Source organism: Eubalaena glacialis, chromosome 19, assembly GCF_028564815.1.
Source record: "Eubalaena glacialis isolate mEubGla1 chromosome 19, mEubGla1.1.hap2.+ XY, whole genome shotgun sequence".
Taxonomy (NCBI): Eukaryota; Metazoa; Chordata; class Mammalia; order Artiodactyla; family Balaenidae; genus Eubalaena; species Eubalaena glacialis.
The window spans coordinates 44,629,497-44,768,572 of record NC_083734.1 but is presented as its reverse complement, the minus strand read 5'-3'; the positions used below and the strand labels follow the sequence as shown (position 1 = coordinate 44,768,572).

Here is a 139,076-nt window from a genome sequence, read left to right as displayed (position 1 = left end):
GTTGCCTCTGTCGGTTGAGCGGCTCAGCAACATCCAGGCCAGTGTCTCAGTGATGCTCTTCACCTTTCCTTTCGGCTTTGCTGCCTCAACGTCACAAAAGACTGTAGTTGACCCTTCATGTTCAAAGCCTGAAGAAAGCTGTACGGAGAAGGGGAGGGCCCAAACCATCCTCTTTTATGAGCAAATCAAAGACTGTCCTAGAAACCCCTTTAGCAGACTTCTGTTTAGACGTCATTGATCACAGTGGACCACGCCCAGCTGCCAAGGTGGCTGGGAAAGTGGACGAGATTTCTGACAAACTGAGAGGACCAATCAGCTCTGTCATGAGGGACGGAGCACATTGCTACTCCCAGAACAGTGTGTGTTATCAAGGAAGAGCTTAGGAATGGATACTGAAGGGTGGCAGAATACACCACCCCAGGGGCTTCCCTTCCCTGGCGGCGCAGTGGTTAAGAAGCCGCCTGCCAATGCAGGGGACACGGGTTCGAGCCCTGGTCGGGGAAGATCCCACACCCTGCGGAGCAACTAAACCCGTGCGCCACAACTACTGAAGCCCACGCACCTAGAGCCCGTGCTCCGCAACAAGAGAAGCCACTGCAGTGAGAAGCCCGCGCGCAGCAACAAAGAGTAGCCCCTGCTCTCCGTAACCAGAGAAAAGCCCACGCGCAGCAACGAAGACCCAACGCAGCCAAAAATAAAATAAATTTATAAAAAAAAAAAATACACCACCTCAAAATATGCCACTTGGGCTTAAGGATTATTTTGAGCAGATGCAAGAAAAGCATTCTAATCTCCCCTTTTCTTCCAGAAAACAGGAGACCAAACCCCCATGTGAAAGATGCCCTCCCTGTATGGGGAGAAAAGAAACATTCTTCAATGGAGAATCAAAGCCAAGAGAATTCTGTACAAACAGGCCTTGTTAAAATAGTTTTTCCCTTCCTTTAAGCTCCCTGTATATTTTAGTCACTTCACTACAATCACTGCTCTTTATTCAACCTAGTATAAAAGTATTAATGTTTTACCGCTTCCCTAGGTCTTCATTTCCTTATGAGGGCTCCCGTGTCATTAATATAAATTTAAAAAAAATTTTTTTTTAATTGAAGTATAGTTGATTTTTTTTTTTTTTGGCCGCGCCACACACCTTGCAGGAGCTTAGTTCCCCGACCAGGGATGGAACCCGGGCCCCCTGCAGTGGAAACGCGGAGTCCTAACCACTGGACCGCCAGGGAAGTCCCATTGAAGTCAAGTTGATTTACAATGTTTCAGGTGCACAACAAAGTGAATCAGTTACACACACACGTATTCTTTACAGTAGGACCTTGTTGTTTATCTTTTTTGTATATAGTAGTGTGTATCCGTTAATCCCAAATTCCCAATTTATCCCTCCCCCTCCAAGACATATAAATGTGTACGCTTTTCTACTGTTAATCTGTTTTATGGTTCTTTAATTCCCAGGCCCACCTGAAAAGCCCTAATTGAGTAGAGGTAAAAATGTCACCCCCCCCACCCCCACCCCGACAACACCAACAGATTCTGCCACAGTGACTTAACCTCTCTCTGGGCTTCACACATTGGTTCTGGCAGACATCACATTAAAGGCACTGTGCAGACGTGTGTCCACACATCCATGTCTCCCTCTAGACTGGCAGTTCTTTTTTTTTTTTTTCTTTCGAAATGGCACCATACTGTTTTATTTCAGCCCTCAAACAACATAAAGAGGTAACAACTTCTGATGCCATGCAACTAACAATAAAGGAACGAAAAAAATATTTTATTTTATTTTTTTATTGGAGTATAGTTGCTTTACAATGTTGTGTTAGTTTCTGCTGTAGAACAAAGTGAATCAGCTATATGTATATATATATATATATCCCCTCTCTCTTGGACCTCCCTCCTCCCATCCCACCCATCTAGGTCATCACAGAACACCGAGCTGAGCTCCCTGTGCTATACAGCAGCTTCCCACTAGCTATCTATTTTACACATGGTAGTGTATATATGTCAATGCTACTCCCTCAGTTCGTCCCACCCTCACCATCACCCCCTATGTCCACAAGTCCGTTCTCTACATCTGCATCTCTTTTCCTCCCCCGCAAATAGGTTCATCGGTACCATTTTTCTAGGTTCCACATATATGCGTTAATATATGATATTTGTTTTTCTCTTTCTGACTTACCGCACTCTGTGTGACAGACTCTAGATTCATCCACATCACTACAAATGACCCAACTTCATTCCTTTTTATGGCTGAGTAATAAGGGAACGAAAAAAATGTTAACAACAAAAACACAGTCTTTGAAAGGTTGCTCACAGCAGTAGGTTGGCAACACTGGCAAGTATTTCTGGCCAATGGCTCCCAACAAGAGGGGTCTGAACGAACCCCCTCAACTCAGCAAAAGAGCTCCCACATTTTCCCTTGATAGTTTACACACTCTGCGTCACGCATGCCACACCACTACACTCACCAGACTTTTGTAATTCACATCTTAAAACATGTAACTACATGTTGTGCGTAATCGCAACAAAAACTGAAAACAAAACAGTGTGGCAGAAAAGTAAACGAACCCCAATGTTTCCAGTAAGGCATCAGGGAATCACTGCTGGCTGCGCCCTTCATTTCACCAGTTTAAAGAAAAGTTTGATTTACATCTCTCAGCAAACCCAACATTCAGAAGCTTAACCAGCAGCCTCAAGTTAAAAGTTTAAAAGACAATCCTCCTTTCTTTTGGTAAATTGTTCATATACAACATGAAATCAAGTTCTACTTTATAAAAAAAACTGAGTATTATTTTTTTTATAGTAAGGAATTATTTTTATTTATTTTTATTTATGGCTGTGTTGGGTCTTCGTTTCTGTGCGAGGGCTTTCTCTAGTTGTGGCAAGTGGGGGTCACTCTTCATCACGGTGCACGGGCCTCTCACTATCGCGGTCTCTCTTGCTGCGGAGCCCAAGCTCCAGACGCGCAGGCTCAGTAATTGTGGCTCACTGACCTAGTTGCTCCACGGCATGTGGGATCTTCCCAGACCAGGGCTCGAACCCGTGTCCCCTGCATTGGCAGGCAGATTCTCAACCACTGTGCCACCAGGGAAGCCCCCAAAACTGAGTATTTTTAACAGCAAAAATATATGTTTGTATTTCTCTTTTTAAAGACATTTAATAACAATAATTCAGAAGACAGGATTTAACCCTCAACCCCCCACCCTGCCAAGCTGTCTACATGGCACAGATACATTAAGGCAAAGGCTCCTGGAGAGGCATGTCCGCCTCGGCGGTGGGCTGGGGACGTGAGGGGAACACATTCCGCTCCTGCAGGGCCAGTTTAGAAAGGCTTCTCCCTCATGTTCACCGAGCCGTCCTGCATCCCGAAGTAGACTGTCTCCGCCATGCTGATGAACAGGCCTGTGTCCACCACACCTGGGATCATTTTGATAGCTGTGTTCACATCACTCCATTTGTGGACCCCGTCAAAATTCCAGTCCAGGATAAAATTCCCATTACAGTAAGTCCCCTACGTACGAACCTTCAAGTTGCGAACTTTCAAAGATGCGAACTTGTGTTCACATGTCCAATCACGCAAGTTAGTTCATGTGTCCGGTGTACATTGTCACATGCATGCATCCTCTGCAAGTTGTTGTGCTTTTGTGTACTTTACTGTACAGTACTGTTGCTGTGCAACATGAGGAGCTTACTATTGAAGACCTGGTGGAATTGGAGGCCCAGAGAAAGGACAAAGAGAGAGAAGAGGAAGAAGTAACTAAAGAACCGAAGAGATTCAGGATGCAAGAAACGGCAAGGGGATTTTCTTTATTTGAGGAGGCACTGTTAGTTTTTGAAGCACAGGACCCGAACGTAGAAAGGTTCACGAAGGTTGCAGCTGCCGTTCAGGATGCAATCCAGTGCTACCATGTCATCTATGATGAGAAAAAAAGAGCTACTACCCAGACGTCACTGGATCATTTTTTCAAGAAGGTAGATAGAATTGAATCCAGCAAGGAACCAGAACCTGTGCCATCGACATCAGGCATGAGTGAAATTGCAGCTTGCCCTCCGTCTCCTACTGCTGACGATCCTTCAGCTCTACCATCTCCCACCTCCTCTCCCTCCTCCAGTCAGTAACTCTTCTTGCCTGTTCACTCGATGCAGCCCCTGTATGCCAGCTGTTGTACTGTACTACTGTACTTTTCAAGGTACTGTGCTGTAAGATTAAAAATGTCTTCTTTATTTTTTGCGTTTGTTTTTTATGTATTATTTGTATGAAAGTATTATAAACCTATTACAGTACAGTACTATATGGCCGATTGTGTTAATTGGTACCTAGGCTAACTTTGTTGGACTTATGAACAAATTGGACATATGAATGCGTTCTCAGAACGGAACTCATTTGTATGTAGGGGACTCACTGTTATCCATCACCAAGGGATCTGCCTTGTTGATGGCCATTCGAAGTTCAATCACGCCCCCAAACTTCTGGGTCACAGCTCGGCTCACTGGGACATAGGCCATCGGGATGACCTTGATGGGGGTTCCCCTTTTGCCACTGATTCCCCTGGTCCCCTGAGGTTCTTTGAATATTTCCTGAAATCGGTGATCACGATGAAGCAACTGGCATTGCCAGCCACAATTTTCTCCTGGGTCAGCCAGCCTCTACTGCCCTCGATGAGATTGAGATCAACATCCACCTCATCAGCACCATCGATGGTGAGGTCAGTCTCTGGGTGTCGGTCCAGGTCACCAAGAGTTCAGCCATACTGCAGGATGAGCTGACGGGCCTGGAAGGAAGTGGGAATACAGACGGGGTTCAGATTCTCTTGTTTCACTCTTTCAGCTATTCGCTGCAGAGCATGAACAACTGTAGAACCACTCCTAATTCCCAGCACTTGGTTATTCCTCACGTGGTTCTCCACCGCTGCGCGGCCTGCCAGCTTCTTGGCCTCCTCAGCCTTGGACATAATGGAGGGGACCAGGCAGATGCTGTTAGCATCCCCGCCGCCAGTACTTGTCTAGACCAGCAGTTCTTAACTCAGGCTGCACATTAGAAATACCTGGGGAGCTTTTAAAAATACACCAGCGCCTAGACCCCATCCACAGAGATTTTAACTAAATTGGTCCAGGTAAACCCAAGCATAACTAATTCTAGAAGCTCCCCCAAGTGATTCTAATGTGCAGGCTGGGTGAACCACTGGGTTAACCACAGCCATCTGAGACCCTCAGAACAGGGGCTGAATCTTGAGCACAGTACTACTTATAACATGGGGCTCACAGGAAACCCTCACTGAACGAATGAATGAATGAATGAATGGCAGGGAAGAACTTCTGCTCCAACCTTGTCAACCCCCAGTCTGCACTGTGCACCGTCCTGAGTGTGGTTCCTCCCTCCTCTCTGTTCTCCCTTCTCTACTGAGCACTGCACTTAACCACCCTCAGTGGACCACGTCCATGAGCCAGCTGGACCCTCCTAGGTGAGCAGACTTCCCACTTCTCCAGCAGCTGCTGTGCTGGACACCCCAGTCCCACTCTTTCCTGGTAGCTGGCCTAGTCGGAGAAGGAGATAACTCACCTCTTGTGCCTTAGTTAAAGCCCCTGCCCAGTGTGACGGGAGAGCGGTGGGAGGGGTAGGCTTCCATGTGCTTCCTCTTCCGCATTCAGGCCCGATCCCGAAATGGACTCCCAAGTATTCAGTGGCAGAGTGCCTGGCCTAACTAACAAGCAACCACAGACAAAATGTTCACTTCTGCCCAGGTGTAAAAACTGTGTCTTATCTGATTCCTTGGACAAATGGGAGTCTGAGAAATGACCCTGTTGATGTCACCAGAATGAGTCAGTGGTAAATACATGCCCAGAGATAACATCATCCAGTATCTTACCCTCTGATTCTGGCTTCCATCACGCATCTGAAATTGCTCGTTCAAAGGTCACCTACAGGGCCAGCTTCAGGGGCCTGCAACCTGTGCAGTCCCACAGGGCCTCACGCCCTGCATTCAGAAGGGCCCTGAACCTGGTCTTACGATGTGCTGTTGTTGCCGTCTTGAAATTCTTAACAGTTTTGAACAAAGGATTCCCACATTTTCATTTTGCACTGGGCCCTCACTTCTGTTGTCCGATCCTGGTCACCCATAGTCTCTTACAAAATCCAGCAAGGTTTTCCTTCTCAGAAAGGTCTCCACAGCGTATGACCTCAGTCTCCTTTGTGCAAATCTCTGTGACACCCAGTCTTCTCTTCCCTTCCCTTACATTAAGAAAGGGTGGTGTGATGGGTTGGCATGGCTGCAAATGATGGTAGGGATCACGAAGCCCTGGGGAATAAGTCGTACAAGCCCTCCTTGGCTCCCAGGCATGAAGGAGAGTTAACAGTACCAACTTGGGAGCTCAAGGCCCCAGCAAACTAAGAGAATCTGAGTCAGCTCCAATCCAGAACAGAAAATCAGCGTGAAAACTTGTAGATGACTGTATTGGACTTCAGAAACATTGAAGAACCCCTTCCAACTCCTTGAGGGGCCATCTACCAACAGTGCAGAGAACTAACACAGTGCCCCCTGCCAGGCAAGGAGGTCGGGCACCCTGCGAGGAGCCAGGAGATGAGGTCCTCTGGAGAGAGAGAGACAAGTTTTCCAAGGAAAAGGCTGAGGAAAGTTTGTTCACCATGGAAGACAGTGCACGGTAGGAGGGCAGAAGGGAGGTATGGAGCTGAAGGGAGATGAGTTCAGGAGACAGTGGATGTGAGAGGGGGCCCACCCCAGTTCTGCCCCCCAGGCCTGCCAAGCAGGGATGCCTCTGCTCAGCCAGGCTCTGGGCAGAGGGCAGAGGTTCTAAGAGGCAGAGTCTCAGCCCCAGCTGGGAGAGGAAGGATGGAGGATAGCATGTCAAGGCCTTGGAAGGGGAGCCTGAGGCAGGGAATGGAATTGGGGCCCAGTCTTCCCAAGGCAGAGTTCATCAGGGTCCGGGATCTGCCCTCTCTTGGCATCGCCTGGCCAGGCCATGGCTCAGGTATCTGACACCTGGGGCCTGGAGTCACATGCCAGGAAACCCAACACTCTTGGGCCCCAGCCCCCAACTTCCAGCAGCTACAAGCGAGCGAGCAAGGCTTCTGGAGGAGGAAGCGGGTCTCCAGAGCCGAGCAGCAGGCAGGCTACTTCCGGGGAGAGGGCAGCACAGGAGAGGGCTCTCCCACCAACAGGGGTGAGAGGCTGGGAGGAGGAGGGAGAGGACAGGGAGGAAGAGCGGGGCGGAGAGGACAAAGCAGGGATGGGCAGAGGGGCGGACGTTCCAGGAGAAAGGGTGAACGGGTACAGAAGCTGGGGCCTGAATCACCTAGCCTAGCTGGATGCTGCAAAGCCCTGTTGCTAATCGGGCCCTCTGGTGCCTACCTGGCCCACCTGGCAGCCATCCAGGTAGGCTGGCTGGAAAAGCCTGTATTCCAATGAAGGAAATCAATACATGAGCAGAAACAGACACTGAGAAGCCCCCAGACCCAGAATGACCAGTAGGGCTTTGGACCAAGAGACTTCATAGATCAGCCTTCCAGAATCAAAGAGACCCTAGAAGAGTCTCAGGCCCAGGGGACCCTCTACCCAAAGGGCCCAATAAGGAGTCTTGGACCCCAAAGAAGCAAAAAAGCCACCCAGGCCTGAGAGACCCCCAAAGGAGAGGCCCCCGCCCAAAAGGAATCCACAGGGGGACTTCAGGAAGAGAATGCTGGCCGTGGGAATGGAATTCTCTTAACTCATTCTTCATTTATGGGGCTTTTTCTTCCCCAGATCCTGCTCCACTCCAGGACTATGCCAATCTGTGGCCATGCTCCCACCAGCTGGTCACCTCCTGTCCCTGCTGCTGGTGATAGGCACAGGGGGTACAGTGCCCAGCCCCCGGCTGGCTCCCCAGGGCTGCTACGTGGCAGAAGAAGCTGGGGAGCGGACGTTCCGCTGCAGCCGGGCAGGCCTGAGGGCTGTGCCCACCGGCATCCCTAACGACACCCGCAAGCTCTACCTGGATGCCAACCGGCTGGCGTCCGTGCCGGCTGGGGCCTTCCAGCACCTGCCTGTCCTGGAGGAGCTGGATCTATCCCATAATGTCCTTGCCCACCTCTCAGGGGCCGCTTTCCAGGGCCTGGCGGGCACGTTGCGCCACCTCGACCTCTCTGCCAACCGGCTGGCCTCGGTGCCCGTGGAGGCCTTTGTGGGGCTGCAGATCCAAGTGAACCTGTCTGCCAACCCGTGGCGCTGCGACTGTGCCCTCCAGGAGGTGCTCCGGCGGGTGAGGCTGGCACCGGGCACTGGGACGGGCATCGTCTGCGGCCCAGGAGCCCGATCAGACCTCGTGGGGCAGGAGTTCCTGCCGCTGGTCGGGGAGGAAGAGCTGTGTGGCACGGGGCGGGGCGGGGCCCGGCACAGCACCGACGTGGCCCTGCTGGTCACCATGGGGGGCTGGCTGGTGCTGGTGGTGGCTTATCTGGCCCAGTACGTGTGGCAGAACCGGGATGAGACCCGACGTCCCCTCAAGCGGGCCCCCGCGTTGCCTGAGCGCTCTGAGGACTCCTCTACCCTCAGCACGGTGGTCTGATGACCAGGGCTCCTCTTCCGGCCCTGCACCCCACGCCCCTGCTCCTATGCCCTCTCCTCTCCTCTGACCCCCTCTGCCTCCTCTGCAGCCCCTTCCCATCCCCCAATTCCACCTCCTTCCTCCTCTGTCTCCCCGAAACACCTGATCTCTCTCACTCCACCAACACCATCTTTGGTGCCTGGGAGTTTTGATGCCTACTCTGGGCCTGGATTGTGCTAGACTCAGAGACCCAGAGCTTCTGAGTCCACAGTGATGGGGGGACCACAGAACAGAGAATGATGGTAGATGGTCACGTATGCCAACTTGGAGGTAGGAGCAGGCAGCTTGAGAGCGTGGCGGAGGTGATCTCAAAGGCTGCGCTGTATGGATGTTTGAACTGACTCTGCAAGAATGAGGGGGGCTTTGGGCAGAAGAGGGAGGCCCCCGGCTGAAAGATGGTGGACCAAGACGAAGAAGATGTAAAACAACTTGGAATGTCCGGGCAGCGGCAAGACATATCTGGGGGTTGGAGAAGAGGGCGCATAGAGGGGCGAGGGGATGGTGGGACCAAGCTGGCAGTGAGGTCAGAAAGGACCCCGTGGGCTCCTCCTCTCTTCTCCCGCCGCCTCTGCCAAAAAGCTCCCCTCCCCGCCGCCTGCCCCATGCTTCTTGCCTCTCTCACGGCCCCAGGCTCCTCTCCCTGTACCTTCTATTGTGAGCCCCTGGCTTAGGGTTCCCTGCTTCCTTCTCCGGAGATTCCCTATCTCTTTGCTCTCTCCTTTTTACCCCGAAGGGCTTCCTGAACCCTTTCCCTTGGGGGAGAAGAAGTTTCTGCTCTGCCTGAGCTGGGGATGGGTCACTAGAGAGCTGGAAGGGAGGTGGGGTGGTTTCCCATCCCCAGAACATCACTGGACAATTCAATAAAGCCCCTTTATTAATGCCCCGATCTCTTTCTTATCATTCAGTTTGCTGAACACGTGTGGCCCCGCAGTGAGGAGTGGGAGGGTGTATAGATATTCTCCGCCACCTTCACCACCCCTTTGGTGCGGGTGCTCCCGCTGGGCTGGGTGCCAGCTCCTCTCTCCCATCCTACCTCCCAGCTCCTGACACCAGAGTCTGTCTGCCAGGCCTGCCAGGGCCTATGCATTAATGATGATGGAACAGAAGGATGGAGAATGGGAGGGGACACAGAGGGAGGACAACAAGGGAGGAGGGAAGGAGGCCAAAGCCCAGGCATCAGTCTCCAGCCTGCTCGGGGTGCGCAGGAAGTAAAGGAAGAGGGAGCCGGTACTCTCTTAGCAGTCTGTCCCTTCTCTCAGCGGGAGTCTGGGCAGGGGGTAGGGAGAAACTAGATGTGCCCAAAGTTAGTAAAAGAATTCCTGGGCAGAGGGGGAGGGCAGAGACCAGGTTGGCTGAAGGAGGGGGCCCTATGAGACATCCCTATCACCAAATAGGCTTTTCAAGGGACCCAAAGGGGCCAACACTCCCTGTCCCTTGCCCCTGTGAGGGTGATTCATCATGTGGCTTCCATGGAGGAAACAGCCACTTTGGGAAAGCCCTCGGGAACCCTAGTAGAAACTGAAGATAAGAACCACTGAACCAGGGTTCCACCCAACTTATGGCAGAGCCTGGGGCAGACTAGGAGGCCACTCAAGGAGTGGCAAAGAGGAATCCGTCACCTCCCCTCGTCCCTCTGACCCATCCTGACTTCCCTGTCTCCTTTCCTCCTCTCTCGATCCCTGAGGCTCTTCCCACCACTCCAATGCTGAGCTTCCTCACCTCATCCAGGAAACCTCAACTTGACTCACCTCAGAAGAACATGGGACAGCCCCCCATCTTCTCTTCTCAGGAGACATGCGCCTCCCTCTTCATTTCCAGAGGTGCTCAGGGATGGAGGAAAGAACTTGGATGTGGGAAGTTTCAGGCTGTACCTTTGACCGTCCACCCAGCCACATCTTGGCCTGGGCCTTAGAATCCTGGCTCCATCCCTATCAAACCCTCCATCAGTCCCTCCCCTGCCACTTTCAGAATCTGTCCCACTCTGCTCACCCACCCTCTTCTGGAATCAGGCTGGGACTCATCTCCCTAGGTTCTGGGAAATAGATTGTGGAGACCCATGGGGGTGGGAGGGTGGGGGCTGGGTGGCGCCCCATGTCCCTATCGTTGATGCCCATTCCTGGAGTCTCATTCAACTCCCTGTCATCCTGAGCAGCGGAGACAGCATCTTTAAGGTCTTCAGAGAGTGGGTTCCCCTACCGTCACCCCTAACCCCAATGCTCAGAGGTAAGTTCAGGATGGGAAAGGATCCAGGGAGGGAAGCTTTGCTTGGAGCCCAGATCAGGAGGCGTCCTGGAGCCCTGGATAATAAATGCCCCACCAGTTATCATTATGGCTCCCCTCTGGCTCCAATTTCTTTCCCTCTCTGGAGCTAGGACAGGAGGGAAAGGAGAGGGAGGCCAAGTGGGGCAGAAGATGGGGGGGCAGGGTGGGGAGGTGGCAGGCAGGTGCTTCACTGGCTCTCTTCCCCAGGGAGAGACCCCTTCACCCGAGCCAGTTGGGGTCTCTGAGTCAGAACTTGGTGTGAGGGGGGTGTCCAACGCAGTAACTTCAGCTCAGCCCATCACAGGAGACTGGACAAAGTGGGGCGGCCACAGACTCAGAGAAGCTCCTGCTAGGACAACAGTTACTGAACCCCTAAGCCCTACCATCAGCACCCTGGCCTCTGGGTTGTGCTTGTCCTCTGGGCAGGCAGGAAGGGGTGGCATAAGTGGTTTCAGCCCCATCCTTATCTCTGCCGGAGACCAGTGATCATAGGACCAGTGTTCCGAGATGCCACGTGGGCCCTGGCAAGGCAGCTGGATGGCCTCGTTTTTGTTGCCTGCTTCTGGCCCTTCTGCCTGGTACAGAGGAAAGGGAGACATGCTATGTCAAGACCAACCTCTCCCACCGGGATGGGCTGGAGCCAGGAACAAAGCTGCTTCCCTGGTGGAGCAGTGGGTAAGAATCCGTCTGCCAATGCAGGAGACACAGGTTCGAGCCCTGGTCCGGGAAGATCCCACGTGCCGCGGAGCAACTAAGCCCGTGCGCCACAACTACTGAGCCTGTGCTCTAGAGCCTGTGAGCCACAACTACTGAGCCCGCGAGCCTACAGCCCGTGCTCCGTCACAAGAGAAGCCACTGCAATGAGAAGCCTGCACACCGCAACGAAGAGTAGCCCCCGCTCGCCGCAACTAGAGAAAGCCCACGCGCAGCAACGAAGACCCAACACAGCCAAAAAAAAAAAAAAAAAAAAGGCTGCCAGCTACCAAGATAGCCCAGCCACGTGCCTGGTCCAGCTCTGATGCAACAACCCAGGAAGGCAGATCCCGGCTTGTCATCCATGGGCAGCACCCTGGAGCCGGTGGTCTGTGGGTGGGGGTGGGAGGAGAGGAGAGTCCCTCACTCAGCCCTTCCACCACCAGCTTCTGGAACAGCTGAGAAAGCAGATGCTGCCCTCGGGGAGCCCCAGTCAGAGGAGGAGAGCTATGACCCTATCTCTCAGGGAACCCCCAGACTAATGGAAGAAATAGGGTCCTTTCTCTTTGGGGAGATCTTATGCTGGTGAGACCAAGACATCCCCCAGACACAGAGACTGAAGCACCTAAAAGCCTAGTTATCTACTAAAGAAAGTGGAGAGAGAACAAACCGAGTACAAGGGAGCTGAGGGAGGCCATTAAGTAGTGCCCCACCCTTCCTGTCCTGGGCTCCTGTGCAGACTTTCCAAGTGCAACCCTGAATGAGGGGTGTCAGTATCAAAACCAGAACCCAGGCAGCTTCTTCCAAGTACCTCCCCCATTAGACTATGGGGAGTTCCAACCAGAAACAGTTTCCCTTCGTTTCTCTGGGGCCCTGTTATCAGCAACCTCGGTTGCCTGTAAGGCATGATTTCCCAAACCAGGAAGGCAGAAAAGCAAGCAGACAGAGCAAGGCGTCTGAGGTGCCAAAGCAGATGCCACCACAAGTCCACTGGCTCGTTCAACAAACATTTATTGAGTTACTACTACATACCAGGCGCTGCAGATTCAAAGATGAGGAAATTGTGGTGCCCATCCTTGGAAGACCTGACAGTTAGTGATGACAGCCCGGGCGACAGAGGTGTGCGCAGGGGCCACGTGAGCCCAGAAGGGGCATCTAAAGCAAAGGTTCAGGTACTTTGTTCACAGGAGCACTCACTCAGAACCCATTTATTTTGCCTATTTTTTAAAATCTTATTTTACATAGAGTTCTAATAATTTTGGAACTATGGTTTCCTTGATACAACAGGTTAGAAGCAGCATATTTGAAGTAGGAAAAAAGTTCACTACAGATAGAATAACAGCAGGGAGTATCAACAGCCTGACAGCAGGGAGAGACATTACTAAAAGTATTTTTAAGAACTCAAAAAGCAACGCAGTAGGACCCTGTAATGTCTTCTTTTTTTTAATTTATTTTATTGAAGTATAGTTGACTTACAATGTTTTGATAGTTTCTGGTGTACAGCAAAGTAATTCAGTTATACATGTATATACATTCTTTTTCGTTTTTTAATATTTATTTATTTATTTAATTTATTTATTTGGCTGTGCCAGGTCTTAGTTGCGGCACACAGGATCTTTTTAGTTGCAGCATGCAGGATCTTTAGTTGTGGCATGCAAACTCTTAGCTGTGGCATGTAGGATCTAGTTCGCTGACCAGGGATCAAAGCCGGGCCCCCTGCCTTGGGAGCACGGAGTCTTAGCCACTGGACCACCAAGGAAGTACCTACATTGTTTTCCATATTCTTTGCCATTATGGTTTATCACAGGATATTGAATATAGTTTCCTGTGCTATACAGTAGGACCTTGTTGTTTATCTATTTTATATATAATAGTTTGCATCTGCTAATCCCAAACTCCCGATCCATCTCTCCCCCACCCCTCCTCCTCCTTGGCAACCACAAGTCTGTTCTCTATGTCTGTGAGTCTGTTTTTGTTTTGGAGATAAGTTCATTTGTGTCATATTTTAGATTCCACATATAAGTGATATCATATGATATTTGTCTTTCTCTTTCTGACTTAGTATGATAATCTCTAGGTCCATCCATGTTGCTGCAAATGGCATTATTTCATTTCATTCTTTTATGGCTGAGTAGTATTCCACTGTATATATGTACCACATCTTCTTTATCCATTCATCTATTGATGGACATTGAGGTTGTTTCCATGTCTTGGCTATTGTAAATAGTGCTGCAATAAACATTGGGGTTCATGTATCTCTTCAAATTACAGTTTTCTTCAGGTATATGCCCAGGAGTGGGATTGCTGGATCATATGGCAACTCTATTTTTAGTTTTTTGAGGAACTCCATATGTTTTCCATAGTGGCTGCACCAATTTACATGTGGTGTCTTCTAAATAACCCTGTGTGGACAAATTATTCTCCCTGCCTCTAAGGGGCCTATGGATGTTGGCAAAACGCATAATATTAATCTCACTGACTTTGAGTTACCTGCAAAAACGGTCAAATCTTGGAGTGTCCACTTTCAGGGACAGGGAGCCGGTGATGCATTTGAGAAAGTTTCCCTCCTATCAGGGCAGAAGTAAATAATGCAGAACGACTATTGGAAAAATGCTTGTTCTACCAGGGCTGCCTCCTTGTTCTTTCCTCCTCGGGACCAAGATCTGCCCTGAGGCTGTGCAGAGTAGCCCAGTCTCTCCTGGAAACGACAGCCCTTTGGATGGGTGGAGGTGGCTCTCCAGCACCTGATTCAGCACATCATGGTCCTTCTCTGTTCTTGTCTCTCTGTCCCTGATTAATGTCCCACAATCACCACCACACCCACACACCTGCCTCAGGTCCCTGGAAAATCCAGTTTATCTCCTCCCAGTCACAATACTCATTTCTGCACTTATGGCGATTACTCTCTTCCTCTTTTAGAATGTTTAAAAACAAAACAAAACTCAAGTCCCCACACTAAAACTAATGTCTGAAGTCAGCACTCAATTTTCATTCATTTTAGGGGTCGGGGCAATTTATCATGCAGAGTCAAGCCATCAGGGAAGGTTCTCTCAAAGGATGTATGGGAACAAGCACAAGGGCATGGTGTCTGTCCTGGAGAACCAAGAAAAGACTATAAGATCACCAAGACTGCAGTCGTAGGGCTCCTGGTGAATATCTCTGTCACAGTCAGCAGCAAATGTCAAAATTCCACGGACATCCAAAACCTCAGCATTGTGAATGATCTGGAAAACCTAAGAAGGGGTGAGCTGCCAAGTGAGGTGGGGAGGCAGGTTGAGGATTCAACCTCACCTTCATGCACCAAGGGGCATGCCCCCACCCAGAGTGGTTCAGGCTATCAGAGCTGGCAGGGATCTTCACTTTACAAAAGGGCCCAGAGAGGGATGGTGAGTTATCCAAGGTCACACAGGGAGTCAGGGAAGAAGAAAGACTAGAACCCACAGGTCCCCTGTCCCTCTGAGACACACACACACACACACACACACACACACATGCTTCCTTCCCAGGGAATGGGCTGAGGGAAGGGTAGACCTAGGGGTGCCACTGAGGGAGCTGGACATGGATCGGAAGAAAGCCCCACCCACTCCGAGCCAGCTCCACCCCCACAGCACAAGAAGCTAAGAAGCTTCAGGAGCATGGGGAAAACCTGTCTGTACATGGTGACCGAGGCTGTGAGATGCTGAGGGAAGCCACCCTGGAGGAGGGGAGCAGGACAGGAGGGGCCATTCCATCCCCCTCCTCACTGCTGCTGGCTTCAGAGTTGGGAACCTCCAAGATGCTTTCCATGCCCCACCCCATCCATACACACGCTTGCCCCCACTCCTTCCCTCCCACAGCCCTTGAATCTCCCCTGCATCCTTGCCCATCATTAGGGCATCCTAATGTACCTCTCTCCCGTCCATACCTGCCTCTCATCCAGTTCCCCTAATAATGGCGTCTTCATGTTTTATAATACCGCTCTTCTCTTTTCTAAGGACTTTTCCATCTATTATTTCACATGAGATAGGTAGGCTACTTGCTATTGCAATCCCCGTCTCACATGTTTAGGAAACTACCTCGAAAAAGTCCAGTGGCTCACCAGCTACTCAGTGGGGAATCTGTGAGCAAAACCCAGGCTTTGAGACTCCAGCCGGTGCTTTCCCCTCACAGCTCCAGCCCCTGCCGGACTTCTCACCTCCCTCTGCCAAGTTCCCCTCTCTTCATTTCTCTTCCATCTTCCCCCACCACCACCTGCCCCTTGATGACCTGTCTTTCCCCAGGGCTCTCTCAGTCCCAACACCACCATCAGCCTACCCCAAGCAGTAGTCACTGGGTAGAGCAGTGGGGTGCCCTGGGTGGAAGCCGGGTAAATGTGAAGGAGAGGAGGGGAGGCAGACAGCCCAGGGTTGGTCCCCCAGTCTCAGGGCTGAAATCTGGGAGGTAGGAGTCTTCCATTCCTCTTTAGGCTCTGCCACCCCAAACCAACTGGTGACCCCAGCCCCCGCCTCAGGCCCTTCCCACCCTTTCTGTGCAGCTCCCTAAAGCATACACCTCTCACCACTCCTGCCCTCTCGGAGACCACACTATGTGGGTATGTGTGGTGAGGCGAGCCGGCCAGAAAAGGCAAGGAGGAGTAGGGAGTCAGTGACAGCCAGTGCCCCATTTCTGAGCCCTCACAGACATCCTCCCATTCAAGGACCAGAACCTGAAGCTGTTCCCCTCTGCAGGTGAGAGAAGCTGAAGGACTCTTCTTCCCTCCACATCCCATAATGTGATGGGGGCTGGGGAAGGGTGGACAAACTCTCAGAAGGCGAGAGGGACACAAAGATCCCCCTGGCAAAGGAAAGAAACCGGTCAAGCGAGGAATTCAAGCCCAGAACCCTTTCTCAAAACCCTGGGGTGGTGGTGGGTGGGATGCAGAGGGGTCTCTCAGGATGCAGTGATGATGGGCATCCCAGCCACGGGTTTCCTGGACCGTTAAGTGCATCCTCCCCCTGCCCCAGGCTCCACCAGGCTCTTCTAGGCAGGATGAAGCTGAACCCACCCAGGGCTGCACCATCGGTCAGGAGGACGCTTCTTCCTTTAGGGCTCTCAGTCCTCCTTCTTCGGTCACAGTCACCCGTGGTGTCCCTTTCCCCTCTGCAGGATCCTCAACGTCCATCAAAAAATACTGTAAGGAGCTGAGCTCCCCCGTCACCCCACACCAGACCCTGCCCTGATCCTCTTTCCCTGGGGAGGGGTACTTGAGGGAGACACAGGACACCAAGCCTCAGAAGGGGGCCTCTGTGCCCGGGGGTGGGGCGACCCTCTGGGTGAAGTTATGTGAAGGCAGACGGGGCGAGGTAGGGTACTAGTCACCACTGTCCTGTACTCATAGCTCTGAGCCCACGAGGTTTCGGGAGCTACAGGCTTAGGTGGAGGAGGAGCTGCTGGCGCTGAAGGGCCTGACCCGGAACAGCAGACCGCCGGGCTGAGGGAAGGACTGGCGCTGCTGGGCCAGGGGCGGAGGCTGCAGGAGCTGTGGGACACGGCGGGGGCGGGGCTGGGGCGCCTGGGGGCGGGGCCGGGACGGAGAGGGCGGGATTGCGGGAGGCTGGGGGCGGGGTGATGAGGGAGTTCCGGAGCACGCTGGAGTGGTTACTGCAGGACTGAGGGGGCGAGAGGCGGGGCTTAAACGGCTGGCGGGGGTCTCTGGGGGGGGATGGGGGCGGGGCTAAACTGGTGATGGCTAGACTGTCTGCTGCGGGGGCGCGGCCGGATGGTGAAGGCGGGACTACGGGAGCGAGGGGAGGGGCTTAATATGGCTGGGGGCGGGAGTGGGCAGCCTGGGGCGGGGCTACGGGTTGCAGGGGCCAGATGCAGGTTGGATGGGGCGTGACTGGCCTACTCCAGGGAGATCTCAGCCAGCACGTCCACTCGAGGGAGGATTCTTTTTTTTTTTTTTAATTTATTTATTTTATTTTTTTTTATGGCTGTGTTGGGTCTTCGTTTCTGTGCGAGGGCTTTCTCTAGTTGCGGCAAGTGGGGGCCACTCTTCATCGCGGTGCGCGGGCCTCTCATTATCGCAGCCTCTGTTGTTGCGGAGCACAGGCTCCAGATGCGCAGGCTCAGTAATTGTGGCTCACGGGCCTAGTTGCTCCGCGGCATGTGGGATCTTCCCAGACCAGGGCTCGAACCCGTGTGCCCTGCATTGGCAGACGGATTCTTAACCACTGCGCCACCAGGGAAGTTCTTAAAGAACTTTTTAATGTATTTACTTCTTTTTTTTTTTTTTTTTGGCTGTGTTTTGGGTCTTCGTTTCTGTGCGAGGGCTTTCTCCCGTTGCGGCGAGCGGGGGGCCCCTCTTCATCGCGGTGCGCGGGCCTCTCACTGTCGCGGCCTCTCGTTGCGGAGCACGGGCTCCAGACGCGCAGGCTCAGTAGTAGTTGTGGCTCACGGGCCCAGTTGCTCCGCGGCATGTGGGATCTTCCCAGACCAGGGCTCGAACCCGTGTCCCCTGCGTTGGCAGGCAGATTCTCAACCACTGCGCCACCAGGGAAGCCCCGAGGGAGGATTCTTTATGCTAAGGGAGAGACTGGGCTCCTGCCCTGAGGGAATCCTCATTCTGAGTGGGGAGACCTGCTCCCCCTCCCTCGGCGAGCTCTCTGTCTCACTAACTGCAGGAATATCTAGCTGATCGCTTCCCATCTCTCTGCCAGGTGGATGGGGCCCTGGATCTTAACAAGCCAGAAGTTCTGGCAGTCCGAGGGGCGGGCCCAGTTACTCAGTCCTCGAATGACTACAGGAGACTTATAGCAAACTCAGTTCCATACTGGCTGGATACATCCTCTACGTGCTGGAAGTTCTGAGGTGAGGGTCGGGAGTGGGGATGGGGTCAGTCTCTGATGTGACTGATGGGCCTACTGGGCTGGACCCAATTGTACCAAGAAGGACCTGCAACATAATTTACAAGTCCCGCTGCAAAATGAAAAATACAGGGCTCCTTGTTAAAAATTTATTAAGAAATATTCAAGATGACAACAGCAGAGCGTTAAACCAAGCATGGGACCCAGTGCAGCTGCACAGGTTGCATGTCCATCAAGCCAGCTGTGGTACCAAGCTACAAAGCAGAGTGGCTCAGGGTCCAAACCCAGGTGTCACCTCCGAGGAAAAGGCAAGAAGTGCAAGCCCTCCTACCCCACCCACCCACCCATTTTTCCTAAAAGAAAGGGGAATGTATCCTCTTAGGAATCTTCTCTTATCCTCTCCTGGAGGGGATTGAATCTGCTGCCCCCCAAGACACACACACACACACACACACACACACACACACACACACACCCCAACTACCAGAGCTGCCTTACAATCCGCTGCCCACCAGAGGGAGAGAGTGTGCCCCTGTCCCTCACGTGGTCTCCACTCCTTTACCCTCTGCAGAGCTGAGCAAGGAGAAACAGCAACTACTAGCCATGTCCATGGAGAAAGGGTTCCTTCCCCAACAGACAGAGCTGATGAGGATCTGAGGGTCGCAAGATGGGGGTCAGGGATGACAACTAGGGTAAAACTGAACACAAGAAACGATGTGGGAGCGCATCTAGCTCCACCCCCTCTCTCACTGATGAGCACTCTGGACCAGAGAGCAGAAGGTACTTCTCCAGGGCCACACAGCAGGCTCTTGGCAGAGCTCTCTACAGAACTCAGGTTTCCAAATTCTTAACCCATGCCTATTTTTCCTCTGCTCTAGCACTAATGGGCAGAAGGGGTCAAGGATGGGGGCAGGGGCTGAAATTTAAAATTTTACTGCAGGGACTTCCCTGGTGGTCCAGTGGGTAAGACTCCATGCTCCCAATGCAGGGCGCCTGTGTTCCATCCCTGGTTGGGGAACTAGATCCCACATGCACGCCACAACTAAGAAGCCCGCATGCAGCAACAAAGATCCCACGTGCCGCAACTAAGACCTGGCACGGCCTAAATAAATAAATAAATAAATAATTTAAAAATAAAATAAAACTTCACTGCAGACCACCTCTGAAGTTGGTAGCTCCCCAAATACAAAGCATCTTGTGATGTTTATTCTCTACTGTGCAGGTGGTGACCATCCTGGACCAAATTTTTCCAGGGGGATGCAGTGCTCTTCTGTCTTCACTTCAAGCTGCTCAGGGGCTTTTAGGGTGAGGAGCTGAAGGTCACCCAGCCCTGGTCGGACTCTGCAGCCTTGACATACAAGGGGATGGACACCATTATACCCGGGACCCCAATGCCTTGTCACCATTCTGCACCCTCCATGCCATCCTCGCCATATTTCAGGTGTGGCCAACAACACCTGGCTTTCCCCAACCAGAACTGGGGAAAACAGCGTAGGGCTTGGTGCAGGGCTGGGGGAGCTGGTGAAATGGAGAGGAGCTTCGACTCCAAGTTCTCCTGGAAGCAGAGCTTCAAAGCCTCCATCTGGGACCCAGTCTCTTCAACAAGGATCTGGGACCTCTGTCCCATCACGAGGGCCTAGCAGTCGCAGCTGAGGAGGAAAGCTTCTCTTTCATCAGCTGTGAGTGGACAGGAGCTGCAGCACCTGGCGTAGCTGCATCTTCAGCCTGACTACGGGTAGGGGGCCTGGCAGCAGAGGGCTGGGGGCAGCGAGGGCTGGCACCTTGTAGTTTGACCTTGAGTTTGATGTACTTCTTCAGTGATTCAGTACAACTTTGAGTAAGTGTCACAAGCCACTGACCAGTGTCTGCTCAGCCAGGATTTTGGAGATGTCTTAGGCTCCAAAGCGGATTTGAGAATTTGGGAAGAACATTTTTTTAGGGGATAAGAAAAGAGTCTGCGGGTTTTACTCCGTTCAGAAAAGAAGTATAGTTTATTTATGGAAGTATAGCTATAGTACAATCTATAGTACAAAGCTATAGTACAAGTATAGCTATAGTACAAAGTATAGTATAGTACAATCGGCAATCTGCACCCCAAAACTTCCAACCTCCCATGAGAGATATAATTTTTTTTTTTTTTTTTGGCCTCGCATGGGAGATCTTAGTTCCCCGACCAGGGATCGAACCCGCTCCCCCTGCTGTGGAAGCGCAGAATCTTAACCACTGGACCGCCGGGGAAGTCCACCATGAGAAATATAAAACGCAACGCCCTCATGGCACATTCTTCCTGCTTCTCCACCATTCCAGCCTGTCTTCATCCCTAGCTAGTCCACCTCCTTTTACTCAGCAAAGGTCTGGGAGTATGTCTGTGCAGGGGGTCCCTTCCCCCAAGTACTCCAGGCTTCCCACACCCTACAAATTGGCTCTGTCTGCTACAGGCACGTTCCTTAAGCTCCTTCCTGCCCTCATAACTCCCAGGGTGTCAGCTTCTTCCCATTCTTGCCAGGATCAGTGCCTTCCACCCTCCTGAACTTCAGTAGCCTACCCCTCTCTCCTTCCTCTTTGGCCCCTTCCTGAGGAGAAAATTAAGAATAATAAAGAAGGACTTCCCTGGCGGTCCAGGTTAAGAGTCCACACTTCAAATGCAGGGGGCACAGGTTCGATCCCTGGTCGGGGAACTAGGATAACACATGCCACGCAGCGTGGCCAAAAAATAAAATAAAATAAAATCTACAACAGAAGGAAACCCCACCCCACCCCCCAAAAGAAGAAAAAAGAAAAAAAAAAAAAAAGAAGAATAAAGAAGAAAATGGGTAAGTAAATAATGCCCTGTCCCAATGTCTGTGTCTGTCTTCAGAGTCTGCAGTGTACTCTGTGGGTCAGGGTCTTAGAGAACAGGTGGCTGGGGCTTCCTCCCCTAAGTCGATTCCCTTGCCTGATCCCCATCTCCTAGCAACCACACACAAATCACAAGATTGGAGCAAACCTCAGGGATGATTATCGCCCATTACCTCCCTTAACTGACCACCAGAGGGAGATACAGAGCAAAGCCTGTTGCCTGCATCAGCACCATGCCCTACCCAGGCTCCTGTTACAATAAATCACTATTAATTGACCTAAAGAGTACTTACACATTAACCCAACTTAAATTTCCTCCAGCACAATTTGAATTGTGTCCCAGATTCCCCTGAACATAAACAAGGACTCTGGGCTTCCCTGGTGGCGCAGCGGTTGAGGGTCTGCCTGCCAATGCAGGGCACACGGGTTCGAGCCCTGGTCTGGGAAGATCCCACATGCCGCGGAGCAACTGGGCCCATGAGCCACAACTACTACTGAGCCTGCGCGTCTGGAGCCCGTGCTCCGCAACGAGAGGCCGCGACAGTGAGAGGCCCGCGCACCGCGATGAAGAGGGGCCCCCCGCTCGCCGCAACGGGAGAAAGCCCTCGCACAGAAACGAAGACCCAAAACACAGCCAAAAAAAAAAAAAAAAAAAAAAGAAGTAAATACATTAAAAAGTTCTTTAAGAACTTCCCTGGTGGCGCAGTGGTTAAGAATCCGCCTGCCAATGCTGGGGACACGGGTTCGAGCCCTGGTCCGGGAAGATCCCACATGCCGCGGAGCAACTAAGCCCGTGCACCACAGCTACTGAGCCTGTGCTCTAGAGCCCGCGAGCCACAACTACTGAGTCCGCGTGCCACAACTACTGAAGCCCGCGCACCTAGAGCCCGTGCTCCGCAACAAGAGAAGCCACTGCAATGAGAAGCCAGTGCACCATGATGAAGAGTAGCCCCCGCTCACAGCAACTAGAGAAAGCCCGCGCGCGCAGGAACAAAGACCCAACGCAACCAAAAAAAAAAAAAAAAAAAAAAGTTCTTTAAAAAAAACAAGGACTCTGAGAAAAAGTAGTCTCTGGACCCTAAAGTGATTCTGTGGCCTATCCCTAAGGACTTTACTGGAGGTTGTCTTGAGGAGCTGGTGCTGAATGGGGTAGAGGGTGACAAAAAGACAGGATATGCTGGGTGGGAGGAACAGCACTGGGACAAGCCTGGCATGGATGTTTTTATTGCAAAAGCACAAGACCTTCCAGCCTGACTGACCTCACAAGCCCTTATTTCTTCTCTGTGCCTTGAACCCTCAAAGGCTCCTGCTTGGAACACCATCAGGCAGTTGGGGGGACGGTGCGATGGGGTGAAGGTGGGGTGGGAGCAGGACAAAGAGAATAAGGACAGGCCTGATAGAGTTCAGAGGGAATGAAGGAGGGCAAGAGAAATAAAGGAGCAAGATTTCTAGGTCAGAGGAGAGAAAGCTGGCTTGATGGACTTTCTGGGTCCTCAGGAAGAGCAGAAGCAGGTGTGACTTATTTTTTTTTAATATTTATTTATTTATGCTTGGCTGTGTTGGGTCTTTTTTTTAAATAAATAATTTTTTTTTTTTTTTTTTTTGGGCTGCATTGGGTCTTTGTTGCTGCACGCGGGCTTTCTCTAATTTCAGCGAGCGGGGGCTACTCTTCGTTGCGGTGTGCAGGCTTCTCATGTTGTGGAGCACGGGCTCTGGGCACGTGGGCTCTAGAGCTCAGGCTCAGTAGTTGTGGCACACGGGCTTAGTTGCTCCGCGGCATGTGGGATCTTCCCGGACCAGGGCTCGAACCCATGTCCGGGCAGACTCTTAACCACTGCGCCATCAGGGAAGCCCCTGTGTCGGGTCTTAGTTGCGGAACGCAGGATCTTTTTGTTGCGGCACTCGGGCTCTCTCGTTGAGGCGTGTGAACTCAGTAGTTGTGGCGCTCAGGCTTAGCTGCCCTGCGGCATGTGGGATCTTATGTCCCTGATCAGGGATGAAGCCCTCATACCCTGTGTTGGAAGGTGGATTCTTAACCAGTGGACCACCAGGGAAGTCCCAGGTGTGACTTCTTGAAATCACTATTCTCCAAATCTTTGGAGGATGAGCTGAACTGGAAACCTTGGCTTGCAGTCAGTGGGAGGAAGATAGACACTAGGAAGAAACTCCCAAAAGTCTGGCTGAGGCAATGGTGGGCTGGGAAGAGGGTGGGGAGTGGAGCCGCCTTCTCTGGAGCTGATTAAAGGATGGGAGACTGCACAGCCCAGGACCACATGCTGGATTGCTGTCGTATCACATCAATGTGCTGAATAAGAGATACAGAGAGGAAGAGATGGAAATCCAGGAAGAACCAGGAAAAGAGAGGTGGAAAGGATATTACACAGACACACATTTCTGCACACATGTGCACTTGTGACAGGAACCGCATGACTAATGGCAGCCTTCCCACACGCCCAAGCTCCCATCCCACCGCCTAAGGAGAAGGGATGTTTGTTTAAGGTAATGGTTAGAGCTGTCGAAGGAGGAGGTATTAGATAGCTGCACAAGACGAGCCCAGGGTGGATGGGAAGGGAAGTGAACCAAAAGATGGGGGCAGGGACCAGAGGCCCAGCAGGGGCAAAGTCTTGTTTTGTTTCAAGACAGGGGAGAGAGATTTGGAAGCAGCTGTAATATTGAATGAGACTTTGGGGACAGAGGAAGAACAGTCAAGTTTTTAGGACTTTTGCTGAGTGTTATGTGGTCTAATCTCCCCCATTCACCACCAGCCCCTCAAGAAAACCTCCAGTAAAGACCTTGGGACTTCCCTGGCGGTCCAGTGGTTGAGTCCGCGCTTCCAATGCAGGGGGCGCAGTTTTGATCCCTGGTCGGGGAACTAAGATCCCACATGCTGCGCAGTGCAGCCAAAAAAAAAAAAAAAAGACCTAACTTACTGTTCATAGCCTTCAAGGTCACATTTCATTTTTGATGGGTGATACTGAGGAGACCCTAAAGGTGAGTGTATGAAGGCTCAGTGGTATTCAGCTTATACATGCGGATGTGCAGACACATATCCCAACACCACAGGAGCCTTGCTTGTAAATGTCTTGGTTTGTCATCTAGAGATCTGCCATGTGTGTAAAGTCCCCTTTAAAATTCCTTCCAGGCAGGGATTTAAGACCTTGGTGGGGAGGGATAAATTAGGAGTTTGGGATTAGCAGATACAAACTACTATATATAAAATACATAAACAACAAGGTCTTACTGTATAGCATGGGGAACTATATTCAATATCCTGTAATAAGCCATAATGGAAAAGAATATGAAAAAGAATATGTACATATATGTATAACTGAATCACTTTGCTGTACACCTGAAACCAACACAACATTGTATTGGGTTGGCCAAAAAGATCATTTGGTTTTTTCTGTAAGATGGCTCTAGTAGTGCTTAGTTGTCTTTAACTTCATTCAAAACAACTTTGTTAGATTGTATTGTGACAGCTGTCATATCAGCGTGCATTTTAAAAAAACATCAAAGTTGGTGAATTTTTTTATTATTTATTTATTTATGGCTGCGTTGGGTCTTCATTACTGCGCGCGGGCTTTCTCTAGTTGTGGCGAGTGGGGGCTTCTCTTGTTGTGGAGCACGGGCTCTAGGCACTCGGGCTTCAGTAGTTGTGGCACTTGGGCTCAGTAGTTGTGGCTCGCGGGCTCTAGAGCGCAGGTTCAGTAGTTGTGGCGCACGGGCTTAGTTGCTCCGCTGCATGTGGGATCTTCCCGGCAGGGCTCGAACTTGTGTCCCCTGCATTGGCAGGCGGATTCTTAATCACTGCACCATCAGGGAAGTCCAAAATTGGTGAATTTTTGTGTAGCCATTTTAATATTGAAGATGGAAGAAAAAAAGCAACATTTTCTGCATATTATGCTTTATTATTTCAAGAAAGGTAAAAATGCAACTGAAATGCAGAAAAAGATTTGTGCAGTGTATGGAGAAGGTGTTGTGACTGATCGAACGTGTCAAAAGTGGTTTGCGAAGTTTCGAGCTGGAAATTCCTTCCGGACAATGCTCCAAGGTCAGGCAGACCAGTTGAAGTTGATAGCTATCAAATCGAAACATTAACTGAGAACAGTCAACGTTATACCACGTGGGAGGTGGCCGACATACTCAAAATACGCAAATCAAGTGTTGAAAGTCATTTGCACCAGCTTGGTTATGTTAATCGCTTTGATGTTTGGGTTCCACGTAAGTTAAGCGAAAAAAACCTTCATGACCATATTTCCTCATGTGATTCTCTACTTAAACGTAACGAAAACATTCCGTTTTTAAAACAAATTGTGACGGGAGATGAAAAGTGAATACTGTACAATACTGTGGAACGGAAGAGATTGTGGGGCAAGCAAAAGGAACCACCACCAACCACAAAGACCGGTCTTCATCCAAAGAAGGTGAATGTTGTGTATATATATGGTGGGATTGGAAGGGAGTCCTCTATTATGAGCTCCTTCCAGAAAACCAAGCGATTAATTCTAACAAGTACTGCTCCCAATTAGACCAAATGAAAGCAGCACTCGACGAAAAGTGTCCGGAATTAGTCAACAGAAAATGCATAATCTTGCATCAGGATAACGCAAGACCTCATGTTTCTTTGATGACCAGGCAAAAACTGTTACAGCTTGCCTGGAAGTTCTGATTCATCCATGGTATTCACCAGACATTGCACCTTTGTATTTCCATTTCTTTCAGTCTTTACAAAATTCTCTTAAAGGGAAAAAATTTCAATTCCCTGGAAGACTGTAAAAGGCACCTGGAACAGTTCTTTGCTCAAAAAGATAAAAAGTTTTGAGAAGATGGAATTATGAAGTTGCCTGGAAAATGGCAGAAGGTAGTGGAACAAACAAGTGAGTACATTGTTCAATAAAGTTCTTGGTGAAAATGAAAAATGTGTCTCTTATTTTTACTTTAAAAACGAAGGAACTTTTTAGCCAACCCAATAAATCAACTCTACTTCAATAAAATTTTTAAAAAACTATACTTCAATTAAAAAAAAAAAAGAGAGCCCTGAACCAAGATGGTGGAGTAGAAGGACGTGCTCTCACTCCCTCTTGCCAGAACACCAGAATCACAACTAGCTGCTGGACAATCATCGACAGGAAGACACTGGAACTCACCAAAAAAGATACCCCACATCCAAAGACAAAGGAGAAGCCACAATGAGACGGTAGGAGGGGAGCAATCACAGTAAAATCAAATCCCATAACTGCTGGGTGGGTGACTCACAGACTGGAGAACACTTATACCACAGAAGTCCACCCACTGGAGTGAAGGTTCTGAGCCCCACGTCAGGCTTCCCAACCTGGGGGTCCAGCAATGGGAGGAGGAATTCCTAGAGAATCAGACTTTGAAGGCTAGTGGGATTTGATTGCAGGACTTCGACAGGACTGGGGGAAACAGAGACTCCACTCTTGGAGGGCACACACAAAGTAGTGTGCGCATCAGGGCCCAGGGGAAGGAGCAGTGACCCCAAAGAGACTGAACCAGGCCTACCTGCTAGTGTTGGAGGGTCTCCGGCAGAGGTGGGGGGTGGCTGTGGCTCACCGTGGGGATAAGGACACTGGCAGCAGAAGTTCCGGGAAGTACTCCTTGGCATGAGCCCTCCCAGAGTCCACCATTAGCCCCACCAAAGAGCCCAGGTAGGCTCCAGTGTTGGGTTGCCTTGGGCCAAACAACCAACAGGGAGGGAACCCAGCCCCACCCATGAGCAGTCAAGCAGATTAAAGTTTTACTGAGCTCTGCCCACCAGAGCAAAAGCCAGCTCTACCCACCACCAGTCCCTTCCATCAGGAAACTTGCACAAGCCTCTTAGATAGCCACATCCACCAGAGGGCAGACAACAGAAGCAAGAAGAACTACAATCCTGCAGCCTGAGGAACAAAAACCACATTCACAGAAAGATAGACAAGATGAAAAGGCAGAGGGCTATGTACCAGATGAAGGAACAAGATAAAACCCCAGAAAAACAACTAAATGAAATGGAGATAGGCAACCTTCCAGAAAAAGAATTCAGAATAATGATAGTGAAGATGATCCAGGACCTCGGAAAAACAATGGAGGCAAAGATCGAGAAGATGCAAGAAATGTTTAACGAAGACCTAGAAGAATTAAAGAACAAACAAACAGAGATGAACAATACAATAACTGAAATGAAAACTACACTAGAAGGAATCAATAGCAGAATAACTGAGGCAGAAGAACGGATAAGTGACCTGGAAGACAGAATGGTGGAATTCACTGCAGAACAGAATATTGGAAAAGAAGAAGTAAAACTGTCACTGTTTGCAGATGACATGATACTATACATAGAGAATCCTAAAGATACCACCAGAAAACTACTAGAGCTAATCAATGAATTTGGTAAAGTTGCAGGATACAAAATTAATGCACAGAAATCTCTTGCATTCCTATACACTAATGATGAAAAATCTGAAAGAGAAATTAAGGAAACACTCCCATTTACCATTGCAACAAAAAGAATAAAATACCTAGGAATAAACCTACCTAGGGAGACAAAAGACCTGTATGCAGAAAACTATAAGACACTGATGAAAGAAATTAAAGATGATACCAACAGATGGAGGGATATACCATGTTCTTGGATTGGAAGAATCAATATTGTGAAAATGACTATACTACCCAAAGCAATCTACAGATTCAATGCAATCCCTATCAAATTGCCAATGGCATTTTTTACAGAACTAGAACAAAAAATCTTAAACTTTGTATGGAGACACAAAAGACCCCGAATAGCCAAAGCAGTCTTGAGGGAAAAAAACGGAGCTGGAGGAATCAGACTCTCTGACTTCAGACTATACTGCAAAGCTACAGTAATCAAGACAATATGGTACTGGCACAAAAACAGAAACATAGATCAATGGAACAAAATAGAAAGCCCAGAGGTAAACCCACGCACCTATGGTCAACTAATCTATGACAAAGGAGGCAAGGATATACAATGGAGAAACAACAGCCTCTTCAATAAGTGGTGCTGGGAAAACTGGACAGCTACATGTAAAAGAATGAAATTAGAACACTCCCTAACACCATACACAAAAATAAACTCAAAATGGATTAGAACCCTAAATGTAAGACCGGACACTATAAAACTCTTAGAGGAAAACATAGGAAGAACACTCTTTGACATAAATCACAGCAAGATCTTTTTTGATCCACCTCCTAGAGTAATGGAAATAAAAACAAAAATGAACAAATGGGACCTAATGAAACTTAAACGCTTTTGCACAGCAAAGGAAACCATAAACAAGACCAAAAGACAACCCTCAGAAAGGGAGAAAATATATGCAAACGAATCAACGGACAAAGGATTAATCTCCAAAATATATAAGCAGCTCATGCAGCTCAATATTAAAGAAACAAACAACCCAATCCAAAAATGGGCAGAAGACCTAAATAGACACTTCTCCAAAGAAGACATACAGATGGCCAAGAAGCACATGAAAAGCTGCTCAACATCACTAATTATTAGAGAAACGCAAATCAAAACTACAATGAGGTATCACCTCACACCAGTTAGAATGGGCATCATCGGAAAATCTACAAACAACAAATGCTGGAGAGGGTGTGGAGAAAAGGGAACCCTCTTGCACTGTTGGTGGGAATGTAAATTGATACAGCCACTATGGAGAACAGTATGGAGGTTCCTTAAAAAACTAAAAATAGGGGCTTCCGTGGTGGCACAGTGGTTGGGAATCTGCCTGCCAATGCAGGGGACACGGGTTCGAGCCCTGGTCTGGGAAGATCCCACATGCCGCGGAGCAACTGGGCCCGTGAGCCACAATTGCTGAGCCTGCGCGTCTGGAGCCTGTGCTCCGCAACAAGGGAGGCTGCGATAGTGAGAGGCCCGCGCACCGCGATGAAGAGAAGAGTGGCCCCCGCTTGCCACAACTAGAGAAAGCCCTCGCACAGAAACGATGACCCAACACAGCCATAAATAAATAAAAAAAATAAATTAATTTAAAAAAAGTCCTCATAAAGATTAAAAAATAGGGACTTCCCTGGTGGCACAGTGGTTAAGAATCCACCTGCCAATGCAGGGCACACGGGTTCAAGCCCTGGTCCAGGAAGATCCCACATGCCGCGGAGCAAGTAAGCCCGTGTGCCACAACTACTGAGCCTGTGCTCTAGAGCCTGCAGCCACCACCACTGAAGCCCACGCGCTTAGAGTCCGTGCTCCGCAACAGGAGAAGCCACCGCCATGAGAAGCCCGTGCACCGCAACGAAGAGTAGACCCCGCTTGCCACAACTAGAGAAAGCCCACGCGCAGCAACGAAGACCCAACACAGCCAAAAATAAATAAATTAAATAAAATAAATAAATTTATTTTAAAAAAAAAGATTTAAAAATAAATAAAAAATGAAAAAACTAAAAATAGAATTACCATATGATCCAGCAATCCCACTACTGGGCATATACCCAGAGAAAACCATAATTCAAAAAGACACATGCACCCCAATGTTCATTGCAGCACTATTTACAATAGCCACGTCATGGAAGCAACCTAAATGCCCATCGACAGACGAATGGATAAAGAAGATGTGGCACATATATACAATGGAATATTATTCAGCCATAGAAAGGAATGAAATTGGGTCATTTGTTGAGACGTGGATGGATCTAGAGACTGTCATACAGAGTGAAGTAAGTCCGAAAGAGAAAAACAAATACCGTATATTAACGCATGTATGTGGAACCTAGAAAAATGGTACAGACGAACCAGTTTGCAGGGCAGAAGTTGAGTCACAGATGTAGAGAACAAACGTATGGACAGCAAGGGGAGAAAGCCGCAGGGGGGTGGGGTTGGTGGTCTGATGAATTGGGCGATTGGGATTGACATGTATACACTGATGTGTATAAAATTGATGAGTAATAAGAACCTGCTGTATAAAAAAGAAAAGAAAAAAAAAAGCACCAAGTCCTAACCACTGGACCACCGGGGAATTCCCAATCATTTTTCCGTATATACATATATCAAATCATTACATTGTAGCTTTGGCGGTCCAGTGGTTAAGACTTTGTGTTTCCAATGCAGGGGGTACAGGTTCAATACGCCGCCAAAAAAAAAAAAAAAAGAAAGAAAAATCATTATGCTGTATACCTAAAAGTAGTACAATATTATATGTCAATTATATCTCAATTTTTAACAATGTTAAAAGTAGTTGGAAATGAGGACCTGGAGCTCAGGAGAGGAGTCAAGGTGAAGATATGTATGTGGTGGTCAGCAATTTAAAGATTAAAACTATAGGAATGGGGCAGGGGGAGCTGTTGGAGGGAGTTCAGAGAGCTGAGAAGAGAATCTTAGAGACCATAAAATTATAGGGAACCAAAGAAAATGAGAAACCTAGAAAATGAGGCACAGACAGAATGGATAGGATTTGGAGCCAGAAAGACAGGAGTGGAACCCCAGATGGCAAAGTGTGATCAGGAGAAGGCAGCATCACACAGAGGGCTTGGACATCAGGGTCCAGTGTCAAGTCAGAGAAGGTCATTGAGTTTGGTGGGCAGGCAGTCATTGTGATTTCAGTTGAGGAGTGGAAATAGAAGCCAACTTGTAAAGAATTTTGGAGTGGTCAGTGAGGAAGTAGAGACAGTGGGTATGGGCCTATCTTGTGAGATATTTGCCACTGAAGTGAAGGAAAGAAACAGAATGATAATTTGAGGAAGTAGCAAGGTCAAAGAACGTGTTTATATATGTAAGCAAGTGGAAAGAAGGAACTGGTGTAAGTAACAAGAGAGAGGATAAGAGATGGAGAGAGGGAGTTCCCTGGCGGTCCTGTGATTAGGACCCAGCGCTTTCACTGCCGAGGGCACAGGTTCCATCACTGGTTGGGGAACTAAGATCCTGCAAGCCACGCAGCACAGGCAGGTGGGGAGGTGGGGGGGGAAATGGAGAGCAAGGACCCCAGGAGATATACACAGGGCTAAGAACAGGGAGGAAAAGGAGGGGAATCCAAGGGGAAAAGAAGCAGCCACGAGGCCCCATTCTGGGCCAGATGCTGTGCCTGAGGGTTACCCAGTCTCTCTCTCAACAACCCTGGAAGTAGGTGTCATTATCCTCATTTTATAGATGAGGCAACCCAGACTCAGAGAAGCTGCCCTGCCAGGAAGTGAAGAGCTGGGTTTCAACCTACCCACTGCAGAGTCCTCACGCTTCCCCTGATACCACCAGGCCTCACTCCTGGGAATGACAGAAGAAAAGAAGGACTTCCCTGGTGGTGCAGTGGTTAAGAATCTGCCTGCCAATGCAAGGGACACGGGTTCGATCCCTGGTCCAGGAAGATCCCACATGCCGTAGAGCAACTAAGCCTGTGCGCCACAACTACTGAGCCTGCGCTCTAGAGCCCGCAAGCCACAACTGCTGAAGCCTGCGTGCCACAACTACTGAAGCCCGCACGCCTAGAGCCTGCGTTCCGCAACAAGAGAAGCCACCGCAATGAGGAGCCCACTCGCCGCAACTAGAGAAAGCCTGCACGCAGCAATGAAGATCCAACGCAGCCAAAAATATAAATAAATAAATAAATAAATTTATTAAAAAAGAAGAAGAAGAGGAGGACCCAGATGAGTAAAAGCTCCGGGTGGTTCCCTGATGTTTCTCCTGCCACAGGAAGCTGGCAGCAGAGCACCCGTTCCTGGAGGAGATGCGAGGGCGAGGAGAGAACCTGTACGTGGTGATGGAGGTGGTAGAGACCACGCAGGAGGTGACTGGCAAGAGTTGGCAAGGCTGACGGCTGCTTCTCCCTCCCATTCTTCGCCCCGCTGGGGCTACAGGTTAGGTACACACACACACACACACACACACACACACACACATATACTCAGTCTACCCTCAGAGGCTGCATTACTTAACCCGATCAGTGCCCCCTCAGGATACTGAAAAGGACCCACTTCCTCCCCCTGCTCTTCAACATCCAGACCCCAGTTGGCCAGAAACAAATCATCCCCATGGTCAATGGTGCCCAGCTGGGTAGAGTCCTGTGCCAGATGCCACAGGGAGCTACCAGGGAAGGGGACACTCTGAGTTGCGGATTTTCCCTCACGATGCTCCCAGTCTACAGGAAAGGCATCCTTGCTGTCAGAAAGTTCTCCGTCTCATGCAGGAGACACAGAGGTTAAAGGCCAGAAAATTCAATGTAAACAAGTAGTGCTCTACATACCTATAGCTATACTGTATAAATATTCAAGGGATGAGTGGGAACCGGGAGTAGGGAGTAGTCATGGAAGGCTTCCCAAAGGAGGTGAGCATGGGACAGATGGCGAAGAGGAAGAAGGAACCAGGGCCTGGATGGAAGCTCTAAAGTGGGACAGGGATGCACAGGCAGGTGATGGAGCCCAGTTCCTTCATGTGTCTGAACCAGGAAGAGAGAAAGAGATCATTAAAGGGATGATCAGCGGAAATGAGCAAAAGAGCTCTGAAGCTCACTCCACCAGGTGGAAAGGCGATCAGGGACACCGCTGAAGGGTTCCCAACTTCTGATCTCCCCAAACGCTCTCGGGCCTGGCCCTCCACTTGTCCCCCACCCCTCACTATCAATGTCTCATACTCAGGATCTCTGCAGATTCGCAAATCCTCATTGTCTACGCCTAGGGATCCATAAACCACAAGGAGGCTGTCACCATCCCCAAGGGCTGCGTCCTGGCATTTCGAGTGAGACAGCTGATGGTCAAAGGCAAAGATGAGTGGGGTGAGCATGTTCTCCCCTCAAGACAAGAATTACCCGCACCACTCCTAAGGCATCCTGGTCCCCTCCTGTGGCAACGCCAGGGGAGGAGTAAAGGAGTGTATTGTATTGTGGTCCAACCGACAGAGACAGAACTGCAGAGGCTGCTACGGAGAGGGAGTGAGGAACACCTGGGTTCTGAGCATCTCCTGAGTGCTAGGCAGTGTCAGATGGGGGAAGGGAGTACAGAGATGAATGAGCACAGCCTCTGCTCTCAAGAAGTCTGGGGCCGCTGGAGGAAACAGACACACAGACACCAGCACTAGAATGCAAGGTAGAAAAGAGTGGTATCATAGGAAAGGATTTACAGAGGAAGAAATGATTACTTCCAGCCATAGAGGTGGAGCAGGGGATTAGGTGAGGCATTCGAGGGCAGGGTCCTAGCCCTTAGCAGAGCCCATGGGCTTGAGACCAGAGAAGAAAATTTGGGACGGCTGTTAAGAGTCCTTTTGTCCTCCCCTCTCTTGCTCCTTACAGATATTCCACACATCTGCAATGATAACATGCAAACCTTCCCCCCCGGCGGTGAGTGAAATTGCTTCCTAGCTCCCCACATCTTCCTCCCTACCCCTGACATTATGTGCTGAAATCCTGCACCCTCTAATAGGGTATACCATAATCCCCCAAGGAGCCCCCTGGTTTTGTTTCCCAAGGCCCGAAAGATATCTATCCTCAACTTTAGGAAAGGCAGATAGAGGCACAGAAATTTGCCCAAGAGAGACAGAGAAGCAGAAAGAGACCGGAAGACACCATCAGAAGCAGAAATACTGGAGACAGTCTGTGTTCCCAAATTGCGGGGGCGGGTGAGCTCTGTGTTTGTATAATGATCACTGATAAAGCTGCCTTGACAACTGCTCTAGATAAAAAGGCACATAGAGGTTTTATGCTGACATATGTGCATTGTTTCTGTCTTCAGAAGAGCCAGAAGAGGAGAAGCTCACCTGTAAGCGTTTCCTGTCATTTCACTGCAACTTTCTTGACAGAATTTTAAAACTCCAATCTTTTTCTTCCCTTCTCTCTGGGACTGACAAGGGACATGGCAGAGCAGATCTCAGCAAACTATTGTCTCTGAAATGTGGCAGGAATTCCAACAGCTTAGGAAAAAGCAGTGGAAGGGGAAAGTTTTTGGACAAGATGCCCAGGTGGTCTGATGCCTCCGACTTCTGTCCTCAAGGCCTTAGTAACTATAACCTGTCATATGCCACCCAGCACCCGGGGTGGGAGCTGCTGAGTCACAGTGATGCCAACTCAATCCAGGTGCCCCTTTTCACAATGCATTAGCTTCTGTGCTGCCCCAGTCCTGCCTTCCACGAATGGATCTAGAGCATCCTTAAGGTGGCTGGGATGTCCCAGGAGACAGGATATACTTCCTCATTCATGTCTCATCCCCTGGGTACGGCTACTGGTTTGGAGGATTGCATTCTAAATGGTTTTGTTTTGTTTTGGTTTTTCCCCTCAGTTATCCAGGCATCTGATGGTAAGGAATTTTGTGTTTCTCCCTAGACTTTGGCAGGAAGGCAGTGGAAGTAACCTTGGGGTGAAGGGAGGGGAAGACAAGTGCTGAGTCCCAGTTGCTGGGGGTTGCAGCCACTTCCAAGAAGCCACCCTTTCCAAAGCAGGCTGGACATATTCCTAGGATGCCAGGCTGCTAGAGGGGCAGGCCAAGGTTCAAGCTATCTTTAATCCACCCACATCCCCGGATTTAGACCCACTGCTCTTTGGAGCAGTCCCCTCCTGGTCTTTACTCAGTCACCAAAATTATTCTTCTTTGTCAACTAACTCTTGAGAAGGGAAAATAGACCTTCCTTGTCAACTCTTAGCTGGGGTCTTAGAGAAAGGGAGGTCAATTTTCTATTGATCCGGGATGGGGCCTGGGATCTCAGGGAGAATGAACGCCTGTCTTGGATGATAATGTGGGTCCTGGCTCACCCCCTCCCGCCACCCCACCCCCAACACCTCAAGTCAAGGCTGGGGGATGACTTCATAACTGTGTTCCTTGGCCAAGCAAAAAGAGAGGAGAGCAAAGCCTGGGGGGCATCAGAGCCTGGGGCCTGAGCAGGGCTGAGTGAAGGAAGCCTGCAGGGAGAGCACTGATTGAACTGATGGGGAGTGTACCACATCTACTGTCCCCACAGGGGAGGTACACAAGGACTTCAGGACCCTAAAAGAAGAGTTTCAAAGGGAGACCCGGAAAGTGGAGAAGCTGAGCCCAGAAAGGAAGAGCTCCCTGTTCAGCTCCCTCAGCAAACTCTTAGGGAAGAAAAAGGAGCTAGAAGACCTGGAGCTCACGGTGAGGACCCAAGGGAAGGGTAGGAGATGCAGAAGAAGGAAGGCTTTTGGTGGAGGTGTGTGTGGGCAGTGCAGCTGGTGGGGGATCTGACGGATCTGGCAGAAGGTGGGCAGTGGCTAGAGGAATAGACAGTGGATGCCTTCCCCAAGGCTGGTCAAGTGTTCCCCAGGCTGCCAGGGTCGCCACTGCTCCCTGTGTCCCTCTGGAGAAGGGCAAACAGTGCAGATTCCCCCAAAGCACATGCTCCCTCCTCATGGACAGAGGGTAGGCCCCCCCTCCATTGGAAGGGGGCTGGACCTTTCCTTTCCAGAGTCCAGGGCTCAGACACCAAGGAACCCAGGAGTCCAATACTTTTCAGGACTTGATACCTTGAAAAAGAAACGAGGAAATGGAGATAGTTAACACATCTCAAGGGAATGTTATGTGCCAGGCACTATGCCCTTTAACTGTGTTATCTTAAATAGTCACCCAACTTTCCCCACAGCTTGAAGGAGCTCTAGACAAAGGACATGAAGTAACCCTGGAGGCACTCCCAAAAGATGTCCTACTCTCAAAGGAGGCTATGGGTGCCGTCCTCTATTTCCTTGGAGCTCTAACAGGTAAGTGGGGAGTGAGGTCTTCATTTATATACCTATTCAGTGGTAGGAATGAGTCACTAAATGAATGCCCAGATGAAAAATGAATGAATGAGTAAATAAGTAAATGTCAGGCAAATTATACTACAGTTAAGTAGTTTATATCTACATTTTTAAAAATTGGTTTCATTCCTAAGGATTCACTTGGTCATCATAGCCTAGTCTTGCTAACAGAGGTTGGGAAATAACCCTAGTTTTATCAGCCATATACTTTAAACTTCTACATATAGCTAAGCTCATCACTCTTATATCGATATCTGTTAGCTTTAATTTGAGGATAACATCTTCTGATCTTGACCCTGAATTCTCTTCTTCCCTCTGCAAGAAACATTCCCCCACCTTGAAAAACTCTCTGGACCTTCACGTGTAAGCTGAGGTGTTTGTTCCTTCAAGAAGCCTGCCCTCAAACACCAAGACCAAAGTAGACCCTCAGCTATGGCTCCTGTAACAGCCTGATTATAATTGCATGTTACTTTGTCTTCTCCACTAGACTGCACGTTCCTTGAGTGAAGAGAGGATGATTTTTACCTAACACATCCAGCAAAGATGGCTGGCCTAGAGCAGGCATTCAACCATGGATGAATGTATGAATCAATGGATGCCGACATTCTGGAAATACACCCACTGGGAGCCTGTAGTCCCCTTTGCACCCACACATCTCTTTCTCTGTTTTTCTTCTCCAGAGCTAAGTGAAGCCCAACAGAAGCTGCTGGTACAATCCATGGAGAAAAAGATCTTACCTTTGCAGCTAAAGCTGGTGAGAAAAAATGGCAGATGTCGGGGAGAGTTTGGGAGGGAGTCAGCTAGAACCAGTGGAAAGATACCATTTCGCCTAATGACAGAACCATCCTCCAGGGCCTCTGTCTTATCCCAGGAGCTCATGCCCACTTCTCATTTCTCTCCATGTTTCTTCCTGTTTGCTATTTCACAACTAGAGGGAGAAGAGCACACTTCTGGGCAACTATCTGGGTTTTTCAAACTGATCCTAGGAGAAGAGACAGAAAACTCTGACTTGGTTTATTCCTAGCCAAGGGATATGAGCAAATCTTAATGTCTCTGAGTCTGCCTCAATTCACTCCTCTGTCAAATGGGGCTAAAAACAAATGTGCCGCTCATCATTCAGGGTTATTAAAAGGCCCAGACAGAGTTGTCATGTAATGTAACAAAAGGGGTTATAGTAAAAGAACGGTAGCCCTCTTCATGGTTTTTTTGAGTTAGGAAAAAGGAAGAGAGTTTTCTAGTTCTTTCTTTTCATACTACTTTGGTTCCTTCCAGGTGGAGAGCACAATGGAACAGAATTTCCTCCAGGATAAAGAGGATGTATTCCCCCTGCAACCTGAGCTGCTTTCCTCCCTTGGGGAAGAGGAACTGACCCTCACAGAGGCCCTAGTGGGACTGAGTGGCCTGGAAGTGCAGAGATCGGGCCTCCAGTACACATGGGACGCAGTCACCCTTCCCCGCCTCTGTGCCCTTTACGCTGGCCTCTCCCTCCTGCAGCTACTGACCAAGGCCTCCGAACTTGCCTTTTCCATTGGCTTCCTGCTTTCCTAAGGCCTTCCCTACTTGATTGTGCCCTGTCCTGACACGCAAGGGCATTTCGGAGCCAGCAGGCTGAGGATGATGGAAACCTTAGCTGATTACCCAAGATAATCAACTTCCACTTGTCCAGCTCTGTATATCCCCCTGCCCCATGGCTCCACAACCCACCTGCTGATGCTTAAAGTGGAAACACTCAAACTTTTAAAACTATGAACCATTTCAGCAAAACCAAAATTAAATAGTTTCCTAGCCCAACCCCTACCCCTTTAGAACCCCCTATCTAATCAAATACCTGAAGTCCTCTTTTTCTTTATACATTTTAGGTGTTCATCCATTTGTTTCACTGTTCCACTGTGCTAAATATTTAGCGATGATTATAATCTATGGAGTGTGGCTCTGGACGTTTTCCCCCCATATGATCCAAATCATAAGACTGAAAATGTTCTCTCAGCTCAGGAAATGGTTTATCCAGTTGTAGATCTTCCAGTGCATCATCTGGGTAAAACCCCTACCGCTTATGATTCCAAAAATCAAGCTTTACTGGAATTGATGAAAAAAATATTATTTCACCTTGGGTGAAATGTCTTTTGGTGTTTTTCTTTGAAGAACCTATCCTAAGGAAATTCTTAATTTGTGCCAGAAAAAAAAAAATAAACATTATCATACTATGTATAGATTATATGTACATGAATACTATCATGTGGTCCTCAGATCACCTGGAAAATGCTCAGAGAAGAACTGTGAGGGTGTGGAATATGGAGTCTAGATTCTAAGGTCAGAAGATGGGACTTCCCTGGTGGTCCAGTGGGTAAGACTCCACGCTCCCAATGCAGGGGGCCCAGGTTCAATCTGAGATCCCGCAGGCTGTGCGGCACAGCCAAAAAAATAATAATAAAATTTCTTTAAAAATGCAGATAAGTAAAAATAAACGGTACCCAAGAATTAGACTGATGCAAAACTTTAAAAAAGGAAGTGTGATATTATCATCTCATTTCACCTTTCCTTCTTCTGCCCTCAATTAGGGTGGTTGTCATGTGGGTAGGCTTGGCATGTGGAAGGGCTAATATAGACATTCAGTCTTGTAAAACTGCTGGGTTCATACCAGCCTCCTCTGCTTAAAGCTGGGTTTTAACATCTTTCACCAATCTCTTTTAAAATAGTTTTATGGGTGGAATAATTTCTGCAAGGTTTTTGGCCCCTGGAGTCAGACTCTCCCCCTTCTTAGCCACCCCCTACCCAGGCTGCTCCCCTCACTCACCAAGAATTCATGACCCACTGACAAAAGCTTTGCGTTAAGCCATCCTTCCCCATTCTGGGGCATCTTCCAAGGCCTCGCTATATTGCTCAAGGACATCCTGGGTAGTTATCTGCTGACTTGATTGTTTTCCCCTTGTGATGTAAACTTAACAATGAAGTGAGCTAACACCCTATCCAGAAGGGTAACCTCATAAAGATGAACAACAAAACCTGTCTGTTTTCTTCCTTTACCGTTCTCACACCCACCTTCAGTTACAGATATGGTGTTACAAAGAAGAGGTTTTCATGAGTTTATTCCAGTGATGATTCAAAAGTCCTGTTATCCTTCTCCCAGTCCTAGGGGGCAGGGGGACAGTTAGGGAGGAATTGGTCAAGGCTTTTTTCCCTAAAACTGGAGCACACACTTTTCCATTTAGCAAGTGGCTGTTTAGTGCAAGGAGCTATTCGCTGCAATAGTGTAAAAGGAGGAATACAAAGAATAACCTCTCTCTGTATAAATATAAAGGAGAATATAGTCGAAACAAATTCTCTGCCCTCTAGGACCTTACAACAGGGCTAGGTTGTCTTGCAGGGTCTGACCTGGTCTAAAACTCAAAACTTCCATTTATGGAAGAGATAAAAGTTCCAAGATAGGAAGGGAGTTTTTGTTTTGTGTCTTAAGAAATTGGAACCTGTATCCTCCTCCTGCAGAATCGCTGGAGGATTCCTTTGAAAAATAAGTGGACAGGGTTTCAGGTCCAATTTCTTTCCCTTGGAGGATTCTTAGGTGCTCCTTAGGTGTACTACTATTCTGTCCCCCCATTTCACTACAGTGTCTGTCTGGATGCAAGAGGCGCCCCAACGTACCCCCTGAAGCCTCTCTCTTTCCTCCGGCCTCACAATACACAGCAGCCCAGAGCAAAGCTTCCAGCAGACTACATCCTGGAGCTATTTTTTACCACCCCTCCCCCTGAATGTGCTAGCCCTGGGCCTCACAGAGTGGACCCCTAAATTTTATTAAACTTAAGTAATCGCACACAAATGCACTCTGCCCCCATCCGCACTCCCAGGCTGCAGAGATTTTATGCCTTATTTTCAGCACGAGCTAAACTCGGACAAGGAAGTCTGAATCCCATAGGGTTCTTCCTTGTCTCCAGTTTGGTTTTATTCTAAGCGCAAAAACCTAGCTCCACATCCCTGCGGGCGGCGGTTGAGGACCAGCCTCGTGGATATCAAAAGTGACCCCTTGCCGGGCACAAATTGAGCGAGTTTAGGCACGAAACCCACCCAGCAACTCGTGGCGTCATCACGCCCTGCGTTCCGATAGGCCCTAACCACTCCACGCGGGGTGGGGTGCTCTTAGAGTCCGCGGTAACCCAGTTGGAGCCTGAGGTGACCTCTTGTGGACATATACGGAAATGCACTCGAGAGGAGCAAGAAAAAAAATCAACACACTGGAGCAGTCGAAAGCAAACCCCGCAAACTCATGAAGGCTCCTCCCCGCTCCTTCTGCGAAAATCCGCCTCCATCCTGCATCTCGGCGGTTGACTTTTTTCCCCTTTGATGACTCGGCCATCGGCCAGCCCGGCCTGGCGTTTCCCAGAAGGCCCAGCGCCGGAAAGGGGTTTGCAGCTGCTCCGTCATCGTGCGGCCCGACGCGAGTCCACGCTCGTGTGCAGGCCGGGCTCGGTTCCTGGTCTCCGGTGCGAGGGTTCACGCGAGGCCCCGGCCTCGGTCCCCGGACTAGGCCGCGACCCCGGGCGCCATGAAGCAGGAGGGCTCGGCGCGGCGCCGCGGCGCGGACAAGGCGAAGCCGCCGCCCGGCGGAGGGGAACAAGAACCACCGCCGCCCCCGGCGCCCCAGGATGTGGAGATGAAAGAGGAGGCGGCGGCGGGTGGCGGATCAACCGGCGAGACCGATGGCAAGGCGGCGGCTGCGGCGGCTGAGCACTCCCAGCGAGAGCTGGACACCGTCACCTTGGAGGGTATGAGAGCTCGGGCCGGGGACGTGCCATGATCACGGGTGACAGCGCCGCGGTGATCCACCCTCTCCTTGGGATCCCAGCGCAGCCTCCACCACCTTGACTTGGGGGTTCCTTGGGATCACCCCCAAATGCCTGCCCCCACTACCCTGACACTCCCGACCCCAGCCGGATAACTGAACACTCTCTCTAGGCTCAGGACTCCTCCCTTCGCACACACCACCCCCCACCGGGGATTGCATCTAGAAGTAGGTCTCACTGGGCCCATAAACTCTCTCTTCTAAGTTTTCTCCTCTGACCTTATTACTCCATTTACATCTCACCGGACTGATTCTGGTGACCCCAGTGCACGATTGATCTCTCTAAAAACCAGTGTCTGTATTTATGTTTGAAGGGGGTCAGAATGACGCAGAATACTGGCCCCTGCATTTTAGGAATGGTTTCTGTTGTCTTAACTACCTTTAGCAAACTCCCCTAAAAGAGCCCTTTCTACCTAGTATCTTGCTTCCTTGGTGCTGTAATTGAGGTGCCCGAACTATCCCATTGCTCTTTTTCTTTCCCTGCAAGCCCTTACTCCTACTATGTTTCTAAAGAGTTTAAACACGTTACACACTTCAACTTTTTAGGTGTCGGATGTTGGTTTGAGTTCCTAATGTTCAGCTTCCACGTAAACTATATACCAATCCCCCCATTTCTTTTCTCCTAGGTGCCTGTTCCCTGTTTCCTATCATCCTCTTGTTCCTCCAAGTTCATGTTTCACTTTTCCTACTTAGAGCGTCCTGTCCACGTTTGGAGTGGGTAGAGTGAGAGCTTCCCACTGTGACCCTGGTGCTCTTTTCTGGTTCTGGATCAAGTAGGACCAGGCTGTTTATTGGGTTTTCTCTCTACTGAACTGCACGAGAAACTAGCTCGAAAACATTGAAATAAGCAAAGTTAGGCTCCTGGGTGGTGTTTTGAGGATGTGATCGTGTTGACTGCATCAGCTTCTACTCTGAAGTTGGGTAGCAGGCTCAGTATCTAATAAAGATCCTTTTACATAAAAAAACGATAGTCAACCAATGGCAAAGGTGCCATTCAGCATTACCTACTGGGTATATACATATGTTTATTATAAACATTTTAATATGAGACGTCTAAAGTAGCAGGGGGGGAAAAAAACAACCGTGGTTAACATTATTTCCTATGAATTTTTGAGCTGCTCTCCCATAATTGAGATCAAGTTTATATATACAGTTTGGGACAAGGCATAACTAAATACAGATGATTTTGTGTGCTTTCATGTGACATATCCATAAACAAAGCATTCAATGTATTCCAGAAACATTTATTGAATAACTGATATGATGGCTAAGAATATACGCTCTGGAATTGGTTTCCTCATCTCTGTAAATGAAAGTAATAGTACCTACTTAATTGGGTTGTTGTGAAAATTAAAATGTTTACAGCTGTTCCTAATACGTGACGAAAACGTAGTAAAACCCTCCATAAATATTAGCTGTTATTACTATTATATCATTAATGTGACCCCGGCACCCTATGCTAAAAATACAAAGGTAACTAAAACTACCAATTGATTGCATTCCCTTATTTCTGGATATTTAAGTTGTTTATATTTTTCTCTGTTACAAATAGCTTGGCAACCATCATCTCTGTGCCCAAGTTTTTGATCTACCTCTATAATTATTTCTTCAGTAGAGATCCCTGAATTGAAAGGGCTTGTTTTTAAGGTTTTTGGTAGATATTGTCCAGAAAAACTGTACTGATATACATTATACGAGCAGAAATGTCTTGCTCACCCCTGTACTCTATATGTTATCATTTTTTAAATACTACTAGAATGGTAATTGAAAAATGTTTTCGCTTGCGATTATTTGAATACTAGTGAAATATACTTCTCATGTCTGTTATTTGTCGTTCCTCTTCTTGTATTGTCCATTCATGTCCATTTTTATTTATTTTAATCCTTAATACAAGCTCCTTGTAGAAAAAGAATATGAATCTCTGGTCACATGTGTTGCAGGTATTTTTCTTTTGTTTACAGTTCTCAGAAGAATTTTAGAAGTCTTTTCCTATTTGAAGATATGCTAAATCTCCATGTGTTTTTGTTTTTCATTGTTTTTTTCTTTTTTCTGTCACCCTCTACTCCTTCCCCCACCCCAGCTTTATGTTTCTTTGTCTCTTGGTTATGTTTTAAAATCAATGTATGGCATCCATAACTATTGCTCTTAGGGCAAAAGCGGTGATTGGCCACATCCTGCCATTTGTAAGAGGCTCCCTAGGACTGCTTGGCTGGAGTGGCGGGGGGTGGGGGGAGTAGGAGTTGGAATTAACATTTTTCTCCCCTTGTCCTCCACAGACATCAAGGAGCACGTGAAACAGCTGGAGAAGGCAGTCTCGGGCAAGGAGCCTCGGTTCGTGCTGCGGGCCCTGCGGATGCTGCCTTCCACATCACGCCGCCTCAACCACTACGTTCTGTACAAGGCTGTGCATGGCTTTTTCACCTCCAACAATGCCACTCGAGACTTCTTGCTACCCTTCCTGGAAGAGGTAAGTGAGTCAGGCCAGCGTGAAGGGTGCAGGCTTGGCTTGACACACACATTCCACCCTGTGTAACTGTTTCCTATCCTGGAGACCTGTCTTGTTACCTGCCATAGCAGAGTCATCTGACATTAAGACAGCCCCTCTTAATACTCATTTGCTCTCTAACAAGGCGACCGTCCTTCTGCCCTGTAGAGTCATTCTTCTGAGTCAGGAAGAGGAGCCGGGAATCAGGACCCTTCCAGCCACACTCATTTCCCACCACCCCCAACAGGGGGCCTAGGAGAAGGTTCCACCGCCTTTTTGCCTCCGAAGCTTCACCATGAAGGATGTATAGAACAGTGGTTAAGGGACTTCCCTGGCGGTCCAGTGGTTAAGGTTCCTCGCTTCCATCCCTGGTTGGGGAACTAAGATCCCACAGATCCCACGTGCCGCGTGGTGCGGCCAAAAAAAAAAAAAGCAACAAAAGAACAGTGGTTAAGAACACAGGTTTTGGAGGCGGTGTTGAATTTGAATCCAAACTCTACCATTTGGTATCTGTGGGACTTGGGCAAATGACCTAACCTCCTTGTGCCTCATTTTCTTCATTTGGTAAATGTGATGAACAGATTTGGGGGGGCGAGGAGAAGGGGGAAAGCTCTTAGCACAGTGTGTGGCACAGAGTGCATGTTGATGAAGTTAGTTTGCTGGTGGTAGTGGTCTCCATGCCAGGAGAAACCTCTCCTTTTCCTTTTTGGCTGTAAAACTCCCCTTATCATCCGTGATACAGTTCGGGTCCTGCCCCTTCTCAAACCTCACTGGCCCTTCAGCCACCTTCATCTCCCTAAAATCCTGTATGCTTACAGTCTGTTTCATAGATGTAAAAACTCAGAAAATCCTTGAGGTGGACAGTGAAGGCTTTACTGTCTGGGAAGAAGGAAAAGCACCCTCTCCCAACGCCACCTGGAATGTTTTTTACCTTCACATCTCTAAAGTAACCCACCATGATCGTCTTTTGATCTGTTACACATTATTCCAGTTTTGGTGACTAGATCTGAAGATAAGTACTATGTATATGTCAATTTCCCCCAAAATTCCTTTGTTCCCACCCAAAAAAAAAAATTTTTTTTTGTTTCATTATTCTTTTTTTTTTTTTAAATTTTGGCCACGCCGCACGACTTGCAGGACTCAGTTCCCCAACCAGGGACTGAACCCAGGCCACGGCATTGAAAGCCCAGAATCCCAATCACTAGACCACCAGGGAACTCCCTGTCTCATTATTCTTGATCTCATCTCTAGAATTATATCCCTTTATTAACCCTGCTTGATAGAATTCGCAGTGGTTCCAGGTATGGTGGTTTAATCTCTACTTAGATTGTAGGCTCTCTGAGGGGTCCTTACATCATCCTTTCTGTCCACATTATATTCTGTGAGGATGTTATACTCCTGTAACCCATTTCTGTATTTATTGTATTGCCAGCCTCCTTGACTCCCTTCAGAAAGAGACTGTGTCATCTTTATTTCTGTATCCCCAGCACCTAGAAAAATCTTGGCATGTAGTAGGCACTTATTAAATATTTGTTGAAATACATAGTGAGTGCTTAATAAATTCTTGGGTGATTGATCTGACTGAGCTCTTCCACGGTAACTCATGTCCTTTCCAGCCCATGGACACAGAAGCCGATTTGCAGTTCCGTCCCCGAACAGGAAAAGCTGCGTCGGCTCCCCTCCTGCCCGAAGTGGAAGCCTACCTCCAACTCCTCGTGGTCATCTTCCTGATGAACAGCAAGCGCTACAAAGAGGTAGCCAGGGCCGGTGCAAGTGACTGACGCGCCCCAGGCGGGGTGCGGGCTTAGCGGGGGAGAGTGCCTCTAGTGAAGAAATAGACAATCACTGGGTTATTAACTGTCCCCCAGACTCTTTCCCCCGTGTGGGAATGCGCCCAGCCCCACATCCGGGGAAGACCCCTCAACTCCTGCTCAGGCTCTGGGAAAGGGCTGGCAGTGGTCACTCTGTACCCGTCTGTGGCACGATCCCAGTATAGTGGATGCTTTTGAGAAGAGTAGATTTGGAGACAGAAGTACCTGGGTTCAAATCCCGTTTGTACCTTAGGCAAATTAATTTCTCCCAGCTGTGTGTAAAATGAGACAAACTGCCCACCTTACAAGATTATTGTTAGTATTAAATAAAATAATATATTTTAAAAATACTTAGCACAATGATTTGCACGTAGTAAGCATTCACAACATTTTAATAAATGGTAGCTATTATTATGAAATTGAAAGACTCCATTTTGGATACCACTCTTCCACCACGCCTTCCAACCGGGGCCAGCTCCTTTGTCAGGCTTAGCTACTGTCCCAAGAGCACGCCCAAGAAATGACACGTCTCCTCAGTCCTCTGTTTTGTTTTTTCCTTGCTCTGCCACTGGTTGGCTTTTGTTTGGTTGGTTTTTAGAAATATTTCACTCCCTTGAAAGTGTACAACGCAGTGGTTTTTGGTATATTCACAAGGTTGTGCAGCCGCCCTCACTATCTAGTTCCAGACCAGTTTAGTCACTGCCCCCACCAAAAAACCGCCATACCTATCTGTAGTCACTCCTTGTTCTCCCCTCACCCCAGCCCAGTAATCTATTAATATTTTGTGTCCCATGGATTTTCCTATTCTGGGCATTTTATCTAAATGGAATTATATAATATGTGCCTTTTGTGTCTGGCTTTTTTCTGTAGCATGAAGTTTTCTAAGTTTATCCATGTTGTGGCATATATCTGTACTCTGTTCCTTTTTATGGATGAGTAAAATTCCGTCATATAGATATACCATATTTTGTTTATCCATTCATTGGGTGATAGGCACTTGGGTTGCTTCCACGTTTTGGTTATTGGGAATAATGCTGATATGAATGTTCGTGTGCAAGTTTTTATGTGAACGTATGTTTCCAGTTCTCTTGGACGTATGCCTAGGAGGGGAATTGCTGGCTCCGTGTTTAACTTTTTGAAGCACTGACGCTTGATTCTCTTTTGGCTGCCTCCCCAGGCACAGAAGATCTCTGATGACCTGATGCAGAAGATCAGCACTCAGAACCGCCGGGCCCTGGACCTTGTGGCTGCAAAGTGTTACTATTACCATGCTCGGGTCTATGAGTTCCTGGACAAGCTGGATGTGGTGCGCAGGTACTGTGCCCAGGGGTCTGGCTCGTGGCCCGTGGGGTCAGAGACATGGTCAGGCACTACCACAGAGCTGTGGACTGGCAGGGGGCCATGGGCTGGGAGATGTAACGTGCCCAGCAGGAAGTGGGGGTAATGGTTAACACGCCCTGAGCTGTGCGAGGGCTTGAGAGCGAGGCTGAGACTAGATGACGAAACGGAGACAACCACTGGCCTGGTAAGTCCTGTCTCCCAGGCTCTTCCCTTCACCACACGTCAGGGGAGGACTCATTAGTGGGTCAGAGGTACAAGCAAGTTCAGGCTGGAAAACCTTTCACTCCTCTACTTGAAACCTGCAGTGGCTCCCCCTTTCCCTCAGGGAAAAGCCAAAGCCCTCATGATGTAAAAGCTTATAAGGCCCCACGGGGTCTGGCCCCCATTACTGCCTCCTTGACTTTATTTCCACTGCTGCCCCGACGCTGGCCGCCTCGCTCTATCGCGGGCATGCCAGCGCACTCTTCCCTCGGCCGAGAATGCTCTCCTCCCTGCCTCCTTCAAGCCTCTGCGTAACTGTTACCTTCTCAGTGAGCCCTGCGCTGACTGGGCTGTTTAAAGCCGCAGCCCCATCCTCCTCTCCTTCTGCGGTTCCTGTCGCACTTACGCTGATTTCGACGTCACCCCACCACCTTTTGTGGAGCTGCGTGGTACGCTTATTCATCGTGATGGCTGTCTGTCTCCCCCCACTAGAATGCAGGTTCCCTGAGCAGAGTTCTGGCCTTCTGTGCACCTGGACTGATGCCTCATTTGTTGAGTATTCGCTGAATAACCAGAAAAGCAGCGTGAATCACTTTTTTAGGAATTGAGAGAGAATGGAGAGGTCAGAGGCAGCTTGAAGAGTTGTTATGTGAAGGCTTTGACCTCCCGTTTCTTTCCTTCTTGAAGCTTCTTACACGCTCGGCTCCGGACCGCCACCCTGCGGCACGACGCGGACGGGCAGGCCACACTGCTGAACCTCCTGCTGCGGAACTACCTACACTACAGCTTGTACGACCAGGCCGAGAAGCTGGTGTCCAAGTCTGTGTTCCCCGAGCAGGCCAACAACAATGAGTGGGCACGGTACCTCTACTATACAGGTGAGCAGGCCCCCCAGCCGGAAGGTGTCTCGGGCTCCCTCGGTGCAAATTTGCTAAGAAAGTGGTGCCCTTGGTGCATAAGAGTGCCCATTTGGCACTCTGGTTTGCGGGGGGCCGGGGTTTGGATCACACCATCCTCTTGATCAGCTCTCTTCTTCTCCACACCCAGGGCGCATCAAAGCCATCCAGCTGGAGTACTCAGAGGCCCGGAGGACAATGACCAATGCCCTTCGCAAGGCCCCTCAGCACACAGCTGTCGGCTTCAAACAGACGGTGAGCAGCAGTTCTCACCCCTTTGACCCCCTTACTCGTCTGATACCATGTTAGTGCCGTTTCCCTATCTGAGGAGCCCAGAAGGTCCTTAATCTTCTTACCCTAAAGGTGGCATCACATGTCTATTTGCACGTGACATTGTTCAGGGTACATTAGGCAGGCACCGCCTGCACCTCTGGCAGTTTATGTTCCCAGTATTCTCCCTGGTACGTAGGTTTAGAATATTCCTGATTCCCCAGAACCCCCTATAGTCATTCCAGGTGAGGGCCTGGATTGTGTTGATAAACCCCAGGCTCTTACCTGGTCCCCCACATGCCCCTTTGGGAGCAGTGTTGTCTGTGGCCAGGGAACCCAGAGCTCTCCCTAAGGCTGGCTGACTCAGGTGGAGGTAAACCTTGGCCATGGCAAAGCTGTCAGTCACCAGGTAGTTTTTTAAGTGCTGACCTTGACATTGGGCACTGTGAGGGATAGAAAAGAAGGATAAGAAATGGTATTTGCCCTCGAAGAGATAGATAAAGAACATTGACTCAGAAAGGCTTGAGGGCCTGTGTAAAGGCACAGAGCCTGGTAGCCAGAATTAGGACCCAGCTTTCCCAGGTACAAACCTCTGCTCTCACATTAACACATCCACCTTCTAGTGCCCTTGAAAGAGAGCAGGATGAGCACGTACAGTGATTAGCTCAGTGTGGTAGGAGGTTTGCTTTGTTTCAGTTCAGAAGTTCAGAGAACGGCAGATTCAGTTGTGGTCAAACAATTTAAGTAGTCTTAAATAGTTAAATTTGATCTGGGTTTTGAAAGATGGGTAGAGTTTTCATAGAAAGGAATGGCTTTTCAGAGACCTGGGGTGCATTGCACAATGTGAGACTGCTTTTACAACGTAGGACACACACTAAGGCTTCTTCGAAAATTCAGTAAAAATACAGGTACTTAACATATAGGCTGTGTTGTGTACCAGGGAGAGGTCTCGTGGGGTAAAGCAGTGTTTTCAAACCAGATTTTGCTATGGATGGATAAGGTTTCACAGTTTTCTGTGGTGGAGCCAGGTCGCCGGAAGAAGGAGCAGGGGGTGCTGGAGTGAGGTCTTTGGCCTGTGGACTGTTGGCCAGGGAGCCAGGAAAGAGGTGGGAGGGTTGCCTGAGAGGGGAAGGGGCAGAGTTGGGGGAACTTTCCACCCAGAGAGACTTAAGCAAATAGGCGATGGGCCAAGGCCTTGAACAAGGTACGAGGAATGGGATAGAGAGCCCACATGGAGAAGCCAGCTTTAAGTAAAAACAGGGAGAGTGAGAATGGGTACAGAGAGACATCGAATTTAACATGGAGTCCAAAACAGAGCACGTTGAAAGTGTATCCATCCGTAGAAAATCCACATTCTCGCCTTGGGTGATCTCATTTGCCTTCATGGCTCAGCTGTGACCTCCATGATGCTTCACCAAAGTCCATTATGAACTGTCTTAATCTGCTCGGGTTGCTATTACAAGACTGGGTGGCTTAAACGATAGAAATTTATTTCATCACAGTTTTGGAGGCAAGAAGTCCAAGATCAGGATGTCAGCGTGGCCGGGTTCTTTCGAGGGCTTCTCTTTTGCTTGTAGTTGGCCATCTTCTGACGTCTTCAAATGGTCTCCCCTCTGTGCACGTCTGTATCCTAATCCTTCTTATAAGAACCCCAGTCATAGTGAATTAGGGCCCACTCATATGACCTCATTTTACCTTAATTACCTCTTTAACGGCTCTATTTCCAAATCGAGTCACATTCTGAGGTACTAGGGGGTTAGGGCTTCAGCATATGAATTTGGGGGTTCACAGTTCAGCCCATAAAACAAGTTCTGACCCCTTTCATGAAGCCAGACGTACAAATCCGACTTCCCACCACACATCTCTGTATAGATACTGCCTGGCTCCTCACACTCAGCTTGTCCAGACAGACCCTTCTGGGCACCCTTACCAGTCCCTCCTCCTGCTCTCCTGATCCAGATAGGAGCCTCGGGGTCATCTTGGACTCCTCCTCCCCCTCTTCACCATCGCTGAGTCGTCTGTTGATTTGCCTCCATGGCTTTGGTATTCGTCTCCTTTCTGATGTTACCAGTGCCCTTGTTCAAGCCACTGACCCTGCTGGTCGCCATCCTCCCCTCCACCAGCCCAGCTTCCGCACAGCCGCCTAACTAAGCGGACCTCCAGGCCCGTCTGCCTGGCCCGGAAGCTCGCATTTCTCCCCATTGACTGCCTGGTAGAGTATTGTAAGTCTTGTGAAGTAGGCAAGCCAGGTATTGTTGTTGTTATGCCCATTTTAGGGAGGTGGAAACCAAAGACTCAGTTGCTCGGCATGTCCTAGCTAGCACGTACAGGCTAGCTAGTTCTGTCTCCAAACTCAGAACTCAGCCTGGCATTCAAAACCGCACGTCCCCAGACGGGCCCCGGTCACCTCTCCAGGTGGCCCCCCCACACACCCCCTCCAGTATGCCGGCCTCTTCTCCAGCCTGTTCCCTTGGCTGAAACGTCCTCCCTCCTTTTCTGCTTCATCAGAATCCTTAAGGCATATGTTAACTTCTGCCATCCGCATGGCTTTCCCCTCACTCGTGGGGTATGCCGAGGGCCAAGGGACAGGGCAGCCTCGTGGGTGTGTGTGGAGGAGCGAAGGGTCCTTGCCCAGGGGTGGGCACCGTCAGCCACCACCCATTTTAACCCCTTACCTCCCTCGTGACACTTGCTGTCACGTGGTTTAGCTGTCTGTGCTCCTGTCCCTCCTGCTTGGTGGGAGGCTATTTAACTGCTGGGCATCGTCCCCTCCACCGTAGTCGTCCTTGCACGGTGCTGAATCCATGGGGGGCGCCGTTCAGAAATAGCACACGGTGGTATTTGGAGGAGGTGTTGTGGAGGAGGAGGGGCCCGATTTTCCAGCCAGCCGGCTCACTCACCGAGGTTCTGCAGGCCCTTTCCTGAGCTTCTGCCTCTACCCAGATAACTAATTTTACACATAGTTCACCTCCCTACCAGCATCTTTGGCTGACTCGCATTCCATTGCCTAGGCCTCTTGGCCCTGCTTCCTCACCATTTCTGAGCCATAGAACCTACCCATCTGCCTGTACTTTAGAGCTTGGCCATTTCAGGGCGCTGTGCACCGATTGGCCAGATGAAATGAAGCTGAGGGCCTGGTGTGGTCAAAGGGTCAGAAGCTCACAAGGCCTGTCTCCCAAGGCAGAGCTTCAATTCCACGCCCAGCACAGCTTGAGGATTTTTTTACTCTCTCTGTGGGCCTGGTCCCAGTGCCACCTTCCCTCTTTCCCCGTGTGTCTGACTGCACTGAAGCCCCATTTCGTTCTCTTCTCCCACCCGGTGGGGCTCCCTGCCCACTGTGTTCCTGTGTCACTCTGCCAGGTGCACAAGCTTCTGATTGTGGTGGAGCTGTTGCTGGGGGAGATCCCGGACCGGCTGCAGTTCCGTCAACCATCCCTCAAGCGCTCGCTCATGCCTTACTTCCTTCTGACCCAGGGTAAGGGCTGGTCCCCTCTCAGAGCTTGCCGGACCCCTGGCACTACGGCCCCTTTTTTGTGTGCACCCTGTGCAGCATTTGATCCACTCCTCTCCCCACTGCAGCTGTCAGGACGGGAAACCTGGCCAAGTTCAACCAGGTCCTGGATCAGTTTGGGGAGAAGTTTCAAGCAGATGGGACCTACACCCTCATCATCCGACTACGACACAACGTCATCAAGACAGGTGTGGAGCAGGGTCTGAGGGGCCCCTGGCAGAGCAGGACCCGGACTAGGCTTCTCCAGGGGCAGGGACAACCCTGTGCGCGCCTGGGCGGGTGAAGGGTCTGTGCCCGCCCCAGCTTCCCCACCGCTCCTTCCTCGCCCAGGTGTGCGCATGATCAGCCTCTCCTATTCCCGAATCTCCCTGGCGGACATCGCCCAGAAGCTGCAGCTTGATAGCCCAGAGGACGCAGAGTTCATTGTTGCCAAGGTGGGCCTGGCTCAGCGACCGCGGTTGTTACCTTCCTGCCTTATTTCAGGGATGGGGGTGGGAGGAGGTTGACCAAGGAGGGGAATGGCTGAAGCAGTGGCATAGTCTTTTCAGGGAGTGCCCGTCTTGCAGTGAAGCCAGGAAGTTGCCACAGAGAGAGAGAGTGTGTGTGTACGCAGTGAGTGTGTGAGAGATCAAGGAGGACAAAGAGATGGGACAAGATGTTCTAGGACTTAGAAGATGGACTTTCTGGTGACTCTTCCTCCCTTTGGGGCCTGCAGGCCATCCGGGATGGCGTCATTGAGGCCAGCATCAACCACGAGAAGGGCTACGTCCAGTCCAAGGAGATGATTGACATCTATTCCACCCGTGAGCCCCAGCTAGCCTTCCACCAGCGCATCTCCTTCTGCCTGGATATTCACAACATGTCTGTCAAGGTGCGGAGCCCTGGGCTGCAGAGGCGATGCTTGGCAGCAACATGCCCCCCTCCACACCCACGGGTTCCTCAGGGAAGACTGGCTTGGTTTGGGGCGCAGTTCCCAGACGATCTCTGTAAAATCACTGGGGGTCCAGAAGGGGCAAAGGACTTTGCTTGTGGGACCACAACACCTTCCCTTTGCTCTTCAGGGGTCTGGTTGCCAGGGAGGATCAGACAGGGATTCAGAGTGCAGTGTTCTGGATTTGGTTCCAAGTTTGAGTCATTTACCTTCTCTGAGCCTGTTTCTCCTTCTGTGAAGCTGATAATGAGGTATTACCTGCCCTGCCTGGCAGGGTTGACAGGATTAAATGAAATCACGTCTTGGGGCACTTAGCGAAGTCTGAATTGTGTAAAAGGTAGGGCTGCCATCTCGTTCCACAAAAGGCTCTTAAGCTCTTACCCTGTGTCAGGCGCTGGGTTAGGTGCTGCTACTGTTGGGCTGCCGATTTTTTTCCTGCTTCTTCCCCCAGGAAACCAGGGATATAGCTTCACTTAAAACCAGGCAAATGCTGTGCTCTGCTAGGCAGGAAAGGCCCTTCGTGATCTGGCCCCCTGCGTCACTGGCCTCCCTCCCCAGGACCGCTCCGCCGACCCCTCCCCTCCACCCCAGTTGGCCCCACTGAACTCAGGCCGGCCTTGTCACACCCTGAACCCTCTGCCTGGAACGCCCTTCCTCCACTCCCACAGCCCGTCCGTTCTTCCTCCTCTTCCTTCTCAGTGCCAGCCCCTCTCCCGGCCCCATCAGGAGGGTTAATCATTTATACCTCCGGCTTCTTCTAATTCTCCGTCTTTAGCACTTACCCCGCGGTGTCGTAGTAATGAATTAGTCTCCATGCCTGGCTCCCCCACTGGACTGAACTAGGGAGTGATCACCAGTCGCGCGCATATCCTGGCGCCTGGCACGCGGGAGCACGATGAGTGTGTGTTACGTTGATGCCTCCTCTTCACCTTGTTCCTCTCTCCGTTGTGCTTCAGGCCATGAGGTTTCCTCCCAAATCGTACAACAAGGACTTGGAGTCTGCAGAGGTAAGCTGCCTTCTGCTTTGGGTAAGACTGAAGGATCAAACTTCCCTACAGAAAGGGGAGAGGGGAGGTTTCTGGAAGGGCTGGGGCACCTCTAGAGCCTGGGCGGTCTCTGGCCCTGGGTGGGTCGGGCTGGGTGTAGACGAGTGAGAGAGCCCGGCCTGTCCTCAGCAGCCCGGCCCCGCCCCTTTCCGCAGGAGCGGCGCGAGCGGGAGCAGCAGGACTTGGAGTTTGCCAAGGAGATGGCGGAGGACGACGACGACAGCTTCCCTTGAGCCGGGGGCTGGCTCTTTATCTTCCCCCCTTGGGGCCCCCTGCCCAGGGAACCGGCCCCTTTTCCCATGCGCTGCACACAGACTGCACATGTGCAGGGGGGGAGGGGTGCAGGGAGCCAGGCACCTGCACCTCATCCCAGGGCCCCTCCCCAGCCGGTGCCTTAGCACACGTGGGCGGGAGGGCGAGCAGGCAGCCTCCCCAGGGCAGGGTCCTGGCTAGCGGTGTGGGCAGCAAGATGGGAGGGACAGGCCCTGTGCTCTCCTCCAGGGCGTAGGGCACTGAATTGGGACATGTGTTAGGTTGTATGTTTTTTGAAGCTTCAGTTGTGATTTTTAAACAATAAAAAGTTCTCCGGGACTCTTTGTGCATCAGTTAATTACTCTTATTTCACTCTCACATGTGCAATGTTAACAGGCCCAGATTTTTTTCTGGCTTGGGAGTGCTGGCCCCAGGCATGACCCGAGGACCCGAAGCAGCTGTAGAGGAGGAGGAGGCCTAGGGCTGGGTGGAGAGACTCTGATCTGGGTTCAGAGGGCCTGGGTTTACTCTTTCACATCCAACTGGCTCTCAAATAACTGGCAGCTCTCCAAACTTCTCAGGCCCCTTTCCCATATCTGCCAAATAAATGATTAGACTCAGTGACCTCCTGGCTCTAAAACTGGGAATCTAGGCTTCCAGTGGATGAAACACAAGGTGCGAGTCTGACCCTCAGGTGAGGATCGCAGAGGAGAGAAGGGTCTCCAGCAAGGCTGCAGCGGGTTGAGAGCAGCGTTCTGCCCAGTGGCCCTTATGGAGTGGGGGATAGGCTCCTCCCTGAGAGCAGGGCGGGGGTCGGGCGAGAGGGGGCTCCCTGTGGACCCCCAGCCCACCTCCGCCAGCTGCATGTGGTGGGAAAATGCACCTGCCAGGGTCTCTAAGTCTCCCAGCTGCTGCCAGTGGTGCTCCCCACATTGGGTCCTTCGCATCATTGATGTTCTCTGGTTGGCACCTGGGGCGTTGCCGTACACGTGCCCTTCGTTCCTGCTGAGCCAGCTCTGCTATCAGAACGATGCCTCGTGGGTTTCTGCCTCTCCTCAACTGCATTCCCTCTCCTGTCCAGCTCTCGCTCTGCACCTTGCTGATTGCTACACATCTTCCAGGCATCCTGCCTCACAGTGACTCAACTCCCTGGCTTCTGAACCACTCACTTGATAATCAGATTCTCTTAGGAGGTTGTCGCTGTGAAAGCCTTATCCTCCCAACTAGATTGTAACTTCTTAAAGAGCATGAGGCACTTCTGTCCCCCCAGGGCCTTGCTCAGTACCTGGCACACCGAGCTGGATAATGTCTTGTTTGTTAGGAAAGGTACACCATGTGTTCATCACCAACTGCAGGTTTTCATACCCTGATAGCCCTAACTTCCATCAAAGGCATGTTTTAGACGGGCCTTGCTTGGTTCCTGATCCCACCCCAGTCTCGGTCACAGTGATTTGGTATTGCCCACTTCCTTTAAGCTTCTGCCACCTCCCCAGGTAGTGAAGCTTTTTTTTTTTTTTTTTGGCTGCATTGGGTCTTCGTTGCGGCACGGGCTTTCTCTAGTAGCAGCGAGCGGCGGCTACTCTTCATTGTGGTGCACGGGCTTCTCGTTGCGGTGGCTTCTCTTGTTGTGGAACACGGGCTCTAGGTGCGCGGGCTTCAGTAGCTGTGGCACACGGGCTCAGTAGTTGTGGCTCGCGGGCTCTAGAGCGCAGGCTCAGTAGTTGTGGCACACGGGCTTAGTTGCTCCGCGGCATGTGGGATCTTCCCGGACCAGGGCTCGAACCCGTGTCCTCTGCATTGGCAGGTGGATTCTAAACCATTGCACCACCAGGGAAGTACCTAGTGAAACTTTTTAAAGTTTGCTTTGTGAAATGGCACTTTTTTTCCCAAACTGCCCCCTTGATCTTTGTGGAAGATGTTATTATTCCAGCATCCAAACTTTCCATTTTTTTTTTTTTTAAAGGATTCAATCTTTTCCCCATTTTACAGGCCAATTCAAAAATCTAATAGGAGATCTTTAATTCCCCTCCAGGAAGGATGGGGACTAACGGTGAGCACCCCTCCGTGCCCTTCCAGGGTGTGAGGACAGGCTTAGGTGGGACGTGAACACTGGCCTACGTGATACCAAGTTCAGGTCGCGTTCTGTAGGCTGTGCAGCCTTTTCCCAGCCTCAAGTCTGTGGCTCTGTTATCTGGTTGGTTAGTTGATTGGTTGGTTGGTTGGTTTTTGTCCCTACATGGCTGTCCTTCTGACCCATGACCACTTTACCTGACCTCTAAAATGACTTTCTTTTTGAGTGTGTGATAATTAGTTGTAATTATTATTATTCCCAATGACAAATCTTAAAGTCAGCACCCAGCCCAAAGTGCCCCATACCCTTCCTGGTTGGTAATGGATTGGAGAGTCTATCATCCTGTTACACAGAGTTGGGGTCATTGGTCATGATTTCCTGGTTCTCACCCACCTTAAGTCTATAGACCATTTTTCTGTCTGCTCACAGTCTGGAAGTTTCTTGTAATTCATCGCCGCTGGCTTAGCTCTCTTTTCCTGGAGAAGTTCAGTGTTATTTTTATGCTTGGAGAGTTCACTGCGTTCTCTACCTTCCAGTTTTGTTTTTTAATTAGAAAACTACAGAGAAGTACAAAGAATAACATAAGAAATACCCATGCCCTTTCCACCCAATTTTAATAAATATCAACCTTTTGTTATCGTGTCAAGTTTTTTCATGCAAGATAAAACATGACAGATAAGTTAAAAGCCCATCTTCCTTTCCCAGGCCTCCTCCCTCCTTCCCTAAAGGCAGCCACTCTGATGAGTTCAGTGGGTATCCTGCCAGTTTATGTTTTTATACTTTTACTACAAAATATAGTATTGTCTTGAGTTTTTAAATCTTTGTAAATGATGTGTCACATGAAAGTAAGTTCCTTTCACTCAGTATGGGTTTTGAGATCTAATCATGTTTAAACCCGTGCCCAGCACTGTTCTAGGGACTAAGAATACAACTGAATAAAACAAACTGCTTTCCTCATGGATTTTCTATTGTGGAAGGGTGGAGAGGCACCTGTGGTATGAATGGGCCACCATTTATTTGTTTATTAATTTATTGGTGGCCATTGGTTTACTGTTACAAACAACATTGCAGAGGACATTTCTGTATGTCCCCTTGTACATATGTCCTGTGTACTAGTTTGCGAACTTTTCTTAAAGGGCCAGATGGTACGTTTTTTAGGCTTGCGAGCCATATGCTCTGTCACAACTACTCACTTCTGCCCTTCTTGAAAGGGGCCTTACATAAACAATATGTAAATAAATTATTTATGAACACTGGCTTTTCATGATTTTTACCTGTGATAAAATATTCTTTTGGGACTTCCCTGGCAGTCCAGTGGTTAAGACTCCGTGCTTCCACTGCAGGGGGCGAGGTCCCTGGTCAGGGAACTAAGACCTCGCATGCTGCGCAATGCAGCCAAAGAAAAAAAATCTTTTGATTTTTTTCCAACCGCTTAAAACATGTAAAACCGATTCTTAACTCAGGGTGCACATATCTTGGCCCACAGGCCAAGCCTGCAACAAAGGCATTACGCCGGAGCCTTTAAAAGGACACTCCAAGCCCAGTTCCAGATGAAAACAGGAAGTGTGAGTGGAAGCCGCTCACCCGCTCTGGCCATTGAGAAATAACTGGGAAAGCCTTTAGGAAGCTGGAAGGATGAGTAACAGCTAGGGGGGTCTCTGGAGCCAGGGTCTTTGCCAGATCATTTCAGTCTGACTCAGCCTGCATGTGTCAGGACTGGTAACCGGCCTTTCTCTCTGCCTGGTCTTTATTCTCTCATGGGTGGGGATGAAGTCTGGATTGAGCCATCATCCAAGAAGTACATACAGCTCTCTGAACAGGAAGATAGTGTAATAGGAATGATGGGGGCTTGGGAAGGCTGATCACAAATCCTGCCTTGCTCTGCCCCCGACTTGTTCTGTGATCTAGGGCCTTTCGGTTCTCTGAGGCTGTCTCTTGTCTATAATGGGAATAATCCACACTTGGTTGATAGGATGAAAGACACAATTGTAATGGAAGGTGCCTGGCATATAAGAGGTGTCCGGTAACTGCCAGCCAGCATTCGGATTTTCTCTCTATGGAATGGAGGCCAGAACACCTCCCTGGTCAGGCAGTTCACTTCCTCTGGAAGTAGCCCACCCCATCCTCCAGCACCTCTGGCAGTTAGAAAGCTCTTTCCTTGAACTGAAAGCTGGCTAGCTGGGCTTCCACTCCCTGTCCCACTTCTAGCCCTTGAGACCACGCAACAACCCTCTCCTCTTGACCAGACAAAATGGCCTGTTTTCTTCAAATCATTATCTCAAGTTCTTTCACCATTCTGGCCACCCTTGTTAGAAGTAGCATTTTCTGAGCCAAACCTCTGACACACTTGGACTGTAAGTGAAAATTAAAGTTTGGGTCTAGAGCTGGCCTGGTTATGGGTGAGGAAGGCCAAACATTGGTCAAGAGATTCAATGGTGGGCAATTCCCTGGTGGTCCAGTGGTTAAGAATCCGCCTTCCAATGCAGGGGATGGGGGTTTGATCCCTGGTCAGGGAACTAAGATCCTACATGCTGTGGGGCAACTAAGCCCTCGCCCTCTAGAGCCTGCACACTGCACCGAAATACCCTGTGTGCCACAAGGAAGATCCCGCGTGCCACAACTAAGACCCGACGCAGCCAAATAAATACATAAATTTTAAATAAATAAATACTTAATGAATTTCAATGGTTAAGAGTTTAAGACTCTGGCACAGGGCAGACCTTGGCTCTGCTATTTTTGGGCAAGTCAAACTCTTCAAGGTCAGATTCATCTTCTGTAAAAGGGGAAATGGTTCTGGTACCTTCCTCATAGGCTTATTGAAAGCAATGCATTTGCCAATGTACAGGGCATGCTCTGCACAACATCTGGGGCAGGCTGGGTCCTCTGGAGGTTCTTAGGGGGAAGGAGAGGAGGCATGTTTGTGAGACCTCTGCCATCCCCCCCACAGTTCTGTTAAACCCACCCCTCTCCTCCCACGGAGGTGGGCGCAGAACTGGGCTTAATAGGGGCATGGTGGCCAGTTGCCTGGCTTAAGGTGGAGTTGGGGGCCAGGGCTGCCCTGCAGGACCAGGGACCAGAGGCAGGACGTGAATTGATTAGCAGGTGAAGGCCCTGCCAGCTGTGGCCACCAGGGGGCACCCCCGCCCCAGAGATGGCCTGGCCCAGTCAGACACGCCCACTCCTCATCCGAAGAGACTCTGTTCTGGCCCATCGTGGGGTAGAACAACGTTCTGTTGGGACAGAACGTGACAGTCTTGGGTGCGGTTGGTCAGACTTCCCCAGGCAGACCCCATGGCCTGTGGAAAACTCTCAGGCCCAAGGCAGAGGTCTGGATTATAACTCTGACTCTGCTGCCCATGACCTTGGGCAAGCCTCTTCCCTCACTGGCCCGGTTCACAGGGTTGGAACGGACTCCAAAGTCCCTTCCAGCGCTAACAGTATGTGGTTCTCGGGTTTGAAGCCGGCTGGTTTCTTCTTTCTCACCCTAGCCCTACTCCACTCAGGGCAGCACACACATGCCCGCTGGCAGTGAACCTGGCCAGGGAAGCCACCTGTCCCATACCCTCAACTCCAAAGCACTGCGACACTAGGGGGGAGGAGCAGTGTGGGCGGGAGGAGGAGGAAGGGCAAGGTCAGGTGAACCTGAACCGAGAGCCTCAAAGGGTCTTGCTTCATTTGGGACAGACATCCGGTTTCCTCTGGTCTCTGCCAGGATTCCGGGGGCTTAAAGGAATGAGTCATGGGGGGGATTGGGGAGTTCCCAGCTAACCAGTTCGGCACAGGAACCAGGATGATGCCTCTCAACATGTGGCGTGGGGACAGGAGGCAAGACCCCAATGTTCCTATCTCAGGCCCCTGGCCCCTCAAGAGGGCACTCAGAGAGGCAGCCTCTGGGAATTGGGGGGATAGAAATAGGGCAACTAGTTTCTTCCTTCTCAGAATTGGGGGCCTAGGGAGCAGGTGGCTTGAGAATCCCAAGGGAGAGTGGCAAATGGGACTGACCCAGGAGATGTGCCAGGGGAGGGCAGGAGGGAGGGCCCTGAGGCCTAGGCCTGCCTCTTCCCTGGGGTCGACCAGACTCCAGCCTCCCTGGCTTTTATCATTGGCTCAGCTTTTGTTCAGCGGTTCAGTTCAAACACTCTGGGGCAATTCAGACCTGGGTGGGGCTGAGGGGAGGAAGGGAGTTTGAGGGGGGCAAGACGTCAAAGAAGAGTCAGAGATTCCACAATTTCACAAAACTTTCGCAAACACTTTTTTTGTCCCACCCGCCCCCCCCCCCCCCGCACATTGTCCTGGACACCAAATTTGCATAAATCTTGGGAAGTTATTACTAAGCCTTAGTCGCAGCACCAGGTAATTTCCTCCCAGGCCTCCATGGGCTTGTGTATAAAGGCCCCTGGACCTGGTCCCTGACAGAACCCAGAACCTACAGACCCATCCAGACCCTCGGCTGAACCTGCTGCCCAGAGCCCCATGAAGCTGATGGGTGAGTGTCCGGGCCCCAGGAGGGGAGAGCTGCGGGGGCCGTAGTGGCAGAGGGCAGGGTCCCTGGGCTCCCAGAAAGGTCTGCACGTCTCCTGAGCCCCCGTCTGCTCCCAGCCCTGCAGCTGCTGCTCTGGCACGGTGCACTCTGGACGGTGCAAGAAGCCACCCCCCTCGGCCCTGCCAGCTCCCTGCCCCAGAGCTTCCTGCTTAAGTGCTTAGAGCAAGTGAGGAAAATCCAGGCTGATGGCACTGAGCTGCAGGAGAGGCTGGTGAGTGAGGGCAGCCTGCGGAGGGGCGGGGAGGGGATAGAGATGCTGCAGCAGGGGGCAGGGAGGAAAGAAGTTGCGCAGGGCAGAGCTGAGGGGAGAGAGAGAAGCAGAGGGAAGCAAAGGGAACCGTGGGGAAGACGGCATCAGGAAGGGACATGGGATGGGAGAGGAGAGACTCAGGGGAAATGGGAGAAAATTAGGAGAGGCAGAGCCCTGGGCGGCTGGTGGGGAACTGGGGGAAGAACCCCTAGGGGACAGTGCTGGGAGGGGCTGGCTGGGGGCTTGGACGGAGGAACGGGGCTGAGAAGCGTGGCAGGACGTGGAGGGAGGGGAAGATGTGGATGTGGAGAGATGGGGGCACTCGGGAAGGAGGAGCCGCCCGGCTCTGCCAGTGCCCCTCACTCAGCATCCTTCCCATCCCCAGTGCACCACCCACAAGCTGTGCCACCCTGAGGAGCTGGTGCTGCTTGGGCACTCTCTGGGCATCCCCCAGGCTTCCCTGAGTAGCTGCTCCAGCCAGGCCCTGCAGCTGGTGAGTGTCCAGAGGGGAGAAGGGAGATGAGGGGACGGGCGGGAAAGAATGACCTGGAAGGCTCCCCAGTCCTCCAGGCTCCATGCTGGGGCCCTGAGGGGAGCAGCCCAGGCAGCGTCCCCTGACTCTCCTATCCCATCTCCCAGACAGACTGCCTGAGCCAACTGCACGGCGGCCTCTTCCTCTACCAGGGCCTCCTGCAGGCCTTGGCGGGGATCTCCCCAGAGTTGGCCCCCACCTTGGACATACTGCAGCTGGACGTCACCGACTTTGCCACCAACATCTGGCTGCAGGTGAGTCTCTTCGGGAGCAGCAAGCGTTAGGGGCCCGGACCGAGCCGGTCCTCAAAGGTGGTGCTGCCAGCCTGGGGACCCCGGAGTTCTCTAGGGTTGAGGCAGGAACATTCTCAGTGGGCTGGATGTAGGGAGCTACCACCTCATCCCAGGACCCTCCCCCATCCTCCCTAGTTGAGGGCATGAGGCGGGGTCACTGGACCTTAAAGAGACCTGGGTTCGGTCCTGGCTTCACCATGAACCCTGGATCGTCTACAGCCCATCAGCCCTTCGCCTTTCCTCCCTGTGCTAACTACCCACTCAGCAGGGCCTGATTGCTGACCTCATCTTCCCCCACAGATGGAAGACCTGGGGGTGGCCCCTGCCGTGCAACCCACCCAGGGCCCCATGCCGACCTTCACCTCGGCCTTCCAGCGCCGGGCAGGAGGGGTCCTGGTTGCCTCCAAGCTGCAGAGCTTCCTGGAGCTCACGTACCGTGTCCTGCGCTACCTGGCCGAGTCCTGAGCAAAGCCCTCCCCCTCCAGTGTATTTATCTCTATTTAATATTTATGCTTATTTAAACCTAGTATTTAAAGACGGGGAAGACAGAAAGGAGCCCCAGACTCCTGGGTCCTTCCCTGCACCTCCAAGTTTCATTCTCCCGCCTGTAGCAGGGAGAAAAACTCCTGTCTTCCCGTCCCCTGGACTGGGAGGGAGTTGGTAAATACCAAGTATTACTTCCTGTGACTGCTCCCTGCCTGGCTCCGTGGTGGGCTCTGGGGAGAGCCACAGCGAACCCCTACCCTGAGGGTGCCTACCTCGGGGGCCTTGGAATCATCGGGAAGTCTCCCACGTGGGAGATGAGACAGCCCTGTTTAATATTTAAACAGCAGTGTTCCCCAACTGGGTCCTTGCACCCCTGGCTCTGGCCTGACTTGGCTGCTTCCCTTGAGTCCCCTTTGCCTCGGGCACGAAGCCCATCAGAGGCAGCCGGAGCCGGGACGCTTGACCCTGGGGTCCCGCGAATTTGCTGGGGAATCGTTTTAAGATTTTTTTTCGGGCACGTTTTGACTCCTTGTGTGGGGAGCCCAGGCATCAGCGACGCCTCTTGTTTTTCTGGATGCGCTATAGACACCATCAGGCTAGTGGCGCCTGCCCCACCCCGCCGGGGTCAGGGTCGGGATTCTGACTCCTTTTCAGGCTGGGCAGTCGTGTCTCTGCCTTGCTGGGTGGGACTGGGAATGTGGGAGGGAAAAGATGAGGGGGCTCGTGTGACGGGGTGCGAGAGGGACGCCCGACTGTTCACCTTCCCCCTCGGCCCCCACTTTCTCATTGTAGCCAAACTTCACCATAATAAAGTGTTTGTCTCCAGTAAATGTCCTTCCTCCTTCTTGAGTCCAGCTGGTGCCTGGCCAGGGGTCGGGCGGGGAGTTGAATGGAGGGCGAGGCCCGAAGGAGGGGAAGAGGAGGTGCACCCACTGGGTGCAGACACTGGGCCGGGTGCTAGGATATGGCAGTGAACAAGGCAGGCGTGGTCCCTGCCCTCGTGGAGCCACCGCCTAGCAGGGAGGACAGAAGGTAGATGGGTCACCCGTACCGGGAGAGGAGAGAGTAGGGTTGGGAGAGGGGGACGGGGGGGCTCAACAGTCCAGACACAGATGGACACGGGCCTGAAGTGAGGGAGGATTTAACATGTGCACAGGGCTTCAGTTTACCATCTTCCATAAACCTGCACCCATCCATGCTCACAGCTGCCCACAAAGATAGAATTATGAAGGGCCTTTTACAGATTAGGAAGCTGAGGTCAAGGTGACAGCTTGGGTTGGACCCCAAATTCCAGGCTCTGCACTTCTGTCCCTCGTCAAGCACTGCCTCTGATCTGGCAGGGAGCCCGCAGCCTTCCTACCTGTCTCGGGCCTCATGGGCTGAAGAGGCCTGAGCTCACACCTGGGGAAACCGGAGGGGCCGCTTCACAGCACAGGTTCAAGACAAACCTCTCTGTGCTCTCAGCTGAAGACGCATGTATGCTTCCAGGCTGCCACCACCAGACCAAGGACGTCCAGATGGCCAACCAGCCCCCAGGTCCCCTCCCAAGACTTCCCCATCCTCAGCTCCTGAGTCATTTCCCACTTCCCTTCCCCATCTGGTTTCTTAGAAGCAGGGTCGGGCTGAGTGGGGCTAGAACCCCCAGCTGCACGGCTCAGGGTCCCCGCCTCTCTAGTTGGTCCTGAAGAAATGGGGCTTGGAGACGAGCAGGCAAAGAAGGGTTAAACAGAGTTCCTGCCTTCATCCCCCCTCATCCCTCAGCCCCTCACCCCTCATACCCCCAGTCCTCTTCTGGAGAGGAAAGATCCAACTCCGGGCCAGTCAGACGCTGGGTGGGGCTTGGCCGGGCTGGGGAACATCAGAACAGGACACCCTACCCCAGCACCAGCGGGGCCTTTAGCCAAAACCTCTCCCTTTTCAGAGTAAGTCTGACTTTGCGAGGTGGGGGGAAGCGGCAGGCAGGTATGAGGAAGGGAAGCTGCTCCCGCCGCCCTGCCCCGCCCCTACTGAGTGCACAAACAAGGGACCCTGAGCCCAGCCCTCCTCTGGGCACCCTCCCGCTCCCTCCACCACGGACTGCACGGGTCCAAGGCGCGGAGACAGCATTCCCCACCCCCATCGGACACAGGCACCGAGAGCACCAACAGCACCAACAGGCACAGAGGGATCCACGAGGTCTTTATTTACAAGCCAGCGAGGTGAACACACCTCGTGTAAAAAGAGATAATATATATATACACACATACCCTGCACCTATCAAGTTCCCCGGAGGTAAACCCACTCTTGGAAGCGGGAGGCGCGCACAGGGGTCGGGCGGGAGGGCTGCAGTGAGACCGCCCTGAGTCGAGGAACCAGGCTGCTCACACGCATCAGGTACTGGCAGTGGGGAAGGAAATTATGAAAGAAACTGGGAGCCGTCTTAGAGGTCAGGAGTCAGGAGCAAGGGAAAGATCTGGAAACCGACCGAGGGCGGTTACATCATGTGGATATGAGCAATGATGTCTCATCTTTCCACACGTCCTTTTCTGAGGCGCCCGGGGCTGGGACCCTCCCTGCCAGCCCCTGCGGTCACTCCAAGCCCCTCAGAGGGCGGCAATGGCTTTGGCAGCCACCTGGCGGCCCAGGGGCAGGCTGAGGTCCGTGATGGCCAGAACCACCTTGGGGCTGGACATGGCTGACACCTTCACCAGTTCCGATACCTGTCAGACAGACAGACAGCTGCTCAGCAAGGTAATGGTGGGTGCGATGCCCAGGAGGAAGGAGCCCTCCCTACTGGCCGCCGGACCCCAAGCTCTCCTGAGACTTGCTGACCCGCTCTGAGCTGGAGGGTGGGCCGGCGGGCCCGGGGGCGCGGCACTCACGGTGGTAAAGGGCATGAACTGCAGGATGCTGCCTCGGCCGCCCTGCTCCAGGCAGCCCACGCAGTCCTCCATGAACCACTGCACAAACTGCGTGTGGGGACCGGCGGTCCGAGACCCCAGGATGGAGGAAATGAGCAGGAACAGGTTGGCTGTGAGGAAAGGGTGGCGGGGGAAGGAGAAGAATTCCATGAGAAGGGTTTGCGAAGAGGTCAGATTCTGGGAGAAGAAAGAAGTGCTAAGGGTGTCCCCCCAAATGGGGATGTCAAAGAGAGAAAGTACAAAGGAAAGCTGGGGGCGAGCCAGAGAGGGACGAGGTGGGGGCCCGGGGGAGACAGGAGAGCTGGCAATCAGGGGAGACGGAGGGCCGAGGGGAGGAGGGTCAGGAGCAGGGGTGGGAGGACTCACCCAGGACTCGGTTCAGCGGGTCCCTCATGTTAACCGTGTGGAGCTGGGAGGCTGACAGGGAGCTGCTCATGGACCGGTCCGCTATGGGGCAAGTGAGGGGGCACTGCGGCAACGGCCTCCTGCGTTCCAACCGCCGCCCACGGGAGCCCTCACCTGTCGGGGGTGGAGGGCCCGGCCGGAGAAGATGCTCGGGTCCTGTCACACGGGCCCCAAATACAGACTTCCCCACAAGCAGGTAAGAGAGAAGAACTACCATCTGGTCAGCACCGCCAGGTGCCAATCTGCGGGCTGCATATGGCTGAAACCGCCAATCCTCACGTCTCCATTTTATAGACAAAGAAGCTGAGACTAAGATTTGCTAAGTAACTAGCCAAAGGTCATAGCATCTTTCCTCTGTTCAAGTGCACAATTGGTCCCCTAGTCCCTAAAAGACCTCAGAGAAACTTCTAGGCTCAGGAGAAATCTCTGGAAACAGGAAAAATTAAATCCCACGGAAGAGCCCTTAGCAGGGAGAGGCGATGACATCTAGGGAAGCAGGTGGAGTCAGGGTGCTCTCCAGGCAGGAAGAGTGGGGAGCAGTCCCAAGTACCCGCCCAGGCCTGCTCCAGGTCTCGGGGCCTGTTTCAGGGGAAGGAAGGCCAGAGCTGTGAGTCAGTGGCACAGACTGTGCCCAAGGCACTGAACTCATTGCCGTGAGGAGTGGGGAAGGGTCAACTATGCACCCCGGGCTGGGATGGGATCTGGGCAGAAGAGCTTCAGCCCGTAGGGAGTGATCCACAGCAACCTCTGGTCGCTCGAGGACAGGAAACAGAGCAGCTGTAGGGGACAGAATGGGGCAGACTCCTACCACAGCCTCTCCGACCAGCCAGCGAGATGCAGAGCAGCTCTCAGAAGGCGTGAGTTCCCGGGAAAGGAAACAGCCCGCCCGGCCCCTGTCCACACACTCACTGGGACTCGAAAGGATATTTGCATCTTCCTCATTGGAGCTCAGCAGTCGCATCAGCTTCGAGGGCTGCATGTCATCCAAGGGGAAGAGGCTGATGTAATCCTGGGGGGCAGGAGAGCCACTGTTACCCACAGCTGCATCCCCAAATCGTCCAGGACTGGGAAGAGGGCTGGAGCTCAGTTCGGAGTCAAGCCCCCATAGGCCGCAGGCAGCATCTCCAGGGGGTCAGCTTCCCTCTCCTCGCCCCTCCCACTACCTTAGGGAGAGACCCTCCCCCACAGTCACCCCTGACACAGTGGCCCAGAGGCAGGGACCACGCCTGGCTGCCTGTGCCCAGGACGGCGCCTCTCACCAGAAGAGGCTCAGTGAACATCCGCTGAACAAGCACAAGGGCAATGAACGGGGCAAGGGGCCCCTATCCTACCTCGATGTCTTCACGCTGTCTCTTCTTTTGGCGGGAGGACGCCTGCACCTTGTGGGAAGAGTAGGAACTCAGGGCACACCAGACGGCCAGCCTGGCAAAGGGGTCCAGGAAAAGGGGGTAAAATCAAAGAGGCCCCAACGCGGTTTCTGTGCCCACGCTGATCAGGCCCCACCCGACAGGGCTTCCCCACAGCCCAGCTTCCTGGGTGGCCCAGGCAGGGTGCCCCACTCCGGGCTGGGGGGACTTAAGGCTCTCCACAAAATCCTACTTGGCGAGAGCGGTGCCAGGGGGGTCCATGAGGCTGTGCCACTTGGAGGAGTCGGTGAGCAGGCCAGGCAGGATGTGGCCCAGCAGGACCAGGGTCACTTGCTGCATGTCCAGACAGAAGATGGAGTAGAGCAGCTCCACCGCCCGTAGCGTGTGCTCCTTGCGCGTCTCCTTCAACAGCTCCTGGATGGACAGGGCAGAGGAGGGCCGAGGAGCTGAGGGCCCTCAACGTGGGCAATGACGTCCTGCAACTCCCTTCAGACCCCAGGAGCTCCCGAGGCGAGGACCGGCCTCTGGAGTCCAAGGAATCTTCTCTGCATTCAGTGGGCCTCGCAGAGAAGCCCGGCCGACTGGGCTGGGGGTTGGGAAGCGAGAGGACCAGACCACGCTTGGTCCTGTCAGGCGTTTTCTCAGCTGTCTCCGGCGGTCTGAGGACGCCTGCTCCCCCCAGCCCACCCCCACCCCCGACCCCAGTACCTTAATCAGGTTGTTGCAGAACCAGTAGACGCCTCCCATGTGCAGCAGGGTGTCAAAGATGTGGATGGAGCGACTGTCCACCCATCCCTTCTCCAGCACCTTAGCAAATATGTCCGTCAGCACCTCCTTGATGGGTCGCTTGGGGGGCAGCAGGTTCCAGTAGGGCATGGTGTCCATGCCCGTGGACGGGAACTTGATCTGTGTGGCCGTCTGCTGCAGCACATCCGCACACATATGCTCCAGGATGGAGCTCATGATCACCACCCTGATGGGAGGAGGGAGGCGGGAGGGCCTGTGGTTCAGGCAGCAGCAGGTTCAATAGCTGGGGTGGGGGCAGGAACATGCAGGCCCGACTCTTCCCAGCACTCGGATTACGGAATTAACCCCATTCTATGCTGAGGGAGGAGACAAGGGGAAGTTGCAAACCCCTAGGAGACCTGACCCCACGAGTCCTGCTCCGGCACCAGCCTACGGGGGGGGCGGGGGCACTTGCCTCCCCCAGGTCATTCTAGCAATATATTCATACTTTCTCTCACTCTCTCTCTCCAACTTCCTCCATCCCCCAGGCCTGGGCCCTGACAATCCTCTGGCATAAATAAATACAATCACTTCCCTCTAGGCTGAGTGCCTGCAGGGGTTCCCCACCCAGCCTTGGCCTCCCCCCAAAGTAACTGTTACTTCCAGGACAGGGGCCCAAGGGCTGCCCCACAAGACTTTTCCCGGCCGTTGGTAGCTGGGCAAATGTAAGTGTATATCCAGGAACTTTCTCATGAAGAGTCTTCGACAGTGAATGCAGGCCTGGGCCTGAGCGCTAACCGTTCGGGGAACACTGGGTGGCTCTGGGAAAGTCACTATGACTTTCACGGCCACTATTTCCACCTGCATGATGGAGCCACAGATTTCCCAGATAGGAGTCAGGGTGCTTAGAATGGATTACGTCATAGAAAACAGTCCATTACTTTTGCGGGGAGGATGATGAGGGAGGGGAGGAATAAAGAGGAGGCGAGGGAAAAAAGAGGAGATGTCATTTTACAGATCCTCCCAACCTCACTTCAGCTCAGTGTTTCCACTTCTCTTAAAAGACATCCTGATGGCTACCTTGTGGGTCATCACTCATAACTCACTGCTTGGTGCATGCCCACGTTCATAGCAGCACTATTCACAAAAGCCAAGAAGTGAAAGAAACCCACGTGTCCATCAACCAAGGGATGGATAAGCAAAATGTAGTATATACATACAATCCAGCCTTAAAAAGGAAGGAAATTCTGACACATGCAATGACATGGTTGAACCTTGGGGACATTACACAAAGTGAGATATGCCCGCCACAAAAAGACAAACACTATATGATTCCACTTACATGGGGTACCTAAAGAAGTCAAATTCATAGAAACAGAAAGTAGGACGGTGGTTGCCAGGGGCTGGGGGAAGGACAGGAAGGGGTGTTGTTTAACGGGTCCAGGTTCAGATTTACAAGATGAAAAAGTTCTGGAAATCTGTTTCACAACAGTGTGAATATACTTAACACACTACTGAACTGTACCCTTAAAAATGGTTAAGTTGGTAAACTTTATGTTATGTAGTTTTTACCATATTGTTTTAAAAAAGCTTATTGGATGGGCAAATGAACCAACACCACTGAACTCAACACAGCTGAAGTCGCTAGGGAGGTCCTCGAAGTCCCTGAAAAGCCCAGGCAGGAAAATGGCACAGAAGATAGCTGGGCCTGGAGGGGCAGGGCAGGGCAGGGAGGGGGTGGGCAGGCCCAAGGCCTATAAAATCTACAGATGGGCTCACAGTTCCTTAAGAGTGACAGAGCTGAGATAACCATTCCGTTCTGGCAAGCCAGCGCCCCAGGACTCGAGCTCTTTGAGGGCAGGAATCATCGCCACGCGGGGTCTGTAGTTCTGGCGCACACACAGCAGGTGCTGGATAGTAACTCCCGGCACAGAGACACACACTAAGTGTTGCTGAGTCAGTGAGTGAAGACGTGACTGAGAACGTGAGTGAGGAAGAGAGTGTGCAGGCGAGCGGCACGTTTGGGAAGGTAAGAGAAGAGGAAGAGAGTGGTTTCTGGAGGCGCTGCCTTCTCAGGACAGACCTGCAGAGTTCCAGAAGGGAGGGGATGGGCCACTGACCTCTCGTTGTAGAACTGCAGGGTGTTCTCGCTGTACAGCGGCCCTGCCAGCTGGCGGATCATCTGCAGCGACTTCTCACGCTCGTCCAGCCCCAGCATCCGCACGTGGGCCACAAGCCAGGCCACAGCACACACTGCCAAGCTACACACCTTCCCCTTGATGTTATCGGTGATTTTCTAGGGGAGGGGAAAAGGGTGATGGGGCCACCCTCTCCCCTTCCCTGGCCACCACTTGCCCCGGCCTCCGTGGGCAGCTCAGCGCGGCAGTGGGATCCAGAGCCACGTTCCACGCCTCTTTTCACCACAAGTTTGATTTTCCCCACGTTCCCTGTGGGGGAGGGAGCAGCTAAGACTATGACTACAGAAAGATCAAGAGCCACACACAGCCTCCTGGATTAAGGGCCTTTTCGTTCTTACGAAATCTAACAAGCTATCGAAGACTGCCTCTGAGTCTCAGGGAAGAGAGAAGGCTGCTGGAAAGGTGGGGCTACCTGGATGGACTCAAAGGCCAGCACCCCATTCTCCCAGGCATTGAGGATTTCCAAGATGGCCGCCGAAATGTTGAGACAGGCTTCATGCCACTTCATCTGCCTACAAGAAGGTGGGAATGGCAGAAAAATCACCACTGGGGGGCGTGGGATGGGCTGAGGGAGAGGGTCTGGGCCCTACCCGCACTACCACCCTTGGAGTGGGCGCCCAGGCCACTGACACCAGCTTTATCTCCGAGGAATTGTTGAGCAGAGCCACCAGGGACTCCACTTTGGTGGAGTCGGGCCGGAAGCAGGGGTGGTCAGGGTTCAGGATTTTTCCCTCCTCGGGCATGCAAGTCTGCATCCAGGTCTCAAAGAAGAACACCTCTCCTCCCGTGTTTGACTCGGACAGGATCACCTGAGAAAGGAGGGGGTGGGGAGGTGCAGCACCCTGCACCTGGTTTCCTGCCCAGTGGCTTCCCCGCTCCCAGCCTGAAGAACTGGGGACAAATTGGTCTGAGGGAGAAAGACGGGGCTATGCTGCCACCTAGTGGTGGGTGTGGAACTGAAGGATTCAGGACGTGACAAGGGGGCATCTATTGACTTGGGGCGGGGGCATCTAATTTCTGCAGCCAGGAGAACTGGCTTGGGACACTGACAGGGGGCGGGGTAGGGGTGTGAGGTGGGGAGAGTTATTGGTTGTTACCTTCCCCTTTGTCCCAAGTGCCCCAATCCTGACTGCTCCCCGTCACTCACCTCTGAGCCATAGGTCTGGGCCACGTGGCACAGCATGAGAAAGGAGATGTCAAAGAGCAAGGCTCGAACTGAGGCCGCCTTGGCTGTGAAGGATGAAAAGGCTGACCCCCAGCCTAGGGCAGGGGCCCAAAGGCCTTGTCTGGGTCGGGAGGGGCTCAGGATCTGCCTCGAGGAAGGTCAGGGACCAAGTGGCTCCTTCAAAGCTCTGAGGCTCAGAATCCTTTTCTTGAGTCTCAGTTGGAACATCATCCCTTCCTTGGAACCAAAGACTTCTGAACCCTCCTTTCCCCCAACACCTGACCAAATCGTAACAGGGGATGGAGAGAGACAAAGGGTGGTTTGGGAAGAATGTTTTTCCCAGCATGACCCTCTTTCAAGGCTCCCCAAAAGCTTCAGTCAGCCATCCCCAGGGGAGAACACAGCCTCCCCAGGATGAGCAAAAGCGCCCACTTCCCTCCCCTGTTCTCTCCCTCCACACCCCTCCTTCAGCACCACTGGGTCTGGGGGCGTGTGGAGCTGACTTACTGCTTTCTTCAGTGCGGTGTGTCGTGAATTCGTTCAAACTGCAGAAGGAATGGAGACAGGTCGCATCAACCAGGGCAAGGGCTGGGCAGTGGCTGGGGTCAGGGGCTCCGCCCACTAGAGTCTGAATTATGGGTTCAACTTAAAAGGAACACCATTGCTACAGAAACAAGAACTCTTTCTATTTGTAAAAGATTTCCAAGGCCTAGAGAATGGCTCACTGAATGGAACAACCTTCTATACATCAAATTCCAGGTCAATCCAAAAAGTCAGCAGAATTTGAGAGTCCCTTATTAATAAGTGGGTATGAACACAATCCCTCCACCTCTGCTGTTCAACACCTCGTCACCTTGCCAAACACCTCCACTCCATCCTCAGCTGAAGAGAAAACAGCACTTCATGTCCAGAGAATGGGCCCTTCCCCCAGGTCTCCAGCTGGGATGCTCTGCCTTGGCATCTCTGGGGAGACTCAGACCCCAGTGCCTCGCCCTTATTCTGCCACCTCCTCCTTTGTTTTTTGCTTTCGTCCTTTTTAATATTTATTTATTTATATTTGGCTGTGCCGGGTCTTAGTTGCGGCACACGGGATCTTCATTGCAGCATGCAGGATCTTTCAGTTGCGGCATGTGAACTCTTAGTTGTAGCATGTGAACTCTTAGTTGCAGCATGTGGGGTCTAGTTCCCTGACAAGGGATCGAACCCGGGCCCCCTGCATCGGGAGCACAGAGTCTTAGCCACTGGGCCACCAGGGAAGTCCCCACCTCCTCCTTCACACATGCCTCCCAGACCCCGGTCAGGGGCTCAGGCTTCCTTACTTGATGAATTTCCGGGCAAAGGACTTAAGCTTCCCAGTGGCCGCAGCAGCAGCCAGCAGCAAGTCCAGGCTCTTCCCAGACAGCATGTGGCCCAGGACCCCTAGCAGCCCCTCCGGGGACTTGGAGTGGTCTGCATCCATTGTCTGGGGACAAGACAGGAAATCAAGTCCTGAAGGACACTGAAGACCCCCCAGATACAGCCTAGCCACAGTTTCTCTCTCTGCATGTCTCCATTAAACGGGATACCAGGACCTGCCATTTAATCGACATCTGACTCCAATCTGGAAATCCGTTCCTTAAATTCTTTGCTCTCCGATCCATTCCTCTCAACTAAACTGGGACGATGGCGCTGGAGTCAGGATGGGCGAGGTCTCTGCTGTGCGATTCAGCATTGTTTCCGCACCCACCACAGCGCCTGCCTGACCAGTGAAGCTCAACAAACACTTGTTTCCAGGGGCGCTTCCCTCACCTTCCCCCTTTCTCTACTTCCAAAGTAACCAGAAGAGAGAGAGGTCCGTGGCCTATTTACTTATCTGGAAGAAGAGGGAAACTGGAAAGAGAGGAGGCATGCCCCTGGTGGCAAGGGAACAGCGCACTCACTTTGAGGATGTTGGTGACGGTGGGCTCCGCGCGGAGGATCAGCCCGGGGTTGGGCTGGATGTTGGCATTTTCATCTGATTTCAGCTGGGGTGCGTGCTCCCGGTCTGCTTTGCTGTGGCCACAAGAGAAGGTAAGGGAACAGAGATGAATTCCTGACACGCTCCTTAGTCCAGGCCCAGAAGCAGAGGCACAGAGAAGGCGCGAAGCACGTAAGCACCACTGGGCTCGGGTGACGCTTATGAGAGTGCGTCCAGTATCGCAACTGCTTCAAATCATCTCTAGTCATTACATCTATTTTGAAAGTTCATTTAAGACTGAAGGAAGTTTTACAATTTCTACTTCGATCACAAAGGAAGGCGAGAGTTAAAGCCCTAACAGTGCAAAACCCTGGTCTGCAGAAATCAGCGTCTCCTGTCCCTGGTAACCCTAGGTGTGGTTCCCGTCACCCACACTCAAACCCTCGACAGGAGGGAAAAGGCACCCAGCAGCCCAGTCTGGACATGAGGCAGGTGGTCAAGGGGCCCTTCGGCCAGCCCGGGAGCTCATACTTACCGCTTGGCCATGAGGTTGTTCGTACTGGCTTCAGACAGAAGCCCCTGCTTGCTACATTCTTGGAGTAGGAAATTTGTACAGTCACAGCTGTGAGGGAAAAAGATGATGGGGGGCCTAGGCATACTGCAGGGATTACTGAGGGGGAGCCGTGAGGCCCTGCCCAACATCCTCCCTCCTTTAGGGTGAAGAACATTTTGAGGGCCTGAGGGAAGGGAGAGGGGCTTGGGCGCTCGGCAACCACGGGGCTGCTGCCTCCTGCCCCTGCCGAGAGGAGGAGCAAGGAGCCGGTCCCCTGGTGCTGATCTGGCACAAAGAGCAGGGGAAGAGCCAGAACTCCTTCCAGTACAGCGAGGTGAGCAGGGGACCTCATACTTGCAGCGCTGGTCAGCTTTGTCCAGCAAGGGTGTGAGCTTCAGCAGGAACTCAAAAGCAGAATTGACATCCTCAGTAAAGTCCTGCAAAGAGACAGAAACTGCCATCTGGCTTCCAGGTCCTCCGCTCCACCCATGGCCCGTGATGCAGGCTCACAAAGACACCCTGCTGGGTACAACAGCCTACAGGCCGGCCGTGCCCACTGCTGGCTTCCAGCGACTGGACAAGGACAGCATGGGGCATCACTGCTCCCTGCCATCTCGGCCCTGGTCATCTCGGGCACTCTCGCCTCCAGAGCAGCCTGGCTGCCTTCTGTGCATGGATGCCCGCAGATGCTCAGGGGATACCCCTGCTTCCAGCCTTCCCCAGCACAAGAACGCACTACCGCCCAGGTAGGGCCAAGTGACCCTTCCCTTGCCCTTGTTTCTCCAGAGCTGTAACAAGGATTCACCCGTTCCCATGCCAACTCCCCATCTCATTTCTTTAACTTACCTTGTCCCCATGGGAGTATTTCTTCAACTTCACCAAAACCTGTGGAATCTAGAGGGTGAGGCAGGGGGAAAAACAGGAAGCTCAATTTCTTCTCTCTTTCACCCAGAACGAAAGGCATCCCTTCCGTCCCCCTGCTCTGGGTTTAGACAGGAACACTCCTGCCCTGGAAGTGAAAGCACTCAAAGAGCCAAATGAGAAAGCTGACGTCTACCCAAGCGCCCGCTGCCCTCAGCCTGCAGGGCCCAGGAACCCCTCACTTCCGTGGCTCAACAAGGAAATGCTCTAAGTGAAAGTGGGCTCCCGGAGCTGCCCCGTGCCAACATGGCTGATGACCAAGCTCCCAGCACCTGTGGGCCAAGACATGGCAGAGGCCTGCCAAGAAGGCTGAACAGCCCTGGGACCTTCAGGGAACATCACCGAGGGCAACTTGTGCTGGGGGACCTGGCAAGCTGGGCATGAAGTCAGCGGGGAAAAATGCGGGGCAAAGGTCCAGGGTGTCTCCGCTCTTCCTGAGAACCATCCTGAGACTGGCTCTCCGTGGCTCCCACGTCCCCGGTACCTTCAGGAAAGTGAAAGCTGTCCACTTGAGCTCCCCCGTGCCCTCAGGAGACTCGATGAGGCCCACGAAGCAGGCTTTCCAGATCTCCAGGACAAAGAGCGGGGTGGGGATATGCTGTGGGAAGACCCAAGGGAGAGCATAAGAGGGCGCCCCCCCACCCTCCCGTCTCCTGACCCCCGGAGGTCAGTGGTTCACAGGCGGGCAGCACAGCCACCTCCCCGACTCTTGTGCAAGAACCAGGGACAGCAGGTGACACGGCAGAACCATTCCACCTGACGGAACCATGCACGTTCCACCACGAATTAGGAGAAACCCTATTTCTCCCTTGAAAGACCAGACGATCCTCCCTCCCGCCCCCGCACAGCCGGCCCGCCCTGGGGACAGAGAAGCAGCCCTGGCCTCCCACCTGCATGCGTTTCACCATCATCAGCTGTTCCACCAGGGGCTGCGTCTCGCCGGTCAGGTTCATGGTGCCCTCCAGCAGGACCACTGCGTGGACGGTGGGGAAGCCAGTCTTGTGCAGCTGCTCAGAGTGCACGGACAGCATGGTGGGGATGCTGAGGGGACACGCAGGGACAGCGTGCGGGGGGTGAGGAAGAGTCGGAGAGGAGGTGAGAGCAGAGGGGTCGGGGCCAGAGGCCACATCTTCCCACCCATACCCGGGCCTTTGCTCTCTCCCGTCACCGGATCACCCCGGGAGCAGGTACCTCCTAACGAGCGTGCCACACTGCTCAGCCTGGCTCCGGAGCTGGGGGTTGCTGAGGCTGGCCAGGATCTCCCCAAGCTTCAAGAGACAATGCTCGATGGCAGTCCAGGAGGCTGGCAGAGAAAAGAAAATGCAGAGAATGATGGGGAGCAGAGGAGAGAGAGAGAGACTGGCCCCAAACTCCTTGACTTGGCCCCCATGGGCCCACAAAAACCACGCAGGGAGGCTTCCCCCGAGGATGGCGTGGAGGCTAGGGGCCTGAGGGCAGCATGCACTGTTTCCAGAGGGGGGTGAGCACCAATGATGAAGCCGCTAGAAACGATTCCCAGAAGCCCGATTCCTTAGGGGTCGCCCACAGCTGACTTCAGAGACTAGGTACGGCAGAAGACAGGCAGTGACAGAGAGAGGCCCAGGGGGCTTGCAGTCCAGTGGCCAGAACAGGGAGGTGACCACAAATCATTTCGAGAGTGGGCCAGCCTTGCAAGCGGCCACCGCTCTCCACCCCAGTCAAGCCGGATTCCTAAACAGCCTTCTGTGTTCACCTGCTCCCTGGCTGGGCCTTTGCTCTCGCTGTTCTCCCCTCTGAAAAGCCCCTCCTACTCACCTTCTCCCCTCACACTCTCACTATCCTGCGAGTCTATGTTCAAGCCCCAGCTCCTTTAACAACTTACCCAACTGGTCCAACCCACTGACCTCTTACTCCTAAATGCCTGAACTCATGGTCTATACCACATAGTTTGGCACTTATAAGTCACTTATCCTAGTTACACTTCCAGAGGGTCAAATGATGAATAATGGCACCAACTAGCCCATTAACCTCCATGTAGCATAGGGGAAAAAAAACAAAAAGATAAGACCTGAGATCCAATAAAATTAAGTTAAAAATTCATTCATTTTTCAGCCAATAAACATTTGTCAAGCGCTCTAAATAGATAAACTGTCAACATAGCCCATTTTTACATAGTGATCATCTTTCTGGACTTTTCATAGCCAATAACCATATTTTGAGAAGTAATAAATATACTAATCCTATAACAAGTTCTTCAACCAGGTCCTAAAGACCTGGGTGTAACCCATTCCAGCATTCTCATTACTGGAGAACAAGAGATCCTTAGGTAGTCCCAAGCCTCATCAGCAAGACCGTGGCCTTCAGGCCCTATGTCCAGAAATACCCGTGTTCCCTCCCACCAGGTGATCTGTCTGATCCCGGGCTCTGGAGGGTTCCAACATTTAATATCTGCACTTGAGTCGAGAGGCGTATGGCTCAACAGGCCTGGCAGCAGGCAGGTACTGCATTTAAAGGGATGTTTTAGGCAGCACTCAAACACAAAAGTTATTTGCTTTCAGATGAGTAACATGGAGACAAACACAGCGATGGATGGTGTGCTTGTCTTGTCCTCTCGTTTTTTCCATGTATATTATGTACTAGCCTTGCTCCCAACTAGCATGTACACTTGCTGAGGGCAGGGACCCTGCCACATGCCCCTTCGGTAGCCCCCCGCCCCCACCCCCAGCACCTGGCACAGTGCTGGGCATACAATAATGCTCAGTAAATACCTGTTGGTTGATTGGCTCGGGTGCCACCCTGCCCAAGTCCCTGGGATGTATGCAATGCTTATGGGGAGAAAAAAAAGGAAGTGGGATGATTTCAGATCCTCCTGGAAAAAAGTGAGATGGCATCCTGCCTCTCCCCTCTCAATTAAAGAACCGGCTATGGGAGCAGTGACAGGTGGGGCTCAGGGAACCAGGGGACATACAGGCCTCCTCTAGTTTGGCGATGTGGAGCAGGGCCCGGTTCTTGGTGCTGCTGAGGGTCTTCTCCAGGCGCTGCAGGCACATGGCAAGCTGCTTCTCACCAGCCGCTGGGGTGCCAGCCTCCAGCCCCTCCCGGAGCCGCTCTGCAGAGGCTGCGGTGCAGCGCAGCAGCCAGTGGAGGGCGCTGAGAAGGGCCCGGCACAGCCCGATGCACTCCTCCGCTTTGCCGTGACAGCTACCGGGAAAGGATGCAAAATCTGTCTTTGATCCAAAGGCTGAAATCCGACCCACACCCATGTTCCCCAGAGTGCCTGGCACTCCCTTACTAGGGAAGAAAGTTGGGAAGCTTGCAAAGTCCTGGGGAAGACTGCCCTGTTGGCTTTCACTGGATAAGATTTCAAATGAGCTACTCCAAATAGAGAAGAGGCACTTTAGTCCTAAGGGAGTAAGTAGAAAAAGATGTGGATGGGTGGGTGCAGACGAGCAGGTGGGAAGAAGTGTGGGAACCAACAGAGGTGGTCTGAGCCTATATGCCGGGAGCTTCTCCTTTACACTAAGATAATGCTGGAAGGTTGTGAGCTCCTTATCCCTGCCATTACCTCAGTCGGTCACAAAACATGTCCATGATATCCAGCAAAGCCTGGACACACAGGTCCCGGGAAAAGTCATCAAACTGTGGAGAGAACAGTGGCGATGCGACGGAGTGTCCCAGTCACCCCCCGGTCTCACACGTGAGGCAGTTGGCACATTCAGGAGTCCTGCTCATCTTTCCTCCAACCCCAGGTTTCAGACTCGGCAGCCTTTCAACATTGGAAATTGGCTCCTAATTGCCAGTGCCCACTTCCCAGTATCCCCCTCCCTCTAATGGAAGGCAGCCATGCCAGCCAGAGGCATGCTGTGTTGCCTGCCCAGCCACAGAGGTCACTCGATCAGAGCAGTCAAGGAGGTGGGGCCCCATCTGTCACTACCATATCTCTGTCCCCCTCATCCCCCATCTAGCTCGTGAATGGCTATGGTCATACCTTACTGATAGCTGTGAGGACAGAGGAGTAGGACACCATCTGGAGGGAAAGAAGAAAGATAAAGTTCAGACAACTGGTGTCTGAGAGGAACAACACAGTTGAGAGGAACAAAACACAGACACTTAAAGTTGCTTCTAAAATCTCAACCCCTTCAAGAGGCCTTCCACAAGCCCAGAGGCAGTAACACCAGGCACTGTGCCCATCCCTGCTTCCATCAAACTCACTAAGATTGATAGCACCAGCATAAACCCACTAAGAAGATGATATGGGGGTATTCAAAGGGGCCATGTTTCATGTTCACCTGCCACACACTGTCCACCATATAGTACAAGGTTTGACTGCTGGTGGGTAGAAGAATGGACACGAGTGAGGTCATGTTACTCTACTCCTGCAACTCCTACCAAGGGTGATTTTATCTGGACAAGAACTGGAGACATACGAACTGTTCCTGCAATGAATAGGTAGTAACTCCACTTTGAAATAGGAAGTGAATTTCAATACACATACTCATTCTCTAGGATACCTCCAGGACACCACCCAAAGCTGAAATCCTTTCTCGGTGCTCCAAGTAATCCCCTTAGACCCATCATTACACAGTGGGTACCTGCTGCCCCCACCAAACTAGGAGCTCCTTGAAGACAAGGGTGCTTAGGGAGGGTGGGAGGGAGACGCAAGAGGGAGGAGATATGGGGATATATGTATACATATAGCTGATTCACTTTGTTATACAGCAGAAACTAACACAACGTTGTAAAGCAATTATACTCCAATAAAGATGTTAAAAAAAAAAAAGACAAGGGTGCTTTTACTCAGTGACCACCATCGACTTGTTAATGTTTGTAGAATGAATAAGTAAAACACACCCTTAGATCAATATTTCTCAAAGTAGCTTCCAAAGCTGCACTGTCCAATAGGGAAGCCACTAGCCACATACGGCTGTTTAAGTTTAAATTAAAGTTAAATAACATTAAAAATTCAGTTCCTTAGTCATAGTAACCACATTTCAGGTGCTCAACAGCCACATGGGGCTAGTGGCTGCTGTATTGGACAGCGCAGATATAAAACACTTTTATCACTGTAGAAAGTTCTATTGGGTGATGCTGTTCCAAAGGGTCCTCAAGATGTTAAAAACTTTTACACATGCACACACATACACAGAGCTCCTGTGTGATATGAATTTGAGAAACCCTGAAATAAACATATACAAAGAGCTTTCTTTAAAGGGTTCTTTCAGTAAAGAGCTTTCTTTACTGTAGGACTGCTCTTACCCATAATAATATACTTGTATACAATGAGACTCTCTAAGATCACTGGAGACGAAGCAAGCAATATTTTTCCAATTTATCTGACCAAGGAATCTCATTTAACTAGTATCTGCAAAACACATTTTGCAAAATGCCATCTGAACAGCAAGATCCCTGAGAACAGAAATAGTGTTAAATGTATATGTTTCCCTAGAACCTAGTCTGGGGCCCACCACATAGTAGGACTGCTTTGGTTTGATGAATTCTAGTAACTAGCATTCTGAAAAAATTTTACCTTAACACACATTTCTATTAGTAAAACCTATTATCACCATTATAAGATTGGAGATATAGTTCAAAAGACATAATCTGTCCTGAATGAAATCAAACCTTACAGAGAGCTTTTAAGTTGTCATATTTTTAAAAAATAATTATAGCATGCTGATCAAATATGAATAATACTATAGAAAATAGTTACAACTCTATACTCAAAATCAGTGGCAAAACATACCAAAATAAAAAGCAGAATACAATGCCAGAAACTGTCAGGATAATCACCTGCCTCACAGGTTGTCTTCACTAGAGGAAAAGAAATTTCCAAAGATTTAAGAAGAAAGCTAGGGCTTCCCTGGTGGCGCAGTGGTTAAGAATCAGCCTGCCAAGGCAGGGGACACGGGTTCGAGCCCTGGTCCAGGAAGATCTCACATGCCGCGGAGCAACTAAGCCCGTGCACCACAACTACTGAGCCTACGCTCTAGAGCCCGCGAGCCACAACTACTGAAGCCCGCGAGCCGCAACTACTGAAGCCTGTGCACCTAGAGCCCGTGCTCCGCAGCAAGAGAAGCCACTGCAATGAGAAGCCCGTGCACCACAAGGAAGGGTAGCCCCCGCTCGCCGCAACTAGAGAAAGCCCGCGTGCAGCAACGAAGACCCAACGCAGCCAAAAATAACAAATAAATTTTAAAAAAAAAAGAAGAAAGCTAAGTCACCCTCAATGACTCAGTATGGCAAATTTTACATGCTTGGCAATGCCTTCCATGTATAATTTCTCCCTCACATGAACAGGCTGCTCTCTGTTCAGACATTTTTTAACCAGTATTCTTGGATAAAGAGGAGCAAAACACACAGAAGATTTACATACACAATTAGTGTTTAGTGCCACTCTCAGCGGGTCGTGCTGTGAAGCACTAGCTGGTGTCTGACAGGGACCAGAAAGTTGGGAGCCTGCCTGGCAGGATGACCATAACGTTCCAGGCGAGTGTTTGTTTATTTATAACTGATGTCCCCATAGCAAGAGCTTGGCAGTGAACTGAACCTTGCTGGATACCAACCTGAAGGGGGAGCTGGATGTTTCCACTTGAAGCTAACCCCAAACTACCACAAGAGAAAGCCCCAATTCTGTATGTTCTCAGGGATATTGTTAGTTACCATGAATTTATCGTCTCCAAATTCAGAATTGTGTTCAGTGAATTTCTGCTAACAGTATCAATAAAGCCCTCTACTCTAAAGACCTAAAAATACTTTCCACATGGTGAACTGTTTTTCACAGCAGGACTTATAACTTATCTCAGTCCTACTATATCTATCAACGGAGAAGCTCTAAACTACCACCAGCCCCCGAGGCTGGAGCCCATTGACGCGGCCCAGTGCACACCTGGCCAGCCCAGAGAGACCCTGCAGCTGCTCTCTAATCCCCCTTCTCTTCTTCATATTGACGCCTTCAACTACTCCTAAGTGCCCTCTACACGCACAGCACTGGACCAAAGAGCCTCTTGACTCCGAGGGAAGAATAAATTACTAATTTTGCATAGCACTTTACAAGTCATGGAGGTCTTGCATATATATTTATTTCTCACTCACTGGTACTTCAGGCTCTTCCTATCTCTTGCCTTTGCCACCAGTTTACACATCTCAAGATTCTTCTCTTTTTAAAAGAAACTCCCGCAGACCCTATACTTCCAATTAACCACCACGCTCTCTTCACAGTCATAGGAGTTCTCTACACTCTACCTCCCCAACTTCCATTCACAATGCGACCCACTCCAATCACTTCTATCCTTCCCACCACATGAAATCTCTCATTAAGCTCATCAACAAACTTGTTAAACCCCATGGATACTTCTCAGTTATGATCTCACTGACCTCTCAGCAGCATCTCACACCAGGAAACACCTCCTCATCCTTTGGTCCTCTCCTCCCTGGGCTTTTCTTTTTTGGCCACGCCTTGAGGCATGCTGAATCTTAGTCCCCCAACCAGGGATCGAACCCCCGCCCCCTGCATTGGAAGCACGGAGTCTTAACCACTGGACTGCCAGGGAAGTCCCCCCTGGGCTTTTCTTGATACCACACTCCCTTGTTTTCCTTCTCTCCTCACTGGCCCCTTCTTTTCAGTCTCCTATGAGGAATTCTTTTCCTATGTGTGTTCCTTAAATGTGACTGGTTCCTTAGAAATATGGCTTGGGTCACTTCTTTGCTCCCTCTGCACGCTCTCTCTGGGTAAATCTCATCCATGCCCGTAGCTTCAATTACCACCTGCGACTGACAACTCCTAAACCGTAGCTCCAGCCCTGACCTCTCCTCCTGAGTCCCAGACATCGATGTTCTACTGCCTACTGAGTGTCTTCTCTTTGACAGCCCACACAGGCGCTTTCCACGAAACAAGGCCAGGATCAAACAAGGCATCTCCACCCCTCATCTGCAACGCAAACAACAGTCCTGCTCTTCTCCCACCGCCTCCTTACGACCCCATCAGCCATCCAGATGTCCAAACCAGAAACCTAGACACTGGCCTTGACTTCTTCCTCTCCCTCACACCCTTCATCCAGTTAATCACCAAGTCCTCGCAATGCCACTTCCTAATTTGTTCTTGAATTCATCTTTTTTTTTCTGCTGCCACTTCTCAAGTTTATGCTAGTATCATCTCTTACCTGAATCACTGCAACAGCCGAAATCAGGGGCTGGAAAACAACAGCTCGCAAGCTAAATCTAGCTCATCACCTTTTTTGTAAATAAAGCTGCATCAGGACACAGCCATGTCCACTTACTTCTATATCGCCTACACGTTATAGGCCTGCTAACAGAGACCATACAGCCTGCTAAGCTGAAAGTATTTACTATCTGGTCCTTTACAGAAAAATTGTCTCCCTGCTTTCTGTCTTACCTCCCTCCAACTCATTCTTCAAACTGCAATCAGAGTGATCTTTCTAAAATTGATCCACAAATCCCCCAAATCCACAAAGTCAAGGAAACCCCAATCAAAATGCAAAAGGCCTTTTTAAGGAACTTAAGTTGAGTCTAAAATTTGTCTGGAAAAGAAAATGCCTGAAAACAGCCAAGAAATTTTTGAAAAATAAAACAACTAAGGGAACACTTCCCTAACAAGATATCAAACATACTATAAAGGTATAGCAATTAAAACAGTGAAGTACTGGTACAAGAAAAGACAAATATGTCAATGAAATATACTAGAATGTCAAGAAATAGACCCTAGTGTGTAAGAGAATTTAAGATATGACAAAGAATGGCCTATTCAATAAAGGCAATTGAGCCAATTGTCCATCTATTTGGAAAAATAAATAAATTTGGATCTCTTCCTCACACCAGAATAAGTTTTAAATGGATTAAACAAAGTGAAGTGTTGGCAGAAATTAAAGACTATATTTTGATCCTTGGAGCAGGGAAGCCCTTATGCAAGACAAAAGCCATACAGAGGAAAAAGTGTTAAATCTGACAACAAATACATATTTAAAATTCTGGGGAGGGACCTCCCTGGTGGTCCAATGGTCAAGAATCCGCCTTCCGATGCAGGGGACGCGGGTTCGATCCCTGGTCGGGGAACTAAGATCCCACATACCGTGGGGCAACTAAGGCCGTGCGCTCTAGAGCCCGTGAGCCAGAACTAGAGAGAAGTCCGCGCCCACAACGAAGATCCTGTGTGCCGCAACTAAGACACGATGCAGCCAAATAAATAAATATTTTTAAAATTAATAATAAAATAAAATTCTGGGGAATTCCCTGGTAGTCCAGTGGTTAGGACTCCACGCTTTCACTGCCGAGGGCCCGGGTTCAATGCCTGCTTGGGTAACTAAGATCCTGCAAGGCACACGGTGCAGCCAAAATAAATAAATAAATAAATAAATAAAATTCTGCATGCTAAAAAAATAAAATGATAAAGTAAAAAAGTGATAGAAAATTTAAAACATAAAAAACAGACAATGATTACAAGATAGAATATACTAAAAGACTTAAACATCAGTAAGAATTCTTGGAGTGATGAAAATGTTCTAAATTGACTGTGGTGATGTTTGCACAATTCTAAATATACTAAAAACCAGTGAATTGTACACCTTAAATGGGTAAACTGTATGGTATGTGATTTATATCTCAAATAAAGCTGTTACTAAAAAATTTAAGAAAACAAACTAATGACAGAAAAATGGGCAAATGATATTCACAAGTAATTCACAGAATATACACAGAGAGCCAATAAACATATGAAAAAATATGCTCAATATCACAATCATGGAAATACATCTTATAACATGTTGTAATTTTTTGCCTCTCTAGAAAATAATCTTAAAAGATTCAACCTTGGCGAAGGTGTGGGGAAATACTATCAAGCACTATGGGGCAGGTGTAAACTGATACAATCATTTTTTTGAGGGCAATCTGCAGGACCTACTATAATTTAATACGTGTGCACTCTTCAAATCAGCAATTCCATTTCTAGGTATCTATCCTAGGGAAACAGTCCCAGATATGCAGAGAGGCAAGTACAAGAATGTTCAGTGAAACATTGACTATAATGGTAAAAAATTTAAAACAACTTAAATTACACTACATATGGAACATTAGGCAGCAGTTAAAAAAAAGTAGGGACTTCCCTGGTGGCGCAGGGGTTAAGAATCTGCCTGCCAATGCAGGGGACACCGGTTTGATCCCTGGTCCAGGAAGATTCCACATGCCGCAGAGCAACTAAGCCCATGTGCCACAACTACTGAGCCTGTGCTCTAGAGCCCACGCACCACAACTACTGAAGCCCGTGCACCTAGAGCCCGTGCTCCACAACGAGAAGCCACCACAGTTGAGAAGCCCGTGCACCGCAACAAAGAGTAGCCTCCACTCGCCACAACTAGAGAAAGCCCGCACACAGCAATGAAGACCCAACGCAGCCAAAAATAAATAAATAAAAAATAAATAAATTTATTAAAAAAAAGAACAAGGTAGATGAATATGTGCCAACACAGAAAGCAGACTTGATGCCAAGAGGAAAAAGGAAGCATAAGAACCATGAGCCAGCTGAGGAATACTACTCAGCAATTCTATTTTTTTAAGATTTATTATTTATTTATTTATATTTATTTTTGGCTGCGTCAGGTCTTAGTTGCGGCACACGAGATCTCTGCTGAGGCATGCAGGATCTTTTGTTGCGGGTGCGCGGGCTTCTCTCTAGTTGTGGCGTGCAGGTTTTCTCTTTAGTTGTGGCGCACAGGCTCCAGGGCGCGTGGGCTCTGTAGTTGTGGCATGCGGGTTCCAGAGCGCGTGGACTCTGTAGTTTGCAGCACACAGGCTCTCTAGTTGAGGCGTGCGAGCTCAGTAGTTGTGGCATGCGGGCTTAGTTGCCCCGCAGCTTGTGGGATCTTAGTTCCCTGACCAGGGATCAAACCCATGTCCCCTGCACTGTAAGGTGGATTCTTTACCGCCGGACCACCAGGGAGGTTCCTACTCAGCAATTTAAAAAAAGAATGAAGGGCTTCCCTGGTGGCGCAGTGGTTAAGAATCCGCCTGCTAATGCAGGGGACACGGGTTTGAGCCCTGGTCTGGAAAGATCCCACATGCCACGGAGCAACTAAGCCCGTGCGCCACAACTACTGAGCCTGTGCTCTAGAGCCCGCAAGCCACAACTACTGAGCCCACGTGCCACAACTACTGAAGCCCATGCACCTAGAGCCCATGTTCCGCAACAAGAGAAGCCACCGCACCACAACCAAGAGTAGGTCCCACTCGCCCCAACTAGAGAAAGCCCACGCGCAGCAACGAAGACCCAACGCAGCCAAAAATAAATAAATAAATAAATAAACGTATTAAAAAAAAAAGAATGAACTACTGACATACACAACAACATAAAGCTCAACAACATTTATGTTAAATAAAAAAAAACAGCATTAAGAGTTTATACTGGGCTTCCGTGGTGGCGCAGTGGTTGAGAATCTGCCTGCCAATGCAGGGGACACGGGTTCGAGCCCTGGTCTGGGAAGATCCCACATGCCGCGGAGCCAACTAGGCCCGTGAGCCACAACTACTGAGCCTGCGCGTCTGGAGCCTGTGCTCCGCAACGAGAGGCCGCGATAGTGAGAGGCCCGCGCACCGCGATGAAGAGTGGTCCCCGCTCGCCACAACTAGGGAAAGCCATCGCACAGAAACGAAGACCCAACACAGCCAAAAATAAATAAATAAATAAATAAGTTAAAAAAAAAAAAAGAGTTTATACTATATAAGTCCATTTCTATGAAATCCAAATATAGGCAATAGTAATCTACGGTGATAGAAAACATTTAGTGGACTAGAAAAGGAAGATGGACTAGAAAAGGGTACAAGGAAACTTTCTGGGAGAATGGAAACATTCTGTATCTTATTTTGGAAGTTAGTGACATGGGTATACACAATTACTAAAACTCAATGAATTAATCTTAAGAGCTATACGTTTTATTGCACGTTAAATAGTATATATATATACATATATATATCCTATCACACTATTCCTCCACTTAAAACCCTTTAAATGATTATTCGTCACCCTAAGATAAAGTCCAAACTCCTTAGCATCATCCACAGGTCACTTATGACCTAACCTCTGTCTCTCTAAACCATTCTCCTCCTTGAAGTGCTAACCCAGCAGTTATCAAAATATGGTCCAGGAGCCCCTGGGGATCTGTGAGGTCAAAACTGTTTTTAAAATACTAAGATGTCATTTGCCTTTTTTACTTTTTTTTTTTTTTTTAAAGCAATGGGATGCTTTGTGTGTGTGTTTTTATATAAATTTATTTATTTATTTATTTATTTATTTTTGGCTGCGTTGGGTCTTTGTAGCTGTGCTCAGGCTTTCTCTAGTTGCAGCGAGTGGGGGTTACTCTTCATTGCGGTGCGCGGGCTTCTCATTGCAGTGGCTTCTCTTGTTGTGGAGCACGGGCTCTAGGCGCGCGAGCTTCAGTAGTTGTGGCACACGGGCTCAGTAGTTGTGGCTCATGGGCTCTAGAGCGCAGGCTCAGTAGTTGTGGCTCACGGGCTTAGTTGTTCCACGGCATGTGGGATCGTCCTGGACCAGGGGTTGAACCCGTGTCCTCTGCACTGGCAGGCGGATTCTTAACCACTGTACCACCAGGGAAGCCCCCCTCTTTTACTCTTATTCTCTCACAATTATACAGTGGAATGTCCCAGAGGCTCCATGACATGTGATGACATTATGTAATTAAATGTGTCAACAATTAGAATATCTATATAACTTAGTAATGGATATTTACCAAATGACCAATTCACAATTTATAAAATCAGGCATGGGTAAAAGATCTATTCAAAGCGCAAGAGAGACACCAATGGATTTTAATGTAACAGAGTATTAAAAGTTCATTGATGTGATTTCACATCACCTATTGAACTTTAGCGTAACGTCAAAGAATATCCACATTTATCTGAAAGGCTTATTAAAATGTTCTTCCGTTTTCAAACTAAATACCTGATGTGTGAGGCCAGATTTCCTTCATATACTTCAGCTGAAACAGCCTACTGCAACAACTGAATGCAGAAGCAGCTACGAGAATTCAGCTGTATTCTATTAAGCCAAAATTACAGAGATTTGCAAAAATGTAAAACAATGCCACTTTCCTCACTAATTTTTTGTTTGTTTGTTTTGGAAAATATGGTTATTTTTCATTAAAATCTTACTTATATTAATATATAATGGGTTTACTTTTTATTACTTTTAAATACATAGTCTTTACATTTCTCAGCTTTCATTTTTAAAGTGGTAAATATGGATAGATATAATACATCTAAACAAAAGCTCTGTAGGAGACTCAAGTTTTAAGAATACAAAATGTCCTGAGACCAAAACTGCTACTCTAGCCATACCACATTATTTTCAGTTCCTAAACATCATGTGATGTTTGTCTCCCAGCCGTTGCCTATGCTTTTCTCTCTGCTTTGTACACGCTCATCAATCTGCCTGGCTAACTCCCACTCAACACTCACGTCTTGGTTTAAACATCACTCCCTACCTGGTTGCTCAGACTGGATTAGGTATCCCTCCTATGTACTCCCATAGTACTCTGTCCGAGCCTATATCATAATCCCATCCTGTGACTGACTGCTTATTTACATGCCTGTATTACCCACTATATTCCTTGTGTGCTTGCATTAGACCTTGTTCACAGCTAAATCCCCAGAGCCTATGGCACCGTCTGGCACATACAAGCATCTGTGAATATTTATTGATAGAATAAGTTAATGTAATAGTCATCATAACCAATGAAGTATTATTATTTTCACAAGAAAACTGAGGCTCAGAGAAATGATGTGTTCAAACAAATTCACCTAGAAAGTGTGAGCTGACAACTGTATTCCAAGTCTTTTACCTTCAAACCCTCATTCTCTGGCATAGGTGGAAGAGTTTACCTGGGAACTAATGGCATACTTCAGGTAGGACAGGATGAGAGGATTGGGGGAAGGTCCAATCATGGCCTGCTCCAGGAGTGCTTCTGTAAGCGGAATAACAAAGGAAGACTGAGTGGTTACAACATTTCTGGGTTTAGCCCTCCCACCCTTCCTTCCTACTTCACTTGAGACCTGCTAGGTTGAGAATGTCCCAGGTGGCTCCTTTGGGAAAGAATTTCTTCATGTTGATTGCCCACTGGTAGTCACTCCATCGCTCCTTCCAAGCTTGCAAAATGGCTTGCTTCAGGTTCACCACCTTCATGATTTTACTCTGAGGAGGCGGGGCCGGTGGCGGTCAGCCTTGAGGTGGGAGAAGTCGAGCTAGAGAAGGGGCGAGGGGATTCTGAGGAAAGGAACGGGGGGCGGGGGGGGGCAGCACAGAGTTAAATGGAATGCAGAAGATACAGGAAGATTTAAGGGAGGCATAACTAGAAATGGGAAAAAGGAGAAAGGGGCAAAGTAGGGATCCTGTCAGGTTTTTCCCTCCTGAATCAACTTTCTCTAAACTGGAGCACTAAGAAGAGGGTGTCAAAGGGGCTTAATACGAAGAATAAATGCGCAGCAAGGGGTTAGACAGTTCCGGTTGCCTAAATACTCCCTTAGCTCTGGCTGCGTCCCTCAGCCACTACCACCCCAAATCCAGATTCCCTCCCCCCCCCCCCACCCAATTCCCTCCACCTTCCCCAACCCTGAAACTGTAATCCCCTTTTTCCTTTTCATCCACCACCTCACCAAATTTAAGCCTACCGGACAATATAGCTCTGGATCCTAGGTACCGCCATTTTGGCACTTATCAAAGGGCTAATTTTCTATTGGCTGGGAGTAACAAATATGAACCAATAGGAATGCAGCAAGAGACCGCTCATGCCACGATGTCTTCTGGGAATTGTAGTTCCTTGGACTCCGCTAGCGAGGACGCTAAGCGAGGAAACCAAGAGAGGAAGCTGGTCAGCTCGCATTGTTTCACTCCTTTAGGGAAAGACTACTAGGAGCTGAGGCATCGCAAAGACTCGGGGGGCTTAGGGAGAAAGGCTCTCGAAAGGTCTCCCGCTATCAGGCATCGTCCAGTGACGTCACTATCGACCGAGCATTTAAATCACTTTCCGACACCCTTTCATTACCCTTAGTTAGTAGGCACACCAAAGGTGTGGCGTTCAGCAATAGGTTTTCTCTTTCCTGGCCTCTTTTTGTTCTCCTAAACCCCTGGGTCTACCTGAATTCTTCTCATTTCCACACCTGTATTCCAGAAGTGACATTGAGTCTCTGTCAGTTGTACTCACCTCACCCACTACTTCACCCCCAAATCTGGAAGTCCTCTCAGAATCTCTTGGCCCAGAATACTGCTTGACTACAGGGAGACGTAAGGAGGAAACTGAGGTTTAGGATACAGAAAATAAGGAAAGTTTGAGAAACTGTTACAGTCAAGAGGGCCTAAGGAGACACGATGACTAAATGTAACTTGGTATCCTGGATGTGATCCTGAAACAGAAGAACATTAGGTGAAAACTAAGCAATCTGAATAAAGCATGGACTTTCGTTAATAAAAATGTATCAATATTGGTTCATTAATTGTAACATGTACCATACTAATGTAAGAGATTAAAGGCGGGGGGTTGGGTGTGGGGTACATAAGGACCCTCTACTATCTTCAAATTTTTTCCTATAAATCTAAAACTATTCTTTAAAGAAACATTTATTAAAAACAATATGATGTCTCGCTTTATTCTATGGAACCATATTGCAGATAATTATGTCCAGTGTTTGGGGTATTAGCCCTTCTTCCTCCCTTCCCCGCAGTGAGAAGCCAAAAGCAAATGCTACCCACCTCTGACTCCAACATCTGGGCCTCATCTGACCTTCCCTATACACAGCCCTCATCCCTGTCCTGTCCCGTGGACAGGTCATCGCTAACATTTACAACCAGAACAACATGGAAGCCTCCAGCCAGTGTCCTGCCACCCCTATTTTCAGCCCCCCATCCCATACCGTGAGGAGCCTCATATCCCCATCCATGAGTCCAAGCTCCATCCATATTTCCCAATAACCTTTCTTTGGTCATACTTTCAGTGGCAAAATCAGTTCTCAGAGGGATGACTCTGGAAGAGCAGTCCACTAAGGCCCTGGAAGCAAACATGAGGCCCTCGGGGCAGAGAATAACAGGATCCTGGGTATCTGGAGCATAGTCTAAACAGGGAGACAAGAACTCCTGTTCTGAAGAGGAGAGTGCACCTGGAGGAGAGCCAGATCACATCCCTCTAAGGTCATGACTGCCTATGGCCTTCCTCCATCCCCATAACCCACCCACAACCCCTTCCATTCTGCTCCCTTTAGTGCCTGCCCAAGTGACACCACGGGGAAATAATGTTTATACAAAACAGCTGCCAAATATGTGTAGCCAAAGCTTCCAAAGCAGGAAGGAGGGAGAACCCAGACTCCTCACACTTAACCTCCAAAATCCCCCCAGCCACACACACACACACACACACACAAACATACTGGAGACAGCCACAGACCCTTTTTCTCAGCAGTCCCTCACATATCTGGCTTCCCTTCTTCTCCCAGGCCCCTCACTCTACCTTTGCCTGCTTCCCTCCTCTCATCTCTTTGCTGTTACTGCAGCTTAGGGCTCCCCACCTTGACCCACCCCTGGATCCTGCAGCTCCTTTCCCATCCCTCAGAGCCCAAACTGCCCTCTTGGAGAAAAACTGTCTATTTTGTTACTGCTCCTGACTTAGTAGGTATTTGGTCCATTCCACATGGGAGTGGAGAATGTTTGGGCCCTGAGGATAGTGATAGTCTGAACTCAAATCATCCCCTTCTGTCAGGAAGCTGGCAGATCTCCAGGGGGGCACCTCCTCCCCACTTTACAGTGGCAGGGAGGTGGCTTCTGTAGGGAGACCGTCTGCCTTCCCTATCCCCCACCTGTCACCAGCAGCCCTTTCTCTAGGCTTGGCAGGGTTTCCCCAAGGACTGGACTCCAAAGGGTGTAAAAGGACTCCCTTATTATTATTATTATTATTATTATTATTATTATTATTATTATTATTTTGGCCATGCCGCATGGCTTGTGGGATCTTAGTTCCCCAACCAGGGATTGAACCTGGGCCCTTGGCAGTGAAAGCGTGGAGTCCTAACCACTGGACCACCAGGGAATTCCCTAAAAGGGCTTCCTTAGTTCTGGGCAAGGGCTATTTCCAATTTCTCTACTTTGTCCTGACTCTCCAGTCTGTCAGTTTCAGAGACAGCCTTTCTGTACACCACCGCTTCCCTTCAGACCAGAATAGCTTCCTAGGACCCACAAGCTCTTGGCTTGCCCTCCACAAGGACAGGACTCCATGATAATACTCCTGTGGGTGGGAGAAGAGATGCCAACATCCCCTTTGGGTGTAGAAGGAAACCTGCCCCACACACAGCCCCTCTCACATATCCCTCTTACTTATTCCACTTTCCTTGGCTGTCCTTTTCTTCTCCCCCAGCACTGATACAGACTGGGCTCCCACTTCTGTTCTCTTAGCCCTGAGCCCCAAGCTCTTCATCTTGTTGGCTGGTCTGGCTGGGGAAGGGGTCTGGCTGGAGAAGAGGGGCAGATAGAAGCCAGCCAGGCAGAGTGATATGGCGACACTGCAGCAGTAACAGAAAAGGAGCTAGGTCAGAGTGAGGACTTGGGGTGGGGTAAGAGGCTGTGAGGAATCGGGGTTTTGGTAACCAAGGACCTGGAATCATTCCTCACCTAGGCTGGAAAGAAGTATAAGGAAAAGTGGCAAGTCTAGACCCAGAAACACTGAAATACTTGGTAAGCATACAACACACAAAGGGTTTCATCTTCCCTTCTCTCTATAGGGTAACTGACTCGTTTCCCTCCTCTAACTGGAACATTTTCCTTTGGATGCTTGCCTGGGTCCCCCCACTACGGGGAGTTAATTGGCAGCAGGTGGGTGGGAAAGAAAGAGAGTTGTTCCCACACACTCATACACAGCTGGCTCCAAACCAGTTCCCTCCCCCCACCAGTCCCCACCTCAGAATCCCTGCTCTCTGTCTATCTGGGGAAGAGGAGGATGGGGGAGAAGCCTACAAGGTGGTTCCAGGGACAGCTCCTGGATGCCCACAGTTCCATCTCTGTCTTCCCACTGCCCCCAGGAAAGGTCCAGAAAGAGACCAGCCAGGACAGTGAAAGGCAGAATTTGAACCAATCCTTGGAGTTGTTTCCTCTCTAACACCCTGAAGGATGCCTTCCCTCCCCGCACCCTCCAGCGCGGAGGAAAGAGTGCTGTGATCCTGAATCCTGGACAGGCCAGCTGCTCCTTCCTCCGGGCCCTGAAAGCCACTCTGTACTCTTGGCCTCCACATCCACCTGTCCCATCTTTCCTTTAACTGAAGGGGGAGGGCTGTAGTGTGGTAGGTAAAGGAGACTGCCCCCTCCCCCTCCCCTCCTCTCTCCTCCTGGCAAAGCAGGACTAAGGGGTTCCACGCGGCAGAGAAACCAGAAGCTGGGCAAGTTCAGGGGATCCAATACCTGGCATGTATTAAATGTTCAAAACAAAGTGTCAAATGAATGAATAAAAGTAGGAGAAACTCTGAAAGACAACCTGGAGAAGGTGTCAGCTTCTTTTTCCACTTCTATCCTCAGATACCAAAAGCAAGGCTCAGCCAGGCCCGAGTCCCTTCGCTGATTCATTTTTTGTGACCCATAACCAGGGCACGTGATGGGACAAATGTGGTCGATAGGGGGGCATTAAGTGGCCACTTTACTCTTATCAGGACAATTGTTTGCTAATTTCCCAGTCTCTCATCTCTGCCAGACACTTGATCCCCAATTCCCATAAACTGACCCCCCTTTCTTTCCTCCATTTCCACCATCTTTTCTTGATTAAAAAATTGGTAAGAGGGAGAAATACCTGGGTTTTAAGTTCTCTTAGTTGGTGATACCTCAGTTTCCTCTGCTTTCCAGAGTCTTTCCAGAACTCCCCAATAAGTGGGGCTGTGTCTGCAGAGTCAAGGGGTATCTGCTGGACACCTCATCACTTGCTGACATCACCCAGAGCCCAGGAGGTCAAGATGAGATGGGGAGAGGAATTACTGAGGCCCAGGCCACTGAGCTAGTTCCAGGGCAGGCTGGCAGAGGGCTTGTCCCCTGTTCCCCCAAACTGTTTGGGGCTTCTTGGCAGGGGTGGAGAATGCTGTGTGGGGTCTTGGCTTCCAGGCTTTTGGGGAAGCTATTCAGAAAGCAATCTGGATCCCCTGGTTTCTAGGGGTGGGACCCTTGAGAAATCTTGGGGTGCTTCCTAGCAACAGTCTGGGAGGGAGAGAAGGAAAGGGAAGGAAGAGAGGGAGGGGCCTGGGCATAGCTGTTCCAATGGGAGCCCAGAGAACAGGCTGTTCTTGCTGCCTCCTTGGCAACCAAAATCTAAGAGGGAGGGGGCCGTCAGATGTATCCCCTTGCGGGGTCTCTATCCATCCTCACTCATGCCCCACCATTCTGTTCTCCCCTTGGACTCAGCACTGAAGCAGGGGTGGCGGGGATGGGAGGAGCAGCCCGGTAGAGGTTTCATGGCAAGGAGGGAACATGAGTTGGGGATGAAATGACTATGAGGCGAGCTATAAGCTTCAAGAAATGGGGGTAGGCAGGGTGAGTGCGGTGGGAAGAGGAGTGATGCAACACAGGGCCAGGGGCTATAAGCACAGACTTGGGCTGGATCCTGGCATCTGGCAAGATGCCTGCTTTGGAGGCAGTATGCCCTTCACTTTGCCCTTGCCCAGGTCTGTTACCAGCCCACATCTGGAGGCAAGGAAAGGGAGAGAGGTAAGGAGAAGATAAGAATGGTGAACTTTCGTCTTTGAGTTCAAGGTGCTCACTCTGGCCCTGGGGAAAAAAGATGGATCAGGAGGCACTTCATTTTCTATGGCTCTGGGTCTAGGATTTCAAAAGGTCTCCCTCATCCAATAACTTTAGGGCCTTTCATCAAAGAGATGTGGTGGGGAAGCTAGAATGGAGGGGAGACAAAAACCATAGCACTTTCACCTTCTCGCTCTGGACTCCATCACCCTGCCCTACCTAATCCAGATTGCTGCTAGACCTCTCCACTGCCTCCTGATTCTGGCTGATGGATGCAGAGGATACATGCACCTCATCTCATAAATGTATCTTATGCACTGAGATTCTCTCCTAACTCCTTGGGCAGCCCAATCCCAAGGGACAATTTCCATACATGGTACAGCCTGCACCCTAAGCACTGCACACCGCAGCCCTGCCCCGCGCCCCCCCCCCCAATCAGCCAAACCCAATCACTGAGGAGGTGGCATTGATTGGCAGACAGCCACCATCACTGCACCTCCCCCTACATGCTGCCCTGACCCTGTGTGATCAGCTTCCTGCCCCACACTGCAGCTGTTGCATGTCCACCGTGAGCCCAGGCTGAACCCACGGGTTCATTTACTGCATGCTGACACTGCACGCTGCAGCCCCAATTCCCCACTGCAGGCTCCCTTCCCCCACTGCAAACCCCTCATCACCACCACTCCACTCTGCATCCCATGCGTTTCATCCCAACTGCCTTTGTCATCCCCTTGATTCCAGGGGGTCCCAAGAGAGTCACCCTCCCCTCCCCCATGCATTGCAAACCCCAATACCCCCTAAAAGAAGTGGCTCCAACAGAGCTGAGGATGCAGGTGGCTGAGACTAAGAAGAGCGAGGGCAGCCCAATTCAGATAGGCTGTTGGTCAGAACCCCACATTTGACAAGTGATTCAGTACAAACTGGGCGACTGGTAGAACAGCTCCCCTTAACACACACACATACACACACACATACACACACACACACACACACACACACACACACACACACACACACCTCTCCAAGAGCAGACCATGGAGACAGGGCCCCGCCCTGGGAGCCGTGGGAAGGCTATGGCCCCCGCTGGTAAAAACTGAGCTAATGACAGCAGGTGAACCGGCGGGGTCGGGGAGGGGGTGCTGGGGTAATTAGGGCTCTGCCTGGCGCTGGGAGATCCTGGGATGAAAGGATCTGGCGTCACTGGGTTGGTTTTATGTCAATGAATGCACGTGTGTGTGTGTGTGTGTGTGTGTGTGTGTGCATGAGGGGTGGGGCTGGCATGATGGAGACCTCTCCTTTGGGGAAGGGGATCCATTTTTACACAGCCCACCCTCCTCCTTAGACTGGCCCTGTACATTTGGATTGGGTGGGGGGAGCAAACATGGGAGGAAAACCCACCTCTGTGAAGCTGAGAGTTGACGGGGTAGGGCAAGCCTTACCCCCTCCCCAGCTCAGCAAGAGGACCAGATTGTTGAGGAAATGACTGGTGACAGTGAATAGAAAAAGCCTATACTGGAGGAGGGTGACATTTGAAAGAGGAGGCAGTGGATCAGGTAATGATGTTAGAAATGAGCCTGCAAGGGAGGTAATGGGGAAGCATACCTCCAAAAGGATTAAAAACATAGGATGATTGAAGTTAAAAGGACCTCAGGGGTAACCGTGCACAATCCTCGAATTTTAAGGTTGAGGAAGCTCTGCCACCTAGAGCGGTGGTGATTTGTTCAAGGTCACACAGTGAGTTACTGGCAGAGAAGGGACCCGAACTCAAAACAAACTCTAAACCTCCTGGGGTTTGGTATTTAGACTTTCCCCCCGACTTCTAAGGTGCAGGCGGCTCGCCGATAAGCCCTTCTCCATCCCCGTGGTGCATCTCCCCCAACCCTGCAATTCTTCCAGCAAGGGAAGGCTATTTTCTAAATGACATCTCTTCCAAAATATGTCACCAAGTACCACTCCCGCCGGAGACGCCTGGAGTGGGGCGGGCAAGTGCGGGCGGGGCGGGGGCAGAGGCAGCCGAGGGGCGGCCGGGCGGCTGGCCGGGGTCCCGGGGCGCGGCGGGGGGCGGGAGGCGGAGGCCGGCGGCGGCGGCGGCTAGGCGGCCTGCAGGGAGCAGCCGAGAGCCGGCCGGGCGCGCAGAGCCCGAGCCCCAGCCAGAGCGGGGCGGGGGAGGGAGGAGCCAAGCGCGGCCGCCGCCTCTGCCGGAGGAGCCGCGGGGCCGCCACACTCGCCCCCCGCCCCCCCGCGCTCACTCGCACTCACACCCGGGCGCAGGAGGCGGGCGGCCCGGGCCCCACCGGCCCCCCATGGACGCCCCCGGCACGGGGCGCTGAGACCCCCGCGTCGCTGCCCAGCCCGGTCCAGCGCGCCACGCCGAGGTAAGGGGGAGGGAGCGAGGGGGCATTAATATGCAAATGCCTCGCGATTGATTATGCAAAGCCGCGGGGCTCTCTGGCCAGCTCCCTGGCGGGCTGGGGCGCCTGAGGGGTACCCGCTGCCAGCCTCAGCTTTCCCGGACGCCCCGGTGACCCTGTCACTGGCCGGGAGCTTGCAACTTACGCCCTGGGGAAGAGAGGCGTTGCTGGGAGGTCGGTGGGCCCCGGAGTTCGCCGGCGGAGATGGCGTCCGGGCCTCCCCCTCGAGGGCCCGCCCGGCCTCTGTCCGGCCCGTCCGCTGCGCATTCCCGGGCCCGGCCCCGCTGCCGGCCGCCGGAGCTCCCCCGCCCGCCGCGCCGCGGTTTGTTTACGGTGCGCCGGAGGCCTGCCCCCCCAGCTCCCACCCCTAGCCTCCCAGGCCGAGGCCGAGTGGCCTTTGCAAAGCTGCCTCCAGCTGCGGAGGGCGGTAGGAGTGGGGTGGGGGGTGGGCTTGCACTGGCCCCGGGAGGAGGAAGTCCCCCACCCTTCACCCGCCTCCCCAATTGAACATGGCTCTCTGGTTGCAACACTCCTAATTGCAAAAACGCGGCTGGTGGTGGGGGGGGGGTGTGTGTGCGGGGTGGGGGGTGTATCTGAGGGTGCCTAGGTGATTAGGGGAGTTGCAAGCTAGGGCGGTTAGGGAAGAGAGGGAGGAATGGACCCGTGTTGTGTGTGCCACCCGTTTCCCTCCCCTTGCAACGTGTCTCTGGTGCCCCTTCTCTGCCTGGGGCCCTCCCTAGTCCAGTGTGAAGGAAAAGCCTGCGGGGTGGGGGATGATAGGGGCAGTGGAGAGAACCACGCGTTTCCAGGGGTGGAGGTCGCAGAAGGAAAGTCAGTGAGATGGGAGCCCACCTCCCTCTCAGTACTGGCTCTGGCCCCAGGAGGGGGAAGGGATGAAGGGGGCTGTTGTCCAAGATGAGGGGGGAAGCAAACGTGACATGCAGACACACAGATATGCCCACATAGACAGCCACATGCACACCCAGGGACACACAGGCGGATTCAAGGACAGGAGCTGCTGGACACACCCACATGGGGACAAGGGAAGAGGCTGGCTGCCGCTGCACAGGGGAGCTCAGAGGGGTGGGACACACCCACGGGAGACTAAGAGCAGGGAGACCAACCCATGCACATACCCATGCACAGGGTCACAAGGAGATGCTGTCACACACAACAAGGAGGAGTCGCTGTCACCCACACAGAAAAAGTCACTATCGCACGCTTGCATGAACACAGAGCAATTGCACACAGCCGCACATTACAAAAGACCCTGTCACTCACAGGCACACACGTGCTCGCATGAGCCCAGTCACACAGGCATCATCTCCTTGCCGTAACAGTCACTGTCACTCAGTCAAACGCAAATGCAGTTACACATCAACACATGGATACACAGCTTAGCAACAAGTATTTTCCTGGACTCTTACTGTGGCTCTCTGAGGTTCTGTATACCACAAAACCCCTGCTCCCATAATGGTGTAAGGCATGCATTCACGATAACATTTTCCGTCTCTTTCGCTTGTCACCCCCCCCCCTCCCCCAGATGGTGAGCTCCTTGAGACCTGGGAGAATCTCTGGAATTGCTCTGGATCCCACCCAGAGCCTAGCATAGGAAGTGCTCTGTAAATATTTGTTAATTGATTGACTGTGGGAACTCCGGACACAGGTACACTCATTTGCACACAGTCCCAGGGACTCAGGTGCAGAAGGCATTTACAAGGCTCAGGACCGCACAGTCACAGGTCTACAACTCTGGACGCACACAGTGTAGTTGTGCAGTCAGGCACACCCCTAGATGCACACACAGTCATAGACTTTCCCCTCAAGCTTCCTCCTGTCTTCTTTTTTGAGGTTCTTTTTTTTTGAGGGACAGAGAAATTAGAGCAAAGAGAGTAGTGGGTAGGGGAGTTCTAGAGGGCCGAGTCATGGACCTGAAGCAGTGTTCAGTGACTTCAGGAGCTGGGATGATCCTGGCTGCTGGGGGGAGGGGGGTCTTGGGGAGACCTGGCTCCTAGGAAGCAGCCTCTATCCCCACCCCAAAAGCAAATAAGGAACCTAGCTGCCCCTGCTGGGGTTGTTTGTCTGAGCCATTCCTGGGGATGCTCACGGGCCCCCAGCTGAGTTCCTGCCTCCCACCGTGAGTCTGGCCCCTTTTCCCACCTCTGCCCTCCTGTCTAAACTTGGAAGCCTCCTGTAGGAGGCAGTATGCTGGTGAGTGTCTGGGTGAGTGATGTGTATTTTTGACTTGGAATTTCGCTCCAATGCTCTGTCTCCGCTGTGTCTCCTCCCTCCTCGTTTCTCTGCTAGTCTGTAACTCTCACCTGTCCCTGCCCCCGTCGACCCCTGTTCTGGTCTCCGTTTCTGCCACAGCCTCCTTTCTCAGAGCTGGGAACTGGTGGTGATGTTCTTCATTCTTCTCCAGTTGTTAATACTCAAACCCCGCCCCTCGGCCCGCCTGCCCTGCCTCTGGGGTCAGCGGGAGGTTGGGGTGGGGGGCAGGGGGCTCAGCTGGCTGCTCAGGACATCCTGCGCTTCCTCAGTACTGCAGCTGCGGCCAGCGAGTTTGGGGGGCTGGGAGTGGGGGGGAGAAGGAAAGGGGGTCGGCCACTGCCCATGCTGACCTCTCAGGCTGGCAGGCTCAGCCAGGGGACACCAGCTGGGTGGAAGGTCTGGGTGTGCAGGCCATGGCTAGCTAGCTCCCAAACAGGCCGGTGAGGAGGCTCCCTCCACACTGACCCGCTGGAAAATAATCGCCCCCCAGGGGCAGTGGCAGGAGTTGGCAGGACCCAGCTGAGCTGGGTCTTTGGCAGGACTCACAATGGCCTTTCTCCACACCCCTGGCAGCTGAGACCCACCTCAGAGATGCCCAACAGCTGTGTCTGCTTTGCCCAGCCTCAGAGCCTGGTTCTGAGGGTACAGCTGCCCAGACTTTGTGTGGGGCTGTGTGAGGCCCTCTCCCATGGGCTGGCCCTCCAGCCCAGAGTGGCAGAATGGGCAAGTCTTCCAGAGAGGGAGTTTGAGCAGGGGGCGTCTACCATTTCTGGCCATGCTCCCCTCTAGCTGTGGCCTAGACCATGGATGAGGAGACACTGGTAGGGATTCTACCATAGAGAATCCATGGCTGCTACTGAAAGGGAAACTGAGGCTGGGTCACAGGGAACACATAGCTGGATGAAAGAACAAGATGTTGTTCCTCTACCAGGTGATATGCTGTAATGGTTAAAAGCAGGGAGATATATATATATATATATATATATATATATATATATATATATATATATATATATATATATATATATATTTTTTTTTTTTTTTTTTTTGGAGCTAGATTGCCTGGATTTGAATCCCAGCTCTGCCACTTGTGGATTGTATAATCCTGGGCAAGCGATTTAACCTCTCCCTTGCCTTGTCTGTGAATTGAGTATGATAATACCTACCTCATTCAGCTTTTTGAGGATTAGAGGAGTCAGAATATATAAAATGCTTTAAAAAGTGCCTGGTGCATAACAAGCACTGTATGTGTTAGCTGTTACAACGAGGAAGTCTGTAGGTCACTTCTTGGAGAAGCTTGGTGGAGAATTGGATCTCCTAGACATCACAGGGATGGGATGGGGATGAGGGGTGGTAGGGATAGTGGGTCCCTAATCTCCAGCCTCCTCATCCTCCATGTCCCCTCTCTCTCCCCCATGAGTTTATGCAGCCTGGAGCCCCTCTGCCTTGCCTTCCTCTGATCCTCACCTTTTAGCTGCTTCTTAAAAGGAGCTCTTGATGTCTCAGCCTGGGACACACCTCCCCAGTTAGGGGCAAATGCATGAATGTTTGGGCATCACTGCATCTCTGGTTAGGACAAGTCTGAGAGCACTGGGAATGGGGGAGAGAAAAAACAAGGAAAGCAAGCTCTCTCCACAACCCCGCTCCTTTCTTATGAGTAGAGTACGGCACCCTTCCTCTCTCCTGGGGACCCAGCATCTCAGCTACCTACCATTGATCAATCAACCAGGACCCAGCCCTGGCTGACAGATTCCCCACCCCTGCATGGAGGGGGCATTAGTGTGGAGGATGGTGGCAGTGAATAAGGAGGGTGTTAGGCGTGGCACCTCGAGATCCAGGGTCTGTCCTGGGTTGCCACCTTTCCTCTGTGCATCTGGTGATAAGACTCCTCTCTCCCCCAAATCCCTTTTATGCAGCTCCCCCAGCACAGTGGTGGGGATATGCCTTGTGGTGGGCCAGTGGGGAGCCTCTGGAGTAGGGGGCTAATCTCAACCCTGGTTCTCATGGCTGTAAAGGTGCTTGGGGGACTTTTGTGCCTCTTGGGGAGGGAGGCAAGCGTGACCATGGTGGGAAGAGCACTGGCTGGGAGTTGGAGGCTGGGTTTTCACCATTTGCCAGTTGCTGACTCTGGGCCTAGGTTTTCATAATCTGGAGGCAATGATGCCCACCTCACTCAGAGTGAGGGTAAATAACATAATGTGGGATGACACCTGTGGTCAGTCGGTATTGCATCCTGGCACGGCAAACAACGCCTGTGGATTCTCCTCTCTTCCCAAGGCCTGGAACGCTCCAGGGTGCGGATACACGCGCTGCTTGGAACCAGAGACAGTTCTCAGTCTCTCACAGAGACATCTGGGGCTGGTGGAGGGAGGGGAGCATGTGGTTTTCAGGCATATGGTGTTGCCTGCCTTCCTCCCTGGCAGGCCAAGGCTGGGGCACCAAAGGGGACCTCCCGCTTGCATGCCATTGTGTGAGGTGGTCCAGAGGGAGGGGTCAGAAGTTCTCTGGGTAGACAAGGGGAGCAAGATGGAACTTACTGGTGCCCAGAAAATGCTATCCTTGGTCCCCTGCTTTGGAGGTGGGCACCCAGCACTGGGGACTGGGGTTAAACTTTAGGGCCAAAGGCACAGCCACACCTCCAGCAGTGGCAAAGGGCAGTGTGATTGGACCCAGCCCCCAGCCCTCTTCTTCCTCCTCTCTTCCTCTTGTAAGGAAGAGATGAGCTCTTGGCTCCTAGAGCCTTAGCTGCCTGTTTCATTTTCTCTTTTACCCAGGCGCGTGGGGCGTGGGCGAGGGAAGGGGACTGAGACCTGAGGCTTTGGTGGCTATCAGTGTCTTTGTACACATCAGTGAGTGGGTGTGTTGTGCGCGCAATCCATGTATGCGTGTTTTGTGCATGTGTGGGCTGGGGAGGGCTCTGAATATCTGCTGGAATGGGGTACCCGGAGCCCGAGGCTCTGCGCATGCGGGGTGAGTGTGTGTGTCTGCACGTGTCCGTGTGTGTGCGGGAGACTCAGCTGCATTTACTTGCTCGCTCTCGCCTGCTCTCTCTCCCTTGCTCACTCGTATGCGCTCCTCTCTCTCCCTCTCTCTCTCTCTCTCTCACTCTCTCTCTCTCTCTCACTCACACACACACACACAATTTTCAATCTCTCGCTCTCTCCCCCACTCCTCCTCCATCTCTCTCTCCCCATTCCCTCCCTCCCTCTCCCGGCTTCTCTCTCCTCCCTTCTCTCTTCGTCCGTCTCCCCTGTCCGTCTCCCCCGCCTCCCCACCTCGGCCAGTTCTGCTTGGGTGGGGGCTATCTCCCGCCTCTCTGGGGTGCCTGGGAGAACATCCCTGCTTTTCTTTTCCCCTCCACCATTCCCTTCCCTCCTGGGCGTGCTCCCCAGGGCTTGCAGACTCCTCTCTGAAGCCTCCTCCTTGGAAGAGGGGAGTGGGGAAGGGAGGACCCCAAGCCCTGTGCCCCTGATGCCATCTGCAGTGAGCGCCTTGGCCCTGTGACATTCATGCCTCCAGCCTTCAGCTGCCCCACCTCCCAGCTCCGATTACCCGCTGGCTGCTGGGGGGAGGGCAGGGAGAGTATGTCCAGCTTGGGGGTGCTCCTAACTCTGCCTTCTTGGCTATTTGGATCTCCCCCTCCATTTCTGGGGGGAACTGGGGCAGGGGGCACGAAGTTCTGTGGGTTGACAGGGAACGGGCTGAGCTCTTGAGCATGGATGTGGGCACAACCATTGTCAGTAGGCGTGGGGAGGATGGAGGTGAGCCCTAGACTTGGGTGCCCACCTTAATGCCTGACTGGAGCTGGCCTGGGATGGGAGGAGGGACAGGAGAGCAGCAGGTGGGTGAGGTTATGGTGGGGTTGGGCGGGAAGCACAGTCTTTGATGTTAATACTGGGCATCTGGCCCAAGTCAAGGCTACTGTTTATGTCTTTCTGTCTGTGACCTGCAGGGGGGAATTTCCTGTTATATTCTTTTGGAGGAGAGGATCCTTTTGTTTAAGTAACCTATCTCCCCCTTATATTATATCCCCCAACCCCATCTCCCATTCTCTAGCCTCCAAGGCCCCACAGTGGCTAGGAGATCAGACTTAAGGGTCACTGCCCTTAAGCTCCAGAATCCCATCTCATGCGGGGCCCCGAGAGAGCCCACCAAAGAGTGCTGCCTCACCCCCTGCCCACTCACGCCCCGCCCCCCCAACCCCGCCGCGCTTGCCAAGCTGGTGCCTGTGTCTGTGTACTCCTCTGCCATGTCACACCTGCCAAATAGTACCTCCCTTCCCGCCTTCACTCCTCCTCTCTCTCCTGGCACTAGGATAACAGGGAGTTGGGTGGGGCAGTCCCCTTCAGTCCATACCTGAGAATAGAACGGGGGGGGGGGGGGGGGGTGGATCTGGGAGAGGAGGAAGAGGTCCCAGCCCTGAGAGGCATCTGCCCCTCAACCTGGGTGCCTTTGTTGCTGCCGCAGCCTCCACCATCTCCAGACTCCCGGGGCTGTTGGTGTTTGTGGCTGTCCATGGGAGCCCACGCTGGCACAGGCAGCAGCGTCTGCACACAGATGCCTGTGTTTGCCTGTGCATGCCCGCGCGCGTGTGTGTGTGTGTGTGTGTGTGTGTTTGGGCTACAGTGGCCACCTGGCCACCCTTCTTGGCCCCCATGGTGTGGAGTCAGGGCATCAGTGCCAGATAATTGGGAGTGGGGGAGAAGTACCTCCCCCCACCCTAGCAGCAGGCAAAGGGGAAGGGGAGAGGGAGGTGTGAATCTCCCCACAGCACTATTAATAGCCCACATGCCAGGCCACCAAGAACCAGCTGTCACCGTGGAAACCATTTCTCTTCTCCCCTCCCCCCAGCCTCCATGAGGTGGGACTTAGGCGGGGCATGAAGCACCCCCCCACCCATCTTTCTTTGTTACCTTTCTGCCTTTGTCTCTCCTTCCCTTCTCTGTCCTCCTCTCTCCCTCACCCTTCTCTCTCCACTCCCATCTCCTTGCTGCCTTTCTTCCTCTCCCTTGACTTCATTGTCATCCCTGCCTCTACCCCCACCCCTGCCCATCTCTTTGTTCTTGCCCCTCCTCATCCTTTTTCCCCTCTTCCCCCATCGTCCCTTTCACCCCTCTGCTTCTTCTCTTTCTCCCATTTTCTCAGCCCCCCTCTCTATATGTGAGTCTTTCCCTCTGTGGTTGGCAAGGAGGAGGGCTGGGCTTTCCTTAGAGCATTAAGGACAAAGTTCACGGGCCCTGACAGGTGGGACCAAAGCCAAGAGCAGACACTCAGGAGAGTGGTGGGCACAGAATTTGGGGCTGGATTCTGGGGCAGAGGGTCCCCTCTGGCAGCCCTAGGAGTCCTTCCGGGGAGTCCCTTGGGTCCACAGGACTGCGGAGTGGGACAGTCCAGCAGCGGGAACATGGCATGGTGCCCATGGATGCCGCATTGGCCTCTTGTCTCAGTCCCCCCATTGCAGAAGCACTTAAGCTTAATGAAATGCTTCCCCCTCCGCGGGCACCTTGCCCACTCTGCCACCAGGCATCTCTTATCTGACAAAGAGGGAGTGGGTGGCCAGGCCAGCCAACAGGTGGGCCTTGCCTGCCGGCTGTCCAGCCTAGTCTCAGAGCCCCATAGCTCCAGCCCTCTGCCTCTTGGGGGGATGCTGAGCCTCTTCCTCTGCAGGGGATGTGCCAGGCAGGCACTGGGGGAATTGAGCAGGACTCCAGGAGGAGGGGAGAGAGGCTGCCCTTCAGCATGGGTATCTCTGCCCCGCCCCCCTGCCCTGCTGACTTTTTTCTGCCCACAGCTAACACAGGCTCATGTGCTATGTGCCTCCCCGCATGCTGGGCCCTCTGCCTGCTCTGTCGCCTCAGAGGCCCAGGTATGTCCCCAGAGAGATGACAAGGACTCCCCAGGGGTTCCAACCTCTTGCTAGGTGCCAGGCAAGGGTGCCCTAAGCAGTGAGGGCAGGACCTTGCTTCTCTGCCCACTACCAGGGGCTCAGTGGAGCCTGGGCGGCATCAGGCACCATTCGGCTCAGCATAGAGGTGGGGCAGAGTGGGGGCCTCCTCCCTCCACCCCCTGCAGCAGGCACGTGCAAGCCCTTGGCAGTGCCCAGCCACATTTGGAGTTAAGGCCAGTCTGGGTCGGGGGAAGGGAAAATAAACATGGTGGCTTAGGTTGGCACTGCCCCAGGTGTGCCCTGTAGCAACTGGCAGTGGCAGAAGTCGGGGGGAGGGGTCCTCCAGAGCTATGGCCTGGGGCAGGAGCTGCGCATGCCATGCGCTGCCACCGGTGCTCCCTGCCTTGTCTGGCCCATAGCCGCTGATACCCATTCCCACACACCCCGGTTCCCTTCACCTGCCTCCAGGGCCTGCTCGCAGGGCTGCCCCTCTCTCAGCATGCCCACTCCTGTGCCTGCCTCCTCCCCTCCCCGGGGGCACTCGGGCCTCAGGCTGGCGAGTGGATTTTTCCAGCTTCTGTAAACAAGTGGTGGCAGTATGCCAGGTGGGCAGGAGACGGGCGGGGGCAGCACCGCAGCCAGGGTGTGCCAAGCACCGAGGCACAGTCTTGGGGGGAGGGGGAGACAGGGAGACACCCAGACCCAGAGAGAGAGAGAGAGAGAGAGAGACATTCAGATGCAGACAGACAGACCAAAGGAAGCTTCACTGGGCACAGATAGAAGTGGAAACAGAGGCGACAGAAAATAGCCCTCTATTGTCCAGCCCAAGGCCCACGCCTGCCTCGGCCCCCAGCCCCTCACTGCTCTGGCTGAGCGCAGCAGGCCCCTATGCCCAGGCCCTGGGCATCCCCACCCACTCTTTCTCCCCCCATCTCCACCCCTTAGGGCTGGCTACGCCATTATAAATTTATAACAGGAATTTCTCCGCAAGCCAAGAAAAACTTGACCTACTTTCTTGACGGCTCCCTGGGCTAAGGCTCCCTGCTCGCACCCCTCCACCCCATGTCTCCTGTCCAGCCCCCAGTGCCCAGTTCTGGTCTGCAGGGGCATCGAAAGCAGAGTAGGCCACCCTTCTGTACTACTGCCCTGCTCCCCAGGATGGGGACTTGCCTGAGTGCAGAGGCCGTGTCCCATGGTCCAGCCCTGTCCTACCCTGCCCAATGGCCTGACTTATCTCTCCTTTCCCCTCCCACCCTGGCTCCTTATCAGTTCCTGGGGGTGGGGCCGGGGGGCCCAGGGGCAAGGACTCTGGTGCAGCAGCCACTCGATGGAGGTTGTGTGCGGAGAGCTGCACCTTTTGTCCCCTCTCACGTGCCCACACCTGCCTTGTGTGTGCAGACACGGAGCCTCAGGTCTGCAGTCTGGGGTCAGCGGAGCAGCGTGGGGGGAATGGTTGGCCCAGGTTGGCACTGCCCTAGACCCCAGGTCGCAGGACAAGGCAAGCATTGGAGGCAGGCTGCTTACTAGCTGAGCCAACTCGAGTGAATGGTCAAGCTTTCTGAGGCTTTGTTTCCTCACCTGTGAAGTTCTGATACCAGAGGGCCTATATTCTCTATTCCATTAACGCGAGTTAGTTTCCTTTCCCCTCCTCTTGCCATCCTGGTGGGTGGCAGCTCAGCTAAACCAACTGGGAAGTCTGGTCCTCAGACTGGGAAGTGTGATTTGGGACCTTGTATGGGAAGCTCCTTGGGGGGCCGGGATTGGGGAGTCATAAGTGCGCCAGCAGCCGGGGAGGTGGGCTCCCTACTATTTTCAATGTCCCTCTCCATGAAGGCACCCATGTGGGCATTCAGGATCCCTGCATGCTGACCCCACAAACCACACTTCCTTCACCAGTAGCCCCCATGCCTGGGCTGAAGCTGCTCATCTCTGGTGGCCTCTTGCCCTGTAATACTGATGAGTTTTAGGGAAACTGGGGGGTGGTAGCAACAGCTGATGTTTAATAGACGCATATTAAGGGCCAGGCACTTGATTGAATGTGAGGACTGAGACGAGGTACATGGATGACCTCATTCTTTCCCTCCATCCCTTTCCATGTCTGGGGATCAGGATGTGGATCTCCAGTCTTGGCTGCTGTCTGTTGATCTGAAGGGTTGTCCTGGTCCTCTCCCTGTGCCTGCCCTCCATGACTACCACGACCTCGTTATGAGCCCCAAAATGTTGGCACCAAAGGAATCCTATTCACCTAGCCCCACCATGGCGCCGCCTTATCCCTGCCTCTTTCCTCTCTCTGCAGGGACCTCCGGACAGGACAAGATTCCGAAGCTACTCCCCCAGCCCAGGACCCCCCCACAGACCCGGCTTCCCCCCCAACCCCACTACCTGCCACTCCCTGGCCCCTCTCACCGCCCGCCCCCCTTGGGGCGCAGGGCATGGTGTGAAAGGCCAAGTGCTGAGACGGGCACCATGGGTGCTGGGCCCTAGGGCCTGGGTGGCGGGGGGTGGGCGGCCTGTGGGCGTGCCGGGGGGGCCAGTGTGCCCACCCCAGTCTCTTGGCGTGCTGGAGGGCATCCTGGATGGAATTAAAGTGAATGGAACAGAAGCCAAGCAAGGTGGAGTGTGGGTCAGACCCAGAGGAGAACAGGTAATGGGTCTGGCAACTAGGTCGTGCCAACTCCTAGGCAACAGGAAGGGTCACCTGGCTGGGCCCGAGAGAGTGGAGCTTGGGCCTTTTAAGCACCTCTGGGGGGATGGGCATGAGGCCAGCAAGCCTGCTGCCTACCTTTGCCCAGGAGATGAGGTCATGTTCCCATGCAGCAGGGAATTAGGCACCTCAATGAAAAGATGCCCATTTTGAAGGCGGGAGGTGATGCAGAGCAGAGTAATTACAGGCAGCAGGCACGTGGCCCCTCCCTTGACAGTGCTGGGAGTCTCAAATGCCCCCCAGTGTCCCCTCAGCCACCCTCACCTGAGCATGTGGAATCCAAGCCTTGACATTTCCCTCCTCTCCCTACCAGCTTGTTCACTTCTGACCACCAGCGTGTGGTCCAGAAGCCATGGTGCATGTGACATGACATTTCAGGGCACATGCACCAGTAGCTGTTGGTCACAGCTCACGCTTATATTTGGAACCTATTGGGAGCCTCACAAGCTCTTCCTTGTTCATGGGCAAGGGCGGGCATTGCCATGGGGCTCCTCCCAGGAAGTGAAAGTGAATGCCAGCTATGAAGGTTTTGCTCCCACGTGGAGGAGGCATCAGCCCTGCACACACAACTAGGGATGGGTTACCTATGATCTGCATTGTGCTTCAGGAGCCCAGAGGGTCTCTGCCTCTCCCATCGGCTCCAAGTGGCACAGAGCTCAGTCTCAGTTGGCGTGGTGCCCTGGGAGCTGGGTACAGCCTGTGCCTATGGCCAGGGAGAGGGTGGGGGAGGGGGTGCTCTGGGGAGTAGTGTGGCCGTTGCCTAGGAGACCAGATCCTGAGCCAGGAGGCCGGAGGCCTGGCCCAGCAAAGCCCTGGGGCCCAAGACTGGGTCCCTGGAGGGGTAGAGGAAGTGGATGGGGCTGGCAGCTGGGTAGGGCAATGGGGGTATCCCCCCCCCCCGCAATCCCCACCCCAGGGGGCTCTGAAAAAGATTTAGCCTGTCATTGCGTAGCTCTCACTTACAGCCTCTGTACTTCCCTGCCCAGACTTCTGTGGGTCTGGGAAAGTCTGCTGCTAACTCTGAGAAAGGCGGGAATGCCAGTTCCTGGTCCCCCAGGACTGCAGCCCCTCCCCTGTCTGCCTCCCCTCCCCCATGTCCCTGCGCCACCTTGTGGCTGTCCCTGGGACTGCACCCAGAGGCTGTGAGTCTAGTTAATTGCTGAAGACTGCCAGCTCGACTGGGGCCTAGGTGGCCGGGGAGTTCCCGCCACACCCACCCCTCCAGAGGCAGGAGGGAGATCCGACCCTCGAACTGTTGTAGACATCAGACAGGGGTAATCCCCAGGGCGTGTGGAACATAGAGTTGTCTGTGGCTGTGACCCTGGCCAAGGTCACTGTGTCAGTGTGTTGGGAGCCGCATCAGGCCCCAGGCGGGTGGGGGGGGGGGAGGACCCTGCAACATGCCACACACAGGGTGGGTGTGGGAGGTTATACAATCCGTGCATGCATGTAGAAAGCTTATGTAACCTGTGTGTGCCGAGGTTATGTAACATGTATGTGGAGAGGCTGGCAACATATGTGTGCAGTGGCTGAGGGTTGCTGATACCTTACTTGGAGGGGCCCAGGGTCCTTGTCCTGGCTCTGACTCCAGCCACAGTGTCACCAGGCACAAGTGGGGCCTAGGTTTGCTGCTCTGTTAAAGGGAGGTCATGGACTGGGCAGCTCTGGGAGTCCCATCCTTTTCTCATATTCTTGGGTCTAGGTTCTAGTGGTCCACTGTGGTTATTTATTTTATTTTTATTTTTATTTTTTAATTTTTGGCTGGTGTTGGGTCTTCTTTGCTGCGCGTGGGCTTTCTCTAGTTGTGGCGAGCGGGGGCTACCCTTCGTCGCGGTGCGTGGACTTCTCATTGCGGTGGCTTCTCTTGTTGCAGAGCGCGGGCTCTAGGCGCGTGGGCTTCAGTAGTTGTAGCACGCGGGCTCAGTATTTGCAGTGTGCGGGCTTCAGTAGTTGCGGCACGTGGGCTCAGTAGCTGTGGCGGGCACGCGGGCTTCCGTAGTTGTGGCTCGCGGGCTCTAGAGCGCAGGCTCAGTAGTTGTGGTACATGGGCTTAGTTGCTCCACGGCATGTGGGATCTTCCCGGACCAGGGCTCGAACCCGTGTCCCCTGCGTTGGCAGGCAGACTCCTAACCACTGCGCCACCAGGGAAGTCCCACTGTGGTTATTTAGCATGTGTGCATGACCTGGAAATCAAGTCACATGTTCACTTGGGGGAGGGGCATGGTATTATTAGGTGCCCATCTAGAGGGTTGTGTAACATGTGGGCATATTCTAGAGGTCATATAACACATTTGAGAAAGCCTTGAAAGTTGCATAGATATAGATAGTAGAGCCTGCTGCTTATTTACCGTGCTTGGGTTTATACTGAAGGCAGCATAGTTGTTCGTGTGTGCTGGTCTTATGTTGCACATGTTTGTGTGTATTCTAAAGGTTATATAGCTTTAAGCATGTCCTGAAGATTCTTTCTGCATACGTGTCATGTACTGAAGGCTTAAATATGTGGCTATCTTATAGATTATGAGCGTGCTCGTGTGTGTGTGTGTGTGTGTGTGTGTGTGTGTGTGTGTGTGTGTATGTTGGGGCCCTAGAACATGCTTGTGCCCCAGCCAAGCCCTTTATCTCTCGCCCCAAAGCTTCCAGATAGCTAGACCCTTCTCAGTTTTGTCAGTTGACCTGGGGGTGGGAGGTAGGATGAGGACACAAGAAGGAGGGAGTCAGGCCTGGGGGATGACTTCAGCCTATTGGATGAGAAGGGGGGCTGCCCAAGGACTGCTCTCTGATTCGGCCCACTTTGCCCCCATCCAGTGCCAGGTCACCAGATGGAAAGCGAAAAAGAAAGAACGGCCAATGTTCCCTGAAAACCAGCATGTCAGGTGAGCCTGGCTGCGTGTGCCCTTCCTTCCCACCCTCAACCCGACAGAACCAGGCCAGGGCACTTCCAGGGCCTGGGCCTATACCAGCAGTTCCTGTGTTCCACGGGGAGAGCCTCCTGGAGAGTGTGGGATGGACTTGTCTGGGGTGAGAGGGATGATGTGGGGTACGCTCCAGCCTTTGAGGATGGATTAGGTCAGGAAGGGCCTCTTCCCTTCCCCCATATCCCCCTTGCCCGAGGTCCCCAAGATGAGCCACTCTGACATTTGCTTCTCCTTCTCCCGTATCCCCTGCCCCTGGCATGCAGCAAGAGAAAAGCCCTGAATGGGGCAGTCAGAAGAACTGGATTCTCCATATTCTTAGGGAAGGGGATGGACAAGGTGACCTCTGATGTGTCTCCAGGATTATACCTGGAGACAGAGAACCCTTCAGGGAGGCTGGGCTAGGGGATGGGCCAGGAAGGAAAAGCTGGGGGATGGAGAAAGTGTAGGAGCCTCTCTGCTGGGGACCCAAGCCATGCCTGCCTGCCTGCCTCCCTTCCTCCCTCCCAGGGTATATCCCTAGTTACCTGGACAAAGACGAGCAGTGTGTCGTGTGTGGGGACAAGGCAACCGGTTATCACTACCGCTGCATCACTTGTGAGGGCTGCAAGGTATGGACCAGCCAGCTCCTGCCCCTCCCCCACCACCTGAACGCCACCCCCCCATCACATTCCCTTTAAGTCCCTCAGCACCTGGCACAGCAGACAGCTCTATAAACATGTAACCTAAAGCCCACCTGTTATATCATCATTTCTCTTCTCGTATTCATTCATTCATTCATTCATTTGTTCATTCATAATCCCTGCTCTGCCACTCATAGGTAAGATGCCTAATCTCTCTGAGCCTCAGTTTCTTCATCTATAAAATGGGGATAAACATACTACCTACTTCATAGAGTTGCTAGAAGAATAAAATGAGATAATGCACATAGAGTACTTAAAACAGTGCCAAGTACAAAAGAAGCACTCAATAAATGTCTGCTTTCATCCATCCATTCAATGTATTAAGTGTGACATGTGCAGTATATGCCCTTCCCTCAAGTTGCTCACAGCCTACCAGAGAAAGACTGGCATCAGTTAAAAGCAACATCAGTGTTTGTCAAAATGTAGTTCCTGGACCACCTGCAGTACTTGTTAAGTGCAGATCCCAAGGCCTCATCCCAACCCTACTCAATCAGATTCTTTTGTGGTGGAATCTGCCTTGGATCGCTTCCACTGCACCTGAAAGGGTGAGAACCAGTGCTGGGGGGCATGGCAGAGCCCAGAGAAGAGGATGGCAGAGTCTCCCTGGGCAGAGGGGGTCTATGACTTGGGGAGGCTTAATTAGATCTCACTTTGGACATTTCAGCCTACATGGTTTTTCCAGGATCATCACTTCCTGACAATGTAAGACCTTTCAAGAAACAGAAGGCTTTAAGAATATGTCAAGGCTTCAAGTTCCTCTCTTTCCTGGTGTCAATCAGACCAAGACCACCAGGGATATAGAGTCCCCTAGCATTGTTCCTGCAAGCAATGCCAGCAGTGTAATATGCAACAAGGAACCTCACCCTCAAGGACATCTGAGTCCCAGCGGGGCATCCCGAAAGGACAGAGATGCCTTCCCACTCCTAGAGAGCCTGATGTTGTAGGTCTAGCGTGAGGCCCAAGAGTCTGTATTTTTGATGGCTACCCAAGGTGATTTTAATTGCACCCCAAAATCTGAGAGCTCAGACCTTGTGTCTTATACCTCAGGTCCAGTTCTGAGTCTCTGCTGCCCATTTAGCCATATGACTTTGAGCAAAGTGCTTAATCTCTCCAAGCTGCAGTTTCTTAGTCAGCAAAATGGAGATAATAACAGTTCCTACCTCATGGGGTTGACATGAGCGTTAAATGTGATGATACAGGAAAGAAAAGGCTTATAAGTGCCCGACACATAGTAAGTATGCAACAGACATTAGCTCTTCATGTTATTACTGCCATCTTGAGTCTTGAGGTTTTTCCTTTAAAGCAAAGACTAAACTCTCTATACAAAATTGAAAATATTCTCTTCATGCTAGTAGAGTTCATACCCAATGCCTTTTCTTGACTTTTTGACCCCCCGCCCCCCATTTCATGAATTCCACCTGCATGGGCAACAGGCAGCATATATGAGAATGGTTTTGGGGCCAGTGTTGTTTTTAGAGTCGTTTAACAAGATGGAAAATCAGGTATTAATTGGTGTCCAAAGCGGCTATTCCTTCAGGCCTCTTAGCACCTCACACCATCCCAGGCTCAAATCTCCTAACTGCGGTCACCATCCTTAACTCTGCCACCACCACTACCCATGTACCCCAGCCCCTAGGCAGCTGGGGGGGCTGAGGATGTGTATTTCTAAGTCCTGGCAGAGCCCAGTGATGCGGGGCTTGCTGTGTCGAGAGGATGCCAGGTTCCCTCACTAGTTCCCCAGCCCGCCCCCCCCACCCCAGAGAACTGCACTGTTGATTCAGGAAGGGAAGATTGTGATCACAACATGCTCCGTCTCCCTGCCCTCCCCCAACTCCAGGGCTTCTTTCGCCGCACAATCCAGAAGAACCTCCACCCCACCTACTCGTGCAAATATGACAGCTGTTGTGTCATTGACAAGATCACCCGCAATCAGTGCCAGCTGTGCCGCTTCAAGAAGTGCATCGCTGTGGGCATGGCCATGGACTGTAAGGGGACGGGTGGGGGAAGCGGGCCAGGCAGCTGTGGGGGGGGGGGTGCGTTCAGACATGGCAGCTCCCTTCCAGGTACCCACAGGGCAGAGGGACAGTCTGGGTCAGGCTGGTGGCAGAATGAATGTTCAGAATCTCGGTCCCTGCTGCCCTCATCCCTGAAGAAAAGGAAACAGGATCCCTCTCTGGGCTCTGGGCATGGGCCTCAGTGCCTACCTGCCTTTCACCACTCCAGGGCCTTAGAGTTGTTGGGTCGAAATAAGTCCTGAGTACCCCCCACCCATAGCACAGTGTCTCTGACTACTAGAGAAGGCACCCCACTTCTGGGTGAGAGAGGGCATTTTTCATTAGCTAGGGACTGGATGGCACAGTCTTCTAGTAACTACTGTCACCATGACCCTTTAGATCAGAACACGGTGCTCCTCTGGGTCAGCCCAAATCGGAGTTGATGTGGTCCCAGCGATCATTCACGACCCAGGTTGTGCCACCCGACTGCTAGGTGATTTGGGAAGTCACTTAGCCTCTCTTGGCCTACTGGGAAGAGTAGTTTCTGAGTGGGTTACGGAGTGTGCCATGCAAAGGGCATCATGTCTGTCTGTTGTTGACAGTGGTTCTAGATGATTCGAAGCGGGTGGCCAAACGCAAGCTGATTGAACAGAACCGGGAGCGGCGGCGGAAGGAGGAGATGATCCGATCACTGCAGCAGCGACCAGAGCCCACTCCCGAAGAGTGGGACCTGATCCACGTTGCCACGGAGGCCCATCGCAGCACAAATGCCCAGGGCAGCCATTGGAAACAGAGGCGGAAATTCCTGGTAAGGAGAGAGGGAGCCCGGGGGAGCGGCAGCCAGGTAGCCAGGAGAGGAGAGTGAACTCAGAGTCCTGCCTCCTCTAGAAAGCCTTCTTAGTTTAGTCTGACCCGAGGCTGATAGTCTCCGCAACTTGACAGTGCTGATTCGTACACCTGTGTATGTGTCGCTGCTATCAGGGTCCTGCCTTTTCCATCTGACTGGGAGCTCCATGAGGGCAGGGCCTTGCCCTCCTCATCGAATTTCCAGTGAACGGAGGTGAGCTCTCCTCTTTTTCCTGCCCACAGTGACTGGGAGGAAGGGTGAGGACGCAGTCATGTAACAGTATTTTGGGGGACCTCTTGGGTGCTGGGCATTGTTTTAGGCCCTGGCAAAACGGAGTGCCAAGTAAATGGTCAGCTTGGGAGGAGATGGATAGTTGGTTGTGTATGGTGGGGAAGGCAGAAAACTCCTGGTGGAGTGTGTCAACGGGTGGAACAGTACGCTCTGGCTCTGATACCAAGCACATGTGTGTGTAACTGTCGGGGGTCAGACTGCCCGGGTTCCAATCCTGCTTCTACCACTTACTAGTCACATGACCTTGGGCTTATTACTTAGCTGCAGTCTGTCTCAGTTTCCTCATCTGTGAAATGATGATACGTATAACATCAACTAATGGTGATAAGTCGTGGTGAGGATTAAATGAGATAGTATGTGTAAAACACATGGCTTAATGCCTAGTTACATGTTAAATATTCAGTAAATCTAGCTTCTATTGTTATGACATTACCTCTACTGCTGTTATGATCCTTGTGATTATTAGCCAACTTGGAGCTCTGGCGCTGGTGTATTCTCTGCCCCAAGATGGGAGAAGCCTTAGCCCTGGGTTGGGACAAAACTGCCCCCAGGTGCTAGTGGCCCCGCTTCGCCAAGCTGCCTTGGAGCTCCCCCTGGTGGGCAGGGAGCCTCGGTGAGAGGTTGAAAGGGGTCTGCAGCCCCAGCTGACCCCCATCTCTCCCTCTAGCCGGATGACATTGGCCAGTCACCCATCGTCTCCATGCCGGACGGAGACAAGGTGGACCTTGAGGCCTTCAGCGAGTTTACCAAGATCATCACCCCGGCCATCACCCGCGTGGTGGACTTTGCCAAAAAACTGCCCATGTTCTCTGAGGTGAGTGGCAGATGGGAGGAGAGACATGGTGCCACGCTGGAGGGAAACCTCGGGCTGCTCCCCAGGTCACCCAGTCCCAGCTCGTGCTCATCTGAAGCTCTCTGGATGGGGAGCAATTCCTGTAGGTCAACACACCCAACACACACACACACACACGCACGCACGCACGCACACGCACAGGGTAAGCTGATCCCTAAAGAACCAACAGGCTCCACGGGCCCAGCCTCCCCAGCCCTTCCCTTCCTGTCTCCCCCGAAGTCTACGCAGCCATCCTGACTCTGGAAGTTCTCCTTGGCCACGTGGCCTAACTCCCTATACCTCCCTTCGCTCATCTGCGGTGGGCATGGAGGCACTGACGGGACCTAACTCAGAGGCATGGTTGGGAGGCTTAATGAAACAGGGCAGATCCATCGCTCATTGCAAGGGAGCTGTTCAGAGCACACGTTCCTGGCTGGTGGTGGTCTTGCGGCTCCCAGGGGGCACCCGTGGGGGATGCTCATGGGGAGGGGCCTGCTGAGTGTCCCTGTGGTTCTGCAGCTGCCTTGCGAAGACCAGATCATCCTCCTGAAGGGGTGCTGCATGGAGATCATGTCCCTGCGGGCGGCTGTCCGCTATGACCCCGAGAGCGACACCCTGACACTGAGCGGGGAGATGGCTGTCAAGCGGGAGCAGCTCAAGAATGGCGGCCTGGGTGTCGTCTCCGATGCCATCTTTGAACTGGGCAAGTCACTCTCTGCCTTTAACTTGGATGACACGGAAGTGGCTCTGCTGCAGGCTGTGCTGCTAATGTCAACAGGTACCGAGGCCTGGCTGGGAGGGCTCGGGAGCTTCCAGGGGCCCAGAGTTTGGCTGGGCCCTGGGCCTGTCATGCTCCTTCTTTAACCCCATGGTCTCTCTGCTCCACAAAGCTACCTCTCTGTCCCCAGGCCCATCCTCTGTCCCCGGTCCCCTGCTCTGTCACCCATCCCCCCTCCATTCTGATATCCAGGCCCATCTCTTACCGTCCAGTCCCTCCCCTACTCCTATCCTGGCTTCATTTGTTCTCTCTGCCCCCCACCTGCTCTCTGTCTCCCCCAGACCCCTTTGTTCCCCATCCCCCACTCTGTTCCCATCCACCTTCTCTCCCCCATCCCTCCTCTGTTCTCAGTACCCCTTTCTTGCCCCTAACGCCCTCTGTATTGCTCTTCCCCCCCCCATCTCTCTGCCCACTAGTCCTGCCCTGTCTCCAGGTCTCCTCTCTTTCCAGGCCTACCTCTTGCCCTCTGTCCTCTTTACCTGCCCCTCCACCCCCTGGTCCCCTCCCTCTGCCCTGTGGTTGCCCCTACACTTGCCCAGAACGTGTTTTTCTTCCCTCTCCCCCAGCCTCTACGCCTCTGCCCCCCTCCGCCCACTCACCCGCCTGCCCCTCCTTCCCCCAGACCGCTCGGGCCTGCTGTGTGTGGACAAGATCGAGAAGAGTCAGGAGGCGTACCTGCTGGCGTTCGAGCACTACGTCAACCACCGCAAACACAACATTCCGCACTTCTGGCCCAAGCTGCTGATGAAGGTGACTGACCTCCGCATGATCGGGGCCTGCCACGCCAGCCGCTTCCTCCACATGAAAGTCGAGTGCCCCACCGAACTCTTCCCCCCACTCTTCCTCGAGGTCTTTGAGGATCAGGAAGTCTAAAGCCTCAGGCGGCCAGAGGGTGTGCGGAGCTGGTGGGGAGGAGCCTGGAGAGAAGGGGCAGAGCTGGGGGCTGAGGGAGACCCCCACACCTCTTCTCTCCTCCCTCTCGTCCTCGGATAGATTCAGCTCCCCACACACCCCCCCGCATTGCCCCGTCCCTCCTCAGAACCTCCAGCCCTGGGGCAGGGCAAACAAATGAACTTGCTATGAAAAGGACAGTGTGGGAGGTGGGGGGGGGGGTCGGGGGTCGGGGGGGGGACCGTGTCCTGCAGTTCCCAGGACCCCGTCCTCCGAGAAGGTAGGAGAAGGGAGGGAGAGCTAAGAGGGGACAAGCCATCTTGACCGTAGGGGATGGAGGAATGTGGGATGGGGGAAGATGCCCTCAACTCACCCCCCCTACACACACACAAGAGAGAGCCCCCCGCCCAGTCTCTTGGCCTAGGTTCCCCCTCCAGGCTAAGGGCCTCTCTGCTTCCCCAGATGCCTGGGTGCAAAGAAAGGCTTGGCTTGGCTCCTCCCCTGGAGGTTAAAAATTACAGTCATTCTAACTGCACTTTGGAAACCAGGCACGGAGAGAAGATAAATGAAGAAGTACTAGACAGAGGAAAAAAAGAGAAAAAAGAGAGAGCGAGCGATTGATAGAGAGATGATATTAAGTTATTAACTGAGGCTGGCCAGAGGGGAGGACCCCCCCAACCCCCAAGCACTTTGAGAGCTGCCCCTCCTCCCCCCAAATCAGAGAGAACTGCCCCCCACACCAGGTCCCCAGGGGTAGGGCTGCCGATCAGAGCTGTGAGTTGATACAACAGGGTCCTGGCCACGCCCCCTTGCCTTGCCCCTCCCTCTGTGCCCCTTTGGCACCCCCCCGCGCCAGTACTCCCTCTGCTCTCTGCCACTCGTGCCCGCTGAGTTCCATCTACCTCTCACGCTGGATGCCAACTGGCCCCTCACCAGCCTGCCCTGCTGCCCGCACAGCTCCCCTTTCAAGTGCCCAGCCCCAGGGGCCTCTCCCTGTGCCCCCCCCCAGCTCCTTCCGCATCGTGGCACCCACACAGGAAAAACTGTGGCTCAAGGTCCCGCCCTCCTCACATCCTGCAGTATTAGCTACGATCCAGATGCTGCTGCCCTGGGGGGTGGGGGGGGTGTGCGTGAGCTTCTCCCAGAGCCTCCACCCCCATAGGCCCCTGTTTCCATCTGTCTGCTGGGCTCTCTCTAACCCCTGCCCTCCTCCTTTCCACTCCCACTCGATGCACTATCCCAGACTCTGGGCAGGCAGGCACCGGAATGGGGGTGCTTAGATAAATGGCACTTAGTCGAAGCCCTGGGGGAGGGGGTGGCTGGTGCGCCTCCTTTTTTCTTTGAAGCTCTTTAGGCCAGCCGCCCCTGTGCCCCTGGAGCCCCTTTCCCCTCTTCTTTTCTCTAATTCAGGGACTTTGGCTTGAGCCACCTCCCACCCTCCTGGTGAGGAGTGCTCTGTTGGTCTGCACTTGGGTGAGCTGCCCTCCTCCTCCTCCCTTTGGCTATCGCCCACTCCGCAGGGGAGAGAGGGAGGGAGGAGGTAGCCCTCTGAGGGTGGGGGGAGGGGAGGGTGGGGGAGGGACGGAGCAGACCAGAGGGCCCTGGGCTCAGGGCTGCATGTCGGCAGGGATGGATGGGTGGACACAGATGCCCCCGGAAGCCATGGGGAATGGGGCAGGGGGCGGGGGGAGGGGTGCCAGGGCTTCCTGCGCTTTGCACTATTGGGGCAAAAATGTCTTAAGCAGTGGGGAACCTGCCACCCCACCCTGACCCTCAGCCTGCCACAGCCCCCTTCTCTCACACACACACACACACACACACACACACACACACACACACACACACGGGAAGGCAATGCTATGCTGCCCATCAGGGCATGTCCTTCCCCCACTGTTCAGGTGTTCCGACAGGGCTGGAGGGCCTAGAAGAGCATCTGCTATCACCTGTGCATGTGCCTGCCCCGCCCCCCTTGGGCTCGTGGGCTGCCCGTGCTGTCCTTGTCCGTCTCTACCCTCTCTCTCTCCTGGGGTACTGATTCCTGTTATTACTCCAGTCCCATGGATAAGCCCTCTTGTACCCTCCTCCCACCCCCTGGGGGCCCAGTGGAATTCCTGACCTGTCTGCCGTCTCCCCATCCCTCCATCCCCACCTCCACCCCTCCGTTCCCATTCTCAGCCATGCCCATGGTGGAGAAAAGGCCTTCAAGAGGCTTGGCCTCTTACAGGCACTTGGGAAATCCCCCCTCCCCCTCCCCAATCATATGAGCTGTGATCCCCCACTCCTCCCCCCACTCTTCCCCGTAACCCCCGACCCCTCCCCCCACTCTCAGTGACGTGGGGTGTATGTGTGCGTTTCTCTGCGTGAATGTGTGAGCAAGTACACGTGGTGGGGGAGGAGCCGGGGGGACTCAGGAGTGCCACGCACCTGCTCTAGAGAGGCAGCTGTCCCAGTCCCTGCTTTGGAAGTGAGGGACAGGGCCCTCTCCTGGGGGCCATTGGTGCTAATGAGGGGGATGGCCTTGATGTGGGTGCTTAGCGTGCCTCCCCTAGTATTGGCCCGGGGCACTAGGGCAGGCAGAGTGGGGCAGCAGGTGCAGTGTTGGTGGGAGGAGGGGCTGCTGGGACTAGGAGGAGGGTGCCAGGCCAGGACAAGGGGGTGCCAGAGCCATGACCACTACCCCGCCCCCACCACCCGCCTCTCCATCTCAGTATTCCCCCTCCCATCACTCATAACACACATACCTCATCCAGCCTCCTCCCTGCTCAGACTTGGGGAGGGTGGGGGAGGAGGAGCCCCTACCCCTTCCCCTGGTGGCGGGTCTACAGGGCTGGGAGAGGGCAGGGCGTGTGACACAGACACCGTCCATAAGGGGGACAGTAATTCCTGCCCTGGGAACTCCTGGGTGGGAGGAGGGGGACACTTCCTTGCAGGCGCTACTGAATGTATGAGAAGCTGGTGCTGGGGTGGGGGGAGGGGGGCTGTGGCCAGAAACAGGGAAGGAGGTAGGTCCCTTCCCCAGGGAGGAGTGGGGCCAGTAGGGGTGACTTGGGGGGCTCCTACTCCTGCCCCACGTTGACAATCAGTATGTCTGTTATGTGCGATTTTTCACCCCGTTGTGTTTTGGGTCAGGATTTTAAAGAAAGATATTTTTATGGTAATTGTTGCTCGTCTATTTTACTATATATTTATGTAATAAATATATGATGAAAATAATCCCCTTGGGCACCCCCCCCTTAGACTTGTGTGCTGTTTCCCTGTATCCTCCCATCTGCTGGCCAGAGGACCCACCCCACAAACTGACCAGATGGAGAGGTGTGCCCCCAGCCTTGGCCACGTTTCCGCCCCACCCCCCAGAACGAGCACACACCACAGAAGCCAGCTCAGCTGTGAACTACTGGATTTGAGACAGGAATAGAACAAATCGGGGGGCTAGAGAGTAAGAGGGGGGGAGAGAGTGGTTTAAATAGGGGAGGCCGGGGAGGTTCAGTGATGGGGGAGGGAGGCAGGTATTTACAAGAAGGCTCGGGGGGCCAGAGGCTCATCTTGGAATATTTTATAACAATATAAATAAGATTCTGGTTTGCTTTTCCTTTTCGTCTCGTAAAGGAGAGAGAAGTGCAGAGTTCGATTCTGTACAAGGGGGCAGCGGCAGAAGGCCGGCCGGGCGGGTCACTGGGCGTCCACCCGGAAGGACAGCAGCTTCTCGGAATGCATGTTGTTCAGGGTCCGCAGGTCCGGCAGCTTGAGCAGCAGCTTGGTGAAGCGGGAAGTCTCCGAGGGCCGGTTCTTCAGCACCAGAGCCCGAAGAGCCCGCAGCAGCGTCTCCTGGAGCTGCTCCACCGAAGCGGAATTCTCCATGCCCGAGCGGTCTGTGGGGAAGACGACGGCAGTGAGGCAGGCTCCCTGAGCTCCTCTGACGAGGAGGACCCGGAGGCCTGCGAGGACGCGGCGTTGGCCATGCGGCCTCTCCCCGAAGCCCCTCAGAGGGCCGATGGGGAAGGAGGAGGAGGGGGAACATGACTCCCTCTCCAAGAGCAGGAGGTGCCTGCGATCTGGGAGCCCAGGCTCAGCAGGGCTGGCCCCCTCCCACCCCACCAGGCCGCTCTCCTTCCCTGAACAGGCCAAACACGCCCAGGCTCCCTTGCTTTTTGTTCTGTAGTTCCCTCTGCCTGGGATGCCCTTCCCCCTCTCTCTGCCTGGCAGTATCTTTACTTGTCCTTTGAGGCCCCACTCAAGTGTCACCTCCTTCCCCAGCTCCCCAGGCAGAAATAGTTGTGTGTGCTTCCAAAGCCCTTGGTTCATGCTTCTACTGTGACACTTATCTCACTGTTTTATAATTAGTCGGGCATGAGTCTGTCTCCTGAGCTAGACTGTGTCTGAATCATGTCTGTATCCCCAGTGCCCGGGTGCAGGGCCTGGCCTAGAGTAGGTACTCCATAAAAGGTGTGTTGAATCGAACTGCGTCCGCCTCCTCCCGGGGTCAGGCTCAGGCGAGAGCCTGACCTACCTGCAGAGACGAGCACCACCGCGGTGAAGAGGCCCAGCTCCTCCTCGGTAAGCGCCAGGGAGTTGAGCTTCTCGCTGAAATCGAACATGGCATTGAGCAGGTCTCCCATGCCCATAGCGCCGAGCTCCTGCAGGCTGTAGGTGGTGCGGCTCAGAAACATCACTGTCTGGTCCTTCACATTGAACAGCGACGCAAAGCGTACCATCAGCACCTAAAGCAGGGACAGTCATCCTGGGTGGAGTGGGAGGAGCAATTGCCAAGTTGCCCCTAAAGTTTTGTGAAAGGGTTACTGGTGCTGCCTTAGATTTCCCAGTCAAGACTGGGGCTAGTTTCTGAGTGAGCAATGACGCGGGGGCGGGGGGGGGGGCGGTGCCAGGTGTTAGGATGGGGAACATCCCACTGGCTTTGGAATCCAGCCTGAATCTGAGTCTCAACCTTGTCACTCCCTGTGACCTTGGGCAAGGCACTTCACCAAAGTTAATTTACTCATGCCTAGAACGGGAATAGCGCTGTACCCTAAAGTGTTATTTTAGGGTAGTAGGATGTAATTAGACCCCAGCTGAGATGACAGAAGTCCCAGCCATCCATAGGCAGGACTGGGGGGGATTCTGCCCCTTCCTTCATCCGTCACGAGTAAGGTTTCAGAGCCCCTGCCCACCCCAGACACCCTTTCTGCTGGATCCTTCCCAAGGTCAAGAGCAGGGAGCACAAAGGGTCACTCACCTCAAAGGTGCCAGCCTTAAGCAGGGTGACCTGGTCGTGCTGAGAAAGATCACGGAAGCCAGGGATGTGCTTGGCAAACTCTACCACCTCCCTCACAGCGGGCGTGAAGCTCATGGAGAAATCCTCCCAGATCTCCTGCACAGTTCGCCCACTGCGTCCGTGCGGGTACATGTTCATGGGACATGCCTGGAAGAGGAAAGAATTTGGGGAGGGGAGTATCAGTCAGGCTGCCTCAGATAGGCTTCCCCAGCAGTGCTGGGCCCCAGATTCTGCTTGGGTTAGAGTTGTGGCCTTGGAGGATGGGTCTTTCAGGTAACGTAGCAATCAGGTGCCAGGTGGAGATCAGGGATTCCCAGGCAGAGCCCTTCCTACAGGGCTGAGCATCCTCCCTGCACCTAGCCTTCAGGCACACCCAGTGGCCCTGTGCTAAATCCAGTCTCCCCAGTCCCATGCCCACTTCACCCCCAATGCCCTCACCAGCAGAACGTTCTTGGAGTTGCCCTGCCGCAGACTGTTGGCAGGTGCTTCGCCTTCTGGGGCTGGGTACACGTGGGTGGGGCACAGATGGTGCCCATTGCTGTTTGGCTGGTGGCAGCTGTGATGGGCAGGGCCAGGGGGCCAGGTGGGAGGGTAAGAGGAGGGAGCCTGGCGTAAACTGTTCAGGGCCTCATTATGACGCTGGGCGGCCATGATGTTGTCATTGGGGGCAGGCGGGCAGCCCTGACTTTCCCAGTGATGTGGGGTGGTGGCTGGAGGGTTGCCCGAGGCATGGTTGGCATTTAAGTTGCCAGGTGAGGTGCCCAGCTTGTCATGGGCGTAGGTGAAGATCTCTCGGTGGGCCCGGGCTACCTGGGATATCACATCCTCCACTGTGGGCTCAGGACTTGGGGATCGGGGAGGCGTCAGCTGTTGTGGGAACTGGGAGAAGCCCACCAAGGGTGAGGGGGCAGGGGCTGGGGGTGGTGAGGGGCCCATGGGGCTTGGGGTGGGGTGCTGGGTGGGCGGGGTCTCCAGCGGGCACTGGCTGCTTAGCTGGTTGTTGGCCAGGTTCATGGCACTCTGCATCTCAGCCAGCATCCGCTGCTTCTCTCGTTTGGGGATGCGCCCAAAACGCACAGCTGTGACAGGATGAGAGCAGTGTCAGGAAGTTCTCATACACACTCACATGCTTCTCTTCCTTCCTCCTGAAAGGGCAAGCCCCTTAGGGCTTGGGGTTCCACATAAAACCCACAAGGCCACACCCATCGAGGGGGTTTTCCAAGTAGGAATTACGGTAAGAGGTGACCAGAGGGACTAATGGGAAAGATGTGTGTCTTTACCTCAGACCCGGTGAAATGTGGGCATCCCCTATGCAAATGAGATGCCTAGTATTGGGCCTTTTTAAGGGAGGGATTAATTCAGAAACTTCCGAGTGGAAGAAAGGGGGAGGGCGAGGGGAAGCTCGTGGGCACGGTGCTGCCTCACCATCTCGAGACATGCCCACGGAGAGACACTTCTTGAAGCGACACTGCTGGCAGCGGTTACGATTGATGCGGACGATGGAGCAGTTCTCATTTTTCAGACACCTTTTGTACTGGATGTTCTGCTGGATGCTCCGACGGAAAAAGCCCTGTGGAGCAGGGGCAGCTAGTGAGCATCTCCGTCTAGGCCAGGCCTATGTGTCCTGTGGGAGAGGGTCACCTGCCCTTACCCACACCCTGCCTCACCTTGCAGCCCTCACAGGCATGCACGCCATAGTGGAAGCCCGAGGCCACGTCCCCACACACCTTACACAGTAGCACCATGCCATTCAGCTCTGCGGGAAGAGAGGGGCAGTGGGTGAACAGGGCAGGTTTCTGAGTGGCCAGAGAGCTGGAGGTTTTCTGAGCTGGAGATTGGGCGGGGGGGGGAACTGAGGAGGAGCTTCAGTATCTAGGGGGCACTCGAATGAGCAGACAGGGCTGACAGCAGCTGGTGCAACTCTAGGAGAAATCCCTGAGGCCAGCGTAGGTCCTGGGAATAACTGTGTTACATGAATGTCAACTCCCCACCTCAGCCGGGACACCTTCCCTTCCCCCCAAATCGGCTGGAAATTTACTCACTGGTGATGTTGCTGGTGCTCTTGCTGGGGGACACTCGGTTGCTGTCTTCCAGGGCCACTTGTAGACCCCTGGGGGGGCTCCCGTTATAGAAGGAGGAGGAGGACGACAATGAGGAAGATGAAGAAGAAGGGGAACCATCGTCACCCAAGCTGGGTGGAGTGCTCCCAAAGGAGCGAGCTGGGTCCTGGGTGAGGGAGCCAGTGGGTGATGGTGGGAAGTAGGTGGGACAGCCTTGGGTCAGGGACTGGAAGCTGCCATTCGAGCTGTCACTGTAGAGGGACTCGGGGCTGGTGCGGTTTGGGGAGGAGCCGCTGGAGCCGATGTAGGTGATGACGCCACCTGGCAGGAGAACCCAAGGGAAAGGCGTGTCAACCACCATATATCTTTGGTCCTAGGTCACCACTCTGCCCATCCCTCAGCTGCCTCCCAAAACACTGTTGGATACCCAGAAGTTAACCATGTGAAACACCTAATCTTGGAGTCCCCAGAAGAGCCACAATAAGCAACTCCCCAACACATACCAGACATGGCCAACAAACCACCGCAACTCTTGGCAGGTACATTCAGCTTCTGCCTGGCGTGTGAGGTACCTCTCTAGAGGCATGACCTCTGTGATGCTCTGTGAGTATCTCACATATGTACCAACCCCCCACCCCCGCCCTGGATGCCTTCCTTTAGAATATCAACCGCAGCTAATGACTTAATTGTCAGCAGCTGACCTCGGGATGGGATGAGCAGCTGAAAACCATTCATAATGCCCAGGCTTCAAAAAAAAAAAAAAACCAGCTGCTGATTTTCATACCAAGACCATTCCAGGGATGAGACCATGGAGGGGCAGCTAGCCAACATTGAGGAGAGTGGGGGTCTTACAAGAGTAAAACAATCACATTCCCTCAAAACTGGAAGACGTATTCTCCAAAGGTACTGTTCCCCTGGCCTTCAAGATCAAGAGTCAGAGTGGACTCTATCCCTGAATCCAGGAAGGGCTTAACAGTATGAGTTGCAGGAGTTGGAAGTGAAGGACAAACTGTCCAGCCTAAGGCTTTGGAATTCCCCCTTCTAGATCTCTCTGCCTGGTGACAATGACCTTGGCTCTCTGGCCATTCAGGGACTTTGGCCCTCTAGTTATATTGCCAACCAGGTGGCTGTGTTCCCATTGCATTAGCAGGAGAAAAAGGTGACCTGCCTGCCACACCTTTGCCAAGTACCTCGCATGGCCTGCCATGGATGGGGTGGGAGGAGGGAGGATCCCAGGACACGTGTGAGCCGACACAGGGCATGCCACCGTGTCTACAGAGGCACATGTCTTGCTCACCCACTGACACACACTAAGCTGGGCAGAGCAACCCTAAAATAGCTCAAGGTTGGTCAGGGTGAACTGAGTTCCCTGTAAAATAATTGCACAATAGATCAGCTCCTACAGTTTCAGGGCTGAGGTGGGGGAACGGGATATTTATTTGGTGGTAAATGAACCTGACCCAGTTCAGCCATCCCCCAAAGAGTAGTAAGACTCATCCGAAGAGACTTCCACCTGGAAGTGTGGGGCACACTCAAGAGAGTCTAGTTTTATATCTGGATCTATCACCACCAACTTGATTTGTGACCCAGAGAAAATCAACTCCCCTCTCTGGGTCCCAGTTTTCCTTTCTGTGAAAAAAAAAGATGAAAGAGACTTAATATCCTTTCAGCTATGTTTCTGGGATGTAGTTGTTTTGAGGGAAGTCCTTAGGAGACAAACTGCTTCTTGTGTGGTGGGAGTAGGCGTAAGACAGTGTTTGCAGGACTAAGAAACGAGATGCTTGGGGAACAGAAAGAATTTGTAATCGGGAGAAGCTGAGTCTAAAGGCAGTATGGTGAGGTAGGTGCAAAGAGAATAAAGAGGAAAAGAGTGAGGAGAAGGGTGGCTAGATGTGAGGTCCCCTTGAGGAGTGTAAACATGAGGCCACGAGAGGTCAGGGATGGCTCTGTCTTACTCTGCATCGGTTATGGGGAAGGAGGAGGGGGCCGGGCAGGCGGACAGGAAAAGGAGGCAGGCGGGGGCGGTGAGTCAGCCCAGCTTCACCCAGATCTCGGCGGGGCGGGGCGGGAGCCGGGCCCTCAGCCGGCCTCACGTCCCGGCTCCACGTGTGCCTCTTGCACGTGGCTCCCCAACGAGGAACCCCAGAACCCGAGGTTCCGCCCTCTCCGCTTCCCGTCAATTGGGAGCAGCAGCCCCGCCCCCCGTCCCGCCCCTCCTCGGCGTCCGGGGTCCCAGTCTAGGGCTGGGCCCCTCACGCCAGCTGGGTCAGGACTACTAAGGGGAGGAGAGAAGGGTACACGCGTTGCCGGGGCAACGGGGGGCGGAGCTCATTATGTAACGGGGCCGGGAGGCAACCACCAATGGGGTGGCGGCCACGGCTTCTGCAGAATGAAAACAAACGCAGCACGTGGGCCCGGCTCCGCAGCCATGTGAGCGCTCCGGGCTGCCGGGGCGCTCTGGGTGTCCTTCCTGGGGCAGAGCACCACTCGTGGGGCTCCTCAAGTGCCGCTCCCTACTGAGGATTCACCAGTGAGATCCGACCCATTCCCCCAGTCCCTCCTGCCTGGAACCCAGATCGCCCCACTGCTTCTCGAGTTCCCTCGAGCCTGCAGGAACTAAGGGAAGAGGAAGATTGGAAGGAGGGGGTCCTCCTTCCGAGAAGTCCAGGCATGCCACAGCTGCAGGGGGTGGACAGATGGGGGCGTTTCGGGGCACTGCTCCAAAACTCCCAGTTCCTGTAAACTGTTCATCTCACCACACGTACCCGCTCTCTATTTCCTCCTTCCCCGCGATCCGAGTCCTTCAGGCTAAAGAGCGGGGCTCTGAGGGGTGATGGTGGGGCGCCTCCGGGCGCATTCCCAGGCCGAACAACACGCTCTGGAAATCCCAGCCTATGGCCCACATCACGCTAGCAAATCCCCAGGCCGAGGGAGTCTCCAGTCCCTTACAAAGTTCCTTACAAAGGCGTAGATGGAGGAGAGGAGACAGTGACAGAGAAAGAATGATGGTAGCAAAGGAATCTTAGTACCTGTGTTGTTGTTGGAGTCCAGGGTCGTCATGTCTTCACCAGCTGACAGCGGTCATTCAAACTGGACCTTGACACAAACTGGAGATTACAATTGCCGCTGTCGCCCCCTGGGAACTGACCGAGGACGGGGAGTGGACCCCGCGGCTCACGATAAGGATCCTAGGCACCCTGCAGCAAGGTCTTGGGGTGGCCGACTGCAGCCCTGCAGAAGGGTAGGACGCTGAGGCAACGGAGGTCTGCTTTGCATGGGAAAAGCAAGAGAGTGTGGGGGAAGGGGGCGGAGGGAATCAGCCTGCAGTAGTTCTGGCTAGAAGGTAGCAAGGAGGGTCGGGTCTCTGCAGTGCCCGGGGTGCCACTGCCTGAAGGCTCCGCAGCGCTGCAGGGTAGCGAATCTGGAGCTCCCGGTGCAAAAGTCCCAGAGGGAGAGAGGTTGCAGTCAGGAAGTAAGTACGTGATGGGAGAAACGGGGCACCCAGGCGCAAAGAAGCGAGACGTGTGCCCTGCTACGTTCCCTCGGCAGCAGTATTTCACTCTGCCAATCTCAACGGCCTTTTGCCCCAGCCTTTTTCTCTGGGACAGAGGGCTCTGCGCAGGCGCCAGCAACCCAGGGTTCCCGGGCCGCACGCGGCACTGGAGCAGGTACCATGTGATCCCAGGGAGCGCCTCGTGCCCCAGTGACACACTTTTCTAGCAGCAAACACGTTGAGTTCCGTGCGCCTGCGTAAAGCCAAGGCTGTCGGGATATGTAGTCCATTGGCAAAGTGGGCGGACTGCGTATATTTCCCCGTTTCTGCCTCGCAAAAGCTCTTGCTGGAACCGGGGAGGAGCTGAGAGCCTTGTGGGGTGGAGTGCGCTGAGAGTCAGGGTGGCGTGTTTGGAAAGCCTGTATGGCAGAGGCATGTGAATTCCTGGGGAGGGGCTGGCAAGCTTGGCCGCTCCCTGGGAGATCAAAGCTAACAGCCCCTTTCTACAAACCTTGCAAACGTGAGGGCTTCACGTGATTGCAGGACTGACTTCGCCTTGAGGTTACTGGTGACACGAGAGAGATGACAAGTAGGAATATCCCCTCGGTCAGGAGCTTAAGCTGAACTTCTGCTACAGAGCCAAGTCCTGAGATGGAAAGGAAATGTGGCCCCTGTTCCATTCTACTCCCCTAGGGAAGGGAGTTGCCATGGGGGGGGAGGGGGCGTGGTGAGGATGTCCCTGGGGACTCCCTGTTTTCGTGTATGACACCACCCCACCCACTGAAGGTGACTTTGGGGTGAGTCATTTCCCTTTGTCTAGGAAATAAAAAGGACAAGGGAGGAGAACTTTGTGGTGAAAGTGCTTTGAAGTCCTAAAGGGGCCAGAGGTGAGGCAGGGCTTGGGGGCAGAGTGACACCCCCATCCCCACCCTCAGTGCTTCAGGGTAGCGTGGATTCCACGGAAGGGAACACAAAGACCATCTTAACCCTCCCTCCTTTACAGACGAGGAAAATGAGTCTTAGAAGAAGTGATTGGCCCAAGGTCAGACATCCATTGCTAGTTTCATTTGACCACCATCAAGGAGGTGGGCCGACATGGAAGTGAAACGCTGAACAGGGGTTAGAAACAGCTGGCATCTCCCTTCAGAGGAGCAACTCTGCCCCATTGGCAAAAGAGGGTGTCCAGTCGAGGTCTATCCTGTTGGGGGGGGGGCGGTTTTTTGGTCTCGCTGTGCGGCTTGTGGGATTCCCCAACCAGGGATTGAACCCGGGCCTTCGGCAGTGAGAGCTGGGAGTCCTAACCACTGGGATGCCAGGTATTTCCCGAGGTCTATCCTGTTTGAGGACTTGGGTTGCGGGGAGAGCTGCGAGCCTCTTCTTGAAGCAGCCAAGTGAACCTGGGCCACCTGCTTCTTCCTGCTAGTCCCTCCTCAGTCCCACAGCTCCTAGGGAGGGTTTTTTTGTTGTCTTTTTTTTTTTTCCACACAGGAAGCTCTTCTCCACTTGTTCACAGATAGCTCCTGGGACAGCATTGATGGATGCCTGGAAACAGCTACCGAAAAAGTAAAGAAAAGGAGGCGTGTGGACACCAAGGAAGGAGTAAGCTGGGTGGTGAGGAAGTAAGCAGAGAGGGCTGTGAGGGTGACTGAAGGGGAGGCGGCTGGGCAGCTGGCCTGACCACTCGCTGACCCTCTGACTCCCAGGGGAAGACAGATGGGCTCCCTAGAATGGCCTGGGCTTTAGCTTTGTTCCCTTGCCCCCAAGAACAGTGGGAGAGAGAGGGCAGTGGGCTCTTCCCTGGCCTGCCCTGGCCCCTTGGCCCAGAGCTGGGAAGCTGCAGCAGAGCGTGGGAGGACCTGGGAGGGGCTAGGACAAACAAGGAAAGAGGCTTTTCAGGAAAACTTGGTTCTGAACTCAGCCTCCACCCCCTCTCCCTCCTCCTGCTGGGCTCTGGAGGGAAAACTGGGAGGTGAGCTGCCATGTCCGGCAATGCATGCTCTCTGCGCCCTTCCTGAGTCTCCATCAGAGCCAGGGCCAGGGCCAGAGCCCAGGGACCTGCCAGGGCTAGACTCAAAATCAGGGACCTTGGTATGACCTCTGGCTCCCCACCAGCCCAGCAGCCCCGTCAGCACACTCCCTTTAGTTGCCCTGTTTGGCAACTACAGTTCTGCTTGCTGCTGTGGTCACCCTGCCCACCCCTTGTTCTACTTGCTGGTGTTTATCCCTATTCGGGGAGGGCAGGGGTCAAGACTCCCTCCCTGAGTTTACAGCCAGTGAGAGGGAGGAGGAAGCAGAGGCAGCCAAAGCTGAAATGCAGTCAGCCTGACTCTTGGCAAGAAGCTGGGTTGTTTTGCAGTCTGTGTGAGGTATGAAGGCGGAGGCAGGGAGCGAGGAGGCAAAGGAGGGGGGTTACTTCTGGGCCCTCCTTCCTCTGCACTTCTTATAGGGCCCCTCCTTTGCTCCCTGACAAAGAAGTAACTTTGGGATCTTCCTTCTACAACTGGAGAGAAGGATACAGAAAAATGACGAGGCAGGACTCTCCCTTGGCTCCAGAAGCTTCTGTCTATCCATCCTGCTCCTCTCTCTGTCAACAGCTGCTGGGAAAAGGACAGAGACTATGGAACTCAGAGCCACCAAATGGAGGGAGAAAAGGCTGGGTTGTCTGGCCTTTGGGGATCTGGAATAGAATCTAGCTTTGGCCTCTCTATGACCTCAACCTTGACCTAAGACAACAGGTGTATCTCAACACGGCCTCCCACCCCTCCTGCCAGCTGGACATTCCAGTTCACTTCTATACACACACACACTCTTCCTCTCTCACACACACACACACACACACACACACACACACACCTGTGCATGCTCACGCACCATATCTCCCATAGCGAAATTCAGCCCAAGAACAACATGGACCCTTAATAAACAGTGCCCAGATAGAACCATGGGGAACAGATGCATATCCAAGACCCAGCACAGCAAAGCACACCTGGCTCCATGTTGCCCACACTTCTGCTCAGATTCCTCAGAGTCTGGGATTCTAGACTGACCTCACCATTTAGGGGCCGGGTGGAATCCTGTGTGTGTGTGTATATGTTTCCAACTATGTCTTAAATTCTCTTGAATTTCTTTGGTCTGGGGAGGACAGCAGAAATAGGGTAGAGGAAGAGAAGAGAGTGAGAGCTCCAAGCTCTGGCCAGAGTGTGTGTGTGATCATAGGATTATGAACGAGAGACTGCACGTGTGAGTGTGTAAGTGTGAATGGCAAGAATGTCTGTGGATGTGTGTGTTTGATCCAAGACCTGTTTTCCTCATCAGTAGGATGCTCTGGGTAACAAGGCAACACCCTGTGCAAATCCTGGGTGGCCTAAATCTTGGGCTGACTGCTTGACTGACTGACTGACTGGGGTGGGTCCTTGCTGGAAACCAGGTCAGCCTTCAGTAGGTGCCTTCCTTCCCCGCTCCTTTCTCATGGAACGAACCACTGCCGCAGGAAAATAACCTGCCTGCCCAGGTGATGCAGACCCAGGACAGAAACGCTGGGAATGCCCCAGACCCAGGCAGCAAGCCCTGTGCCTGGGAGAGACTCATTCCCGGCCCTCCTAGATCCTTTTTCTGTTCTCTGAAAGACCAGCCAGCTTTCCCTAACCCACCAAAAGCTTTGATGTCTTGGGGAGAATTTCAGGAGAATTAAGTAGGAGGGTTAAAGTCCGAATTAATGTTTTCTCTGGGGGTGATAGAAAAAGGGAGGGTGAGGTATGATCCAAGGCTGGGTTCCGTGGATGTGTTTTGCCTCAGATTCTATCTTTACCTCACTACTCCTTTTTCCAAGGAAAGGAAATAATAAATATGTATTAAGTACCAGCTGTATGCCAGGTACTGGGCTAAGTGTGTTACACACATTATTTCATTGAATGTCCACGACAGCCCTATGCTGTAGGTCTCATTCTTAGTTTATTTATTTTTAAAATTTATTTATTTGGTTTTGGCTGCGTTGGGTCTTTGTTGCTGCACGCGGGTTTTCTCTAATGGCGGCAAGTGGGGGCTACACTTCGTTGCGGTGCGTGGGCTTCTCATGTGGTGGCGTCTCTTGTTGCAGAGCATTGGCTCTAGGCGCGCGGGCTTCAGTAGTTGTGGCTCGCAGGCTCAGTAGTTGTGGCCTGCGGGCTCTAGAGCACAGGCTCAGTAGTTGTGGCGCATGGGCTTAGTTGCTCCGCGGCATGTGGGATCTTCCCGGGCCAGGGATCGAACCCTTGTCCCCTGCATTGGCGGGCGGATTCTTAACCACTTGCGCCACCAGGGAAGTCCTCATTCTCAATTTAGAGATGGGGAATCTGAGACTTAGAAACATTTATTAACTTGCCCAGGACGCTCCAGAGACAAGGCAACTTGTCTTGAAGCTGTATTTGAAGTGAAGCACTTAAGATTGAGAAGATGTCACATTAAAGAATGGTGGAGTTAATGGAGACTTATGGAGGAGCTAAAGCTCCCCCAGCTGTCTCTTGGAATTACCACTATCAATGGCGCAATGAAAATGGCAATGTTGGGAATTCAACCCCAGGCCTGAGGATAAAACTCTTTCCACTAGCAAGACTGCCCTTCCTTGAGAGAATGATTTCTCTGGGTGGAATGTCTGAGCTGTAAGCTCATCCTGGTGTTTCCTAAGCAACGATGGTGCTGGAAATGAGGTGTGTCACCAAGAAGGGGAAGCCTGAAGTACCCCTTGCTCCTGTCTCCACAAGTACTTTAGTTTCCCAGAACCTCTAACTCCACCCTCATTTCTTCTTTCCTTAAACTCCTCCCTCTCTCACTCCTACATCCCCCTCCTCTGGTTAGGTAGAAGGGGGCCAGATTAGGTTGCAAACAAACACACAAAAAACCAAACTTCCACATACATTGCTACAGAAGTGAGTAACTTAAGCAGGCATCCGAATTCTTTTCTCTGACCCCGTGACTCTGGGATATGTAACTGGTGATGAAGGGAGAGGGACACATAGGTCTGGGTCCCTTAAAGGGCCATGGTGTATCAAGAATGGATTGGTTGGGGAAAAAAATGGGAATTCCCTGGAGGTCCAGTGGTTAGGACTTGGCGCTTTCACTGCCAGGGCTCTGGTCGGGGAACTAAGATCCCACAAGCCGCACGGTGCAGCCAAAAAAAAAAAAAGGATTGGTTGGGTGGTGTGGTCTCCATCTTGCTGGAAGGCACCCTCGGTGGGGGCCACATGAATGGGGGCTGCAGGATGCCCCCCTCCCGTGGGAGCCTTGTGCATGCAGACCCTTTGGTGAGAACCATATCTACATGGACCCCTTGGTAGGAACCAATCAATATGGGTCCATTGCCAGTTATGACCTGTTACATACTTGCTTACCTTTATAATTCATTTAGTCGATTGACTTTTCCAGTGAACCAAAGTTCTCCTTCCTTGTTAACACTTCAAATACAAGTTTCAATTAAAAAAATTAAAAATAAAAAAGAATGGGTTGGTTAAATGAGAGTACGGAAGACCACCAAGGACAGACACAAGTTGTATAAAAAGCCAAAAGGAGGGACTTCCCTGGTGGCGCAGTGGTTAAGAATCCGCCTGCCAATGCAGGGGACACGGGTTCGAGCCCTGGTCCGGGAAGATCCCACATGCCACAGATCAACTAAACCCTTGCGCCACAACTACTGAGCCTGTGCTCTAGAGCCTGCGCGCCTAGAGCCTGTGCTCCGCAACAAGAGAAGCCACCACTCTCTGCAACTAGAGAAAGCCAGCGTGCAGCAACGAAGACCCAATGCAGCCAAAAATAAATAATAAAGTAAATTTATTTTTTTAAAAAGCCATAAGGAAACAACATCCTTCTTCCCCATTTACCTGCTTGAGAGATGAGCATTTCTGAAAACAGCCCTCTGAAAGCCACCCACCATCCTGGGTCAGTGCTTCTTCAGCAGATGCTTTGGGGAATCCTCCTTTGGGTTCCCTTCTCTGAGCCCAGGATCCCAGCAAAATCACAGGATCAAGGAGGTGACATGGACTGTCCTTGGCAGGAGAAAACTAAGCCCCAGAGTGCCCTCTTTCTGGCACGGGGTTCCTCCTCCCGGATTGGGGGGCAGTGACATCCAGCACATGCTATGCCAAGGCCATCCTGTCCAACCTTTGCTGTGCTGCTGCTGGAGCCCACGGGTGGGGTCATCTTCCAGGTCCCTGCACCTGCCCCTTGGCTGTCCTTGAGCCTCTAAGGACTCTAGGACTAAGATGCAGGGGAATGTATGGGGAGTGGTGGGGCTGGGATACCTGTGTGCCTGCCCCCATCGCCATCCCTTACCCCAAGCTCCATCTCAAACCCCCTCCGTGTCCAGCATCTCCTCATTCCTTGGGCCTCTGCAGATCTCCATGCAGCTGCCTGGGGAGGCCGGAGGCTCATGACAGTCCTCGTGAGCAGGATGGACCTTGGAGGAGCTGCGGCCTGGGCAGGCATTAGGGGCTGTGTGTAGCTTCTGGGAGGCTTACATAAACACTGGCTGGGATGGGGAGGGAAAGAGGGATGCAACGGGTTGCCCAGGAAAAAAAGCAACCCCGCCCCCCGCCAGCTCAGTCTGAGTGGAAAGAAGGAACAAGGCTGATTTTTCCCACCTCCCATCCCTCTCCCCTGGTCTGCAGCTGTCAGTTGGGCTGGAAAGACTGCAGTATGTTGGGGGAGGGGAGCAGGGGAAGGAGAGAGGGAGGATGCGACTTCACAAATTTGGGATCCCTCCCCTTTTTCTAAATTGGGGGTGGGGGTGGGGAGAAGCAATTTGCCAAAGAGATTTTCAATGCCGCGGGAAGGAGCTTTGGCTCATTAGAATGCACAGTTTGCACCCAGAAAAAAAAATCTGTACTGGTTGCAAAAATGCAGACGCGTGTAGGGGCCCGGTGGAGAATTAAAAAAAAAAAAAAAAAAAAAGCGCTAGCTCTGCAATGCAGGATCTGCGAAGTTTTGGTGCGGTGAGGAAATGTGGGTCGTGCTCCTTTCATTTGCTTGTTCCTGCTAACCTACTGTCCGCCTGACTCCAGCACAGTCTCACATCCCAGCAAGAGGCACTGCTGCTCAGAAACAGGGTCACGGGTGGGGGGCCGGAGCAGAGGGCTGGGAGCGGGGGTCTGGGGTTAGAGTGCTGACAGAGGTCTCTAAGGGGCTGGGAGGGCCAGATGGATGAGAGGGGACACTTCCATGAGGGATGGAGGCTGAGCTTGTCTCTCGTGTCGCAAGGAAGAGTTTGTTCTCCAGCTGGACGGAGTTTGTGTTCTTCCAGATCTCACCACCCCCCATCCCCACCCCATCCCTCAGCTCTTCCCTGTCCCCGGCTGGCAGAGGGATTTTGCCCTTCCTGCCCACTAACCCCACAGACCACTGCTGCAGAAAGAATCCTTGGTTCCAGTCCCTGACCCCACAAATCCCTGAACACTCCCGGTTCTGATCCTGGACCGGGCACTCACTGCATCTCTGTGCGGCATCCTCCTTCCTAGAAAGAGGGGACCAGGCGGCCTGATTTGGGGAGCCCAGGCTGCAGGGAAACCAAGTCTTGACTCTGGGCTGCCATTAGCACATCAGTTGGAGGACTGGGGCTGGCATTCTGTGCTCTTGGCTTGGGGAGGCCCTTTGTTCATTTGGGGCCTAGGGCTCTGGGTAGTGTAAATGCCAAGGGGCTGCCTGGGAGGAGAATATGCCTGGGGAAACCATGTTCCTTTCCTGGGTGTTTCCTCCCCTGGTGGCTTGGGAGAGACAGAGGAGACAGAAGCAGGATAAAAAGCCAGGAGACAGGGGGAAGGGAGCCCAGTGCCCTTTCACTCCTTCCCCATCTTTCCTCCTGTTTCTCCAGCCGGTGGAGGACAGGGCCGAGTGTGTCTGTGCTGGCTCGAGGCTCACGCGGGCTGCTGGGGTCACATGGCCCGGGCATGTGCAGCCTGCTCCATTTCTACCACAACAACTCGCTCATAAACAGCCCGGCTGCTGCGGCGGTGGCGGCGCAGACATGTGCAAGCGAGGGGGTGGGGCACGTGGCCCTGCCCGAGCCAAGGGAAGGCGCTCGCTCAGCACGGCCTCTCCCCTCCCCATGCTGGCGCTGCCTCGCCACAGGAAATTCCTAGTGCTCCGTTGCTGCTGCAAAACATGTTTTGGGAAGTGACTTTCAATAAGGATGGAGTCGATGGACTATTTAAAAAGAGAACGTCTAATCAATCGGAGACCGACTTCTGCTCACCCTTGCCCTATCTTTCTGGGATCCCTGTAGGCGTTGGGGTGGAGGACTGAGCAGGAGTCACGTGTTCCCAATTCTCACCTGTTTCTTCCTCCTAAACTATATGACATTGGAACGAACCAGGTCCCCATGGTGAGCACTGGGGTGAGGGGCTGTGGTTCCCTAAGACAGTGATTTTTTCAGGATCCACTGGTGGTCCCAGGATTAGTGGAGGGGTCAGCATCACCCAGGCACCTGTTAGAAATGCAAATTTTCAGGCTCCATCCCAGGCCCAATGAATGAGAAACTCTGGCGGTAGAGCCCAGCAATCTGAGTTTCACCCAGCTCTGCAGGCGATTCTGATGCAGGAGAACCACTGCTCTGGGTCTCTGTTCCCTAGCAATCAGTCCTGTAGGAGACTCTAGCCCAGGATCTGGAGAGGGTCTATCTTCTCCTTTTGTGCTTTTTCATCTCAAAGTTTAGCCAGAGAGCATAACCGGATTCAGTTTGACTCAGTGTAAAAAGCATTTATTGAGTGCCTACTGTGTGCAGGGATTCTGGGAATGAGAGCAAACGAGTAGTGAGAGGATAAGAGGATAAGTAGCTGAGCCGTGAAAGGGGAGGGTAAGGTTTGAGGGGAAGAATGAGGGGAAGAGAATGCTAAGACTGATTATTTATCCTTTCTCCATCTTCCCTACTTTTCTTCCTGTCCTGAGACTCCTACAGAACAATTGATTGTGGTTTAAATTGTTTTGAGTCTGGAGTTAGAAATTGGTCCCTTGTCTATTTTTCCTGGCCATGAGGACCCCAAGCTCGTTACAGCCATAGGTCCTTGACACCCCATGCAAAACCAAGACAGTATGAGTACCATGCATGCACACAAAAACACACACTCCTTGGGATCTTGGGGGATAGGGGTAGGGAGAGCCAAGAAAAGAAATGAGGTCCCAGAGGGTTGGAAGTACCCTGGGCAAAATGAGTTTAACAGATAACAAGCAGGAAGAGTCTTTCAATGGGGCGGGTGGGGACAACCCTGGCCTACTCTAGCTTCCTGAGACACAGAAACTGTGACCAGAGGAAGCAGAGGGTCTCTGAGGCAAGTCACAAAGGCTCCAGAAAATGAAATCTAAGCCTTGAAAGCAAGGCGACTGGAGAATGGGGGATGGACAGTAGATCAGAAGGGTTCCCTTACACAGGCAAACAGAGCAAGGGTGGGGCATGGGAGGGAAAGCCAGGGAGGCGGCCATGCTCAGCCCCTCTCCTCTCCCTTTCCCTCCTCCATCACATGCAGCCTCTTAGAAGCAGAGCTCCCATCGCTGTCTCAGGTGCGACCAGTTGACTCCTGGCCTCTTCATGCTTCATTTTTTGAGGAATGCTTTCCTCTGTTTCTCACAGAGCCCTTTCTCTCACTTCTCTGCAAGGTTTCCTCTCTGTGCCTGAAAGGCTCTGCGCTCAAGGAGCAGACAGCCCTGCAGGCTCAGCTGCAGTGACCTATATCGGCTCTCCTCTAGGCCCTGGGTGTGGGGGGCTGAGATTTCAAGATAGGAACTTGGGAATCTGGCACAGGTCTACAGATGATGACTTCAGGGAGACAGTCTGCAAAATCTGCACCAAGGGACCGCGAGGCAGGGGATGCCACAGGACTAAGTTCTCACTTTGTTATTTGTGGACAATATCAGAAGACTCTCCAACCCCGCAATGCAAAAACATTTCTGAGCAGTGACCCCTTGGAGAGGAGGCAGAGGCCTCTGACAGGCCTGGTCTCTATTCATTAGATTTGGGAGTAGTTTCTGCCCGTTCCGCATTCTTGCTGAACCCATCCCAGTCGGCTACAGCTGGGTGGAAAGATTTCCTTGGCCTTGATGTAGACCAACAAGTTCAGATTTCAGCTGATTTATTTCAGGAACATGGAGGGTGAGTAGAGGTAGTCAGATATGCAGAAATTCACTCCCAAGCTTTACTACAGAGAGACGTACTTCCTTAGACCCAAGGGTTCTGAGAAGGATCCAGAAGGAGCCCCAGGGCCAAATGACCATTTACAAAACCCTTACCTTCAGGACCCTGGCAGCTGAACCTCTCCTTCCAGCTACATGCCTTCTGGAACAGGGAAGGCAGGTTCTGTAATAGGTTTTTTTCCCCCTCTCTCACTATAAACCAGTGTTTAGGATGCCCACCGTCTCCATATTGTGGATGTTTTGCCCTGGCAAGGAAATCCTATTGTGGGGGTAGGAAATTAGGTGATGGTGACAGAGAATGATAGATAGCCTTTTGCTTGGGGTGCGGGGTTGGGGGTGGAGAGAGAGAGGGAGGGAGAGAGAGACACGGAGAGAGCGCGCGAAAGCAGGCTATGCAGGATTGGGTGGCTCTCCTGTCCAAAGGGCTTCCCCTTGGCCAAGCCCCACCCCAAAGCCCAGGAAGTCCAGAGCTTGGCACCCAGCCAGGGTGAGAGCATTCCTCAGGACTCTGACAGGCTGTGGGGGATGGTGGTGGTGTTCCTACCACAAGGATGGGGGAGGGGAAGGAAACGCGCAGGGGAGGAAATGACCTCGGAGGGTAAGAAGTGGGGAACTAGTCCCAGTCCCACGAGAGAAGGGCTGAGGCTGGATGTCTTCCCAACGGCCATGCAAAGGGTCTGCAGCTTCAGAGCAAATGACCCCTAAGTCACCTCTCTGCTCAGGGTCACCACTGACGTCCCAAACTGTCCTCTGGAGGCTCTCTCTCTCCCCGCCCCCATCCCCCGCCCCCGCCCCCGTCCCCGTCCCTAACTCTGGGACTGTGGTTGAGCTCGGGAGCCCCCGAGTGGCGAGAATCTAGAACTGCAGCTGGACTGGGGGAGGAGCCCATCGGGTCTCCCTCTGTCTCTCCACCAAGGCCCCTCCCTTTTCCTCCACTAGACCCAGGACTCTGGAAATAGCACCTGGTAATGGGAGCGCTGACAGATGCTGAGTTATAGGAGAGCAAGTGTCCCTAGTCCTTAACGTTCTAGCTTGATTGCTTTGGAGCTGTTTCCCTTGAAAATAGGTGCCTTAGGACTCCTCCCATTTCCTTCGACACATCTCTCTTTAACATGCCCCTGGGTAGTGTGCTTCTTGGCTACAATGGAAGTCCCCTTGTTTGTGCCCCAAGATTTGTAGTTCTTGGGCTATCTACTATTCATGACCTCTGTGACTTTGGAGGGACAAATGGCACCCAACTATTCTGATTTTAAATTTACCTTCCCTACCCTTCCTTCTCTGATCACTACCTGATGTACAACCCTTTCTCCTAGTCAGCCTCCAACTACGTAACTTCTGTCACCCCAATTCCCTACCCAATCTCTCAACACCACATCTCATGTGGAGAAAAGGAGTGGGGCGGAAAATGGACAAAGCCCTGGTCAGAATTTTTCCCAAGGAAAACAGTTCCTCTGTTTAGCTTAACTTAACCTATTTTCTAGCTTTTCCTCTTTAGTCCCCTTGCTCTGCATCAAGCCTTCCCACTGGACTAATTTTTGCTGTCCTGCCCTCTCCCCCTTCCTCCACCATGATCTCCCAGGGCTCTTCCCATCCAGGACAAATGTTCCCGACGTTGAGAGAGGAGTATTCTCCATTCTAGAAGTAATTTTCAGCTTGAGGAAACTGAGCCCAGAGAGGAAGAACTGTTTCCAGTGTCGTTGGGGAATGGGAGGTGATGGAGGAGGCAAGAAGCAGAACGCTCACCCTAGGAGAGGCCACGTTCCCATTATCCCGCCCGTAATTAAAGAACTCGGGTGGTATTCGGGGATCTCAGAGAGCTCTGCCAGCATCATGAAGAACTCTAGGGGAAATGGAGTAGAGGCAACCAACTTTGCAGCTAGGGATTAAAACTCTACCCAACTCCACCTCCAAAGCAGTTTTCTTTTTTTTCTAATTAATTAAATTAAATTAAATTAATTAATTAATTTATTTTTGGGTGTGTTGGGTCTTCATTGCTGCGCGGGGGCTTTCTCTAGTTGG

The 139,076-nt window shown here is 52.3% G+C and overlaps 7 protein-coding genes, 1 non-coding gene and 1 pseudogene across 15 annotated transcripts; 5 read left to right on the top strand and 4 right to left on the bottom strand.

Moving 5' to 3' along the window:
* Window positions 1-3,319: 3,319 nt before the first annotated feature.
* On the bottom strand, window positions 3,320-4,964 carry LOC133080270 (ribose-5-phosphate isomerase-like; annotated as a pseudogene).
* Window positions 4,965-7,689: 2,725 nt separating this feature from the next.
* On the top strand, window positions 7,690-8,556 carry LRRC3C (leucine rich repeat containing 3C). Its single transcript, XM_061176713.1, is given in 1 exon segment — window positions 7,690-8,556. A coding segment is annotated over 1 exon segment (867 nt).
* A 17,507-nt stretch (window positions 8,557-26,063) lies between these two features.
* Window positions 26,064-37,456, top strand: GSDMA (gasdermin A). Its single transcript, XM_061176939.1, is given in 11 exon segments — window positions 26,064-26,089; window positions 31,867-31,965; window positions 31,967-32,030; window positions 32,848-32,944; window positions 33,458-33,505; window positions 33,897-33,923; window positions 34,440-34,457; window positions 35,116-35,270; window positions 35,755-35,869; window positions 36,589-36,662; window positions 37,181-37,456. Coding segments are annotated over 11 exon segments (999 nt in total).
* A 2,816-nt stretch (window positions 37,457-40,272) lies between these two features.
* Window positions 40,273-53,839, top strand: PSMD3 (proteasome 26S subunit, non-ATPase 3). Its single transcript, XM_061175299.1, has 12 exons — window positions 40,273-40,665; window positions 43,019-43,209; window positions 44,844-44,981; window positions 46,216-46,352; window positions 47,268-47,458; window positions 47,628-47,731; window positions 51,107-51,221; window positions 51,326-51,445; window positions 51,588-51,691; window positions 51,973-52,128; window positions 53,145-53,195; window positions 53,390-53,839. Exons 1-12 carry the CDS (start codon window positions 40,446-40,448, stop codon window positions 53,465-53,467), a joined length of 1,605 nt encoding a protein of 534 aa, XP_061031282.1. The 5' UTR covers window positions 40,273-40,445; the 3' UTR covers window positions 53,468-53,839.
* Window positions 53,840-60,030: 6,191 nt separating this feature from the next.
* CSF3 (colony stimulating factor 3) lies at window positions 60,031-61,640 on the top strand. The gene is made up of 5 exons (XM_061176938.1): window positions 60,031-60,043; window positions 60,157-60,311; window positions 60,736-60,843; window positions 60,990-61,136; window positions 61,476-61,640. The coding sequence occupies exons 1-5, from the start codon at window positions 60,031-60,033 to the stop codon at window positions 61,638-61,640; spliced, it is 588 nt and encodes a 195-aa protein (XP_061032921.1).
* Window positions 61,641-63,830: 2,190 nt separating this feature from the next.
* Window positions 63,831-96,268, bottom strand: MED24 (mediator complex subunit 24). Of its 8 annotated transcripts, XM_061174943.1 has the most exons (28): window positions 96,142-96,268; window positions 89,033-89,231; window positions 87,885-88,095; window positions 87,714-87,796; window positions 77,800-77,838; window positions 77,377-77,450; window positions 76,780-77,012; window positions 76,580-76,636; window positions 75,024-75,135; window positions 74,723-74,873; window positions 74,317-74,430; window positions 73,758-73,805; window positions 73,266-73,348; window positions 72,894-72,980; window positions 72,342-72,453; window positions 71,742-71,884; window positions 70,930-70,967; window positions 70,405-70,487; window positions 69,888-70,066; window positions 69,670-69,769; window positions 69,180-69,355; window positions 67,042-67,306; window positions 66,566-66,747; window positions 66,298-66,388; window positions 65,876-65,975; window positions 64,928-65,080; window positions 64,523-64,671; window positions 63,831-64,360 (listed from the first exon to the last, which is right to left on the bottom strand). In XM_061174943.1, exons 3-28 carry the CDS (start codon window positions 88,012-88,014, stop codon window positions 64,244-64,246), a joined length of 3,099 nt encoding a protein of 1,032 aa, XP_061030926.1. In that variant the 5' UTR covers window positions 88,015-88,095; window positions 89,033-89,231; window positions 96,142-96,268; the 3' UTR covers window positions 63,831-64,243. The 8 variants fall into 8 exon arrangements, 6 of the variants coding, with proteins under 6 accessions (XP_061030926.1, XP_061030925.1, XP_061030929.1 ...); XM_061174942.1 differs by lacking the exons at window positions 89,033-89,231; window positions 96,142-96,268 and adding an exon at window positions 88,500-88,707; XM_061174946.1 differs by lacking the exons at window positions 89,033-89,231; window positions 96,142-96,268 and adding an exon at window positions 88,500-88,706 and having other exon boundaries at window positions 64,928-65,008.
* Window positions 70,566-70,669, bottom strand: LOC133081011 (small nucleolar RNA SNORD124). Its single transcript, XR_009698686.1, has one exon. It is a non-coding gene; the product is annotated as a small nucleolar RNA SNORD124 (small nucleolar RNA).
* THRA (thyroid hormone receptor alpha) lies at window positions 95,754-117,645 on the top strand. Its single transcript, XM_061174949.1, has 9 exons — window positions 95,754-95,960; window positions 106,451-106,798; window positions 109,664-109,731; window positions 110,281-110,381; window positions 112,291-112,438; window positions 113,050-113,255; window positions 114,253-114,399; window positions 114,937-115,195; window positions 115,818-117,645. The coding sequence occupies exons 2-9, from the start codon at window positions 106,746-106,748 to the stop codon at window positions 116,066-116,068; spliced, it is 1,233 nt and encodes a 410-aa protein (XP_061030932.1). The 5' UTR covers window positions 95,754-95,960; window positions 106,451-106,745; the 3' UTR covers window positions 116,069-117,645.
* A 1,979-nt stretch (window positions 117,646-119,624) lies between these two features.
* Window positions 119,625-127,105, bottom strand: NR1D1 (nuclear receptor subfamily 1 group D member 1). The gene is made up of 8 exons (XM_061174948.1): window positions 126,445-127,105; window positions 123,398-123,736; window positions 123,023-123,111; window positions 122,781-122,925; window positions 121,794-122,434; window positions 121,317-121,502; window positions 120,594-120,804; window positions 119,625-119,955 (listed from the first exon to the last, which is right to left on the bottom strand). Exons 1-8 carry the CDS (start codon window positions 126,473-126,475, stop codon window positions 119,756-119,758), a joined length of 1,842 nt encoding a protein of 613 aa, XP_061030931.1. The 5' UTR covers window positions 126,476-127,105; the 3' UTR covers window positions 119,625-119,755.
* Window positions 127,106-139,076: the final 11,971 nt, after the last annotated feature.

Excerpts from the sequence above, each read along its gene's own strand:
- THRA (XM_061174949.1), top strand. The coding sequence starts at position 106,746 with ATGGAACAGAAGCCAAGCAAGGTGGAGTGTGGGTCAGACCCAGAGGAG. Across the intron at positions 110,382-112,290 it reads TCACTTGTGAGGGCTGCAAG|GGCTTCTTTCGCCGCACAAT; the intron begins GTATGGACCAGC and ends CCCCAACTCCAG. Across the intron at positions 114,400-114,936 it reads AACTGCCCATGTTCTCTGAG|CTGCCTTGCGAAGACCAGAT; the intron begins GTGAGTGGCAGA and ends GTGGTTCTGCAG.
- MED24 (XM_061174943.1), bottom strand. The coding sequence starts at position 88,014 with ATGAAGGTGGTGAACCTGAAGCAAGCCATTTTGCAAGCTTGGAAGGAG. Across the intron at positions 70,488-70,929 it reads ACACCGCACTGAAGAAAGCA|CCAAGGCGGCCTCAGTTCGA; the intron begins GTAAGTCAGCTC and ends CATCCTTCACAG. Across the intron at positions 67,307-69,179 it reads CTGCAGTTCTACAACGAGAG|GGTGGTGATCATGAGCTCCA; the intron begins GTCAGTGGCCCA and ends TCCTCCCATCAG.
- NR1D1 (XM_061174948.1), bottom strand. The coding sequence starts at position 126,475 with ATGACGACCCTGGACTCCAACAACAACACAG. Across the intron at positions 121,503-121,793 it reads ACTCCAAGAACGTTCTGCTG|GCATGTCCCATGAACATGTA; the intron begins GTGAGGGCATTG and ends TTCCTCTTCCAG. Across the intron at positions 119,956-120,593 it reads GGTGGTGCTCGTCTCTGCAG|ACCGCTCGGGCATGGAGAAT; the intron begins GTAGGTCAGGCT and ends TCTTCCCCACAG.
- PSMD3 (XM_061175299.1), top strand. The coding sequence starts at position 40,446 with ATGAAGCAGGAGGGCTCGGCGCGGCGCCGCGGCGCGGACAAGGCGAAG. Across the intron at positions 47,459-47,627 it reads ACGGTACCTCTACTATACAG|GGCGCATCAAAGCCATCCAG; the intron begins GTGAGCAGGCCC and ends CTCCACACCCAG. Across the intron at positions 52,129-53,144 it reads TTCACAACATGTCTGTCAAG|GCCATGAGGTTTCCTCCCAA; the intron begins GTGCGGAGCCCT and ends GTTGTGCTTCAG.
- CSF3 (XM_061176938.1), top strand. Across the intron at positions 60,312-60,735 it reads CTGAGCTGCAGGAGAGGCTG|TGCACCACCCACAAGCTGTG; the intron begins GTGAGTGAGGGC and ends TCCCATCCCCAG. Across the intron at positions 61,137-61,475 it reads CCACCAACATCTGGCTGCAG|ATGGAAGACCTGGGGGTGGC; the intron begins GTGAGTCTCTTC and ends CTTCCCCCACAG.